Source organism: Callithrix jacchus, chromosome 11 (genome assembly GCF_049354715.1).
Source record: "Callithrix jacchus isolate 240 chromosome 11, calJac240_pri, whole genome shotgun sequence".
Lineage (NCBI taxonomy): Eukaryota > Metazoa > Chordata > Mammalia > Primates > Cebidae > Callithrix > Callithrix jacchus.
Genome location: NC_133512.1, coordinates 116910201 through 117050884, shown reverse-complemented (window position 1 = coordinate 117050884; position 140684 = coordinate 116910201). Strand labels below are relative to the sequence as shown.

The 140684-nt window shown below is 42.1% G+C and overlaps 4 protein-coding genes, 1 non-coding gene and 1 pseudogene across 17 annotated transcripts; 4 read left to right on the top strand and 2 right to left on the bottom strand.

Annotated features, from left to right (window-relative positions):
- Positions 1 to 1025: 1025 nt before the first annotated feature.
- Positions 1026 to 40708, bottom strand: TMEM209 (transmembrane protein 209). Of its 13 annotated transcripts, none has more exons than XR_013524269.1 (16): positions 39664 to 40708; positions 39360 to 39496; positions 39181 to 39239; positions 38287 to 38418; positions 37594 to 37835; positions 28894 to 29098; positions 22912 to 23087; positions 22215 to 22286; positions 20051 to 20147; positions 14046 to 14171; positions 11651 to 11748; positions 11456 to 11572; positions 9615 to 9729; positions 9422 to 9519; positions 6246 to 6319; positions 1026 to 2427 (listed from the first exon to the last, which is right to left on the bottom strand). XR_013524269.1 is itself a non-coding variant. In XM_035254732.3 (15 exons), exons 1-15 carry the CDS (start codon positions 39673 to 39675, stop codon positions 2373 to 2375), a joined length of 1698 nt encoding a protein of 565 aa, XP_035110623.3. In that variant the 5' UTR covers positions 39676 to 40708; the 3' UTR covers positions 1026 to 2372. The 13 variants fall into 13 exon arrangements, 10 of the variants coding, with proteins under 10 accessions (XP_035110623.3, XP_009001336.3, XP_009001334.4 ...); XR_013524271.1 differs by having other exon boundaries at positions 40389 to 40708; XR_013524270.1 differs by having other exon boundaries at positions 40675 to 40708.
- LOC118144042 (U2 spliceosomal RNA) lies at positions 17906 to 18012 on the bottom strand (annotated as a pseudogene).
- Positions 40709 to 43402: 2694 nt separating the features above from the next.
- Positions 43403 to 54100, top strand: SSMEM1 (serine rich single-pass membrane protein 1). Its single transcript, XM_002752015.6, has 3 exons — positions 43403 to 43614; positions 48281 to 48335; positions 50499 to 54100. The coding sequence occupies exons 1-3, from the start codon at positions 43432 to 43434 to the stop codon at positions 50984 to 50986; spliced, it is 726 nt and encodes a 241-aa protein (XP_002752061.3). The 5' UTR covers positions 43403 to 43431; the 3' UTR covers positions 50987 to 54100.
- A 25737-nt stretch (positions 54101 to 79837) lies between these two features.
- On the top strand, positions 79838 to 102026 carry CPA2 (carboxypeptidase A2). Its single transcript, XM_017975658.4, has 11 exons — positions 79838 to 79932; positions 82186 to 82267; positions 82932 to 83066; positions 83947 to 84042; positions 86719 to 86820; positions 88747 to 88845; positions 90528 to 90638; positions 91685 to 91775; positions 93316 to 93515; positions 95956 to 96040; positions 101793 to 102026. Exons 1-11 carry the CDS (start codon positions 79868 to 79870, stop codon positions 101978 to 101980), a joined length of 1254 nt encoding a protein of 417 aa, XP_017831147.1. The 5' UTR covers positions 79838 to 79867; the 3' UTR covers positions 101981 to 102026.
- Positions 102027 to 106241: 4215 nt separating this feature from the next.
- CPA4 (carboxypeptidase A4) lies at positions 106242 to 140421 on the top strand. The gene is made up of 11 exons (XM_017975657.4): positions 106242 to 106329; positions 111730 to 111811; positions 112253 to 112387; positions 113766 to 113864; positions 117485 to 117586; positions 118826 to 118930; positions 119654 to 119764; positions 123656 to 123746; positions 126823 to 127022; positions 128048 to 128132; positions 139114 to 140421. The coding sequence occupies exons 1-11, from the start codon at positions 106262 to 106264 to the stop codon at positions 139299 to 139301; spliced, it is 1266 nt and encodes a 421-aa protein (XP_017831146.4). The 5' UTR covers positions 106242 to 106261; the 3' UTR covers positions 139302 to 140421.
- Positions 135614 to 135719, top strand: LOC118144018 (small nucleolar RNA U13). The gene has a single exon (XR_004728486.1). It is a non-coding gene; the product is annotated as a small nucleolar RNA U13 (small nucleolar RNA).
- Positions 140422 to 140684: the final 263 nt, after the last annotated feature.

Genomic DNA, 140684 nt, shown 5'->3' with positions numbered 1-140684 from the left:
AGTGCACTGTCTTCCTGAGGGGTGAATTCAAATGAATCCACCAAAGTATTTTTAATAAAAGCTATATTTAAGTACAAACTGGCTCAAGTATTTGGGAAGAAAAGTTAACATAGGAAGGCTACCCAGAGTACAGTAATCCACACTAGACTTATTAATAGTATGCAAACAAAACATCTTTTTAAGTGTGTATCCCTATGTATATATTTACTGTAGACTGCATTTTTTAATAGTCACTTTGAAAATAAAATATTGTAGCTCTGAATTTTGAGACTAAAAGCTATTTAAGTGCTATAAAGAAAAAAAGACCTTTTGTCTTATGCATTAAAATTTTTCTCCATAGTGCTTTTAAGAAAGTATATGCAGGGCCGGGTGCAGTGGCTCACACCTATAATTCTAGCACTTTGGGAGGCCGCGGCGAGTGGATCACGAGGTCAAGAGATCGAGACCATCCTGGTCAATGAGGTGAAACCCCGTCTCTACTAAAAATACAAAAATTAGCTGGGCATGGTGGTGCGCGCCTGTAGTCCCAGCTACTCGGGAGGCTGAGGCAGGAGAATTGCTTGAACCCAGCAGGCGGAGGTTGCGGTGAGCCGAGATCGTGCCATTGCACTACAGTCTGGGTAACAACAAGACTGTCTCAAAAAAAAAAAAAAAGAAAGTATATGCAACTGTATAGTTCAACAGTATAACAACTGTTATTCCAAAGCATCTTCAGTAACTTCTGAAATAGCAAATTTAAACATGTTCATGTATTTAAACATGTTTGATATTTTATTCTAGAATATCACAGCAAATAAATGTTTAACATACACCAAAAGCACTTAAATGAGTTTCCTTTGGATATCTACTTTTAAAAACACGAAAAACTCTTTAAAAGACAGAATTTACAAAGAGAGAACTGTACTGAATTGAATTAGGAATTTACTAATTGCTGGGGACCCTTCAGTGAGTTTGCATATGCGTATTCTTAATGCATCTTACACTAAACCATACTGCAGATAACAAAAAAAATACGTACACTTCCCTTCCAGAGTAATATGACTGTATTCAAAATCTGAAGGTAAGACAAATGGGATGTACAGATAATACTGATACACAGTTCTTCAGAAAAGGCTAGCTTCAGCTGTTTCCGGGTTGACATAGATGATGGAAGCAGTCTCCAAGAGGTTAATCAAAAAAAAAATATGCAGTTGCCAGCTACGACATACACATACAGAAAATAAAGATGGCGAGTCAAACAAAACATACAAAGTTGGTAACTTCTCACCCTCTAGATATTTTGAACATATGAAAAAAATTTAAACAGATAGGATATCACTGTGATCTTAAAAAAAGAACTCTCTAGTAACATGGTATTATGGAATAGTGAAACTGATTTGCTAAAAACCAAAGTGATAAACAGTTTTCTTGATATCCCCAGACTCTTAACTAAAATCCAAATTAATTCTACCAGCTACATTTAATCCAAGTGCTGACTTTTTAAATGTCAATACTGTCAAACCTCTTTTAATAGTATTTTAAAATATACATACACTTTTTTACATTACTTAAGAGTTAATCTCATTTCTTGGAATTTGGGCTTTGGGCTAACTTGCAGAACACTGAGGAAACATAAAAAACAACAAGTCAGCAATTTTCTTATTTTCTAAGTACTTATACTATTAAATAAAATGACTTGAGACCAGGCACAGTGGCTCACGCCTATATTCCCAGCACTTTGGGAGGCTGAGGTGGGTGGATCACCTGAGTGAGGTCAGGAGTTCAAGACCAGCCGGGTCAACATGGTAAAACTCTGTCTCTACTAAAAATACAAAAATTAGCCAGGCGCGGTGGTGTGTGCCTGTAATCCCCACTACTTGGGAGGCTGAGGCGGGAGAATCGCTTGAGCCTGGAAGGAAGAAGTTGAAGTGAGCTGAGATCGTGCCACTGCATTCCAGTCTGGCCAACAGAGACCCTGTCTCAAAAAAAGAAAAAGAGAAAAAAAAGACTGAAAAATGTTTTTTGTGGTGGAAGAATCAAGTAGATGATTCTCATTTGGGGGTTATAATGAAAAAAGGACTAAAAATCTATTTCATTAAGGGGAATCGCACTGTTTTGAGTCAATAAATATCTGACGGGTTGCAGTTTTGTAGTCAACTGAAATTCCTGAAAAAGATAAAATATTAAAGGTAACGTCTCTTGATATAGAAACTACATGACATATTTTTAAAATGACATTTGATAATAGCTCCATTTTTCATTAAATTTCAAGACTGTAACATACAGACATGCGTATTTTATTTCAGGAGAGGCAGTGACTCAGAGATGTTTAGTTTCAACTTCTGGTTCAGTGAAATAAAAGTCCAAATGCCTGGAATTAAATGTATGACTTGCTACTCGCCAAAGATCCACAATACATTCACGCCAGATAGACCAAGATTAACTCTCCTAAAAAAGAAAACAAAGTTTCAACAGAATTGCTTGCCAAGCATTTAAGCATTTTATTAATAACAAAATCTTTATGAGTAATACATGTTTAATTGATATTTAAATATGATTCTGCAATGAATTGTTATACATAGTTTAACAGGTGAATTCTAGTAACAGTAATTACTTTCTTAACTATGCTTAAAACCCAAATTTAGAATAAATATATTTATGGAGTGTTGAAAATTAGTTTTTCAGTTAACAAGAACTATTACACCAGGTAATAGCTAACAGAACAATTTTAATAAGCGAGACTGAAATAAAAGTATCAATTACATTTAAAGATGGAAGATATGGAGATGCCAGCCTCTCAGAAAACAGTATTGACTTGACTTCAATTAGGAATTACCTAACTACTGGGGATACTTATGTGGATTATTAATACATCTTAAACTAAACCATACCGCAGATGACAACAAAAATACACATACTTCTCTTCCAGAAGGTAATATGACTCTATTCAAAGTCTGAGGGAATGAGAAGAGGGCTATAAGAGAAAGAAATTACTCACCTAACAAAATTAAAAAATCAACAGATAATGTCTGAAACTGAAGAATCAAGAGAGCTGTATACCTCTATTAGGAACTATGAGAGTAATAACAGAAGAAAAAGCCACAGGGGAACACATCTACTTTGGGAAGCAGACTTGAGGAATACAGGGAATTGCTCATTCCTGTCATGAACTTTTAGCCCTAGGTGACTTTTAAAATCATGAGAATGTATTAACTTTGGTAAAAAGTTGCCAAAAAAGCTCTTTGAAACATGTAATTTCTATCAGTTTTACCCTCACCAACACTACAAATGATAGATACCAATTGGACAGAAAAAAATTTTTGACTTGTTTGTGCATGAGTTGAAGCATCTTCTTGTGTTCAGGAGCTGTCTGCACACTTTATGAAGAAACCTTTCGTGTCTTTGTCCATTTTTCTAATAAAATCATACATGTTCTTTATGTATAACAAATATTAGCTTGGGTTTGCTGTATTTGAAAACCCAATTACTACTGCTCATATTATTACAGACTAACGCTTTGTTTCAGTTTATTTTGCTTTAAACTTTACAGTGTCTTTTCCTGAACACAACATTTAGTGCAGTCAATTGTCTTGATTTTTTTTCCTTTTCCAAGTAGAACCTTCATCTGATTCCAGTTACTGCACAAATATCTGGCATTAAATTGATAATGTATTTGGATCATGAATCCAAATGAAGCCACTCACTTACCTCCTTTAAGTTACAGGAAAGTTTTTAACCACTTGTTTTAGAATGTATTCAAAAAATTATTTATGTTTGAAAGGTTAATAATTTCCAAGTTTTCCCCGAGTTTAAAAACACTTACTAGTTTTAGTCTAAAATGCTTATTTTCCACGTATAGGCTGCTCATTAAGAGACGATAAGCATTTTAAAAATTGTATCAATTTCTTTTGGCCTTTCAGTACATTTCATTACATTTCAGTAAATGAAAAAGTGCTGCTCCACTAAGCACTTTTTCATTTTAATGCATATGACAGACCGTACATGGCACTCAAACCTCATGCTATCATGACAAACCATTTATGCATCAAAATATCAATTTGGATCAACAGAGGAAAGGATATATTTTCAATTAAAACCAAAACTTAATTATTTATATTATACAGGTTGAGCACCTGTAATCTGAAAATCCGAAATGCTTCAAAACCCCAAACTTTCTGAGTGACAACATGATGCTCAAAGGAAATGCTCCCTGGAGCATTCTGGATTTTTAGATTAGGGATGCTCAAGCAGCGATTACTGCAAATATTCCAAAACCGAAGAAAATGAAATCCGAAACACTCCAGAGAAAGAATACTTGATCTGTATTAACAACGCAGTTATATCAAATTCCATCTAATAGATATGTGTAAGTATATTTATAACCAAACATTCCTAGAACCTTTAGGGAAAATTTGACATGGGAGAACATCCAAGATATACCATAAGACTAAAAATTAAATCATAAAGTACTATGTTTGGATACAATATATTTTTAAGCAAAAGAAATAAAAATAAAGCCAGGTGGAGTGGAATATGCTTGTAACCCCAGCACTTTAGGAGGCCAAGGCAGGTGGATCACAGCCTGGGCAATACAGTGAGACGCTGTCTCGCTACACAAAATTAGAAATTAGTTCTAATTTATACACTGCTGTGTTATTTAAATACTTGTCTACTGAGTATGCATTATTTTCATAATGTAAAAATAAAAAACCCTGTTAGTTTAGATGTCTCACAAAAGTGAGTTTCCTAATCTTTCCTACATTAAAAAATATATGATAAAAGATGCAAATAGCCAGGCATGGTAGCTCACGCCTATAATTCCAGCACTTTGGGAGGCCAGGCAGGCGGATCACCTGAGGTGATCCCATCTCTACCAAAAAGACAAAAATTACCCAAGCATCGTGGTGGGCATCTGTAGTCTCTACTTGGGAGGGCCCTACTTAGTCAGCTACTTGGGAGGCAGAGGCTGCAGTGAGCTGAGATAGCGCCACTGTACTCTGGCCTGGGCAACACAACGAGATCCCATCTCAAAAAAAAAAAAAAAAAAAAAAAAAAAAGAAGCTAATAAATGTTCATATTTGTTTACAAATTTCTCTTCATGTCTGTTTTAATCTTTGCATCTATTTAAAGACAGGAGCTTTGCTTTCTCTAGAGCAGCGCTGTCCAATAAAAATTCAATGATATGAACCACAAATGCGAGCCACATAAATAATTTAAAATTTTCTAGTAGATATCTAATAAAGTAAAAAGAAACAGATGAAATTAAGAATATATTCCACTTAACTAAATATATCCAAACTAGTATTTCAATATGTAACAAATATATACAGTTATTAAAGAGTTATCTTACTTTTCGGGGGCCATGTCTTTGAGATCTATTACATATTTTACCCTTTAGTGCACCTCAATTTGGATTAGTCATATTTCAAGTGTTCAGTGACACATGGGGCTGGTGGCTACTGGACTGGACAGCACAGTTCTAGGACATGTGTAAACTCTAAATTACAAGCAGGATGCTATCTAAAACTTAAAACAGGCATGCATATTAGAAGGTGAAATGACTACAATCCCTTCTGCTCCAAGCCCATCCCCCCCACTTTTTTTTGCTAGCCTAAGGTTACTTATTATGGCAGAGCTGGACCCAGAAGCCAGGTTTTCCAACTCCCAGATCAGGCACTATACATATCCCTAGCTTTAGCTGGGGTCTTGATACATGTCACTTGATACACTAAAATCTGTAATCATCAAAATGTCACTTGATACACTAAAATTTGTAATCATCAAAATGACAACACAAAAATTTTGAATTTCTTGCAATACGTGAGCTTTGCTATAAAGTATGTAAATGATTTCGACTGACTGCTTTTCCATTCCAGTTAATGATATTATGGAATGGGTACTGGCTTAGTCTCTCTGGAAGTGTATATACTTTGCAGAATGCTTTGTGTATGAAATGAAATGGCTTGAAAGAAACAGACTCCAGATTTTAAAAAACTTTTTTAAACAGTAAGAGTCTAATTTTTATCTATCTCTGAGTTATTCCTCCAGGGAACACAACTGTAATGCTAATGACGTCATTCATTTGCCTTTTACCAATGGGTTCTGAAGAGTTAGTTAATGGACTTGCCCAAAATTGCAGAGCTAGTTTGTGACAGGGCTAAAGTCATCATCTATTGCTCAATCCATGCTGCTGCCTTCCGTAGAATCTTAAAATAGGAAGAAAATCAGTAAATAACTCCTTATGTTTTTAAAACATAAAGACCTACCCAAGCATTCCTGACTCTTTGGTTTTTATGATGTAGAGAAACATCAACAACGTATGAAACATATTATTTCTGCCCTGGAACAAAGACAAAAAAAAAAAAAAAAAAGAAACACAAGATTTAAATCAAATTGAAAAGATTCAATCTGGTAGGTAAATGCGTATCTTATCATGTCATAGCCTACTAACTCAGAATTCCATATAATTCAGACTTTCATTTATTCATTAAACAAAGTGCCTACGCTTTGTGCCAGGAAGTGGAATACTGCAGTAAGACAGAAAGGATACACGTAATCAAGGACATAAGGCCTGAGAGGAAAGGCAGACAGTAAACTAGGAATTACAACAAGTATAAGGAATGCTATGAGAGGAGGTGTAGGTACCATAGGAACACATGAAGATGCAGTATCTGATTTAGGGTGGTTAGGGACAGAATGCCTCCCTGAGGGAAAGATTTTTAAGTTGCAACCTGAAAGATAAGCAGAAAGAAAACAAACTGGGACTGGGAGGGCCTGTTTCACACATGGGGAAAAATATTTACTAAGGCATGAAAGAGCTTGGAGAGCTATTCTGAGGTTGGTGCCTCTGTACACCACACCAAAAAATGCTCTGTCCTTAAAATTAATGGCATAAACAAGTGTTGGGATGAAAAAACCTTTCAGTCGTACTTTAAAAGACATCAGAGTATACGTTAGCATATATATAACATATTAAATATAAATTTATTTTTTATTTATTGAGATGGAGTCTCACTCTGTCACCCAGGCTGGAGTGCAATGGCGTCGTCTTGGCTCACTGCAACCCCCGCCTCCCAGGTTCAAGCGATTCTTCTGCCTCAGCCTCCTGAGTAGCTGGGATTACAGACGTCCACCAGCACATCTGGCTAATTTTTGTATTTTTGTAGAGATGGGGTTTCACCATCTTATGTTGGCCGGAGTGGTCTTGAACTCCTGACCTCATGATCTGCCCACCTTGGCCTCCCAAAGTCCTGGGATTACAGGCATGAGCCACTGCACTGGGCCGAAATATAAATTTATTTTACCTGCAAGGGAATACAAGGCAGCATTTTGCTAGCTCTAAAATCAAACTATGTAATTTTTAGTCTGTGAAAACAGCTCTTACTTTAGATTTTCAATTTACTGATTAACTTTTCCCCACTTACTCTGATTTAATGTGTTTTTAACTCAAGAATCTGAGAGAATGTATGATTTTTAAAAGATAGTGTTTATACGTAAGAAAAAGGAAAAAAGACAGTGGCCAAAAAAACAGAAGAAGATTGGCATGGATATTCACAAGAACTTCAACGGCCCAAAATATTTACACACAAAGTTAAAATATTAAACTTAAAAGGAATGAAATTAATATATTTTTCTGAGAACCTGAGAACACAATTTATCATTATAGCCAAAGTAAAACTTTTCAGTAAAGATGCTGGTAACAAAATAACTGCAATGTTTTCAACAGAACTGATACTTGCAATTAAGACTAAAAAGCCTGCAGGTGCCTATTATCTTAGCTACTCCAGAGGCTGAGGCAGGAGGAGACTGCTTGAACCCAGGAATTTGACACCAGCCTGGGCAACACAGCAAGACTACCTCAAAAAAAGAAGTAAAACACTTCAGTGAAAGTATAAATTGACACAATAACCTTTATTATAAAGTAATTTGGTAATATAGTATTTTTAAAGTTCTAAAAAGAACTTGACCTAGAATTCCACTGTTAGAGCTCTGGGCTAAAGAAATGCAGACAGCTATATGCATGAAGATACATTTTTAAGCAGTATTTATAAACTAAAAAATTAGAAATACCCAAAAGATACAATAGGAGAGAAATGGTTGAATACATTATGCTAGTGAAGTTTTTTTTTATAGCCATTAAGAAGTATTTTTAGGCTGGGCGTGCTGGGTCATGCCTGTAATCCCAGCACTTTGGAGGCCAAGGTGGGTAGATCACTTGAGGTCAAGAGTTCGAGGCCACCCTGGCCAACATGGTAAAACCCCATCTATAATAAAAGTACAAAAATGGCCAGGTGCAGTGGCTCACGCCTGTAATCCTAGCACTTTGGAGGCCAAGACAGATGGGTCGCCTGAGCTCAGGAGTTCCAGACCAGCGCAAAACAGTGCAACCCTGTCTCTACTAAAATACAAAAAATTAGTCAGGCATGGTGGCAGGCGCCTGTAACCCCAGCTACCTGGGAGGCTGAGGCAGGAGAATCACTTGAACCAGGGAGGTGGAGGTTGTAGTGAACCAAGATTGTGATCCTCCACTCCAGCCTGGGTGACAGAGTAAGACTCTGTCTCAAAAAAACAAAATAAAACACCAAAAACTAGCTGGGTATGGTGGTGGGTGCCTATAATTCTAGCTACTGGGGCGGCTGAGGCAAGAGAACTGCTTGAACCCAGGAGTCAGAGGTTGCAGTGAGCTGAGAATGCGCCACTGCACTCCAGCCTGGGCGACATGAGTGAAACTGTCTCAAAAAACAAAACAACAAAACATTTTTTACAATGATTTTTAATAAAATGAAAAATTATGCTATAAAGCTAATACTTAAAAGGAGGATATAAAACTATAATTTTCGCCCATAGGAAATACAAGGAAAGGGCCAGGTGCAGTGGCTCACGCCTGTAATCCCAGCACTTTCGGAGGCTGAGGTGGGAGGACTGCTTAAGGCCAAGGGTACATGACCAGTCTGATCAACACTTTTTGTAGAGACTCTGTCTCTACCAAAAATAAATAAATCGGCTAGGTTCACTAGAGTGTGCTTGTAGTCCTAACTACTTGTGAGGCTGAGGTGGAAGGGCTTCTTGAGCCCGTAAGTTCAAGGCTACGATGAGCTATGATCATGCCCCTGCACTCCAGCCCAGCTGACAGAGCTAGACTCTGCCTCTAAAAAAAAGAGGTAAGGCCAAAATGAAATTGACCAAAAGGCAATACACCAATCAAAAAAATCAACAATGGCTGCCTCAGGGAATGGAAGGAGTGATTTTCCTTCTTTTTCTTTGTATTTCCCAAATTAAGAACATATTACTTTTATAGTAAGAAATATATATGTATGAAACACATTTCCTCTAATTAAAAACATTTACTACTTCTATTAACACAAGATTATAATTTTAAAAACATTGTCAAAGCAGATCAGCCCAGACATTCTATAACAGCACCTTCCCTACATAGAAATACCTTTGGCAGATTGTATACGTGACGCTGGTAGATCAGCTCATAATGGGGAGGGTTGATGGCACTCTGATAAATGCAAAAAACATTCTCATTCGTGACATCTATAAAGGAAGGAAATATGCTGCATTAAAAAACCAAACCCCCAAAGATATTTTGTGTGAAAATCTCAACACATTCTTTTAGGAGAGGTTTATACCTGGCTTATTCGGTGTCTGAACAAAGTGCTGAGAAGTAAACGTTTTCCCGTCGGGATACTTAGGGTGTGGAGGTAATCTGGAATCAAGGTAGGTGCAAAATACATGCATAATGATCTGAGGACGAAGAGACAATTTTTTTTTTCCTTAAGTCAGCATGAAAATCTAGCATGGATGTAGCTCTTTAGAAACATCTGTATTTATAACAATTCCAATTAAAAAATTTTTCTCTAAAGGGTGAATTATAAAAATACTGTCATCCAAACCACCATGCTTTAAATTAAAAAAAAAAATGCTGTGAAATGGGTTAGATTTATAAGTTAAAATCTGTAGAATAAAAAGATAAAAACATCTAATTCAGGTAGTACACCTAGTCTTTTAATTGAAAGTGTTATTTCCTATAAAGATAAGAAATTCATAAATTCCTCTCTTAAATCATAAAGAAATTCAGTGTATTTAAGACATAAAGCTAGCCTTAATTCAAATAATCTACTCAAAATTTAAAATACAAAAATATATTTGTCATCAAATAAGTCTGTATTTTGATGGGAAGGTTTCCTTTTCAAATTGAAAAAGCTTAAATACTCCAGCCTACACAGTTGCCATTATCTGGTGGGGGTGGAGGTGGAGGGTGGGGCTTAAATACCAGACTCCCATTCCCTACATATTTGATCCTCATTTTCACTTTTCCATAGCAACCCCAGAAAAGGAGGGCATTATCAGTTTTCTGCTAAGTGAATCATTCATAACAATACAGTTAATAGCAAAACCAAGATAAAGTACATTCAATTCTCAATCTGAATCTCAACATTTCAAACTTAATTTTCACCCCTAACAGGCACTATATGAAAACAAGGGAATATAATCTTGAAAAACTCGTAAGCACATAAGAACATTTATGTTCTTTATCTCCTAAATATAATTCTAGGAGTCTCTGTTAAAGTGACAATCCCCAGAAAGAAAGCAACATGCACCACACTATTGCATCCCACGTTACTTAAGATCAAAAAATAGGTGAAAATCCCTTCTCTACCACAAGTTTCTCAACCTTTCAGGTCCACTATAGGAGAATAGTTAAATGACAGTGTATAATAATGAAAAAAAAAAAAAAAAAAATCTAGGTAGGAGGAGGCTGTAGAAAAACAACCCTAAGTTGCAGAAGTGGAAAAAAAGAATATATAATTTTACATATAAAAGAATTACAACTATGATAAAAACACTAAAAACAGTAGCCACCAGTAAAGTAAAAAATACACAAAATATTAACAGTGGTTGGGTGAACATGCTGATACTATTATAAATACCTTATTTTCTAAATTTTTTGAGACAGAGTCTCGCTGTGTCGTCAGGCTGGAGTGCAACTGGCGGCTCACTGCAACCTCTGCCTCCTGGGTTCAAGCAATTCTCCTGCCTCGGCCTCCCGAGTAGCTGGGATTACAGGCGCGCACAACCACACCCAGCTATTATTTTGTATTTTTTAGTAGAAATGGGGTTTCATTATGTTGGCCAGGATGGTCTCGATCTCTTGATCTCGTAATCTGCCTGCCTCAGCCTCCCAAAGTGCTGGGATTACAGGTGTGAGCCACCGCGTCTGGCCCTAAATTATTTTTAATACTTATAATAGGCAAACAAAAACACAAAAATCCACTAACAAAAACATTAAACTGAAAAAATAAAAATAAAAAAATACATAAATAAATCTAAGGGTCAGGTATAGGAGCTCATGTCTGTAACCCAAGCCCTTTGCGAAGATGAGGCAGGGGATCACTTGAACCTAAGACTTTGAGACCAGCCTGGGCAAAAAAGTGCGACCCCTATCTCTATAAAAAATACAAAAAATTACCTGGGTGAGGTGGCGCAGGCCTAGTCCCAGCTACTTGGGAGGCTGAGCTGGTAGGAACACTCGAGATGTGGGAGATCAAAGCTGCAGTGAGTCAAGAATGCACCACTGCACTCCAGCCTGGATGACAGAGTGAGACCCTGTGTCAGTCAAATCAATCAACAGTAAATAAATAAATGAATGAATCTAGGGGCTTACAGCAGAATCCGTGGGCAGGTCTGTATCCCATTTTCGTCCTTTGAAGTCGCCACCTCTGTTCCATCGAAATGAACTCATACAACCGCCCTGAGAAAGTTCTGTGGCAACAAGGTGAAATTTTTAAAAGCTAAGAGTATGCAAAAAAGAAAAAATAATAAAAGGCTAAGGGAATATAATAAGGGAAGCAAATCATCTTAAAAACTTGATCAAAACCTAAAGAAATACAAGATATAAAAAAGATAAACATCACCATGAAGAAATGAGAATCCAAAATGTGGGATTTTGGATTTATCTGACTACTATTCAGGGTTCTCAAAAGAAGTCGAGGGGTAGGGAAAATTTGAATATGGACAATACATTCGGTATCAGAAAATTATTATTTTTTAAGGTATGGTAATTGTATTATGGCTACGTAGGAGAATGTTGTTACTTGTAGGAGAATGCATGCTAAAAAGTAATGATGTCTGCAGTGTACTTTCAAATGGTACAGCAAAAAAAAAGTGTGTGTGTCTATATATATATATATATATATATAGAGAGAGAGAGAGAGAGAGAGAGAGAGAATCAAATATGGCAAAATGTTGCTAACTATCCAAGAAGAGCACAGTGTTCACTGTATTCTTTTAAGCTTTTTTGTTTATTTGATATATCTTTATATACTTTGTATATGTGTCCACACAGACACTTTTTTTTTCTTGATGTACAAATACCCTGCTATCTACAAGGCAATCTTGCCAAAAAACTCAAACACGAATCTGTAGAAAAGAGAAGGGGTTATGTAAAACTACACCATAGGGATGCATTCAGCAAAACCCACCCTATGGGAAACTCTGCACACAATCCAGTTCTTCTGACAAATAAATTGCAAAGGGGAAAAAAAGGTGGATAGGAAGCATATAGCTCAAAATGAACTTAAATAACAAATTGCAATGTATTACAATACTTGAATTACAACTCAAACAAACATTGCCAAAAATTACGTAATTTATGAGATAGCTGGAAATTTGAATATAGACTTAATATCTCATAACATAAAGAATACTAGGGCCAGGCAACATAGTGGTTCACTCCTGTAATCTCAGCACTTTGGAAGCCTGAGAGAGGACTGCCATAGCCAGGAGTTCAAGGCTGCAGGGAGCTACACAATCCTGCACTAGTGCCACTATTGCACTCCAGCCTGGGTGACAGAGAGAGCCCCCGTCTCAAAAAAAAAAAAATTCAGAATGATAATTGTATCATGGTTATGTATGGTTCTATTAGTTTTCAAAGGCTCAGCTGGGCATGGTGGCTCATGTCTATAATCCCAGCACTTTAGGAGGCTGAGGTGGGAGGATTGCTTGAGCCTCGGCATTGGAGATCAGCCTAGGCAACATAGCAAGACCCTGTCTCAAAAACAGGGGGTTGCAGGAGGCTTATCCTTGTGATATACAAGGAAATATTTACAGATGAACTGATAATGTAGGGTTTGCTTCAAATAATACAGGAAGAAAGTGGATGGGGTATGGATAGGGCAGGGGCTACCCAGGGACTAGTGATTGTGGGGGCTGGCTGATGTGTACAAGATGGGTATGTACACTATTTTGTCTAGTTTTGTGTATGTTTGAAATTTTCCTTATATAAAATGTTTTTAAAAGTCACGCAAAATGTTTATTTCTGAACGCTGATCTAACCTTAGGGGAAAGAGAGAACATTATAACTTTCAAATTAAGATTTATGATAAATTTGAATACTATTTCTAAAACTTGTCTTAGTGATGAGAACCTTTAAAAAGTTTATCTCAATTAAAAGAAATTCTAACTTTTTAACTGCTCTGTGAGTAGAGAGGCAATAAAGGGTGTGTGGGGGTGACGGAGAGGCTACATTTCCTGATTCTCAAGTCAGTATCTCAGAAACTCACATCTCCCACCAAATATAAGAATATAACAGATATAGGCTGGTCCAAGTGCAGTGGTGTTTACAACTAATTGATCACAACCAGTTACAGATTTCTTTGTTCCTTCTCCACTCCCACTGCTTCACTTGACTAGCCTTTAAAAAAATAAAAAATAAATAAAAAAAAAAAGAATATAACAGATATATAAGGAAGCAACTTATTAGATAGGAATTATAAGAATTAAGAGAAACAAGGCTCAGCATACAGGAATTAGAAAGAATGTCATAGTGGCACCCATTCTTATAAGTCTAAAAGTAGGAATGAGTGAAATATTCACTGGAGACCACTTAGCTCATATTTAAGCTTCCTACACAAAATAAAACCATTAAGCCATAATTAGATATGTATTTATAAGACATAAATTATCCTTTTAATTAAAAGTTTTTTCTTGTTAATCTTTATTGATAAAATTCCAGTGGAGTAAAAAAGCTCTTACTTTTTCCTCTTCAAATCAATAATTACCTTTGATCCTTTCAAACAAGTATTCCTGATTCGGTGTAAGGTCTAGATACTGAACGATTGTGTTCAAAGTTGGAATGAGAGGGGCTTTAACCAGGGCGGCTTGTTTCAAGCTAGTAATACTAGCCTCTGTTAAAATAAAACAGAGAACACAGATTATTCTAAATGTGTTTCCAAAAGAACTTAAAATGCTCTTGTCATGTGTTCATATAGTTGGTTCGTCACTGCCTTCAGGTCTTTATATAAGCCCATGATGCCTCCCCTGACCACCCCACCTCAAATTTCACCCCTCCTCTCTACACATGAATAACAACACCCCTGGGCTTTTGTTCTCCTTAGCACAAACCACTGTCCAATGTACTTTTTTGTTGTTGTTGTTGTTGTTGAGACAGTGTCTTGCTCTGTCACCCAGGCTGGAGTATAGCGGGGCAAACACCACTCACTGCAGCCTCAATCTCTGGGGCTCAAGCAATCCTCCCATCTCAGCTTCCCGTGGCATGTGCCACCATGCCTGGTTGACTTTTTCCTTTTTTTTAATTTAGCAGAGACAAGGTCTCACTATATTGCCTAGGCTGGTCTTAAACTCCTGGGCTCAAGCAATCTACCAACCCTAGACTCCCAAAGTGTTTGAAATTACAGGTGTGAGCCATCGTGCTTGGCCCAATGTACTTTATCTTTTATTATCTGTCTCATCTGCTAGAATGAAAGCTTAATGAGTGCAGGGACTTTGGCCATTTTGCTCACTGCTGTATCTCCCAATGCCTAGAATAGTAAATTCCCAGCACAGATTAGGCACTCAATGTTGAAGGAATAAATGAAAGAAAGCAATAATAGTTCATTTTAATTTGCACGATCTACTTTACCTACAACTAATCTGGCAAGGTAGCCAGATTTACACATACAACATCCCTCCCCTTCCCCAGGGAAGCAGCCAAATCCATCTGGCAAATCTATGAACAACTAATATACAGAAAATTTTTACAGGACATGTATAAAAGGAGACATATCATTTTCAAAGTAAGTTGAATTAGAAGTTGCCCATTATGCCAGGAAAGCGGAAGCTTTTTTTGGTAGTGATTTCTTTTTCTCTTATCATATCCTGCAAGGTAACTATCCATAGAAATTTAAAAACCAATTAAGCATTTCAAAATATCCAACCTTACTAGCAATATCCAATGTAAGGAAAAGCATTCTTATATGTGTCAAGGTTGCTAGAGTATAAACTGGCATAAGCTTTTTGAAGAGAAATGTGTATAAAAAAAAAACCTTAAAATATGTCCAGGTGCACTGGCTCATGCCTGTAATCCTAGCACTTTGGGAAGCCAACATGGAGGGACTGATTGAGCTCGGGAGTTCAAGAACAGCCTGGGCACCCTGTCTCTACAAAAATACAAAAAAATCAGGCAGGCGTGGAGGGGTGTGCCTGTAGTCTTAGCTACTTGGAGGGGGCTGAGGTGGGAGAATCTCTTGTGCCCAGGAGGATGAGGCTGTACTGAGCTGTGACAGCACCACTGTATTCCCTCATGGGCAAAAGAGCGACTCTGTCTCGAAAACAACAACAAAAATAATTGTAAAATATCCATACCTATTGACACACAACTCTAAGAAATTATTCTCAATAAATAATTACAAATGTACACAAAGATTTGGCAAAAGGATATTCACTGTAGCATTAATAGTAAAAAAAAAAAAAACCCTTGAATTTAGAAATTGGTTAAACATTGTATATATATATTAAAAAAATACAACGTAGCCATAAAAATAATGCTGGAGAATATTGTGAGACAGGTTAGTTAAAAAAAGAACAAAAAATGCTGGAAACTATTTAACAAAATGGAATAATGTTGTGGGGAGCAGGTAACAAAACCCTATGACCAATAACCTACAAATGAAGCTGGCAGGACTGGCAGTTGCTCTGGTTGAATGGGCGAGTGAGTCAATGAGCGGCCTATGAATGTGAAGCCCTGGGACATTACTGTGTACTACTAAAGACTATAAACTTTGTACATTTAGGCTAAATTTAGTTTTAAAAATTTTCTTTCTTCAATAAAAATTAACCTTAGTTTACTGTAACTTTTTTACTTTACTTTTACGTTTTTAAAAAACTTTTAGACTCTTTTGTAAAAACAACTTAAAGCACAAACACACTGGCCAGCTATACAAAAACACTTTCTGTGTATGTTTATCCCATAAGCTTTTCTTTGTTTTTACTTTTAAATTACTTTTATTTTTTTAAATCTTTTTTGTTAAAAACTAAGACACAGCCGGGTGCGGTGGCTCATGCCTGTAATCCCAGCACTTCAGGAGGCTGAGGCGGGCCGATCACCTGAGGTTAGGAGTTTGAGAACAGCCTGGCCAACATGGCGAAACCCTGTCTCTACTAAAAATACAAAAAAAACACATTAGTTAGGTATGGTGGCACATCCCTGTAGTCCCAGCTACTCAGGAGGCTGAGGCAGGAGAATCGCTTGATCCCAGGAGGTAGAGGTCGGAGTGAGTGCAACACAGTGTGACTCCGTCAAAAACAAAACCAAAAATAAAACCCAAACAAACAACTAAAAAACAAACACATATTAGCCTAGGCCTATAAAGGGTCAGGATCGTCAATATCACTGTCTCCCACCTTTACATCTTGTCCCACCGGAAGGTCTTCAGGAGCAATAACAGGCATGGAGCTGTCGTCTCCTCTAAATTGCCTTCTGGAATATGTGCTGAAGAGGCTGTTTTACGGTTGAAATTTTTTTTTTTTACATAGGGTCTTGCTCTGTTGCCCAGGCTGGAGTGCAGTAGCGTGATCATAGTTCATTACAGACTCAATCTCCTGGGCTCAAGTGATTCTCCTACCTCAGTCTCCTGAATAGTTGAGGCTACAAGCTCACTTGTATCATGCCTGGCTAATTTTTTTTAATTTTTGGTAGAGTAGGTCTTGCAGTGTTGCCCAAGTTGATCTTGACCTCCTGAGCTCAGGTGATCCTCCCGCCTGGACTTCCCAAAGTGCTGGGATTACAGGCATAAGCTACTGCACCTGGCCTTTATTTTATTTTTTTTTAAGTAGGGGTGCACTCTAAACAATAAAAAGTATGGTGTAGGCTGGGTGCAGTGGCTTAAGCCCGTAATCCCAGCACTTTGGGAGGCCAAGGTGGGCAGATCACGAGGTCAAGAGATCGAGACCATCCTGGCCAACATGGTGAAACCGCATCTCTACTAAAAAATACAAAAATTAGCTGGGCATGGTGGCGTGCACCTGTAGTCCCAGCTACTCGGGAGGCTGAGGCAGGAGAATTGCTTGAACCTGGGAGGCGGAAGTTGCAGTGAGCTGAGATGGCGCCACTGCACTCCAGCCTGGCGTCTAGTGACAGTGTGAGACTCTGTCTCAAAAAAAAAAGTATGGTGCAGTAAATACATAAATAGATGAAACAGTCACACAGTTGTTCGTTATCAAGTATGTACTGTACATAATTGTATGTGCTATACTTTTATATGACTGGCAGTGCAACAGGTTTGTTTGCAACACATTACCAAAAACATGTGAGTAATATCTTTTGCTACAACCTTGGGATGGCTACGAGTCACTGGGCAATAGGAATTTTTTCAGCTCCTTTATAATCTTACGGCCTACTGTTGCATATGTGGTCCGTCATGGACTGAAACGTCATTATGTGGCCGATGTGGCCTATACACTATGTATAAAGTCAAGTCACAGTTTTTTCTCCAAAAATACAGAAATCAAGTATTTGAGATAACCACTATCAATTTTAATTAAAATTGATAGTGGTTTAAATTTGAGAGTGGTTATCTCTGGAAGCAGAATTATAGGTGATATTCTTTTCTGTGGATTTCTGTACTTTACAAATTTTCTACAATAAATGTATGCTGCGTCTGTAGTGATAAAACAATGTCATTATTTTTTAATTTTTTTAAATAAGAACAGATACTACACTTGATCTTAGCCAAAAGGCTGAGAAGTGAACAATGTTTTTTATTTTGTTTGTTTATTTATTTATTTATTTATTTATTTTTTTGAGACGGAGTTTCGCTCGTTACCCAGGCTGGAGTGCAATGGCGTGATCTCGGCTCACCGCAACTTCCACCTCCTGGGATCAGGCAATTCTCCTGCCTCAGCCTCGTGAGTAGCTGTGATTACAGGTGTGTGCCACCGTGCCCAGCTAATTTTTTTGTACCTTTAGTAGAGATGGGGTTGCACCATGTTGGCCACGATGGTCTCGATCTCTTGACCTTGTGATCCACCTGCCCCGGCCTCCCAAAGTGCTGGGATTACAGGCGTGAGCCACCGCGCCCGGCACAATGTTGTTATTTTTTTTAAAAAGTGTATCACAGTGGTGAAATGTTGTGAAAAATAAGTGCTTTTATAACTTACAAAGGATATGCACAGGTTTCAAATAATATTTCCAAGACCTAGAAAGTGCCCAATCTGGCTTTGGAGTCAGAGAATTCTGTCCTCAAATCACTGCTGTATGCACTGGGCAAGTATTAGCCTGGGCCTATATAGGTTCAGGATCATCAACATCACTGAGTCTCAGTAGCCTCATCCATAAGATGGGGCAATAACAGCCAGTTTTCAAGGTTAATGTGAGTGCTGTGTTAATTACATATGAAACATTTGGACATTCAATAAACAGACATATTAGGGATGCACATTTCTATTCTTAGTTCAGATAATAAAGACTAATTAACAAAAATACCCAAAGTAGATGGAAAGTGCTGAGATGCAACCCAAGGTACTTGACATTTTTCAAGGAGAAATGTGTCCTCTAGAAGGAGCTGGGACTAAAATATTCTTTATATATTCTGAAAGGTGATTACTTAGTAACTAAGTTGTAGTATGTATCTTTTAAGCAATTTATATAGTACCCTAAAATTTTACCTTTAGTAGATAAGAGAGTTGAAAATAGGTGATGGAGAATTAGTATTATTACATAGTCTTTATGCTTTATACAACTTTGTCATTAACATCTGCTAAGAGTCTTGGTTTTATATCTAGAATATATAATGAAAACATCTACCACTCAACAGACAAGTAACCAAATTTAAAAACAGGTAAAGGATCCAAAAAGACATTTCTAAGAAGATATACAAAACATCAGTAGTCATCACGGAAATGCAAATCAAAACCAAAATGTGATTCCATTTCATGCCTACTACAGGATGGCTACAAAACATTTAACAAGTGTTGCAAGAAGACCCAGCGGAACCCCAATCACGCTGGTGGGAATATAAAATGGTGCAGCTAGCTGCTTTAAAATAGTCTGGCAGGGCCTCAAAAGATTACACAAAGTTACCATACAGCTCAGCATATACCAATTCCACCCCGAGGCAAATACCAAGAGAAATGAAAACACAGGTCCATATAAACACCTGCACATGACTGTTCACAGCAGTATTATTCATAGTAGCCAAAAAGTGCAAACAACCCAAATGTCAATCAAGTCATGAATGAACAAGCAAAATGTAGATCTATTCTGAATACTATTCAGCAATAAAGGAAATGAGATAATGAGAAATTCTACAACATGGACAAACCTTGAAAGCATTTATGCTCAGTGAAAGAAGCCAGTCACAAAGTCACATTCATATTCTGTGATTCCATTCATATGAAATATCCACAATAAGCCTATCTACAGCGACAGAAAATAGACTGGCGCTTGCACAGGGCTGAGAGGAATGTATAGAATGTGGGTTGACCGGTCAAAGGTGGAGGGTTTCTTTTCCAAGAAATGAAATGTTTCAAAACTGACAACTGGCGATGGTTGCACAACCCAAGACTTTGGACTGTACATTTTAAATGATAAATTATATGGTAGGTAAATTACATCTTGATAAAGCGGTCACATTAAAAAAAACCAAACAAACTAGATTATAGACATTTGGATTTTTTTTTTTTTCACCTCAAGGTAACAAAAGAAGTTAAGCAGTCCATTAGAGGAAGAAATTTTCCACCCGGCAGATTTACTGACAGAAACCCAGCACTGGACTCTGTTGCCACGTACCTCCTATCTGTAGCTCCGGACAACCCATTCGTCTCATCTGTGTGCTGACAGAATCAATCTCTTGAACAAGTGGCACTAATATTGTCTCATTGATCCACTAGGAAGAAATAAGGTACAGATTTTTGGATACATAATTCCAAAGCAGCTCTCAAATAATTACTTTCTTTTTTACAAGCAACTCTAAGAATTTTTTTACTATCTTATACTTGTATATTAAAAGAATTGTACAGTATAGTGAAAAAAAGAATGAAAGTAATCCCAACTCGAAATCAAGAGAGGATTAAATAAACAGGCCACTGGAGTGTAAATGAACTAAATTAGATTCTTAATATTTTTTTTCTGAAAAAAATATAAAACTTTTAACTATATGTTAACTTTTTCTTAAAAATTTCTAATTATTATGTTTAGCTAAAAGGATAATCTTCAGTTTACATTTGTAGGGTAACTTTTCACACATTTATTAATGTACTGTTTACATTGGTTTGTGAGTAAGATAGTTTCTCAAACTAACGGAACAGCTTAACTCTCGGCAGGCTCACCTAATTCCCTAACCATGTGGAAAAACAAACTTATTACATTTGAAACTGGCTTGCGAATATTACAGTATTACTTTAGAACTGGGATTTTCAAATGCCTTTTCTATGGCTAACATACAACTAATTCTGGGATGTGGAAAGACTGTCTAAGGATACATTCCATCTGGTTTGTATGTTATCGTTTTGTGTATGTGCCTGTAGCAACTTCGATTACCACTGCTGTTTCCATCTTTTGTTTATCCATAAAATGAAAGGATGAAAAAACGTTTCAGATGAAATATGATATTATAAACAACTGAAATAAAAACGTTCTGGGAATGTAAAACATTTTTTGTAATCCATTTAAGCAAGCAAATTTTGATATAATGGCAAGACTTGATCTGAATTCACATAAAGCTATGTATAAACTTTATCCCACTGAGTGTGACTATTCATGTTTTTCTGCAGAAGTATTAATGTGGTTGATTACTGGGTGCTAACTAGACTCTGGTGTTATAAAATATATGGTACAGGTATACACATGCATTGATTTTTTTAAAAATTCCAAAAACTCTAGCTAACTCCTAAGACTTCATATTTTAAACATATCAGCATTTTTAGACTAGCCTATAACAGAAACTACAACAAACTCCAGTTCCAGGACATGATCTCATTCATTCATTCTTCCAACATTTACTACATGCATCTTAATTTGCCAGCCACTCTTAGGCTGTAACAAAATCACCTAACATGTCCCAGAGAGAGGTCTAGGCCTCACCCTCATAAATTCTAATCGAGTAGGTCTAGGATTGGGTTCAGGAATTATCTGTAAACTGCCATCCAGGTTTCTGGGTCAAGAAAGTAGGCTACCATTTTTTTGCCCCTCTATTTTGATACCCTATTTAAATAACAGTAAAAGGATTAAAAATGAGCACAAGTGATTTCAATATAGTTCTAGAAGATGCAGAATGGATGCATGAGTGTTGAAGGATGAAACAACAGAAGTAACAGCCCCTTCTGAAGCTAAGTGGCGCTCCATGTAGTGGAAGGAGGAGTCCATATGCCTAACAGAACCCGGGACACAGGTGCTACAGAGGATGGGAGGAAGACATGGAGTTGAAAAAAGGAAACTAACTCATTCTGTATAGGGAAAAGTTGGCCCAAGATTAGAGGGTACTTCTCTAGAAATATAGAAATCATAATCTATTTTGAAATAGCTTCAAGCATATGTGGTCTCATCTCTCTAAACTCTTAAGTTTTCTGAGGGCAAGGACCTCATTTTTGTTTCCCTCACAATTCTGGGTACATAAAAGGCTCCAACAGAAAAAGCTCTTTGGATCTAAGTGTATTAAAATAAAAAAAAAAAAAAAAAAAGCTCTTTGGAAAATAAAATTGAAAAGTGGAAAAGGGAGGATCTTAATAACTAAACATATTACTCCTTTATCTTCTCAAAAGGTATCGATTCAATAAATATGGAGAAGGAAAAATCTCATGAAAATAAGTTTATCCTTATATATGTGCCATTCATACTGTACCTTTATAATAACTCTAATATTCTAATTTATAATAAACTCTAAATGATATTCTAATAACATGCATTACATATTAAGAGGCACTAATATTGTCCAAAGAGTAATGTCAGAACTTACATTTCTAAACTTAGCTGTCCACGAATCCATATGATCAAGAAGTTGTCTATTCATAGCCACTCTTGCCCAAACCTATAAAAATTCATGTTTAAAATGAACAGTGAGGAAAAATCTTGCCAGAAATCATCATGCTTTCTCCTACCCTAAAAAATATTTAATTAACTTAGGAAAAAAATTTCCCAAATACCAATATTCATCTAAATAATATTTGGTAATTTTCTTATTACCCACTTATAAGTACTATTCACACATAGTTATATCTTTAAAAGTTCCTTACATTGGTATGTGTAAAGAACATCTTTCCTGCTTTTAAGAACAAAATAAAAATTCCGTATTTGGTATTAAAGTGATGAAATTACTGACAAATATTCCAATCTAAATATATTTTAAAAGCAAGATTTCTGTATATGTTAAGTACAATTATATACCTGAGAGCCTTTTTATAATCAATGTAAAAATATGTTTCAGGCAGGGCACTAAGGTGAACCATGTGTCACAGAGTAAAAGGTATGATATAATTTAGTTTTTAGTTTTAGGTACACAAAGTAAGGTAGGAGCCTTCCCACTGCTTAATATGTGCCAGATTTATGCTTCCGTCCAGCAGAATGGAAGATTACAGAAAAAATGTTCCAGAAGTAGAAGATTTTCTAGTAATGCACAAATCATAAATATTAAGTCACTTTTATTTTCCACTTACCTCTTCTGCAGCTTGTTTAGAGGTGAGATCAGCTTCATCTTTGTTAGCACATGGGGCCTGAGACCTACAGGCAAGCTGATACTGATACTTCTTTAAAGTTTGTGCATAATCCCCCATAGAACGACTGTAGTTCCAGAAAGTAGGACTGCTGGAAGGAGAGGTGGAATCTGGGCTCCCTGCAATTAATTGTTAAGGTAAACAGTATCAGTCTGTTGTAGCAATTCTGACATCTAGAGTTAACACTTGTATCTGGGCAATGGCAATCCAGGAATCAGAAGACAAACACTCTCAATGAGCTTCTCTTCTCCCCCACATAATTTTCTCTTGGGAGAACACAGTCTACTTGTGATAAAAATGAAAAACAATATTTTCTGAGCTGTATTAATTGAAGAGCCATAAGAACAATAAGTCGTCAAAGGCATCTGTCTAGTTTTGTTGAAAAATTAAGTGCATTTCATTCTCTAAGACCTTCAAATCATTCAGTAAGAAATGGCCAGGCATGGTGGCTTAGGCAGGGTACAGTGGCTCACGCTTGTAATCCCAGCACTTTGGGAGGCTGAGGTGGGGAGATCAGCTTAAGTCAGGAGTTTGAGACCAGCCTGGCCAACATGGTGAAACCCTGTCTCTACCAAAAAAAGTACACACACATACACACTAGCCAGGCGTGATGTCGGGTGCCAGTAATCCCAGCTACTAGGGAGGATGAGGCAGGAGAATCACTTGAACTTGGGAAGCGGAGGTTACAGTGAGCTGAGATTGTACCACTGCACTCAAGCCTGAGTGACAAAGTGAGACTCAGTGCCAAAACAAACAAACAAACAAAAGACAAATTTCTTTTGGAAATAAATAGGCTAAGCAAGTTCTTTGCCTGAAGTATTTAGAAGCTCCTTCTGAATGGGATAACTATAGCCTTCTCCTAAAGACTAGTCTCTAGGCTAAACTTATTTGCTCCTGTACTTTATTGTGTTTCATTTAATAGCCTGTGGTAATTCCTGAGTTGTATTAAAAGACTATCTGATGATTATACTCCTAAATTTATAAATTTACTTTTAAGAAATGTAAAAAAAAAAAATTCTATTTAGGAATGTACTCCTACCGAGGCCTCTGAACCAGGATAGTCATCATACTTCAGGGTTAGAGTTTTTGTCTGTTTTCCCAAACAGAATCTGAGCTCCTTGAAGGCAGCATCTGGCATAGTGCCTAAATAAATAAGCACGTTCTTGAGAACAATTCTATGGTATTTATGAAAGGCTTATATTTTCAGAGTTTGACTGACACAAAAAGTATCAGTTGATATTTTACACCCTCAAATAAAACTCATAAATAGAAACAAGTTTTTGTTTTTTTTAATCTTAGCAGAATTCTAAAAGGAATGACTAGAAAACAGTAAAACTGATTTTCCTGTTATGTTTACAGGTACAAAGAATAAGAAATCATCAAAGGGATATGTAGTAATATTTCAATTCATCAAGCTTTTAAAAGTTAGCCAAGGAGCTTTGGTGAATGTAGTATGTTTCATGCCAGCATAAAAACTTATATACGGTAAAAAAACATCATCTCACTTTGTGTGAAATTCTGACAAAATTGACTTTAGGAATGAATTAATGTTAAGAAAAGCAGTTGTAAACCAACACAAATGATTTAATAAATAGAGACCAGAAATGGAAAGTAAGAAATATGGTTATAACAGAGCATAAAGTTATCCCATTTTGATTAATCATTATGACCATTAATTTTAAGAAAAGTAAGTTTTCTCTGAAAAAACTTGAATTTGAGAAAAATTTCACTGAGGATTAAATTTTAGACGACGAATAGAAATAGAAAGTTCTAATACCTCTGGGCATTAGTCAAAGCAAGAAAAATATACATAGCAAGTCATGACAAAACAGGGCCTTTCCATGATGACCACCACCACCACCACCACGATAGCACAAAGTCTATAGCTGGAGAATCTCAAAGACCTCAGAGTCAAAGCATATGGAGATTTGGAAACCTGGCAACACAGCATACCAGATAACCTAAAACATCTCCCACCATAAATACCTAAAAACATTTATTAAATAAAATACATTATTTAGACCAGCGCAGTGGCTCACACCTGTAATCCCAGCACTTTGGGAGGCCGAGGCAGGCAGATCACTTGAAGTCAGGAGTTCGAGACCAGCCTGGCCAACATGGTGAAACCCCAACTCTACTAAAAACACAAAAATTAGCCAGGTGTGGTGGCAGGTGCCTGTAATCCTAGCTACTCAGAAGGCTAGGGCAGGAGAACTGCTTGAACCAAAGAGGCAAAGGTTTCAGTGAGCCAAGATTGCCCACTGCACTCCAGCCTTAGCAACAGAGCTAGACTCCATCTCAAAAACAAAAAAACATTATTTAAACAAATAATGGAGCTTGCAAAAAAATAAGGCTATGAATAGTCAGTGGTTAAAAATGAAAAAAGGAATTAAAAATCAAAATAGCCTGTAAGAGAATGCTGTGGCTGCTCTAGAGCATTTTGTAGGCCTTGAGAAATATATCAGCTTGGAATTTATTGCCCACGTGGGAAACGAACATAAGGATTTGCGCCCATAAGAAGTAGAGAGTTGGGCTGACACCTTTCTCCTACCCTTAGTCCCTGCTCCTGATAGAGGACCAGGAATCTCAAAGGGCCACATTCTGAGTAGATAAGAAAAAAATCTGTTCACTGGGACCAGGAGATAATGGAACCTTGCCTGTGATACGTTGTTGGGAGATCTGAAAAAAACAAAAAACTCTGAGATTTAAAAATTATAGATACATCTTTGAATAGGTTTAGAGTGCCCATTTATATTACCTTTGAGGTCCAGGAATCTCCAAGCTTAGAAATCACTTAAGTTAGCTAAAGGGCAATAATACTCCTAAGGCACCTAACAGAGGCAAAATACAAAACAGCTAGGAAGAAACAAGGCCTCCATTCAGCCAAGATAAGCTTACCAGAAACACACAGAAATTCCATAAATCGAAAGGAAACAAGCCTCCAGGCATAACAACCAACAAGACAAAAATGGACAGTATTTAACCTCTAAGCACTTTAGATAACTCAACTATTTAAATAAGTGCATTTAAGCAACTGCAATAGAAAAAAAGGAACTGAAAACGTAAGAATAAAAAATATTCTACAAAAAAGTGGCATATTTGAAAAGAACCAAATAAAACTATAAAATGAAAACAAGCGACTGAAATTTAAAAACTCAATGAATTAGTTAAAAACAGTTTAGACATTGCTAAAGAAAGAGCTGATCATGAGTCCACAGTGACTAAACCAAACAAGCTGGGGTAAGGGTAAAACAGAATAGGGGCGGGGGGATCAGCTCAAAGAATGATACTGTCATGTCAAAAGAACAGAAAAGCCAGCTTACAGAGGATCTCCCTAGACAAATCTGGGACAACCTAATAAGTGACACAATTAGGGAGAGGAAATCTTTATCTTACAGAGTATCAACAAATAAATGTAAAAGGTGGCTGCACAATAATGTAAATGTACTTAACAGCACTTAATTAAATAGTTAAAATGGCTAACATTGAGCTAGGTGCAGTAGCTCATGTCTGTAATCCCAACACTTTGGGAGGCCCAGGCGGGTGGATCACCTGAGGTCAGGAGTTTGAGACCAACCTGGCCAACATGGTGAAATCCCGTCTCTACTAAGCATACAAAAATTAGTCAGGAGTGCTGGCAGGTGCCTATAATCCCAGCTACTTGGGAGGTTGAGGGAGAACTGCTTGAACCTGGGAGGCAGAGGTTGCAGTGAGCCAAGACTGCGCCATTGCACTCCAGCCTGGGTGACAGAGCAAGACTCCACCTCAAAAAAAAAGGCTAATATTATAAATTTTATGTATACTAAATTTTATTACAGTTTTTTAAAAAAAGGAAAAGTATTAAAGAAATACAGAAGAAATGATGAAATGGGAAAGCTCCCATGACAACCAACATAGTAATAATTTAGAAAAGAACCTTAAAAGGATGTTAGAACTACGAAGTCAAAGTTTGATGGGGTTGGGCACAATGGCTCATGCCTGTAATTGCAGCACTTCTGGAGGCCAAAGTGGGTGGACTGTGTGAGCTCAGGAATTCGAGAAAACGCTGTCTCTACCAAAAACACAAAAATTAGCATGGCATGGTGGCGCACATCTGTAGTCCCAGCTACTTAGGAGGCTGAGGTGGGAGAGGCACCTGAGACCTGAATTCAAAGCTACAGTGAGCCAAGATTGTACCACTGCACTCTAGCCTGGGCAACAGAGTGAGACCAATTCTACAAAAAAAAAACAAACGAAAGTTTGATGGGGAACAGGAGATATATATATATATAGTTTTAGAGTAGCTTTCCATAAAATACTTAATCATTTATTAATTAATTTGCACAAAATACTTAACTTTCAAAAATCTATGCGCCCAGAAGGGCTAAAAGTATAGGGATAGAGATAGATAAATCAGCCAGACCCTAACCAAAAGGAAATTAATATAGATGTATCAATGTCAGACGAAACAGACTTTAAGGCAAAAAGCCTAAGAGATAAAGATAAAAGGCAAATTTACCAGAATGATATTCACAATTCTTAATTTACATGCATTTAACATAATCTCATATGTATATTTAGCAAATCTGACAGAATTGTGAGAAAACATTTAATGGAAGACAATCATTGAGAGCTTTTGACATACTTTCCTAATAATCAACAGATCAAGCAGATAAAAATTAGTAAGATAAAGAATTTAATTGATTTGCAGTAGCTTTGATTAAAAAAAAAGAATTTAAGAATACCATCAAGAAGCATGACAGTGAACAAAGAAAGTCCCAAATTTAGACACTGCATTCTGTTCAATATACCAAAATCATTTACAGCAAGTGATCACACAGACTTAAAAGCAAGTCTCAAACAAACAAAAAGTTAATGGGTACAGATCAGATTCTCTAACCACAGTAAAATTAACTTAGGAGAAAAAAAAGGTAACCAAGCCGCTTCAGGCTTGAAAATTAAAAGCAACACCACTAACACTTCCAAACAATAATGGTATTACTTCTAAATAGCTCCTACTGGGTCAAAGAATAAAAGTGAAGTCAGAAAATACGTGGGTAATACAAAGATGTGTAGAGGATTCATAGGTTCTTTGTATAATACTCTATATTAAAGTTTCAGTAGACTCAATGTATTTCAATTTTTTTTTTTAAAAGCATGATCAAAAATAGGAAGATAATATTGATTGGTTTCTGTAACATCTGTGGCACTTTCAGGCAAAATTAAATTAAAAATCACTGGTGAGACTTCAAGCGACACAAAGAGCCATGGTCCAATAACTGGCTTCCTCACCATGGCCCAGTTAGCACCTAATATCCTTTCTGTGAATGTTCCTGAGGGGAAACATCATTACTCAGTTCAATAACCTAATTCGGTTTCAAATAATTGACTCTGTAATAATCAAATCCAGCCCAAACAGATTAAGATTTGCTAACACTCTTTCCCAAGGTAAACTATACCTTCAGGAAATACTAAAAGACAGTTTAAAAATGTTCTGAAAAACAGCAGTGCTTCTAGAGTAAATACACGCTTTCTCATCCTGCTCTGTCGCACCAACTTTCCAAAGGACTACCTGAAAAGAGACAGCTATTATTTGAGTAAGTTCACTATGCACTGCTTCAAAACATTATTTTATAGCCTCAACTTTAAATAGAAATTTGAACTTACATTATGCAAAAAAAGCTTTCAATCTTATTGTAGACAAAAGTTTCAAGATTTCTTAGTTTATCTATATTTCACTTCTTGAATTTAGTGACCTTAATTCTAACTGCATAAAATTATGTTACATTTAAAATAAAACAAAATGTTTTACTCCAAGCTAACAAAGTATATTAGTAAAAGAGACTTTAAATTTTATGTATGAATATTAAAATAATGAAAATAATAGGTTAAGGACTAAGCGACACCAAAAATACATATAATAGGTATAAATAAAATATATATTACCCAGCTTAACCCTATGCTGTTTCTCTTCTTCACTTCTAAGGAAAGTATCCAAAGTTCGTAGGTCGGTCATGTAGTCTTGTTTGTCAGTGGGTGAGTTGTAGACGGTGGGTGAAGAACGGTATCGAGATCTCAATCCACTGCTCTCTACTGGTCCAACAGTGGTAGGGTACGGAGGAGGAGGAGGAGAAGGGCTAAAGCTCGCCAACTATACAAAATAAAAGAACTTTATTTTATTTTTCTTCATTTTAAATTCACTTTTGTTTTGGTTTTTGACTTAAGTAAAACACCTAGTAGAATGGCAAAAATTCACAACAATGACATCATCAAATGCTGATGAAGTTGTGGGATGTGCTCATTCTTTGCTGGTGGGAATGCAAAATGATACAGCCACTTTGAAACACAGTTTGGCAGTTTCTTACAAAAGTAAATATTCTCTGGGCCGGGCACGATTGCTCACGCCTGTAATCCCAGCACTTTGGGAGGCCGAGGCGGGTAGATCACGAGGTCAAGAGATTGAGACCATCCTGGTCAACATGGTGAAACCCCGTCTCTACCAAAAATACAAAAAAAAAAAAAAATTAGCTGGGCATGGTGGCGCGTGCCTATAATCCCAGCTACTCAGGAGGCTCAGGTAGGAAAATTGCCTGAACCCAGGAGGTGGAGGTTGTGGTGAGCCGAGATCGTGCCATTGCACTCCAGCCTGGGTAACAAGAGCGAAACTCCGTCTCAAAAAAAAAAAAGTAAATATTCTCTTACCATATAATCTGGTAATTGTGCTCCTTAGTATTACCCAAAGAGTTGAAAACTTACATCCACACACAAACCTGTATGTTTATAGCAGCTTTATTCCTAATAGTCAAAACTTGGAAGCAACCAAAATGCCCTTGAGTAGGTGAATGTGTAAATAAACTGGCAAAATTAGGTAACGGAGTATTTATTACTTAGCACTAAAAACAAGTGAGCTATCAAGCTACAAAAAGACATAAAGGAATTACAAATGCATATTGTTAAGTGAAAGAAGCCAATGTGAAAAGCCACACAGTTATGATTCTAAGTACACGACATTCTAGAAAAGGCAAAACTATGGAGGCAATTAAAAAAAAAAACCAGTGGTTGTCAGGAATGGAGGAAAAGAAGAACGACTAAATGGTGCAGGTTTTTTATTCTGTATAATATAAAATTGTAAACACATCATTATACATTTGTCCAAACCCACAGAACGTACAACACCCAGAGTGAACCCTTATGTAAACTATGCATTCTGGGTGACAATGATGTGTCAATGTAAGTTCATCGACTGTAAGAAATATACCACTTGAGGGGTATACTGATCATGGAGGATGCTATGAGTGTTAGAACAGGAAATGTACATAAGATCTCTTGATCTTGCTGTGAACTCAAAACTGCTCTAAAAAATAAAGTCCATCAAAAAAAAAAAAAAGTAACTAATGGAGCCCAGGAGCTGCAGTGAGCCATGCATTCCAGCCACTGCATTCCAGCCTGGGTGGAGACAGCAGGACCCTGTCTCTTAAAAAACCAAGTAACACATGCATATTTAAAAAAACTGAAAGTATAAATAAAATAACATTTGTAACTTTGCCACACAGAGATAATATAATCCTTTTTCAGATTTTATGTATTTCAAAATCTCTAAAATGTACATAGCTTTGTCAATGTTATGATAAAGATAGCTGTACATAAATCTTGGCTTGAATTTCTGATAGCTTCCTTTAACGGATTCCTAAAACCAAAATTATTTGGTGAAAGCATATTAACATTTACTCAATATACAAGATTTTTTTTTAATGGCCATTTAATTCACATTTCCCTATATTTATGATGTTAAACACTTAAAAATAGAATTATTGGTCACTTGTATTACCTATTTAAATGTTTACTCAAGTACATTTACAATTTTTTTCTGTTGGGGTCTTATGATCACTTCATACTAGTTTACAGTAAGTTAAAGATTAACCAGTCTTATAATTGTTTAATGCTGTTTGAAAATAAAAATGTTAATCCTCTTCCACACAGATTTTTTAATTTTTAAAATTAACATATTACATCCTTATATATGCTATATTTGGGGGCCATTATTATATTAATTGGCCTATTTTTGCTTAGGGGCCATAATATTTTACTTATTAAGTTTTAATGTCTATGGGGAAGTACCCTAACTCTTACTCAATTTTCTTGGCTCATTTATTTTTCTATATTAACTTTAAAAATCAATGAGTAACTTGCATAAATCATTTTAAAAATGGTAGACTGGGACTGATTAGAATTGCATATACCTTATATATTAGTATGTAGGGAGAAAATCTTTATAACACTATCTTTTTAAGCTATTGACTTTGGATGTTTATCCTGTATCTAGCCACTTAACCAAAGTTGTTTTTTACAGTTCCCAGGGAGAACTACTTTGTGCTTTAAGTTTTATTACATTCTATAAAGTGAGCTAGGTAGTGGTGTTCCCATTTTTTCTGTATTTGGTAATAACTCATATTGGAATACCAAGTATTTAAGCAGTTATTATACGTGTCAGGCAATGTGCTAATTATGCTTAATATATATACGGTCTCATATTTTCTTTTTTTTTATTATTTAAAAATTTTTTTAAATAAAGATGGGGTTTCACCCTGATGGCCAGCCTGGTCTTGAACTCCTGACCTTAGGTGATCCACCCACTTCACCCTCCCAAAGTGCTAGGATTAGAGTCGTGAGCCACAGCGCCCGGCCTCATATTTTCAGTAACAGGCAAATATGATTACTATACTCACACCTTATGAGTTTAGGTAACCTGCTAAAGATCATACCGGGATTTCAAACTTGTTTTCTAACTTGAGTTTATGTTAACATGTTGTTTTACTGGATCAGAATTAGCTGTTCATACCCCAGCAAAATATTAGTAACTTTTAGAAGATGGGTAAAAGATACACAGGAATTCACTATATTAAAACTGGTCTCTTCACTTTTGTTAGTCTGAGATTTTCTATAATAAAAAGTCTATAAAGTAACTGTTCAAAGTTTAAAAGAACTTAACAATAAAACTTAAAGGCCATACAGCCTTCTGGGGATGTATTTTATTTATTTTTTTTTGAGATGGAATTTTGCTCTGGTTGCCCAGGCTTGGAGTGCAATGGCATGATCTTGGCTCACCACAACCTCTGCCTCCTGGGTTCAAGCAATTCTCCTGCCTTAGCCTCCTGAATAGCTGGAATTACAGGCATGCACCACCAAGCCCAGCTAATTTTGTATTTTTAGTAGAGATGGTTTCTCCATGTTGGTCAGGCTGGTCTTGAATTCCTGGCCTCAGGTGATCCGCCCATCTCAGCCTCCCAAAGTGTTGGGATTACAGGGGTGAGTCACTGCGCCTGACCAATGTATCGTTTTTAAATTTTCTCTCTCATTTTGGTTTTCTAATTCTTAGCCAATTTTGGCTTTTTTTCCTCCCGCCCAAGAAAAGTAATGTATTTCATTAGCTTTTCCAAATTAGCAGTTCAGTTCAATAGACACTGATGTAGCATCTATATTCCAAATGCTGTACTAAGGAAACAAAGATGAATAAAAACACATAATCCTGTGCTCAAGAGGGTTACAGTCTAAAGGAAAAAAAGTGAACGTTATTATAGACTGAATGTTTGTGTATTCCCCAAATTCACATGTTGAAGCCCTAACCCCCAACCCCCAATGTGGCTGTTTCTGAAGTAAGGGGGTAATTAACTTAAGTGAGGTCATTAGAGTGGGGCCTTGTTCTGACAGGCTCAGTGTCCTTCTATGAAGAGATACCAGAAAGGACACATGAGGGCAAAGCGGCTATAAACCAGAAAGAGCACTCATCAGAAACCAAACAGCAGGGACCTTGATCTTAGACTTCTAGCATTCAGAGCTATGAGAAAATAATTTCTGTTTCATCACACAGCCTGTGGCATTTTTATGGCAGCCCAAGCAATTATTTAAAAATATTATGCTTTATTTGATATAGCATTATGCATATATTTTAAGGTGGGAATATAAGGCAGCATGGTGACTATGAAACATGGTATGGGGTCAGGCGTGGTGGCTCATGCCTGTAACCCCAGCACTTTGGGAGGCTGAGGCAGGAAGACTGCTTGAGTCTAGAAGTTTGAGACCAACCCAGGCAACATAGCAAGATCCCATCTTTACCAAAACAAATATACAAAAACCGTACAGTGTTTCCTCAAAAAGTTAAAAATAGACACGTAAACTCTACTTCTTGATATATACCCAAAAGAACTGAAAGCAGGGACTCAAACAGATATCTGTACAGTCATGTTTTCACCGCAGCATTTACTATTCACAAAAGCCAAAAGGTGGAAGCAACCCGAGTGCCCATCAACATATGACTGGATGAACAAAATGTGGTGTATGAATACAATGGAATGTTATTCAGCCTTAAAAAGGAAGGAAATTGTAACACATGCTACAATATGGATGAACCCTGACATTATGCTAGTGAAATAAGCCAGGTGAAGGACAAATACTTTATGATTCCACTTACATGATGTACCTAGAGTATCAAATTCAGAGACAGAATAGTGGTTGCCAGAGACTCAGGGAGGGGAGAAAAATAGAGTTAATTGTTCAATTGGCACAGTGTTTCAGTGAGGAGATGAAAAGTTTTAGAGACAGATGGTGACAGCTGAACAATTCGAACACATTTAATGCTACTGAACTGTGCATTTTAAAAAGGTTAAAATGGCAAATTTAATGTTATATATGTTTTTTTACCATTAAAAAACAAAAAAAGGATGATATTAAGAGTATTTTCAGCAGAGAGATTTAAAGATGAGTAACGACACAGAGACATGAAACGTTTATGGCAGTAACTATTCTCTGCTCTTACCATAAAACGTAAAAATATCCATCATGGTTTAAACTTCTCTTTATCCTTTCCTAAATCCTCCATTTCAACTTCTCCTGAAGTCTACATCTTATTTGCCCTGTTGATTTGAGAGGTTTGTCTATTTTATGGTATTTCCCATGCACACAGAGAAAAGCTCTTAGATAACGGTTTCCTAACATTTGCTTTTATCATTATTTTAAAAATAGCTTGAGATATGATTCACATACCATACAATTCACTCATTTAAAGTGCACAACTCAAATGTTTTAGTATGTTCACTGGGTTACACAGCCATCACAATCTAATTTCAGAACGTTCTTGTCCTTCCTTCCACTAAAAAAGAACTGATTAGGTATCAATCCCCTTTTCTCCTTCCTTCCCACCCCTATTCTAGATAACCACTAATCTTCCTGTCTTTATAAATTTGCCCATTCTGGACATTATAAATAGAATTGTATAATATGTGGTCCTTTGTGACTGGCTTCTTTGATTAGCATAGTGTTTTCAGGACTCGTCTATGTTGTACCATGTATCTATCATTTTTTTCTGTATCCTTATTGTACTCTTCTAATTCTGACCTGAATTCTTAGTACATCTATTTTTTTTTAAAACAAAAATGGGCAGGGTGAGGTGGCTTACTTATGCCTGTTATCCCAGCACTCTGGGAAGCTGAGGTGGGTGGATAACTTGAGGTCAGGAGTTGGGAGACCAGCCTGGGCAACATGGTAAAATCCCATCTCTACCAAAAATTAAAAAAGTAGTTGGGCATGCTGGCAGGTATGTGTAATCCTAGCTACTCAGGAGGCTAAGGCAGCAGAATCGCTTGAACATAGGAGGCAGAGCCTGCAGTGAGCTGAGGTCGCACCACTGCTTTCCAGCCTAGGCTACAGAATGAGACTCTCTCAAAATAACCCCCCAAAAACAAAAATAAAAACATTTAAGGTTAAGAATTAACCACTGCATACAGCTTTTACTATATTGATAAATTCTGATATTGAAGCATTCTTGTTTTCCTAATAGTACTTTTAATTTGACCTGATTTCTAATTTTAACCTAATTTCTAAATTTTAATGGTGTCTTTCAAACCCTTATTTTTAATTTCTAGTTTTATTTTTGTTTTGGTCAGAAAATACAAAGTGTACAATTCCATGAACATCTCAAATAGAAAGGTACAATATTCCATAGTATTCTTATGGAGGCTATCTTATTAAATGTTATTGCTCAAATATTTTGTGTCCTTATTTGTTGCCTACTTTATCAGACATTGATAATAGTAAAGTCTTCCAGTACAGTTGTATTTACTGATTTCATGTTACTAAAGGTTTCTGCTTTACATTTTATGATGCTGTATTATTCAATATACAGGGATTGTGATTGTAACTATCATTTTTTCGTATGATTTTTTCCATCAACCTAAAATGACCTTTTGTCTCATGTAATTCTTCCTCCTCTAAAGTTACACTTTGATAACACTACCACCTTATTTTTGTGTTTTCCTGATGTGTCTCTGTACCTTTACTTTCTTTTGATATTTTCTTGACACATCTTTTAGGATTTTTTTTAAAAAAAGAAAGATTAAGGTAAAAAATCTTAATTCATTATTTTTTTCCCTCTAATTTGTAAACAGAAGGATGCACGAGGCAGAAGAAATGACTGAAAAAGAGCGGGTAGAAAGGGACAGTTAAAGTAGGAAAAAAATTATTTCTTTAAAAATAAAAATTATACTTGATATTTTGGTGGTGTCACTTTTGTAGACAAAATATAAGCTATGATTTCTGTTTTTTGAAGCAAAAATGCAATAGTGTTTGACCGTTTTTGTCAACTCTAACACTGTCAGTCTACAATGAAACTGCTCTACACAGCACTAAAAACATATCAAGAGAACAGAATTGACCAGAAAAAGACTCTAATATCTAAAATCACATGTAATGCAAAGAAGGATCCAAGTCAATCAAGGCAAAAATAATTTATGATATTGGGACAACCAGTTACCAATTTTAGCATAACACAAAAATGAGAAAATTATCTATACTATGCTGGGGGGAATCAATTCTGAAAGTGAAAAAATTTCTAAATTTAAAAATAGAGCAAACCATAAGGAGATAAACAGATAAGATTATTAAACATTCAAAATTTTAAAAAAATTCAAAATTTCTGTATATATATATATATATATTTTTTTTCAATCCTATAATTAAATAGCAACCCAAGAAAAAAATTCCAAGGATACAAACCCAAAAGACAAGTAAGTAAAGAAGAATTCTTGATTTAGCTATGTGGTTTTGAAAGAAATGTATGTTAAAAGTTACAACAGACTATACTCATGTTTCTTATTAGCAGAGATTTATTTTTAAAAGAAATTAACTTGATGGTCAAGAGTGTGGTAAAACAAACACTCTTATACATTTGGATAGACAGTCCCATCCCAAATTTATCAAGAATTTTATGTCAGAGCTATTTAGTACACATTAAAAAGTTTATAAAAAATGAAAATGACTTAAATATTCAAGAGTAAATTATGGTATATCCATTAGCTGAGTATTAAAGAGTCATTACACAGATTACTTTTGTGTGGCAGGACTGTAAGTAATTTTCCTTCTATTTTACTTTTCCAATTTTCTATAAGGATCAGATAGCATCAACCTGTGAAAAATTATTATTTTTTTATTCTTTTGAGACAGAGTCTCGCTGTTGTTACCAAGACTGGAGTGCAATGGTGTGATCTCGGCTCACCGCAACCTCTGCCTCCTGGGTTCAAGCAATTCTCCTGCCTCAGCCTCCTGAGTAGCTGGGACTACAGGCACGCATCACCATGCCCAGCTAATTTTTGTATTTTTAGTAGAGATGGGGTTTCACCTTGTTGACCAGGATGGTCTCGATCTCTCAACCTCGTGATCCACCCATCTCAGCCTCCCAGAGTGCTGGAATTATAAGCATGAGCCACTGCGCTTGGCAAAAAAATTATTTTTAAAAGTTGCATTTACCTATGAGTTGTGAATTTTTACTACATACTTTCTCACAAAAATCTAACTTGTACAAAATTTTCAAAATTCTATTACCTGCCAAAATTAATTTTAATATTGGATAACCAGTAGTATGGAATTTCATTACAAAAGAAACATGTAAATGGATGAGGGCAGACAGTGTGTTGGTTTCACCTCCAGAGTCTCTTGTTTTAACTAGCAGCTATAGAGATATTAGCCCAACACAATAGTGACAGCATCTGAAATGATCACTCTCCTGTTATGCCCCTCTTATATTAATAGTTTTATGCTTCTGGAAGGAGTCAAAATTTCAATTTGTCAATCCTGTTTCTATTAATCCTACAAATTAGAACAAAGTTTCACATTATGTGGGAGTGGGAATGAAGGTTCCTAGTATACCATGGGAAGTGTCCATACTCAAGAATCATGTGTGCTCATTGCAGGGCAGAGGTGGGTGGAAGAAACTATGTGACAATCCCAATTTATAGCTTAGAAGATACTCCAACATGATAAAACACATTAAAAAAACTCTAAGGGTATACAAAGCCTTCACATAACAAAGGGAAAACAGGAGTAAAAGTAACTAAAGTAAAACATCATCAGTTTCAACTTGTTTTAAAGACTGATGAAAGATCCTAGATGGTGAAGCTAAGTTCATTATCTCTGCAAACACTAATTTTTCCTCTTTCATTTTAAGATGTTGTGTTCTGTTCTTGGTTCTTAAATGGGTAATCGGGGCAAGTCAAGTCTCAGTTTGCTCAGATAAAATAAGTTTGGCTCATTAGATGAATTTTAGTGTACCTCCCAATTTTAAAATAATGTGACTGGACAAGACAAGAGAGTCATTACCTTATTGTAACCACTGATGGGCGAGTAGGTCACTCCAGGGCTATAAGAACCACTGCCACCTGAGGACAGACTTTGCAGCTGAGGGCTGTAACCAGTCATACAGCTGGTGGTGAACTTGGGACTGGTACTGGGCGAACGAGATGGGCTATAACTCAACACACTCTGACCCTGAATTGAAGGGGAAGGTGGAGAGGGAGGGATCTGGGTTGCTGCCAGATCATGTGGAGGAGTAGTCTGTACAACTAGAAGGAAAAAAAAAAAACAACATATGTGTATGTATGCACAAATAAAATTTCTATGAAAATACATTTAAACAACTAAGTCATTCTTTTTTCAGGGAAAAAAGTTAACCGAGTGACTTGGCTGTTAAATCACAGAAAGTATTATTATCAAAGGACCAAAGGACACAAATTAGGTGTTTACTATTTCCAGAGTTCAAAATTAGAAACTAGTTTCAACTCAGCAAGAGTCATTTAACTTTAACTGTACCCGAACAATGGAACAAACATCCATGAAACAATTGAATGTATACAAGTAGAAAATGATAGTCATTGGACATAAGACTATTTATTGTATCATTTAGGATAACTAATGTCCCTTCCAGCTCTGAGTCTATGAAACGGGGAAAATTAAATTGAGAAAGATTTATTGGCAACCTTTCCCCGACCTTTGCAAGAGATATAAAACACTCACCAGCTGTTTTCAACCCTAAAAGTGTTTGCTGTCCAGGACTAACAACCAGACTTGTTGGTGCCACAGTATATTTAAAATATCTCCAAAAATCAAATAAGGCATTAAGGCTGAAGAGAGATGCAAGGGCAAGCTCTGGAAGAGAACAATTTATTTTTTTATAAAAGGGGGGTGAGGAGGGCATCTATTGGAGAACACAAAAACCTGCTATACTTAGCAAACTAAAATTACCTTCTTATCTTTACATCATTGCTCATAAAAGCTATAATTTAATCAATGTCTACTATGTGTGGGGTGGTTGGGCCCAGTGGCTCACGCCTGTAATCCCAGCACTTTGGGAGGCCAAGGCAGTGGGTCACCTGAGGTCAGGAGTTGGAGACCAGCCTGGCCAACACAGTGAAACCCTGTCTCTACTAAGAACACGAAAATTAGCTGGGCGTGGCGGTGTGCACCCATAGTCCCAGCTACTTGGGAGGCTGAGGCAGGAGAATGATTGAACCCGGGAGGCAGAGAGATGGTGCCACTGCACTCCAGCCTGGGTGACAGAGCAAGACTCTGTCTTAAAAAAAAAAAAAAAAAAAAAAAAGGTACAGATGTAGAGAGGGCATTTCAGGAGAGTAACAAAACCAAATCTCACTGACCTCTAAACTTATTTTTCCTCACATAACTCACAATTACCTGATAACGTGTTGTTTACTGATTGCCTCTCTAATAAATTGTTCCTTTCATAGTAACAGGGTTTTACTTTGCTCCCTTTCTGCTGGATTCCCAGTTTTTACAACCCAGCAGGCAGTCACATACTTATTGAATAAGGAAATACATACTAAGCTGAATGAAACCTGAAAGCACTTTTTCACTGGTAGTAAATTTACGTTACAGTGAAAATTAATTACTTACCAATATACCAGAGGGGCCAGTATGTCACATTGTAATATGAACTAATCAATTTTCCAGTCCTAAAAAAAATTAGAAAGGGTTTCCAGTGAACTTAAAGACAGCAAAAATGGAAACAAACACGGAAACCTGTGGAACCAGCACTGGTTTCTGACATTTTCATTTTGAGCTGATTCACTTACATTTCAGTATATATCATACCAGCCATAGATACATTTAGGAGTCCCCAGGCCAAAACCACTTTCCTAGCCTCTGTTTCTTTCCTCATCTTGATGGTTCTGTCAATAAGGGAAGCACTAGGGTGTGTCTCCCCCTGCATCTGTGAAAAAACAAAAAGCACAGGAATTAACCAAAATTTAAAACCAAATTTTGCATCTCGTATAAAGGTAAATGAAATTGCATATACTTTCTCTCATCTTTAAAATGTTTTACCAAAACTTTTTCCATTTTAGTATCAGTATATGGAAAGGGAACCAGAAATCATACCTTCACTGGCATTACAGTGTAATCAACAGAGAAGTGGCTGGTTATTTAAGAACAATTTCAGGCCGGGCAGGGTGGCTCACGTCTGTAATCCTGGCACTTTGGGAGGCCGAGGTGGATAGATTACGAGGTCAGATCAAGACCATCCTGGCTACCATGGTGAAACCCCATCTCTACTAAAAAAATATTTTTAAAAAGTTAGCTGGGCGTGGTGGCACTTGCCTGTAGACCCGACTACAAGGGAGGCTGAGGCAAGAGAATCGCCTGAACCCTTGAGGCGGAGGTTGCAGTGACACTGCACTCCAGACTGGGCGACAGAGTGAGACTCGTCTCAAAAAAAAAAAAAATTAATATTTCCAATACGTAAAAAATGTCTTGTTTTGTAATTTAAGGGTTGGTGATTATGTCTGCATATACTTTGTATTTTGTCTTTGGAGAATGTTACAAGGAGTAGAGAAGTCTAATTTCAGAAATTCAAAATCAAGTTTTGGGAGAATATATTCCCTATCTGTTGGTCATAAAGACTCTCCTACATCCTCATGCAGATGCCATTACCGTCTAAACAACTTTGCACGTGGACAGCTGTACTCCAGGGATCTCCCTTGCGTGTGTGGATAAAGGAAAAGGATTTAAATTTTAGTGATGCGGTGGTGAGGGGAGAACGTGCATTCAGTTTTGGTCCATGTTGGAATTTATAATTCCTTTGTTCAGCTAGGCTCAACTCTTACAGACAGTGCAAAACTTGTTCCAGCGACGAGTCGTATCCCACAGAGCAATGGCCTTCGCGCCACTCAGCCTCCGCGTCCCAACTCCCCATTCCAGAGCTTCCCTCCCCGGCTCCCTACGCACGAACTTCAGCAACCCTATTACTTCTTTCTTCCCTTCCCCTAGAGTGGCGGGACGCCTAACTACATCCTCCCTTGGCTGAACCCCGGACAGATCATCAGGCGCGGAACTCCCACACCCCGCAAGGACTCGAAGACAGGAAGCACAAACATGACCCCGAAAACGCACCATGTCCTCTGGCCGGAAAACGCTGGCTCGCGCCACTCTCCACTGCGCATGCGCTAGGCCAAGCGCAAGACGGAGGCGACTGGCTGGCGGCTCTAAAGTTACCGGAAGAACTGGGTAGTCTCTTCTCGCGAGAAAGGGGGGCGGGGTTCGCAGGCCGGGCCGTTCGAACGTTACCAGGGAAACAGGTCTGGGTTTCGTGGCTCCAGCTGAACTGCGGAGAGAGCTAAGCAGCAAAATTCAGACCAGGTTCTGAACCTGCAGTAAAAAGTAATAATTACAACAAACTGAATTTTGTATGTATTAATATAATTTTAGCTTCCCTAGCCCATTTATGGACTGACATGTGTAAACTGATTAGGTAGGGTGGCTCAACGTAGGCCAGAGTGCGTGATAGGGTGGCCAGACACCATCAATGACAAAGCAGTGATAAAGCATTCCTGTGTTAAAATGTCTGTATTAAGAGTTCTGACCCCATGTAAATTCTTTTTTCTTTTTTTAGTAGAGACGGGGTTTTGCCACGTTGACCACGCTGGTCTCGTCTGATCTCAGGGGATCTGCCCGCCTCTGCCTCCCAAAGTGCTGGGATTACAAGCGTGAGCCACTGTGCATGGCCTAAATTCTTAATAACTGTAATAGGGTGCAGTGGTAACAAGCACACCCAAAATTTGTTTTATTGAAGTTGCTAGTGGTTTTGAGGTTAAAAAAAAAAAAACATTTTCCTGTGTATTTTTTGGAAGAACTTCTCATCCTGAGGAAAAGGTTGAGCTTGGTTTTATTTAGCACAAATACTTAGAAATGTGCCGCTGAGATATAGAAAATAAGAGCTTCCTGGTTACTGCCCACAGGAGCTCAACTCTGGCGGAGGCCCACAAGTGCACTTCGAAGGCAGGTGAGGTGGGTGCGGTGCGCCCCAAGGAGGCACGTCCAGCCCAGCCCCAGCTCCCACGAACTTCCTGGACGACATGACACGTTATTGAGTCAATAGCCAGAAGCCCAGAGCCTGAGGATTGTTCCGAAGTGTGCCTCCTAATAAAAACATTAAGCCATGTCACAATAAGCTAGTGGATTATTACATCATGTATGTCCAATGGCCGAAGTGGTTTCCTAAAATGATCCTAAGGTTAATACCACGTGGTATTGTATAGTAATGAAAATCGGCAGGTATGCTATGCTCTTAAAGAGCTAACTTTTTTTAAGTAAGTTTCATCATTTTTGGATTGAGTTAGCAGCAATGTTGTTTTGCTCTAGTTTTAGATTTAGAGAAGAACGAACTTGAAAATTGTTGAAAGTGAAAGGGTTCAAGGTGCAGTCAAAATTAGAGTACCGGTTGGGAGGCCGAGGCGGGTGGATTATTTGAGGTCAGGAGTTCAAGACCAGCCTGGCGAGATGGTGAAACCCCATCTCTTTTCTAAAAATAAAAAAGCCCGCGGTTGTGGTGTATGCCTGTAATCCCAACTACTCGGGAGACTGAGGCAGAATTGCTTGAGCCTAGGAGGCGGGGGTTCTGGTGAGCCAAGATGGGGCCACTGCATTCCAGTCTGGGAGATAGAGTGAAACCCTGTCAAAAAAAAAAAAAAAAAAGAATACCAGGTTCCCACCTCCTTTATTTATTTATTTATTTATTTATTTTGAGACGGAGTTTCGCTCTTGTTACCCAGGCTGGAGTGCAATGGCATGATCTCGGCTCACCGCAACCTCCGCCTCCTGGGTTCAGGCAATTCTCCTGCCTCAGCCTCCTGAGTAGCTGGGATTACAGGCACGCGCCACCATGCCCAGTGAATGTTTTGTATTTTTAGTAGAGACAGGGTTTCACCATGTTGACCAGATGGGCTCAATCTCTTGACCTCATGATCCACCCGCCTCAGCCTCCCAAAGTGCTGGGATTATAGGCTTGAGCCACCACGCCCGGCCCCCCACCTCCTTTATATGTGACTCTTTCCTAAGAAGAAATTGTATGCATTTGATGTAGTTCATAAGGCACATCTGTGTTTTTCCCTCTTAATGTAATCCATAAGCTATTGTGCATTTATTCAAGGCTTAAAAAAGAATACTACTGACCAAATGACAGTGGGTGTTATGTATCAGGGCTGCCATAATGAAATATCACAGACAGGGTGGCTTAACAGAAATTAATTTTTTTCATAATTTTGGAGGCTGGAAGTCTAATATCAGATTTTCAGCATGTTTGGTTTCTCCTGAGGCGGATCTCCTTGCAAATGACCACCTTGTATTGTGGCCTTGATTTCTGTGCTCATGAATCCTTGCTGTCTTATAAGGATACCTGTTGTATTGGATTAGGGCCCTATCCATATGATCTCATTTAACTTATTACCTCCTTAAGGGTCCTGTCTCCAAATACAGTCACACTGGAGGTTAGGGCTTCAACATATGAATTTTAGGGAACACAGTTCAATCAGTAACACATTAGACTGTCTATAATAATTCGCAATGGTATGCTACATATAAAAGAGACTGAATTAAAATGAGTGGATACCTTAAGCACTTAGATGTAAAGATAGGAAAATATGTACAAGTTTTAGGGAAAAAAAATTAAGGTAGAATGCACCATGTCGAGGTATGGGGTAAGCCTTCCACAACTTAGAAATCCAAGAAGCATTTGTCAGTTCCTAGAACAGTTGCTCAAGTATGTCATAATAGGTTGCCAAGGAAATTATCATCCATCATAGAGGGAGTAAAGTAGTTCCCAGTCATCTTCATCCCACTGAGCATGGTTTATTTTTTGAGCAAGAAGCCATCATGGGAGACCTTTTTTCCTTATTTTGGGAGGTAGATCCTCCCCCTATACCTTTAAGTTTTGCCATTCCAAGTCAGGACAATGAATGCCAGAAGGATGACTCTTGTGGGACCGTAGGGAGCTTCCTGCTTTGGTATTTTGTCATCATATTTGTCCTGATGTTCTTCTCTAGGGCTTCTGTCTGGGTAGGATATCTTTTTGCATTTTAAATAATATGTTTACTGTACACTAGGAAATGTTCCATAAAATACATTTACTGTACTTCGATGAAACTACTTTTTAAGAGTTGTTTAGTTTTAAAAAACAATACAATCTTATTCTAGAGAATCCAGGAATATAGAAAAGGATGAAGAGGAAAACATAAAACTACAGTTATCTTCTTTCCCAGAGATAAACACTGTTAACATTTTGGAGTATGTTCTCCCAGTTTGTTTGTTTTTTTCTCTCTCTCTATCCCAACATATCTCTCTCCATTTCTCTTTGATCTTACATCGTTGGCATTATATTGTATATATTTTCATATCCTGCTTTTTAAGCTTAATAAAATAGTGGAAATGCTTCTCTATATTCACTCAGCTTTTTAAGCTTAATAAAATAGCGGAAATGCTTCTCTATATTCACTCAGCAGCACTTTTTATGACTGTATAATTTTCTGTCTTTTGATTGTACCAAAAAATTCTACAAGTTTGAAACATTCAGATTGTTTACAGTTTGTCCATATGCTATGTAATGCTGGCATAAACCTCCCTGCTGGTTAATGACTTCCAAATCCCTTTTCTAGCCATATGATTCTAATCAAAGACACAAAAGTTGTCATATTGATAGGATACATGCTGTAGGATTTGGGGATTTTTAGAATGAAGCAATACACTTTCTGCATAGAATAAGATGCAGAAGTAATAAACAGAACTAAAGTCACTACTAAAATGCCATTGTCTTAAGAATGAGCTATCCCACTTCATCAGGACTGTGATGCCTCCAACATATTATGAGTAACCAAGCTCTTTTTTTTTTTTCTTGAGACGGAGTCTTGCTGTATCACCCAGGCTGGAGTGCAGTGGTGCAGTCTTAGCTCACTACAACCTCCACCTCCTGGATTCAAGCGAGTCTCCTGCCTCAGCCTCCCAAGTAGCTGGGATCACAGGTGCAAGTCATCACACTCTGCTAATTTTTGTATTTTTAGTACAGATAGGGTTTCACCATGTTGGCCAGGCTGGTCTGGAACTCCTGACCTCAAGTAATCCACCTGCCTTGGCCTCCCAAAGTGCTGGGATTATAGGCATGAGCTGGGATTACGGTGGGTTACACACTCATCTGTAACCAAGCTCTTATAATTCGCTGACATGATATCCTTGCTGACTATTAATACCAGGCTGATGATTAAGAAAACCTCCATCATTTAGCATTATAGCCAGAGCCCTGGGCTGGCAGTGGTCAGTAAGGCTTAGTGCTCTATGAGCTCTGGATGGGGAGGGGAAGGTTTGTTATATCCATGCCAGCTGGATTCCATTCTAATAATCAAAGTCTCTTTGGTAACCACCACCTCCTGGTGCAGAAGAGGTTTCATCTAAAGTCTAAATGCTTCTTAAGGTAAATACTTTGCCAAAAGGAGATTTAGAATAGTGATAGCTTGTATGTGTCTTAGACTCCCTAGCTAAGTATATTGAATTTGTCTGGCCTGGCAAGAAAAGCTACTTTAAAAAATTAACAAAAAAATTGAAATTGATCAGTAGCAATTTCATCATGAATTAAGAGGCCTAAGCTATTTTTCTGCTTCTGTGCTTGCATCAGCTCTTTGGAGTCATAGAGCCTTGAGCTTCCAGGACCTCAAGAGAGCATGTGGTCCAGCCTCCTGTTTGTAGGCAAGTGAGTTATCATTATCCTTCCCCTACTCATTTTTTACTGATAAGGCCCAAGGAAATTGAGTGACTTGTCCAATGTCACAAAAGCGGTAGTGACAGAAGTAGAATAAACCCAGATTTCCTGTCATATTATTTGTTTGCTTCAAAGCATAGTTTGAAATGTCCAGTTAAATCTACTCACTCCTGATGAAAAACCTTAATGATTTTAGAGGTTTCGTCTTTCACTTTATGCCCGTGTGGCAGCTACAATCGGCTGGACTGCTTCTTCTGCAGGGCCCCAGATTTGAAATCTGAGAACCATATGAGAGCTAGTAAAGGAGGATGGAATTTTTCCTTCACTTTGAACTTCTTCATTTTCTCTGCTAAACTCTGAGGCTTGATTTACAAACCTTGAAGTAATGGTAAAAGCGTGATGGAAATGTGGTGGTAATTACCTCCAACATGCAGCACGCTGATTTCCTCTGAATTAGCCACTTTTTAAAGCGGCATTTACCCTTTTGCTTTCAGACTATAAATACTATATTTAGTTTATATGTTTATTTTGTGTTTATTCAGATTGCTAGTAAAGGTATTTTTCTGGACAATAGTAGTCCAAAATCCTTATTTCACTTATATGGAAACTGAGCTTAAGAGGTGTTAAGTGGCTTGGAAAAATCAGAGTCGCTTAGTGGCACAAAGAGAGCCAGGGCCCAAATTTTCTACTCTGCCCCTTAGGGCAGGCAGTTCTGCTGTTTTCACTCACTGAGTCACACACAAAGACAGTTAATAAAATGCTTTTCGGAACCACAGTTCATATGATTCCACTTAGCTTAATGCAAAATCTTTCTTTTGATTTTGTGGTTATTTTGATTTGACATCAAATGTGAGAGCTTTCTGTGGAAATGACATAAGCCTAATAAGCGTTTTAAGCACCTTCTCTCGTCTGTTACAAAATTACACATTATATAGAAAATGTGTAAATGACAGGACAGAGACAAAACAAAGTAAAAATCACTCTAGATTATGCAGAAATAACCAACTACTGTTAACTTTTAGGTTTATAAACTTCCAATCTTTTGGTTTTCTTTATACATATTAAATTAATCTTTTTTCTTTTGTATAACCTAATCTAAATGATACATATTAAATTTAAAATATTTAGCCCCCTCCAAAAGTATTTTTTAGAAAGCGGTATCTTAAAAGAGAACTCCACTTTCAAGATTTTCGGAATGATTGCTGTAACCCAGAAAGCAAAAAGGTGCCTCATTAAAGATGCTTGCCTACCATTGCAGAGATCAGATATTAAGAAACAACTGCGCTGAGGATCTTAGATTGCAGTTACAAATACCCAAGTATGGCACTTTTCAACCCGAAGAAATTTGACTTCCATATAAATTCGTTTTGTTCCTTTTACTTTCTTTCTTTTTTTTTTTTCTTAATAGAGACGGGGTTTCTCCATGTTAGTTAGGCTGGTCTCGAACTCCCAACTTCAGGTGATCCACCCGCCTTGGCCTCCCAGAGTGCTGGGATTACAGGCCTGAGCCACTGCTCCCGGCCTCATTTTGTTCCTAATTGTAGACAGTTCGAAAAAATTAGAAGAGAAAAAGTCCATTTCACCACTTAAAGCCAACCATTGCTATCACTTTTATATGCTTCTTAAAATCTTTTTTTCCCATATTTTTAGCTAACTTGTGCTCATACTGTATCTACAAATTTGCATCTGGATGTTTAACCCAGTATGGTAGCACACTTATTTCCACATGTTATGACATACTTTTGTTATAATGATTTTATAACTATTTATTATATAATTGGACCATAATTTAGTTAAACCATTGTCTACTTTTGAATGTTATATTATCCTAATTATGCTGTGATGAACGTTTCTGCGCACAGAGCTTTCTTTCTTTTGAAGGTTATTTCTTGCTGATAGATTCCCAGAGAGAGAATTATATGTCAGAGGTGTTAATGAAAATTGCTAGTTTTTGTTATTTTTCTGAAAGAGTTGGTTTATATCTCTGTCTTTTGGCAAAAGTACTTTCAGCATCAGAAAGTGGGACGCTAATCTGAAAAGCGGGACAAATATATTTATGGAGTATTGAGGCAGAATATTTGAAATTAGAACTATTCAAAGAAATCCATTTCTTCTAGTTTCCATATTCACAAATAATATATTATGGTTGCATTTTGGAGGAAAGTTTCAGAGGGATTAAGGATATATGAAGTTCATGAATTCAGGTAAAGATCTTCGTGTATGTAGATGTCTTCTATCTTAAATAACTATCAATGATGTACCCTGATCAAATGTCCTTTAAAAACTAACCTGAGTACTATCAAAAATTTTTTAAACAGTATTTCTCTGTAATGTAAATGGGTACAGGAAAACTTTATAAGCTATAACTCCTTATCAGTTTATTCTCTCTCAAGTCTGTTCCATTTTGCTTGGTTCAAAATATTTGGTAGATTCTGCTATCAAAGCATAGTCTTAAAGGGAAGTGGAAGTAAGATCACTGTAACAGGAACTCAATACATACTTCATGAGCTTATTATTTAACTCAGTAAGTACTTGTGTAAACTGAATGTTTAAAATTAGACATTGTCAGTCCAGGCACGGTGGCTCATGCCTGTAATCCCAGCACTTTGGGAGGCTGAGGTCGGTGGATCACTTGAGGTCAGGAGTTTGAGACCAGCCTGGCCAACATGGTGAAACCCCATCTCTATTAAAAATACAAAAATTAGCTGGGCGTGGTGGTGGCATGCCTGTAATCCCAGCTACCTGGGAGGCTGAGGCAGGAGAATCACTTGAACCCGGGAGATGGAGGTTACAGTGAGCTGAGATAGTGCCACTGCACTCCAGCCTGGGCAACAGAGACTCTCAAAAAAAGATAATAATAATAATAAAATGAAATTAGACATTGTCAATAGGCCTTGGCAATAGTGTATTTTTAACAAATAGATATTAGCGAAAAACAACTGAGATCACTCTTACTAACCTATATTTCTGAAACAGATGTCTAAGGATAAAAAGGATGAAGACAGTGGGACGAGTGCTTCCATAAGGAAAGGTGAGAACCAGTGCATATTTGGTATTGGACTGTGAGGGGAAAAGTATGTGTGGTGTTGTACACCTGTAGGCCCTAGCTACTCAGGAGGCTGAGGCAGGAGGATTGCTTGAGCTAAGCAGTTCAGGACCCTAGCCTGAGCAACATAGTGAGTCCTAGTATCTAAAAATAAAAAAGAAAGAAGAAAGAAAGAAATCTGTGCTGAGTGTGAAGAGCAAACCGCAGAGACGGACAGCCAAGAGCACTGTAAGACTTTGCACACTAGAGAAGGCCCATTAGGATTAAGCAAGTCCTTGCTTTTGGACACCTTAGTGCAGAGGGACAGCTTAGCTGCTTGGCTAGAAGCTATGAATTACTGGGAGGTGGGAGCTCAAGTTCTCTTTTCACTCCTTAGCACTCTCCTTTCACATTACTTGCCCTTCCCACTTGCCCCGTTATTACAGGATTATGAGCTGTCTATGACATCTTTTCAACAATCTATAAGTTATTGTGCGCCGGTAAATGTTAAATAACTGGCTGTGCCAAACTCATGTGTGTACATATGTTTATTAAAAATTTTGACCAGGCATGGTGGCTCATGCCTATAATCCCAGCACTTTGGAAGGCTGAGGCAGGTGGATCACCTGAGGTCAGGAGTTCGAGACCAGCCTGGCCAACATGGTGAAACCCTGCCTCTATATTAAAAACATTTTTTTGTACTGATATAAAGGTTGCATATCATCTCAGTACCTCTGGAGGCTGAAGCAGGAGAACTGCTTGAGGCCAGGAGTTCAAGAACAGCCTGGAGAACAGAGCAAAACCCTATCTCTTGAAAAAAGAAAATTAGCTGGCATGGTTGTTTGCACCTGCCGTCTCAGCTACTCAGGAGGCTGAGGCAACAGACTCGCTTCAGCCTAGGAGTTTGAGGCTGCCAGTGAGCATGATCGTGCCACTGCACTCCAGCCTGGGCAACAGAGTGAGTCTCTGACTAAAAAAATTAAATATATAAATAAAAGATATATATTGCACTATTTATAAATAATAAAATACACAAGACTCCTTATGGTCAATTTCATATAGAAAACCAATTCTCTCAAAACACTCTCCTTGATTTTTGAGAGACCCTTGAATGCTTAGCCAACCCCTGGCTGCAATTGATTATCAAGTATAGTTCCCTCATGAAGTTAAGGAGTGAGATGAAAGTGAAGCAGAAGATGTATGTTGGAATTTAACTTGGTTGTCAGTGATGTAAGTGACTTCTTTACTGGAATGGATAATAGTTGTAAAATACTGGAAGAATATTTCTTCATTTTGGAGTGTTAGTCACAATGTAGTGGCTATAGGGATGACACTGAAATGTAATCTGCATTAGTAACATGTTCTCCATCATTTTCTTAAGCCTAGACGATCAACAAAGCCATACATCAAGCCCTGATGTTTAGTATTTGCTGGTTTTCAGGGTATAAATACTTTCATCAAAGCTGGTTTTAAGCCACCCACATCATGTCACTCAACATGAAGTTGGGAGGAGATGTGCAGTAGGGCACCCTTAACACAGTATTTCCAACATCCAAATACAAGACATAAAAAACCAGAAGAGCACACAGCATAATCAAATGTAGTAAGATAATTAGGAAGTGATGGGTTTTGAGTACTTATCACCATCATTTTTAGCAACTGAATTTATTGTAAGTTGGTATAATTTAATTTTTAATAATGGCTATGTTTAACCATCTCACAAAATTCCTGAAAGTTTATCAGCTCTTCCGAGTGGGTACGAGCCAACTTCAGCACACCACTACATAAAGGAAAGATCCTTCTTAGCTCCTGCTCCGCAAATCACATTCCTAAGTACGTGCTTAAATCTTTAAGACTTCAATTTTCAAAGGAAAAAAAGGTTCTTTCCTGGAAAAGTTTAGAGATCTTTTCCTTTGATCTTATGTCTAGGATCCACAAAACTTCAAAAGTGGTATGTCAAGCATCTAGCTAAGCTTTCTTGCCTGCAGGAGTTGGGGTATGGTACTGGAAAATGCAATCAGCTGCCAACACTTGCAGGCAACTGGAGAAAAGCAGCGACTTGACAACTGGCCACTAAGAGTGAGCTCACACATGCACAGACTTCTTAAGTAATATGAATTTATAGTCACCAACAATGTGACTAACTTGATTTGTTTCATTGGCTGTTAGCAGGCAAAGAGACTTCCTATCAGTGGGAAAGCAAAGATGGTGCCTGGGATTCCTCACAAACAATGAAGAAACCAAAGCAGAACCAACTTACTCCTGTAACCAACTCAGAAGTGGCTTTGGGCAATGCCTATCTTGAACAAAGACGAGCCAGGTGCCTGTCTCAGTTCAATGAGGTGAACCAGGACCAACACAACAGTGATACTACGGAGTGTGGCAGTGAAGAATCTAACTCAGAAGCCTCCTCGTGGAAGGAGAGTGAAAGTGAACACCACCCATCACCAGACAGTATTAAGAGGAGAAAAATGGCTCAGAGGCAAAAGAATCTGCGAAGTTACCAAATGAGAGAAAGGCCCTGCCTCCATTGCAAAGCCATGAGAACCAATGAATGGTTGGTGCACCATTTCCTGCAAAAGGCTTCAATAGCACCCTCAATGAAAGAAGACAGTCAAGAGGAAAGTTCCACACCTGACATTTATAAAATTCAGTAAAATTTGAATTTGATTACATTCTTCCCTTACTTGAAGCCAAATGAAAGAGATGAATAAAATGTGAAAAATCACCAGAGCTCTAGGTGAGGAGACTTTTACAACAAAGTCTCTCTAACAAACAAAAACATACTTGGAACCCAAGAGGTAAAATCTTGCACAATTCTTTGTTCCAAAAAAACCCATCAGATGTGTTTATGGCACCATTGGAACACCAAAGATCTGTATCCACTACGATTTTTTTCATTTGAAACAGCACAAGACAGATATTTTATGCCTTGAGTGTATATATTTTATATATGTAACACAAATAAGAAAGCTCTTTGAAAATATCTATGTTGAGAAACTACTTAAATGTATTCAGATGTTTTGCCTATCTGACTGACTGAATGAACTAGGTGAAGTTGGCTGGAGAAGAATTGCCCCATCCTCTCTAGGTTTGACCCTATAAGAACTGTATTGCCATACATGTCAGCTAGGGGCTGGTGAGGAAGAGGAGCTCAAGAGGCTGGAATAAGATTTGATTCCTAGAGTAGGGAGGAGAGGCAGCATGACCCAGAAGACAGCTGGGTGGTGGCCTCCCCACGGTTGTCATCCAAAGTGCATGGTAAATGTTAAAGCAAAAAGTATTCTCCACTCTGAATACAACAAGGACAAGTGGGGATTTATAGCCAAGGAGCCGTCGGAGGATGTCACAGGATGGGAATTACTAAAGGGAGGCATCAAACATAGGGTAGTTCTTGCTAAAGTGACCTAACAGGATTCATGCTAAAGGCAGGCCAAGGATTTACACATCAAAAGTGGGGAATGAGGCTGGATGTGGTGGCTCACACCTGTAATCCTAGCACTTTGGGAGGCCAGGGCAGTCGGATCGCCTGAGATCAGGAGTTCGAGACCAGCCTGGCCAATGTGGTGAAACCCTGCCTCTACTAAAGATACAAAAATTAGCCGGATTTGGTGGCACATGCCTGGAGTCCCAACTCCTCAGGAGGCTGAGGCACAAAGAAAAACTTGAACCCAGGAGGTGGAAGTTGCCGTGAGCCGAAATTGTGCCATCGCACTCCAGTCTGGGCGATAAAGTGAGAATCAGTCTTTAAAAAAAAAAAAAAGTGGAGAATGAAGAATTTATCAGTTATTAAGGATGCGGGTACTCTCCGTAAACTTATCCAGCAGGATTCTTGCCAAAATTGGGTTGGGCAGGTCAAAGACGGGATGAGGCCAAGGTCGAGGCCTAGTTGAGAAGAGGGCTCAGAGGAGCCTGACCAAAGTTTGGCCAAAGAGAGAGTCTTTGTCACAAGTTAGGCACAATCCAGGTATAGTTGGGGCTAGGTTTTCCAGTTAAGTGGGAAACCCAGCTGTGGAGAATATAAGCAGGCCTAGGTAGATGGGTGGCCAATCTGGAAATCATCTTCCCAGAATAGGAATGAAAAATAGGGTGGATGGGCCAGGCATGGTTTCTCACACCTGTAACCCCAGCACTTTGGGAGGCCAAGGTGGGCAGATCACAAGGTAAGGAGTTCGAGACCAGCCTGGCTAACATGGTGAAAACCCATCTGCACTAAAAATACAAAAATTAGCCTGGCGTAGTGGTGCATGCCTGTAGTCCCAGATACTCGGGAGGCTGAGGCAGCAGAATCCTAAAACTCAGGAGGCGGAGGTTGCAGTGAGTCGAGATTGCACCACTGCACTCCAGCCTGGAGCGAGACTCTGTCTCAAAAAAAGAAAAATAAGGTGGATAGCAGGACCCCAGCTGGGACAGAAAACAAGGTCCAGATCCCAGAGGAAAGGCTGGCGAGGAAAAGATGAAGCAGCAGGGACCCTTATCATGGGGCTACAGTTCAAAGCAGGGTTTCAGTCTTGGGGAAAGGCTGGGTGCAGTGGCTCACGCCTGTAATCCCAGCACTTTGCGAGGCTGACAGGAGGATCACTTGAGTCCAAGAGTTCGAGACCAGCCTGGGCAAAATGGTGAGACCCCGTCTCCATTAAATAAATAAATAAATAAATAAATAGTCTTGGGTAAGGACTTGGGTACTATATATGGTTAAGACTACAGCCTAATACTAAGGACTGAGCCTTTCATCGGAGACAGGGAGGGGATGGGGACGGAGACCAGAGAGCTGTGACTTTGGGCCCAGGAGTCATTCCTGATAAGAGCAGATTCTTCAACTGAATGCAACAAAGATCCCTGAGAGACAACGAGGGAGTCCCAACGACTGGGACTAGGCTACTAGAATCCAGGAAATGGGGTAATATTTCTGAGCCTATTTGTGGAGGCTTTGCCTTATTCAGATTGCCTCAGGATTAGAACAGGTCTGAAGGAACAGATGAGAAGCAGTGAAGCTGTCCTCACAGGGTTAACAAGAATTCTAGACAGAACTATAGTTATAAATAAGCACTAATCAGGCTATACTTTGACCTACTTCCTTGTAACACAAAGTCACTACAAATGGGGACCATTTGTATCCCCATTGTTCCTACAGATGGGATTTTTGACATTAAAATTTTAAGTCTTTTGTTTAAGAACTGCTTCAGACGTTTTTCAGATCCCAGATTCTAAGGAAACGGCTAATGCCAACCAGTTTGAAGAACCCCACAGAGGAATACAATCAGCATGAGAATCATCATCTCCCTGTCCCATGACTTCCTCTGCACTCTTTGACCCCTCAGTGATCTCCACACTTTGGCCCACTCCATAATCCTTAAAAACCTAGCCCCAAGGCCGGACGCAGTGGCTCATGCTTGTATTCCCAGCACTTTGGGAGGCCGAGGCAGGTGGATCACCTGAGATCAGGAGTTCAAGACCATCCTGGCCAACATGGAAAAACCCCATCTCTATTAAAAATACACAAAAAAATTAGCCAGGCTTGGTGGTGGGCACCTGTAATCCCAGCTATTTGGGAGGCTGAGGCAGGAGAATCACCTGAACCCAGGAGGTGGAGGTTGTAGTGATTGGAGATTGTGCCATTGCACTCCAGCCTGGGTAACAAAAGCGAAACTCCATCTCAAAAAACAAACAAACAAAAAACAACCTAGCCCCTAAATCCTCAGGGAGATGCATTGGAGGTTGCCTGCCATCTCCTCATTTGGCAGACCTATGATTAAACCTTTCCCTGCTGCAGCCTGGTGTCTCAGTGTACTGACTTGTTGCATGTGAAACTGCCTTTGCCAAACTGTGACAGTAAGAGAAATCTGATACAGTTGACTCCATCTTGCTTCTGACCTTTACGCTGTCCTTAGCCATTCCTGGGCATAGGCCAAGCTAACTTTGGGAGGAATTTACAGTTTAACCTTAAAGCAAGGTTGATAATACCCCTTCCCCAAATTAAACCACCTCTGTAAAACTGACGAAAGACCACAAAATTAGGATTATGAGAGGATCCCGAATTCTGATAAGATGTAAGTATAGTTTCTGTAAACCCTTACTGCTTAGGAGTCATGTGGCCTGAGATGACAAGGTTTGTGTTATCCTCATTGCTCCTGTATATAAAACATCATCATTGTAGAACGTAAAATTGGTTTTTTGAGATGTCTTTCAGACTGACCCCACCCAGATCTGTGACTCATGACTCAATTGATCCTGTGACCCCACACAGAGGCAGATGGGGTGCATGAGGACTATTTTCCACACTCCTGTGATTTCATCCCCAGTCAATTGGCAGCACCCATTTCCTAGACCCCTGCCCACCAGTTTACCTATAAAACCCTAGCCCCGAAGCCTTTTCGAAGACTGATTTGAGTGATAACCCCAGTTCTGCATGGCCAGCCTCAGTGTCAAACTCTTTACTGCAATGCTGTGGTCTTAGTGAATTGATTTTTATCTAGGCAGCAAGCAGGAGGAACCTGTTGGGTGAATATACACTTATCAGGCAGCATACCTATTGTGGTTATAGCAAAACAACTTTGAGATTCAATTCAAGCATCGACCTTTCCCACAAAAACTTTTCTTGCCCCTTGACACCCTCCTCCACTTCATTCTCTCAGACAGAACTCACTTTGCCCTCCCTTATCCTCCAGTGTGCCCTGAAAAGTTCTTTCTCAGTGTCTTTAATTAACATTAAAAAAAATTTATTATTATTATTATTATTATTTTTTAAGACAGGGTTTCACCATGTTGGTCAGGTTGGTCTTGAACTCCTGACTTCAGGTGATCCTCCCTCCTTGGCCTCTCAAGTACTTGGATTACAGGCATGAGCCACCACGCCTGGCCTAATTAACATTTTGACGAATGCATTTGTTTGCAAGTCTCTGTCCCCTACATATATTTATCCACCCTTTAAGATAGTCCATAATTTGTTGCCTTTGTATCTCTATAGCCTAGCACGGTGCCAGACAACCTGACAAATAATGCAGCTGAATCAATATATTATACAAAGAGATTCATGAATATAAAATGGTGTTAGGGGAGCTGGGGAATCAACAGCAGAGGAATCAGGGCAGGGGCCAGTATCCACAACTTAGTGAGCAATTCTATTTCCAGCTTGATATGATCAACGTGCTTAAACTATCCTAAGTAGTACCCTCCCTCCAAACGGCAACAACCCAAGAACCAAGTTTAAAATACAGCAGTAAGTTGCAGAGGAAAGATTTAGACTCAGGTCATCTTGCTTCAGAGTTTGGACTCTGAATCACTATGACCTTCATCATTATCTGAAGATAAACAGTATGATTTCAAGGTAAGTTAATCACCACTTCTCTCACAGTCATGAATGATGTTCAAGCAGATACGGCCTCACCAGGGTCTCTTGGATGTGGACAATGGCGATTTTCCAGATAACGAAGTAAGGCCCTGTGCCCCCAAATGTTTTGCTTGTAGATCTAGAATAGAAAACAATGACACTATTACCCAAAAGGTCATTTATATCAAAGAGTGCTACTTTTCCTGGTCTCATTCATAGGACTGGAAGAGTTGGGGGGCTGAAGATGACTGCCTATAGGAAAAAGGAATCAGGATTAAGTGTGGGAGAATTACAAATCCTATAGAATGGGGAGAGGGGTTCTCCATACTATAGGATTAAGTACATGAAACTGTGAGTACATGAAACCAAAAACAGGTTAAACATAGCTGGAAGGATTATCCAAAGCCAAGGAGAGAATTGTACCAAATAAAAGGGACAAGGCAGAAGCATGGTAGGATGAGAAGCAAAAGCATAGGTAGGTGCTTTGGAACTGGATCAGTGAACCAGGTGCACAGCTGGTCGGGTGGGAGTTGGCTCATGAAACTAGCGCCGCCAGTCAGGTTCGGTGGCTCACGCATGTAATCCCAGCACTTTGAGAGGCCAAGGTGGGTGGATCTCGAGGTCAGGAGATCAAGACCACCCTGGACAACACTGTGAAACCCTGTCTCTACCAAAAATACAAAACATTAGCCAGGCGTGGTGGCAGGTGCCTGTAATTCCAGCTACTCTGGAGGCTGAGGCAGGAGAATTGCTTGAACCTGGGAGGTGGAGGCTTCAGTGAACTGAGATCATACCGCTGCACTTCAGCCTGGGCAACAGAAGGAGACTCTGTCTCAAAAAAAAAAAAAAAAAAACAGATAGCAGCTACGACTCTTCCCCAGTGCCACTCCTTTATCTTCTGGCTTACTCTAGTAGTGTTTTGAAAATGACAACCCATTAGCAGATTGTGAAATCAATTTTAGTGGGTCGTGACTTGCATTTGATAAATAATAAACAGAATGTTGGTTGGGTGTGGTGACTTACAACTGTGTGGATTACTTGAGGCCAGGAGTTCGAGACCAACTTGACCAAACAGCAAAAACCCTGTCTCTATTAAAAATACAAAAATTAGCTGGGCATGTTGGCACACACCTGTAATCCCAGTTGCTTGGGAGGCTGTGGCAGGAGAATCATTTGAATCTGGGAGGCAGAGGTTGCGGTGAGCCCAGATAGTGCCGCTGCACTCCCGCCTGGGCAACAGAACGAGACTGTCTAAAAAAAATAATAAATAAAAATAATATACAGAAAGTAACAGCATATCACACATAACAAGGGTAAGTATTATTAAGCATGTGTGTGCTGAATTGCAATGTAAAATGTATTTCTTATTATGTGTGGTAAGAGAAAATGGCTGAGCGTAGTTGCTCACACCTACAATCTCAGCATTTTAGGAAGTTGAGGCAGGAGGATTACTTGAGCCCAGGAATTAGAGACCAGCCTGGGCCACACAGTAAGACCCCTGTCTCTATAAACATTTTTAAAAATAGAAAAAAAAAAAAAGATAAAGAGCAGAAGTCATGGCTCCAGAGTAGTTTCCTTTGTAGACTTTCTCCTATCATGCAGCTATACCACTGAGCAGTATCACTCCATGCGTCCCAGTTGTATGCTAGGAATTAGTAAATCCTCACCCACGCTAGAGGAGGGACCGACTATCTAGATCAGTGAAAAGCTTGAATTAAATTACAGTACTTTAAAAGAACTTCAGGTTTATTATTTTCAAATACAGAAAGTGGAAGCAAGCTAACCAACTGTTGCCTGGTACACAGGGGTGGGTTTTGGCTTAGTGAATAGATATCAGTAATTTTTAATTGACATTTCAAAGAAGCCTAAGAAACAGGCCAGCTTTTGTTTAAATCATAATTACCCTGTTTGTATGTAAAAGAATACGGCTAAAGCTTTTCAAAACAACTGGTTCTTCTAAATAGATAATTATTCCCCTTCCAATTTTGTTTACACTACTATTCAGAACTTCCGTGAACTCTTTTTTCATAGATAGCACAAAGGTTAACTTCAGCCAGCCCTTCCTCAAATTATCACAAATTCCCAATTAGTGGATTCTAAACAGGGCTTCCCTGTAACAATATGCCGAAGACTTGCATGATGTGTTCTTTATTGCTTTGAATAACATCTGACAAGTTTCCAAGTACCAGGCCACCTGGATATTCTCTGTCAGGAACACGTGTTCAAAAAGGTGGGTGGGAGGAATATAAATCAGACCCATACATTCCTTTAGCATTAGAGGAAGACAAAAGGAAGAAAAAACTTTCTTTTCAAGTATCTATTACATACCAACTGCATCTTAAATAATAGGCACTTTTTGGTGTAAAGAAGAGCTGCACTTAACGATGTAAATTTAACAAAACTACAGATGAAAATAGAAAATGGACCTTTTTCCTTTTTTTTGTATGTAGACTGGCAGTTATGGAGAGGCCCAGGGAAGTTGGCAAGAGAAAGATACATTATAAATAAATTATACTTGTCCTTTCTCGCTATTTCTTATTGCAAATTTCCACTCAGCACACAAAAGGACAATGCATGAAATCCTTTTTTAAGGCCAGGCGCAGTGGCTCAAGCCTGTAATCCCAGCACTTTGGGAGGCCGAGGTGGGTGGATCACCAGGTCAAGAGATGGAGACCATCCTGGTCAACATGGTGAAACCCCGTCTCTACTAAAAATACAAAAAATTAGCTGGGCAAGGTGGCATGTGCCTGTAATCCCAGCAACTCAGGAGGTTGAGGCAGGAGAATTGCCTGAACCCAGGAGGCGGAGGTTGCAGTGAGCCGAGATTGCTCCATTGCACTCCAGCCTGGGTAATGAGAGCAAAACTCTGTCTCAAAAAAAAAAAAAAGAAATCCTTTTTTAAAACAAAAACGGGTTATGATCCTGAGCAATACTGCATGAGTTCTTATCTTTTATCTTCTGAGCTTACCTCTCCCACAAGCTGTTCCTCAAGCTGCCTTATTGCAGGGGCCTGTTGCCTACAATTGTCTCTGTTTATTAGGGTCCTCTGTCACCAGGAAGTTTCATGTGTTTAAAATCTTGATTTAGCAGTGAGAACACCAGGCTGGGAGCCAACTCTGCTACTAATTAGTGTAAATCACAAAAAGGGAAGTGGAGAGATAAAAACCAGGTCCTTATGGAAGGGTCTACAGCTGGGGTTAGTAAGACTGACTGTCAGGTCGGAGAATGGAGGAAAAGACGAGCGGGCTTGGAGAATGCCACTTAGGGCCAGCGTCTTTTTGTCTGTTTCTTCAGATTGCACCCCTTCAGATACAGAAAGGGTCTGAAGTAGCCTCTGTTGATTGTTTTCCTTCCTTCCATTATCTTCTATTGTTCCCGCTCTCTAACGTGACTTACGGTTGAGTTCTGATTGGTCTAAGCCAAGCATGGTGGTGCCATTCTCCTGGTCCATGAGTGGCTCAAGGGTGGGCATGTAATCTGATTCTGGGAAGGGAAGTTTGCTTGAGGGAGCATTCTGAGAAAAACATTTGTTCAGTCTTTCTTTAAAAAGACGTTGGAGAAAAGAAATAGCCCCTTTTCTTTTGGTAGATGCCAGCAAGTCTGCACATGATGACTAGAACTGTGTGACAGCCAGCTTGTGTCCATGGGGGCATTCGTCTGAGTATGACAGTGTGGAAATATGGAAAAGACTTGGTCCTGAGCTGCTGAATTAACAAATTCTGGAAACATCCTACTTTTAGATTTGTTGCTGGGCAGAATAATCCCCATTGTTTAAGCCTTATAAGTTGGTTTTTCTGTCACTTGCAGTTGATACAGGGTCTTAGTCATCTTTTTTTTTTTTTTTTGAGACGGAGTTTCGCTGTTGTTACCCAGACTGGAGTGCAATGGCACGATCTCGGCTCACTGCAACCTCCGCCTCCTGGGTTCAAGCAATTCTCCTGCCTCAGCCTCCCGAGTAGCTGGGATTACAGGCACGCGCCACCATGCCCAGCTAATTTTTGTGTTTTTAGTAGAGACGGGGTTTCACCTCGTTGACCAGGATGGTCTTGATCTCTTGACCTCGTGATCCACCCGCCTCAGCCTCCCAAAGTGCTGGGATTACAGGTGTGAGCCACCGCGCCCGGCCGAGATTGTGTAACTTATAAAGAAAAGAGGTTTAATTGGCTCAGAGTTCTGCAGGCTGTACAGGAAGCACGGCCGAGGAGGCCTCCGGAAACTTTCAATCTTGGTGGAAGGCCAAGAGGAAGCAGGAATGTCTTACGTGGCCGGAGCAGGAGGAAGAGAGTAAAGCAGAAGGTGCTACATACTTGTAAACAACCTTATTTGTGAGAACTCACTCAGTATCATGAGAACAGCAAGGAGGAAATCCATCCCCACGACCTAATTGAAGTAGGGTATTTCCTTGACCCTTTTGCAGGACTCATGAAGGGGGTGCCCCGTGTACTCAGCCTGCAGCTCTCAGCTCCTTGTGGGAGGGAGTGCACGGGTGAATGAGGCAGGAACTGGGAGACAGGAGCACTGGAGTCAGCTGGCCACTCCGGCGCCAGCGGGAGTGAACTCCACTCACTCAGACCCACTGCGTTCTACCCCTTGCTGGAGGAGGTACACAGGGGAATGGGTACAGGAGCTGGGGCAAGTGCTTTGGGGGGTCAGCAGGAACCAACTCCTTGCTGGCCCCATGGCAGCCTCTGTGGGGGGTGCTTGTGACCCCTGAAGCCCCAGAGGGTGTGTTACAGTGCTCTTTTAGCTCTGCCATCCACAGATGGTGTGTTATCAGCTAAGTGGGTCCTCTGACTTTTTGCATGAAGTCGCTGCCATCCGCCAGTGACAGCAAAGCGTCAGTGTGACAACCTTTTACGTTCCCATTCATGGCTCCCGAATTCTTGTCCAGCATCCAGGAGAAATGAGGTCTCACGAACTAATTGAAGAATCGCAACTGTGGGGAATTTTACTACTCTTGAAAGTGACTCTCAGTGGGAAGGGGAGCTGAATCAGGGATGGGGTGGGTAGGTAATCTCCTGGAGTCTGGCCATCTCTGGCCGGATTCTTCTCTGAAGTTATGGTGTCAAACTGTCCTTCTGGGGCTGGGTGCAGTGGCTCATACCTGTAATCCCAGCACTTTGGGAGGCCAAGGTGGGCAGATCACCTGAGGTCAGGAGTTCAAGACCAGTTTGAACAACATGGAGAAACCCCATCTCTACTAAAAATACAAAATTAGCCAGGTTTGGTGGCGCATGCCTGTAATCCCAGCTACTCAGGAGGCTGAGGCAGAAGAATCGCCTGAAGCTGGGAGTTGGAGGTTGCAGTGAGCCGAGATCCCACCATTTCACTCCAGCCTGGGCAACAAGAGTGAAACTCTGTTTAAAAAAAACAAAACACTTCCCTTTAACCCTTGCCTCTTTGCAGACAGCCCCTTCTCTGCTGTGCTGCCTGTTGCAACCTTGCAGTGTGTTTTCATACCTTCTTTAATAAATCTGCCTTTCTTTTCTTTTTTTTTTTTTGAGACGGAGTTTCGCTAGTTACCCAGGCTGGAGTGCAATGGCGCAATCTCAGCTCACTGCAACCTCCGCCTCCTGGGTTCAGGCAATTCTGCCTCAGCCTCCTGAGCAGCAGGGATTACAGGCACACGCCACCGTGCCCAGCTAATTTTTTGTATTTTTAGTCGAGACGGGGCTTCACCATGTTGACCAGGATGGTCTCGATCTCTTGACCTCGTGATCCACCCGCCTCGGCCTCCCAAAGTGCTGGGATTACAGGCGTGAGCCACCGCGCCGGCAAATCTACCTTTCTTTACCTACAACTGTCTTGATAAATTCCTCTACTGCCTGTGCCACTGGTCCCACATAGTCACTACCTGCTACAACGAGCACACTGGTTTTGGTGAGCCGGTGGGAGATGGCGCTCGCACACTACTGCCTAAAGAATACAGCACGTAACATATGTTAAATACAAATGATGGAAGCCATTGTTTTGGACTGTTTCTGCAGTAGGCCCCAACAGACCAGACGTAAGACCAAAATGGAATCATTCATGCTAAAGTTCCGGGTCACCCAGCCTACACTAAGTTGTTATTTGACCTTCAGAGAAATCAAGAGAAAGAGATTAACAGCCAATTTTCCAAACAGGTCAGTTAAAAATCTTCAATAGGCTGGATAACGAAGCTCTCTCTCTAATCCTTACACAAAGAAAGTAACCTGACATTGACCAGTTATTTTTCTCTTCTGTGTAACAGTAACGAATATACTTTTTTCTTTGTCTTTGCTTTCTTCAGCTCTGTGATGGTTAATACTGTCAACCTGATTGGATTGAAGGATACAAAGTGTTGGTCCTGGGTGTGTCCTGTGAGGGTGTTGCCAAAGGAGATTAACATTTGGGTCAATGGGCTGGGAAAGGCAGACCCACCCTTCATCTGTGTGGGCACCATCTAATCAGCTGCCAGTGTGGCTAGAATATAAAGCAGGCAGAAAAATGTGAGAAGACTAGCCTGGCCTAGCCTCCCAGCCCACATCTTTCTTTTGTGCTGGATGCTTACTGTCCTTGAACATCGGACTGCAAGTTCTTCGGTTTTGGGACCCCGACTGGCTCTCCTTGCTCCTCAGTTTGCAGACAGCCTATTGTGGGACCTTGTGATTGTGTGAGTTAATATTTAGTAAACTCCCCTTTATAGATGTATCTATCCTCTTAGTTCTGTCCCTTTAGGGAACCCCGATTAATACAAGCTCAGTTCATTGCAACACTTATTCTATTTTATGGAATGAATCATTACCTGATCCTAGACTTGCAAATAAAGCCAGCTGAGATCGTTAACCTCAATTTGTTGTAATTATAAGTATGTATCTTTTGACACACACTTCTCAGTTATATAGGAGGTTCAGGGACATATAATGATGGTTGCTAAGTTAGAAATTCTGGTATGCAAATCTCTTAATTAGTTTCAAATGTGCAGACACTTGGGGCTCAGGGAGTAGAGGAAGTAAGACTAAGCTCTGAAATCAGATTGAAAAAATAATTTTGTTGTATAATAATGCTTTTATATGTATCGAGAATAGGAGGGAGGCAGGGGTTTTGGGCTGAGGAAGGAAAACTGGCTGTGAATGCAACTGGGAAGATGTGGAAGAAGGCAGACTCCAGACCTTGACAAAAAGGAGATTACCTTCTTCAGGTGAGAAGCAGCCTTCCAGGCTACCTGAAACCCCTAGCTACCAAACAAAAACCGAACTCAGTTCGTTGGCCACCTCATGTTAGATCTCCTGACCTGCTTTGCTTTTGTCTGAAGTTCCTTTAAGGACAGAAAACCCTTTTTTCTTTTTCTATCCCTCCCTCCCTCCCTCCCCCCTTCCTTCCTTCCTCCCTCCCTCCCTCCCTCCCTTCTTCCCTCCCTCCCTCCCTCCTTGCTTCCTTCCTTCCTTCCTTCCTCCCTCCCTCCCTCCCTCCCTTCCTTCCTTCCCTCCTTCCTTTCCTTTTTTGAGAATAGCTTGCTCTGTCGCTCAGGCTGGAGTGCAAGGACATGATCTTGGCTCACTGCAGCCTCCACCTCCTGGGTTCAAGCAATTCTCGTGCCGCGGCCTCCCAAGTAGCTGGGATTACGTGTGTGCCACGACACCCAGCTAATTTTTGTACTTTTAGTAGAGATATGGTTTCACCATGTTGGCCAGGCTGGTCTTGAACTCCAGATCTCAAGTGATCCACCCACCTTGGCCTCCCAAAGTGCAGGAACTACAGGCCTGAGCCATTGCGCCCAGCCAGAAAACCTTTTGTTATGTAATTAAAGACAAGGTGTAGAATGCATATTCGGAATTGGAGTAATATTTTTATTGTGAATGAGGACAAATAATCAATTATTAGCAAGACTCACGTGGCTGGCAGCAGATCCTTCCCTTCTTTGATGAGGGGAGATTGGACGGGGTAGAGAAAGAGGGTATCAGGATCTGAAGGGAGCCTCTTCCAGGCTGGCCACACACACACACACACACACACACACACACACACACACAGTTCCTCTGCCTAAAAAAGATGCCAAATCTTCAAGTGAATTCTTAAAGCCCTCTTCAATTTTAAGAGCAACCTACAAGGCCGGTCTTTCTAATCAACCTTTAGAACGTTTTCTGTGGCTTTCTCAGGAAAGCGGGGTTCACAGTTCAGACCCCTGTCGTAGCACTGACCTCATTTTATGCAATTGACAGCGGTCTCTTCTCTCATCTGTTTGGTGTTCAGATAGAGTTTTTGGACATTATACATTAACACCACTGAACCGCCAGAACTTTGACTTCTGTACTTGGGCTCATCAATGAACATTTCAAATGACTGTGTTGTTTAGTTTTAACAGCACCAATATCTGTGTGCGTTGGTATTTGAATGTTATTTGTGCATACGTGGAAAAAGGATGTGTTGACGTTAGTGATAAGAAGAGTAAATCGTTGACTTAGTTCAGTTGACACAAAGCTGGAAATCATTAGACAGGCTGGAAGGGGCGCATTTTAACAACAGTCACATATTTGGGCTTAGGTCTGTTGATTCTGTTTGCTTGTGAAAAAAAGAGAAAGAAAGAAAATTAAAGAACGCATATAAAATGCCGAAAAATATATTCCTGAGGAGTATATCTGAAAGGTGACATGAACTAATTCCTCGTATAAAAATTAATTCCAGATGGAACAAAACTGAGAGATAAAACAAGGAAATCATAACAGTACTAGAAAAAAAGCACTTGTAAAAAGTTTCTTAATCTCACTCAAAAATAGGAAAGACTTTTCCAAGCATAATATAAATAAAATCCAGAGGCCTTAAAGGAAAAGACTGATATTTGGACTGCATCAAAATATTTAAACTTTTATAGCATGAGAAAAAATAAACTCGGTAATAAAGTAAAAAAAATGAAAAAAATATTGGAACACAAAATTAGAGCAAACCCTAATTTTTGTCATATATAAAGAGCTTTAAAAAGAAGATAAAGTGCCCGTAGTCCTGGCTACCTGGGAGAGTTAGGAAGAAGGATCATTTGAACCTACGAGATAGAGGCTGCAGTGAGCGATGACTGTGCCACTGCACTCCAGCCTGGGTGACAGTGTCACCTCATCACAATCAATCAATCAGATAAGATAAAGCCAAATAACTTAGTAGAAAAGTGGTCAGAAAATATGAATGGAAAGTTCATGGGAGAGAAATTCCAAATAACTAATAAATACATGAAAAATGGACAACTTTACAAATAAAGATATATAAAATAATGAAATATTTTTTCTTATTTTAGAGTGGCATAGATCCAATTTTTGATGATATCAGAATCAGGAAGATGTGTGAAGCAGGTCCTCTCAAAAGCATTGCCGGTAGGAAAGAAAATCGTTATATTTCTTTGGAGGGCAGTCTAGGAATACTAAAACTGTTCATACTCTCTGTGACTCAGCAATTTCACTATTAAGAATTTGTCCAACAGGCCAACGTGGTGGCTCATGCCTGTAATCCCTGTACTTTGGAGGCTGAGGCGGGCGGATCACTTGAGGTCAGAAGTTTGAGACCAATCTGGCCAACGTGGTGAACCCTCATCTCTAACCACAAAAACAAAAACAAAAAAATACAAAAATTAGCCAAGTGTGGTGGTGGGCTACTGTAATCCCAGCTACTCAGGAAGCTGAGGTAGGAGAATTACTTGAATCCAGGAGGCAGAGGTTGCAGTGAGCCAAGATCATATTACTGTACTCCAGCCTGCACCGGAGGCTCCATCTCAAAAAAAAAAAAAAGAAAATTGTCCAACAGAAATACAGATCCTTTCAGTAGCACACACAAAAAATTAAATACACAGCTAAGGACATTCACTATAGTATTGTCTGTGCTTAGGTGTCCAGGTTTTCAGAGTGTGTTTTTTAAAAATGACATTTGTGTTACGTTGTTTTCTGATTAGAAGCACCCATGTGCATTGTAAGAAATTCAAATAACACAGTTATGTTAAAGTAGAAAGAAAATTCCATCCCCAAAGATAATTACTGCTAACAGTTAAATGCATATTATTTTCAGACCATTTTTGTGCAAAAACACACGCAGTAATCCGAATTTATGCTTTCCGAATTTTATAACCAGATTCAGATAAACATTTTGAGATACATTTATCTTCATCCTCAAATGCCTGCCGTATGCTATCCAAAACTTACGAAATGAATATATTGGAAAAATGAATATCCTTCACTATCTGAATTTACTTCTCAAACTTTATCTCTTGGCATCTCAGTTTAGAAGTAAATAGATTTGAGACCCAAGAATAACCGGATAAACCCTTTTTTTCTACAAAAGTTAAACCATTCAACAACTTGCCTTTTTTTCCTTACAAGTATATTTTATACATCATTCAATGTTAGTTCATAAAGATCTCTCTCAGCTGGGCATGGTGGTTCACGCCTGTAATTCCAGCACTTTTTGGGGGGCCAAGGCAGGAGGATTGCTTAAGTCCAGGAATTTGAGACTAGACTGAGTGACATGGCAATACCCCATCTGTACAAAAAATACAAAAATGCACACCTGTAGTCCTAGGTATCTGGGAGGCTAAGGCAGGAGGATTGCTTGAGTCCAGGAGTTGAAGGCTGCCCTGATGTTTTGATCACCATCACTGCATTCCAGACTGGATAACATATCTAAAAATAAATAAAAACAAAAATAAATAAAATAAATAAAAACAAAAAATCTGTCTCATTTCTTTTTAATGGCTGCATAGTACCATTGTATAGCTAAAACACAATTTAATTGGTTTGTTATTGATGAGCATTTATTGGTAGCCTAAGTATATGTATTGACATGGAAAGGTGTCGAAATAATATTTTTAAGTTAAAAAGTAAATTGGACAGTTTGTATAGCCTATCTTAAAAAAGGACAAACTGGTTAATATATACACAGAAAAAAAACTTCTGGTCAAATATATACCGAACTGCTATCTATCTATCTATTTATCTATTTAGAGACAGAGTCTCGCTCTGTCACCCAGGCTGGAGTGCAGTGGCACGATCTGTGCTCACTGCAACCTCGGCCTCCTGTGTTCAAGGACTTCTGTCTCAGCCTCCTGAGTAGCTGAGAGTACAGGCACATGCCACCATGCCCAGCTAACTTTTGCATTTTTAGTAGAAATGGGGTTTCACCATATTGGTCAGGCTGGTCTCGAACTCCTAACCTAGGCAATCCACCCACCTCAGCCTCCCTTCCAAAATACTGGGATTACAGGTGTGAGCCACCATGCCTGGCCCTAACTGCTATCATCAGAGGTACAGGCTGAGACAGGAGAGGGGGACGATAATCATTTTTTGCGGTTATATTTTTCAGTGATGTTTGAATGATTTTACTATGAAAGTATTATTCTAGAAGCAGAAAAAAAGAAACAAAAGCACACAAAGATATTGTCAAGGAACAATATTTCACCATATATAGTTTAAAAATCGAATCAGCTTTTATTAGTGATTCATGAATTGGGCAGCTTCGCATCTATGAAACAGAAAGGTGCTTTGGTGGGCCGAGCAGACAGGGTTGGTTTTACAGGCAGAAAAAGGCTGAAAAGAGCAAAACCAAGAAGCAAAAAGTGCATTGATCATTTCAAAGTTACTTTCCTTCTAGGGTTAAAGAAGAGGACATATCAAGCTGGCTTAGGTTGACTGGCTCCTTGGATTAAATGCCGTGAATCTCTCGTTCTTTGGAAAACCAGCTGGTTTCTAAATTTAGTTTGATTATATAGCACCTAGCATGAGTGACTCCATTCTGGTTTGTTCTGGTCTGTTGGGGCCTAGGGCAGGAGCTCAGTGCGAAACAATGACCTCTCACAAATTTTATTTAACAGTATGTACATGAATAATCTTTGTAATATATTTTCAAATAGTGAACAATTGGATGCAATAAATAAGAGATTGGTTAAATACAATATACCCACACAGTGGAATACAACTGAGCTCGCCCCAAAATACAATATAATCCCACACATTGAAAAATAACCAATAACAGCTGGGCATGGGGGCTCACACCTGTAATCCCAGCACTTTGAGAGGCCGAGGCTGGTGGATCACGAGGTCAAGAGATTGAGACAACATGGTGAAACCCTGTCTCTGCTAAAAATACAAAAATTAGCCAGGTGTGGTGGCACGAACCTGTAATCCCAGCTTCTCAGGAGGCTGAGGCAGGAGAATTGCTTGAACCCAGGAGGCAGAGGTCGCAGCTCACTGCGATTGTGCCACTGCACTCCGGCCTGGTGACAGAGTAAGACTCCATCTTAAAAAAAAAAAAAAAAAAGAAAGAAAAAGAAAATAACAACAATATGCTGCCTTATATAGATCAAACTGTTAATTATCTCTAGGAATATTTTAACTTTCTTAGAAATGTCTATACTATTTTAATTGTTAAGATGCCACATGAATTACTTTTACACTTGAGATAAAAGGTTATTATTTAATGGTGGTTGAAATTGGGAATTTTATGATTTTTGTCTAGCTCTTGGGAAGTAACTACCTCACCCTGTTATATCAGGTAAGTCTGTTGTTTAATTTTTTTTTTTTTTTTTTGAGACAGGGTCTTACTCTGTCACCCAGGCTGGAGTGTGATGGCTCAATCTCAGCTCACTGCAACCTCGGCCTTCTGGGTTCAAGTGATTCTCTTGCCTCGGCCTCCCCAGTGGCTGGGATTATAGGCATGTGCCACTGTACCCAGCTAATTTTTGTATTTTTAGTAGAGATGGGGTTTCGCCATATTGGCTAGACTGGTCTTTAACTCCTGACCTCAAGTGATCTACCTGCCTTGGCCTTCCAAAGTGCTGGGATTATAGGCATGAGCCACTGCACCCAGCCCTATTGTTTAATTTTTATGTATTAGGCTTTCCTATGCATTTCCAGAGACCTATTATAAGTAGACTGTTTAGATATAATTTTATCCCCTCTAGACCAATGCTATCCAATAGAAATTTATTGCAAGCTACATATGTAATTTAAAATTTTCTAGTAACTACATTTTAAAGAGAAGCAGGTGCGATTAATTTTAATAATGTATTTTATTAACCCAGTATATCCAAAATATTATCATGTGAACATGTAATGGATATAAAAATTATTAATGAGATACTTTACATTCTAATTTCCATATTAAGTCTTTTAAATCTGGTATGTATTATACTTACAGCATATTTCAATTTGGATGCTAAATTTTCAACAGTTAAAATGTTGTCCTACCAAAACAATAAGGTGTATTTATTTATTTATTTGTTTGTTTTGAGATGGAGTATCACTCTGTTGCCCAGGCTGGAATGCAGTGGCAGGATCTCCGCTCACTACAACCTCTGCCTCCTGAGTTCAAGTGATTCTCCTGCTTCAGCCTCCCAAGTAGCTAGGACAACAGGCAGGTGCCCACCACCACACATGGCTAATTTTTATATTTTTAGTACAGACAGAGTTTCACGATAATGGCCAGACTGCTTTTGAACTCTTGACCTTGTGATCCCCCAGGTGTCCACTTGGGGGACAATCCCAGTGCTGGGATTACAGGTGTGAGCCACTGTGCCTGGCCAATAAGGTGTATTTAAAGGAAAAAGATTTTACTCTGCTTCAGTTTTTAAATTTAAGTTAAAGTTGATTTAAAATGTCACTAGTGTGACCAGTCACACTAGCACATTTCAAGTGCTCAATGGCCATATGTGGCTGGTGGCTGCAGCGTTGGGCACTGTTGATGTAAAACATTCTGTTGGACAGCTGTGGTGTAGACATTGAGCTCCAGGCAGATAGAATTTCTTACTCATCTTTGGCGCTCTATGACTTAACAGTGCCTGTCACACAGTAGGAAGTCCATAAACGAAGAATCCATTCATGGATCCCGGACTGAGGTCATCATGAGTGGCACACTGATGAAGGGTGAAAAGCCACATCTTCACAGCATGGTCATGGATGGCCCTGTTTACCTCCTCCTGAGCAGGACAAATAGTTATTATATATGGAGGGATTTTGTGGTTGTTGTTGCCGACAGCAAATCATTTGTGGAATCTATTTGTTCTTCCCAATTGACTTAATATAAAAAAGAATTTATGTGATGAACTTTTAGAGCCAAGATTGTCTTTGGTACAAAGCAGGAGCCCGGTGTACCCTGGGACCAGCTGGACTGACTCAGTGGTTGTCAGCTGGGGGCAGGAGGGGGCAGCAGAGAGCCACCAGGGTGGTTGGTTCTGGGGAACCCAAAAGATGATGGATGAGTGGGAAAATGGAGTGTTAGGGTGTACCCAGATCACAAACTCATAGACCAAAAGGAAATCCAGGCTAGAAAACACAGTATTGAGGGAGAAGCCAAGCCAGGATGGGACCAATGTGGAAGAAAAGATGCTGGGAATCTGTGGTTTCCCTTATTGCTTCGGTAGGAGATTTGGCCTTTACTTTCTTTCTACTTAAATTATAAACAAAATGAAGACAATTGGCCATGTGAGGTGGCTCATGCCTGTAATCCCAAACCCTTGGTAGGCCAAGGCAGAAGAATTGTTTGGGGCCAGGAGTTTGAAACTAGCTTGAGCAACATAGCGAGACCCCATCTCTGTTTTTTAAATAATAAAAGAAGAAAATTAAAATTACTGTTCATCACATAGAATTTTTGGCAATTTGTATAGTCAAATCACATGATTAGCTCTTGGTTCTCTAGTTCTTTTAGTTGTAACATTAGGTTATTAAATTGAGATCTTTCTAACTTTTTGATGTGGACATTTAGTGCTATAAATTTTCCTCTTAGCATTGCCTTAGCTGTGTCTCAGAGATTCTGGCGTGTTGTATCTTTGGTCTCATAAGTTTCAAAGAACTTCTTGATTTCTACTTAATTTCATTATTTACCCAAAAGTCATTCAGGAGCAGGTTAATCAATTTCCATGTAATTGTGTAATTTTGAGCTATTTGCTTAAGTCTTGAATTCTATTTTGATTGCACTGTGGTCTGAAAGAGTGGTTGTTATTATTTCAGTTCCTTTGCATTTGCTGAGGAGTGTTTTACATCAATTGTGTGGTTGAATTTAGTATGTGCCACATGGTGATGAGAAGAATGTATATTCTGTTGTTTTTGGGGTAGAGTTCTGCAGATGTCTATCAGGTCTATTTGATCTATGCTGAATTTAAGTCCTGAATATCTCTGTTAATTTTTTGCCTTGATGATCAAATACTGTTAATGGGGTGTTAAAGTCTCCCACTATATTGTGTGGGAATCTAAGTCTCTTTGAAGGTCTTTAAGAACTTGCTTTATGAATCCAGGTGCTCCTGTGTTGGGTGCATATATATTTAAGGTAATTAGGTCTTCTTGTTGAATTTAACCCTTTACCAATATGTAACACCTGTCTTTGTCTTTTTGATCTTTGCTGGTTTTAAAGTCTGTTTTGTCTGAAGTTAGGATTGCAACCTCTGCTTTTTTCTGGTTTCCGTTTGCTTGGTAGATTTTTCTCCATGCCCTCTCTCATCACTCCTATTCAACATAGTATTGGAAGTCCTGGCCAGAGCAATCAGGCAACAGAAATAATGGGCATCCACATAGAAAGAGAGGAAGTCAGATTATCCCTGTTTACAGATGACATGATCCTATATCTAGAAAACCCCATGGTCCCAGCTCAAAAGCTTCTTAAGCTGATAAACAACCTGAACAAAGTCTCGGGATACAAAATCGATGTACAAAAATCAGTAGCATTCCTATCCACCAACAACAGTCAAGCTGAGAGCCAAATCAGGAATGCAATCCCATTCACAATTGCCACAGAAAGAATAAAATACCTAGAAATACAGCTAACCAGGGAGGTGAAAGAGCTCTACAATGAGAACTACAAAACACAGCTCAAAGAAATCAGAGATGACACAAACAAATGGAAAAACATTCCATGCTCATGGATAGCAAGAATTAACATTGTCAAAATGGCTATACTGCCCAAAGCAATTTATAGATTCAATGCTATTCTTATCGGACTATCAACAACATTCTTTACAGAATTAGAGGAAACTGTTTTAAAATTTATATGGAAACAAAAAAGAGTCTGAATAGCCTAGGCAACCCTAAGGAAGGAGAAAACAGCTGGAGGCATCGTGCTACCTGGCTTTATACTACAGGGGTACAGAAACCAAAACAGCATGGTACTGGTACAAAGACAGATACATAGACCCATGGAACAGAATCGAGAGTACAGAAATAAGGCCACACACCTACAAGCATCTGAACTTCTACAAAGCTGACAAAAGCAAGCAATGGAGAAAGGACTCTCTATTTAATAAGTGGTGCTGGGAAAACTGTCTAGCCAGCCATATGCAGAAGATTGAAACTGGACCGTTTCCTTACACCATATAGAAAACAACTCAAGACGAGTTAAAGACTTAAATGTAAAGCCCCAAACTATAAAAATTCTGGAAGACAACCTAGGCAATACCATTCTGGATGTAGAAATGGGCAAAGGTTTCATGATGAAGATGGCAAAAGTAATTGCAACAAAAACAAAAAATGACATTGACTGGAAGTCTGATTGATAATGACAACAACAACAAAAGAAATAAATGGACAGGGGATCTAATTAAACTAAAGAACTCTTGCACAGAGAAAGAAACTATCAATAGACACAGACAATCTACAGAATGGGAGAAAAATTTTGCAAACTATGTGTCTGACAAAGGTCTAATATCCAGCATCTATAAGGAACTTAAACAAATTTACAAGGAAAAAAAAAACCCATTAAAAAATGAGCAAAGAACATGAACAGACACTTCTCAAAAGAAGACATACATGTAGGCAACAAGCATATGAAAAAAAGCTCAACATAATTGATCATTAGAGAAATGTAAATCAAAGCTCCAGTGAGATACCATCTCACACTGGTCAGAATGATTATTACTAAAACGTCAAAAAATAACAGATGCTGGCAAAGTTGTGAAGAAAAAGAAACACTTATACATTGTTGGTGGGAGTGTAAATTAGTTTGACCATTGCGGAAAGCAGTGTGGCAACTCCTCAAAGAGCTAGAAACAGAACTATCATTTGACCCAGCAATCCCATTACTGGGTATATACCCAAAGGAATATAAATCATTCTATCATAAAGACATATGCATGTGCATGTTCACTGCAGCACTATTCACAATAGCAAAGACATAAAATCAACCTAACTGCCCATCAATGGTAGAACTGGATAAAAAAAAGGTGGTACATATACACCATGGAATACCATGCAGCCATGAAGGGTGAGTAAGATGCATCCATCTTACATTATTTGGCTTTTTTAAAAAAAAAATCATCATTTTGGCAAAATAAATAACAGAGGGATTTTTAAAATTCTAGCGTCTGAATATATACTACGGATCACAGGTAAGATTATTAAGTTATTGTAAATCACGGAGATAACCAAATTTCTTTGTCAATCATGTTTCTGACTGTAACTACCGTGAACATTTTGTTATTCACAGATGATTGTTATCTTGTTTTAATCCTCTTCAAAAGATGATTTATAATCAGCTATAGAACTTTGACAGGTGCTCTCAAATGGAGGTTTCTGATAACTTTGGAGATCATGACACTGGAATAAAGGAAAAGTGTACAGGACTCACAAAGAGCTGAAATGTTCATGAATATCAAGCAAAACAAGAGTTAACTGAATGGACTGAACTAATAGAAAATTGAAATAATCATTTTAACTTTTGCTTGGAAGATTGCTGATTCTCGCTTTTCCAGAGTCAAGCAAACTTATTTTAAACTAATGGTCTTTAATAATTGAGTAAGGTATACACCTATAAGCAAAATTTGGAGCATATTTGTCTTTCTCCGCCTGGCTTCTCCAGAATTTTTTTTTTTTTTTGAGACAGAATTTCACTATTGTTGCCCAGGCTGGAGTGCAATGGTGCCATCTTGGCTCATGCAACCCCTACCTTCTGGATTCAAGCGATTCTCTTGCCTCAGCCTCCTAAGTAGCTGGGATTACAGGTACCCACCACCATGACCAGCTAATTTTTGTATTGTTAGTACAGATGGACTTTCACCATATTGGTCAGGCCCAGGACTTGAACACTAGTTGTGAATATTCTTTTTTTTTTTTTTTTGAGATGGAGTTTCGCTCTTGTTACCTAGGCTGGAGTGCAATGGCACGATCTCGGCTCACCGCAACCTCTGCCTCCTGGGTTCAGGCAATTCTCCTGCCTCAGCCTCCTGAGTAGCTGGGATTACAGGTGTGCACCACCATGCCCAGCTAATTTTTTGTATTTTTAGTAGAGACAGGGTTTCACCATGTTGACCAGGATGGTCTCGATCTCTCGACCTCGTGATCCACCCGTCTTGGCCTCCCAAAGTGCTGGGATTACAGGCGTGAGCCACTGCGCCCGGCCCATGATTTGTTTTTAACAAAATGAGGCCTGGAGAGAGAGAAATTATGTTTAAAAACTCATACATTTGTCATTAAATTCTAGACTCATTAGTTGATTTTAAGTTCTTGCCTACATTTTAGACTCACCGTGCTTATATTCCTGTGAACTAACCAGCAATCCCTGGCTGCAGCTCAGAAGAAACAAAAGGGACGGGTGATGTAAAAATCTGGATCAATATTCTAGTTCTGAGCAATTATCCTGCAAATCCTGCCAGGTAATGGGAATAAATAGAATGGCCGTCACCCGGAGGTTTCTTTCCCAGGAAAGTAAAACCAAGGGAGTTAACTAAAGCCACTCCCCACATACCCAAATCTCAGCAAGCATAACTATAGCCACCAATTATCTGGGCATGTCACAGGACATCCTTTCCTCTCCCTTGTTGGAGGAGGACTCAATTCCACAGCTTCACTTTATCATTCAACTTACGATAAGGAGTACAAGCAACACCACCTCCCACTTCCAGAGACACATTTTTGTTCCAAACTCAACTCCAAGCTTCAGGTTGAAGCCACAGGAAAGAAAACAGGATCAGAGGGATCCAGAGGTAGACGATAATGGAAGTTAAAAGGCACAGCGTAGTAGAGTATGACTGATTCCTGCTGATTAAGCCAGGCTTCCTGTTTCATGGGTAAAGGTCATGCTAATATCCGTGGCATAAATGAGGTCAAGAAAACTTGAAGATTACTGACAGCAGGAGAGATAGGGCATATGTGGATAAGAGCGGATATTCCCACCCTCTAGGCTCCTCTGTTAACATGGGTGAAAGCATCTTTGACACCCATTGGTGGCACCCTGTTGTGGTTGCCAGGACTTGGTGCTATGAGAATGGAAGAAAGGGGAACACTTCACTTTCTCTCCCTTAAGTACCCCAGATATTTTCTAGGAAGAGAAGGGAACCTGGGATGCCTCACTCCCTCCCCTCTTTCTGGATGAGTAGCCATTCATCTTCAGTCTGTATGCCTTTCAATTGCATCCTGAACCCCTGGGACTCCTTTGGGAAAAAAAAAGCCTTTTTTTTCCTTTTTCCTCCTCTGTCCTCTCTTCACTGATAGGTAATTGTGTCTCTGTTCTACAAGACGCTCACTCCCCTTGGATACATCTTCCAAATGGAAAGAGTTAATTTCCCAAACCTTAAGCTGGTTTGGGCTTGGGGGAAGAGAAGCCTTGGCAACGCGGACATGAGCACACTTCCCAAGCTTGTGTTGCAGAATTTTTGCTCCTCAGTTCAGCTAAAACTGGGTTCTTGTCATACGACCAAGAGAGATTAGGCACACAGACACATTGAAGGATGAGTAGAGTGCCAGCCAAAGGCCAAGGCCAAGGATCAAACCAAGGCTCATGCTGCAGCTCCAGCTTAGGCTCCAAAAGGTGCCCAGGCTCCCACAAAGGCTTCAGAGTAGAGACCTCTGTCTGCCAATTGAGGACAGAAGGACTGGTATGACCCCTGGGCTGCCATCTGCATGGGGCTGGTGTACTCCAGTGCTATTTGTACAAATAAACCCGAGGCAGGGGGACAAAAAGCACTACAAACAACCATGTTTCTACAGACAAAGGCATTCCGAGTTTTGAATCTGAAGTGCTTTAGAGTCTGGTAACTCTACTGAAGACTTTTAATCTGTGGTTCTTTCTCCTATGGCCCCATATAGTGGTCTACTCACCCTACTATTAAGCTGTCTCACCTTCTGGGGTTAAAGGGAGAGAAAGGCAAAGTGTGCCTAACATCATCTTCTTAGGGAGTGATATGCTATTAAAGCACTTTTCTAAAGAGAGCTATCATTTTACTCTTTCTGAATTACAGCTTCCCTGGGGACAGGCTGATGAAGAAGCATTTGGTCTAAAATGGTCTTTTCCTCGAGCGGAGTAGAATTACCTTGGTTAATTGGATGGAGCAGTGAACCAGGGTCTGGGGATGGAGCTCCTGGTGCCTGCGCTAGCCCAGATCAGCCCTGGGGCTTTGTGTAAGCTACTTCCCCTCTTTGGGCCTCATTTCCTCCTTTGCAAAGCAAGGAGGCTTCAATGTTCTCTTTCCAGCTGGAGCTTTTCTCAGCGATTCCCAAAAACAGATTTTATTAGGGATGATGGATCTATGATATGTGCTATTGATTGTGCTGATGATTTCATGGCTGTATACCTATATCAAAACATGTCAAATTGCATGTCTTAAATTTATGTCATTTATAGACTGAGTTTCTTAAGAGAATAATAAAAATTAAAAAATAAATATGTGCAGTTTATTATATGTCATATATACTTCAATATGACTGTTAAAAAAATAGATTTCACCCGGCTTCTGTAAGAGTGAGGCGGTAGAAAGGACGATGCCCTATTCTGATATGGGTCAGTTTATGTCATCGAAGACAGAAAACAGTGCTTTCTTAAGATTTTCTTACAACCTCCTACAAGGCTTGTGCTTTCTCCTTCTCTAACTTCCTGTTATTTATTTTTTTTAAACGACAGTTTTCACCTTTCAAAAGACAGAATTACAGCAAATTCAGGTAAAAGATCTCAATTGGCTTTATTTGCGAATCTGAAATAGGGCAACACTTCATCCCATAAAACACAGTGAGTGTTCTCATGAGCTAGGCAGAAGGGCTTGGTCTTACTGATGGAGAGGGTAACCTTAAGTACCCTAGATATTTTCTAGGAAGAGAAGGGAACCTGGGATGCCTCGCTCCCCTCTTTCTCGGTGAGTAGCAAAAGCAAAGAACAAAGACTATGTTAGTCTTTCCAAAGCTACTTTTCTTTTAAGGTGGGGACAGTGAGACAGCATGATAGAAAAATAACTGGTTGGTTAACATCAGGTGACTTCAGGCCACAATTTTTTTGTAAGGATTAAAAGCAAAGAAACTTCATTATCATGCTTATTGAAGATTTAAACTGGTCTGTTTGGGAAACTGCCTGTTAGCCCTTTCTCCTGATTTCTCGGGGCAGATAACAACTTATCTTGGGTCCTTAGCATGGGTGACTCCACTTTGATTTTTAGTCTGGTCTGCTGGGGTCTGGTATGGAAGCTTAGTCCAAAACAGTGGCCTTCTGTAATTTTTATTTGACATATCCATTCAGGAATGTTTATTTTCCCCACTCAGGCATCATCTTAAGTCCTCTCTTGCCTTTGGACTCAGAAGTGAGGTGGGGGCAAGGCGTCTTTTGGACCCCCACTATAGCTCTAGACTCAACACCCCCCTCCATTGTTCTTCCCAGGAAGGAAAGAACTATCTAAGTGCTATCATGTTCCTAGCACTTAGAGTAGATGGAAGCATTGAATAGTACTTCTCAGCAAAAATTCCTTTTTGAGAGCTTAACAGTAGGGGAGATAATCGAAACAAATTCTTACAGGGGAACATCACACAGTGCCACAATGGATGGGGAAATGTGGGGGCAGGCCTGGAAGTGGCTACCTGTCCCTTCTTTACCACCTGTTGGAACTTCTTTTCCCCACATTCTCCTTCTATATCCAGTCATGCAAAAATTACTCACCACAGCTCATGTTTCTTCCACTGAAATCTTTCTTCAAGCCCATCTCAGACATTTCCTCTGCCATCACCAAGTCCAGATGTGTCATCCTAAGTCTGGGTTTCCCCAGGAGGCTCTTACTTGGCTCTCTGCTTAGAGGATCTATGCCAGGCACCATCCTGCAAGGTTCTTCATTTTCAGTGTTGCCCTCATCAATCAGTTATCTCCTCAGAAACCTTCCAAGATTCTCCATTTCATCAGGTGTAAACTCCTCTGTTTGGATTGTGAGATCCTTTGCCCTCTAGCCCACCTTCTGGTAGTTACCTTCCCCACCACTCCCAAGGTCAAGTCTCTGCTTCGCTGGGCCAAGTTTCCTCCTTAACCCAGCTGTGTATCCTGTGCTCTGCCCTGGTTCCCTGCCTAGCTCATATTTTCTTACCACCAGAAATCCAGGCTCTTTTCTTGTTTGCCTTGGCAGATCCTGCCTGCCCAAAGGCTCAGCTCAAACTCCATTTTTTCCCAGAAGCTTTTATTGATTCTCCAAGTACATGCTTTCAATTTATTGAACTACTGCTTATTTGATAGCTGCTGGGGACATGAGTATGAATTATGGCCTCTGCCTCTTGGTTTCTGTCTTCTGACTCCCAAGAGAGTGAAAAACCAAGTTAATCCAGTCATTCTTGAAATCACAAACACTGTGTACATACCTTTCCCCTTCAAGCAGGTATTTGAGAATGCAAACCCAGAGATTTAAAGTGTGTGCAGATAAATTTGACACACAGAGGACAGATGAAAATTTCCTCGCTGCTTGTTGTGGTTGAGTCTTTCTAGGTGTCAGGCCTCCAAGTCCAGGCCTGGCCATTTTAGCCTTGGTGACCCGCACATACACCTCTGAATGGTCCCCAGAAGCCAGAAAGTCTGAAGTAAACACAAGTACCCAGATGGCCAGGGAAAGAAGTGAAACAACTTGTTCCTGCCTCAACTAATTGCTCTCCCCCTGCAACCTGCAACCTGCAACTATTGTTCCTGCTCAGCCTTGTGGACTTTCCCCCCTGGACATTGGGTTTCTCAAGACCCCCACCCCTGTAACTATGTAATTTATTGTATCCTCCCATCTGCTTGCAACTGATACCCCCACCCTTACGATCTTGCCTGTTTGTAACAGATGACCCCTACCCTCGTGACCATGCATCCGTAATGTCCTTCCCCTCCCTAAAATAGCTTACCACCTTTAACTGACCACTTGCTTCAACCTATAAAACCAACTCCTAACCCATCGCCCTCCGCTGATGCCCTTTTTGGCCTCAGCCCACCTGCACCCAGGTGAATAAACAGCCATGTTACACACAGTCGGTCTGGGGGCTCTCTTCATTCAGCACGTGCATTTTAACGGTAGGGTTAATATAACGCATATGAACAACTAAAATTAAATAAACTATGGTTTCTAAAAAAAACCAGGTGTATTTTCTTCTTATGGAATGAAGAACAAAGTCAGATTAATGTAGATCTGTGTTTATGAACAAGAAAAGATCACCTTTGTTTAAAGAACAATATATGGGATGTGGTCTAATCTTGGTTTAAGAGAAAATCTCTAAAGCAGAGAAAGAAATTTGGAAAGATATATGCCAAATGGTTTTCTTTGGATAGAAGAATTACTGATGATTAAAGAAAACACTTCCTTTTAATTCATACTTTTTATAACAAGCAATTTCATTGTCGCTTGTTACAGGAAATGTCATCAGAAAGACATTGTCATTTTGGGAAAAAGCACAGAAAGAGGGACATCAATTTGGTGTAAATGCAGATGGATCATTTTCGAGACAGTGCAAAATTGAATATTAAAAGGCCTTCTGTTTTGTTTTAATATAGGGTGAGGATTGGAATGGGCCACATCTACAGGGACACTCAGCAGATGTGGACTGAGTGATTGCAGTGTTTCAAGGTAAACATTATAAAAATAAACAAATGAGCAAACTAATGGAATGTGATAGACAGGATGCCTGAGTAATTACTATAAATGCTCTGGCCTTTTTTTTTTTGTCAGAGACCCAGAAGAGACTTTAACCTCTAGGTCTATTAATCTGGCTTCTATCACAGGGCAGAGTTAGTGGCATTTTATGTTCTCAGTCATAACTATATTGTCCTTGGTATGCTGTAGCAATTTTGTTCTCTTTCCATCAAAGTTTGTTATTTTATCCTAGGAATGGAAAATGTACAAATCGGTGATATCACACAGGTGGGTGTTTACAACTTTGACAATTTCACACGCAGGTGGGAATTTTCTCACGTGGGAAATCACTTGAGTTCGCAGAGGGCCAGCAGATCACCCGCAGCTGCCATCCCTATAAATAAAGTTCAGGGAGGACTCTGTGAATTCTGGACTCCAGGAAAACCCGTGGCCATGAGGTTGATCCTGTTTTTTGGTGCCCTTTTTGGGCATATCTACTGTCGAGAAACATTTGTGGGGTAAGTTATGCTTTCTGGTACTTCTTTACATTTTACTCACCTGATGGATGGGGGCTCTCATTTGATTGTTACAAAATAAATGGGTATACACGTTCAGTGTTTTCAGAGAAGTTCTCAGATTTGGGGATAGGTCGATAGTGGGAAAAATAGGAGTGGATGATCAAAAAAGAGATGAATGACACTTAAAGGAATGGACAATAGTGAAACCTGAACACACATAACCCTATTTCTCTCTGTTCTTATTCATTTTTCCCTCCAGCGATCAGACCGTACGGACGTTAGACATCAGGGAAAAATACAGCTGTGTTGCCATTTGTTTTAGGCAACTCAGTGGGTGTCAAGGCCACTCTCCCACCTCCTCCTGCCCTTTTGGGCTTTACCATCCACGTTAGCCCATGTCTCCTACCACCCCCCACCCCCATCTTTAGATGCAGCATCTAGGTGGTGGAACCTCATGAAGTGGAAAGGCCAGGGCTGTAGATTTCAGCTCAACTCCTCCTCTCCTGGCTTGGAGGACTCATCTTTGCTCTGAAGTACTTCGCTCCATGACTCTATGAAGGGCTTCAGGCAGCATTTTTTGAAGAGTGTTCCAGAGAACTAACAAAGCAGTCAAATAAATTTGGTCCTAAAAAACCACTGGCCAAATAAATGTTGGAATCTTCGTGTGTCAATGCATAAGATTTACTACTCCAAAAGAAGTTTTCTGGGATAGTAAATCTTTAGGTTCTCCGTATGAAAATAAGAATTCTCCTTAGTATGCATTATATGATTGTATCTCATGCCATATGTATTTGAAACGTATCTATGAAATATTTATAATTGTAACATGGAGAAGTTTCTATGTTTGCTAAACATGATAGCTAAAAAATTTTTTTATAATTAACATTCAAGAAATACCTGTTCGTAGATTCAGAGGAAAAAAAAAATCAATGTTGGAATCAGAGGGTTAAACACACTATAGGATTTCTGGGAGCTTTGGCTAAATCAGTGTACATTATACATCCAGAAGAGGGGATCTAGGCTGCAGCATGGACTTTTTTTTTTTTAATCACCAACTACCCCTCGCCCCAGGCTCACTCTTTCTTTCTCTCCTTCCTTCATTCCTTTCTTCTTTTTCTCTGTTCTTTCTTTTCTTTCTCTTTCTTCTTTCCTTCCTTCCTTCTTTCTTCTTTCCTTTCTTTCTCTGAGTAACTCAAAGAACTACTATTTAGAACACACACCAAGAAATATGAGCCTATTGTATTACTTTTCTCAGTGCCTTCCCATTTTAAAGGAGGACTCCTGGGAGTCCATGCATTAACCAAAAGTAATGAGACTTGAATGGAAGAATTTTCAGCCCATTTGTGGCAGATGAGCCTCAAAGAGCTCACATTCCACCACTTCTGTATTCCACCAGAGTTCAAAGGAAATTGCAGGGGGCTTGGTTTCTGAAGACCCAGATTCTGGTCCCTGTACCTGGCTCATTGGACTGATTCCTTCCCCAGTGCACAAACAGATGGGGCAGTGACTTAGGAAGTCTGCTTACTTGGAGAAAGGCTAGAAGGGGAACCTCTGTCACCAAGGAAACTCTTCCTAAAGATATACGCTTGATTGTTTTGAGATTTCTCTTTTCTGTACATCTTTATCCCTATTAAGGGTGTGTGTGTGCGTGTGTGTGTAAAGAGAGGCACGGCATAATTTGTCAAGGTCCCAACTATCCCTGGCCATGCCCCACATTGGACCACATGAATGGGGTCTGGGGATAGAACCTTGATACGTTTTCAGTTGACAAAAACAAAAAAAAACAAAACTCCCAAAACCATTTAAAAAAAAAAACCACCTTAGGTCTACCCACATATGAATTGTTTTCTCTTACAAGCACCAAGTTAATTATTCCACTTTTGAAAAAACTTACTTTTGAACAACAGGAACAAGCAAGTTTTAAAAGCCAACACTTCATGAGCAGCAGGTGTTATTTTACAAATACTCATTAGCTAAAGGAAAGGTAACTTTAATGGCGAGCTTCCTGCTAGGAGCAGGTACACCTCTTAATTATTATTTAGATAACATTTCCTGGGAGGAAATAACGACATTCTATCACCTTCTCATTCTGGCGATGTGGGTTAGTATACTATTGATTAGTTTCTGGATTGTCACAGAGATTATTGACTTTTGCATTAATCTGTTACACACAGAGACTAACAGGAGCAGAAAGCAACAGGAAACTGTCCAGGTTTTGCTTTTGAGGTCACATTTGTGGTTAATTTTCTTTAGAGACCAAGTTCTTGAGATTGTACCAAGCAATGAAGAACAAATTAAAAATCTGCTACAATTGGAGGCTCAAGAACATCTCCAGGTATTTGATCTAGCGGGAGTTTCTGTTCCCAGAATGAATACAGTTAAACATAATTGACATCTAATTTGGACTGTGTTTTGACTCCTCTGACATAGTGTGAAATGCTAACTCGCACAGCTGGGATTCTGAAAACCTGGTCTCTAGTCCCAACCATATGACATTGGACAAGTCACCTACCTTCCCTGTGTCTAATTTTCTCACTCAGAGTAGTGGCAATAAATAGACCGTTCTTGTATCTCTCAGGTTTATTGTAGGAATGAAAAGAGATATCAAATGTGAAAGTTACTTTCAAAAATTAAACACCTTTAGTGCATATTTCCCTTGTAAAATAATTTATAGTATTTATATCCTATTAATTAGATGAATTGGATCACTGGAATCCCAGCTTAAAAAAAAAAACCTGCCATTGTTTTAATAATCTTTTCCTTCTGCCAGTTTTAAAATCTAGCCACGGGGGCAGAGGAAACAATATAATGCATTTGCTGACACGTGGATATTTAAAAACCCTTGTTGCAATATCATAGTGATTCCACAATGGTTCTGAACTTGTGGGCTCAAGATAAAATGGATGCAAATTGATTTCTTGAAATGTATCAATGCTGAACTGTCTATTCCCCGGAAGAGTCCCATTCATTGCCTTGGCTTTGACTTTTATCCCTTTCAGCTTGACTTTTGGAAGTCACCCACCACCCCAGGGGAGACAGCCCACGTCCGAGTTCCCTTCGTCAGCGTCCAGACAGTCAAAGTGTTCTTGGAGTCCCTGGGAATTGCCTATTCTATCATGATTGAAGATGTGCAGGTAATTATGCCACAGACTTGCCTTCCTGAGGCTTGCTGGGCCACATGAACGTCAGTTCAGTTCCATCCTCTTTTATGCCTGAGTACTCTCTGCAGGGAAGGGACCTGAGGGTGCCACCAGGACCTTCCAGCAGTCTGGGCTCCGCTTAAAGGTGTGTAGGAGAGCACTGTCTTTCTCCCTTTTGCATTTGGCACATGCGGAATATGGTAACAAAGAATTTAAGGGAAAGGGCAAAAGAGAGGCTACAGCATGAAATATAAAGTGCAAACCAAAGGGTGTTAGGCAAAAGAAGGAAAAGAAGGAGTCCCGCTCTGTCTCCCAGGCTGGAGTGCAGTGGCACCATCTAGGCTCACTGCAACCTCCGCTTCCTGGGCTCAAGCGATTCTCCAGCCTCAGCCTTTCCAGTAGCTGGGACTACAGGCATGCACTACCACACCCAGCTAATTTTTGTAGTTTTAGGAGAGGCGGGGTTTCGCCATGTTGCCAGGCTGATAGCAAACTCCTGGCCTCAAGTGCTTCGTCCGCCTTGGCCTCCCAAATTGCTGGGATTACAGGAGTGAGCCACCGTGCCTGGACTGATTTAGTTTTTATTTAGACATTAACTCAGGCCCTGAGCTCCCAGAAAGGTAGGATGAGCCATAAGATCATGCCTGCAAACCCACCCTGGTATACTGGGAGCATCTGGCTGGTAGGAAGTCCCATTAATGCTCCATCCTCTTTCATAGTGGGGTCGGAATAAGGGAAAGCCATGATCTCAAAGCCTACAGGACAAGAAGAGGAAAGCTTGGTACTGGGGACCCGAGTATTACCCTTTCCTTCACAATTACAGACTGAAATGCATAGATATAAACCAATCATAGATAGAATTGTTTTATCTTAGGTCCTGCTGGACAAAGAAAATGAAGAAATGCTCTTTAACCAGGGAAGAGAACGGAGTGGCACCTTCAATTTTGGGGCCTATCATACCCTGGAAGAGGTAGGTGTTTCAAAATGAACATCACAGAAACGGGCCATTCTCTAGTGACAATCTTATACTTCCAAGTGGAAGTATCTTTTAATTTAATGGCCTAGAAATTATTCTCCTACTGTTTTCTAACTTCTCCAAGTTTCCCTAGGATTTCACAGCCAGTGCCAATGTCACTGGCTTCACACTTACTCCTGCTTAATGTAGGACCTGAAGTCCACTTGCCCATCTCAACAGCTACCCACTGTGGAGTGTCTAAAGGGAACTCACAAGTAGCCTCCTCAGGCTGTGGCTCTTGCCCTGAGTCCCCTTGCTGACTTCTGACCTGTGCTGCCCACAAAGCCAGGTAAGCCATCATGGCTGTCAAGGATGATGCAATCAGGGCACAAACGCAGGCGAGAGCTGATGATGGAATCAGGGACCACCGTGACGCCTCTGACTTCTGTCCAGGTGTTACTGGTGGAGGGTGTCCAGGTTCTTGGCGTCTTGAATGAAGAATTAGACAAAACGCACAAATAAAACAAGGAAGGATGAAGCCACAAAAGCGATTTTTATAGAAAACAAAATACACTCCACAGGGTAGGAGCAGCTGGAGAATAGTGGCCCTAGAGGCCATTATAGAATTTCCTGGGATTTAAATACCCAGTAGAGCTTGCCCATTGAGTATTTGGTGTACACTCTACATAAATGAAATAGTAGCCTTCAATCAGTCTGATTGGTTGCAGTAAGTGGCTAATCGGAGGCTGCAGTGAAGTTACAAAGTTATACTCCTATATAAATAAAGACTTGCCTTGGCCTGGCGTGGTAGCTCAGGCCTGTAATCCAAGCACTTTGGAGGCCAAGGCGGGCAGATCACCTGAGGTCGGGAGTTCAAGGCCAGCCTGACCAACATGGTGAAACCCCGTCTTTATTATAAAATAAAAGACTTGGCTTGCAAACAGCCTGAATGATTGCTGGAGAGGACCAATCAGAGGTACCTGGTACTTCGAATTTTTCATTTGCCAAGTCGAAAGAGGGGGTGGCATAAAGGGAGCAGCCCCTGGTCCTTTTGTTACATGGGCATGGAAAGTTGGGGTTTTCTTTTTGATTTAGTTCTAGGGAGTCAGCCTGAATTGACCTTAGGTTCCCTGCCTCCAGTCCCTATTCTTTTTTTTTTTTAATTTGTGAGACGGAGTTTTTCTCTTGTTGCCCAGGCTGGAGTGCAATGGTACTATCTCCACTCACTGCAACCTCTGCTTCCTGGATTCAAGCAATTCTCCTGCCTCAGCCTCCCGAGTAGCTGGGATTATAGGTGCCTGCCACCACGCCCAGCCTATTTTACGTTATTTTTAGTAGAGACGAGGTTTCACTATATTGGCCAGGCTGGTCTCAAACTCCTGATCTCAGGCAATCCACCTGCCTCTGCCTCCCAAAGTGCTGGGATTACAGGTGTGAGCCACCACGTCCCGCTTCAGACCCTACTCTTCTGCCTCACAGGGATGTTCTAAGACCTCACGGCAGCAAAGCCTGATGGAGTCTCTGCTGTCTTTCCTGGGCTTTGTTGTTTCTGTGGAGACCACCCTCTCCTGCATCTGCTGCTCCATGCTGCTTGGAGACCTTGGGCTGTGTTGCATTTACCTCTGCGACACAGCTCTTCTCCAGGCCCACGGGAATCTATCTGCTCTAACTGATTTAGGAGTCGAGGAATGGAAAGGGGCCGGAGGGGATGGTGATTGTAGGGTAAGGGGTGGCATGGCGAGTAGGAGAGAGCCAGGGAAGAGGTATCTAGTAGGTACCAAGTCTCGGAGTCGGCAATATTTAAATGCAAAAAGCTTGAAACATATTTTTTCTCCTAATTTATTTGATGGGAAAACCTGATTTGACCTAAACTCATTTGGGAGCAAAATCTGACCTGAACTGTCTCTCTGCTCATTTGTTTCACTGCCAGAAATATTAACGTGCTTGAAGATGGAGCAATGTCCCATGTGTAATACATAATATATACTTCCTATTACCTTTCTAAAATTCTCCCCTGGAAAAAAGATTTTACTTGAAATATATATGGCCTCAAGGTTTCAGATGGGGGCTGTGGACCAGCACAAGAGAATAAGGAAGAAAAGGAAGTAAACAAGATGCTCTTCCTCTCCCCCAGACCAACTGATGTCTGTCTCCCACGGAGTGCAAATACTGGCAGCAGCTGGAAGGACTGTCTTCCTCCTGCTAGCTCTCCAAACGAGCCTGGACACGTCTCAGTCCCAGCAGTGGACACAGCTCGGACTCCTCATGCACAAAATTTCGATCAGCCTTGAAAATAGGAGCTGGAGTAGCCGGTGGCTTTAGTGTGTCTGTGGCAAAAACCCCATTGTCCCCAGGCCTGACAGCCTGGAAACATTTTGTAGTGTTCCCCACTACATCCGTTTTGGGTTTCGGGGTCACTACTATTTTTGTTCCTCTGCTAGCAAGGGTGAGAAACCCCACCTCGGGGCTGGGGTCGCCAAAAGCTACAAGTACACTTTGCACAAAACTGCAAAGAGCTGGCTGGGCCCCCGCAGACGCAGACTCAACAACACTCAGTTGGGATCCAAACCCTCAGGAGGCGCTGTCCTCTCCACTGTGTCCCAAGGGAATGGGAAAATCACCAGGGGATCAGATCTCATGCATCAGATGGTTCACCCGCAAATGTCTATTTGTTAACTTGAAACATTTCAGCTTTCCCAAGAAATGGATAACCTCGTGGCTGAGCACCCTGGGTTAGTGAGCAAAGTGAATATTGGCTCTTCTTTTGAGAACCGGCCGATGAACGTGCTCAAGGTACACGGGGCAGGGGCGGTTCTTCCTCTCGATGTTTCTAGAATCCCCCTCCTCCCAGGCTGGCCGGCAGTCCCAGCTGGAGCTACAGAGCTGCTTTTTATTATTTATTATTTTTTTTCTTTTCCTCCTAACCGGTCCTTGCTGGTTTTGAGCATCCACTCCCCCACCCCCGCCCCTTCTTTTTCTTTCTCTCTGTTTCTGCGCAAGCTGACGCAGGTCTGCAGGAGTGAATTAATGCTTGCGTACTGAGAGATGCGCTCCCGGGGAACCGGGACGAACGCGCCAATAGGAGCCGAGGAAGGGGGAGGTGCGGGCCCGGGGAGGTCGGGGGTTGGGGTCTGTAATTCATCAAGGTGGGAGTTCTCTGCCTCCCCTTCTCTTTTTTTTCTTTCCTCTTTAAACACACACGTACCCACGCACACACACACACACACACACACCCCAGTTAAAAAAGAAAAGCACTAATTGCCTAAACTGCATTTTTTCTTTTCTTTTTCTTTTTTTTTTTTTTTTTTGTTTTTTAAAGAAGAGTTTTCGTAGTTTGCAGAAGGATGATGGACAACTAAACCCTAAACCGCAAAGATAATGCCCTGAACGAAGGTCCTTTGAAAAAGGATATAGCTGAAAAAAAGAGTAGGGTTTTACGCCATCTCGTAATCTCTGACAGTCTTTGTGCACATAATTTCAAGCTTTGCACTTTGCCTTAAAAACAGTGAAAATATTCCCCCAGATTTCCTAGAAAGAGTTTGTTAAGAGAAAAAAAATCAAAAAGAGGTAATGTCACAACTCCTTGCTAAATTTGGAAACGTTATGGCTGGGAACCAACTGACTAACGGGACAGATGGATTTCTCCAGAGCGTTTTTCCCAAAGCAGGCCGAGAGGAGTGACTTGCCTGCTTTATAACACGGGGATACATTTGCTAATGTTCACCTCACCTCTTTCTTTTTATTTCCTCTACCTCTCCCCCCAGTTGGGTCAGAACACCGCAGATTCTCTTCCACTTTGGGCCTTTTCCTGGGTAAACCACCCAGGCAGTGGAGGATGTTGTGTTTTTGAAAGTTCCCTGCTTTTTACATTTGAGCTCTTTAGCTCAAAACCCTTTTAACTAAAACTGCTAGAACCCATGAACTGTAATTTTTAGCAAGGATTTGCATTTCTCATTTACCTTATCTGCTGTGTTTAGAACGCTGCACAGAGATAGAAGTTGATGGTGCAAAAATAATCTTTTCCTCCCCATTTACTGATCCAATTGGCAAAGCCACTGTTTCAAATAAAACGAAGTCACTTAGATCATAAAATTAAAACTCTGGAAAGTACCTCCAGAGAGGCTTGCTATCCTGTTTTTCTCAAAAGGTTATCACAAGCATTTTTATAACAAAACTATTATTGCATACATTTGGGATACAGAGAAACAAAAGAAACAGAAAAGAAAAAAATCCTCATAATTCTAATTCCACAACAGTGGGATCATACTAACAATCTGTTGTATGTTTTTCTGCTTCTTTCTCTGTTTTCTTTTCGCTCTTCCTCCTCTCCTTTCCCTTTTTTCTCGTATGCGTGTACATAAATGAACTAGTTTCTTTAAAAATAAAATAAAATCCTGTAATCCATTTCCCCCAATTTTCAGCTATGAAAATAATTTCATGTCATTACATTATCTACAAGGATTTTTTTACAAACATCGGAGGAGAAGTAGTCGATACCCCTCAGCCTGCATTCACGCTTGCATTCAAAGAAGGGGACAAAAGAAAATTCTCCTTAAACGAGAAGAGTTAGTTGACATCATCACCGGGTGTATTTTCTTCTCTGTCAATCACATCGAGAACAGAAAGAGGGCCCGAGAAGGATGGTCTGGGGTACAGAGGAGGCGACTGGGTGCCATGTCACTGGTGAAGCCGTTCACATTGCCACACTTGTTTTTGCAGTTCAGCACGGGAGGAGACAAGCCAGCGATCTGGCTGGATGCCGGGATCCATGCTCGAGAGTGGGTTACACAAGCTACTGCAGTGTGGACAGCAAATAAGGTCATTTTACCTAACATTCCTCGCTTATTTTGCCTTTCTGGGGTCAGGCCCACCAAGACCCCGGCAGTCCCAGTGGTCTCGATGGCTGGTGCTCTCAGCCAAAGCCCTTCCCTTGTCACACTGGCTGGCAACAAACCTGTGTAGCCTTTTTCGGTATTGCCCCATCCAGCACCCCAGTGCCCTCCCCTTGGGCAGGCCACTGTGTGCTCTGTTAAAAGGCACCACGATGTGATGATGGCTGTTGAGTGAGAGACGGGGGTTGGGAGGAAGACTCAGTGAGCTAAAGAGATCGAACGGGTGGCCAGGGAGGACCCTTGGGAGCCAGATTTCAGCATAAGAACCGGCTAGAGAAAAATCTCTTTGCTGCCTGGAACCCTGAGGGCTGAGGCGTGATGTGCTGGAAATTTATAAAATCATGAAAGGGGCTCAGCTGGAAAATACAAACAGCTGCAAGAAGAGTTTACTCTAACCCACAGATCCAAAGTGAAGTTGGCTAAGGGTGTTTGGGTTGTTGTGAAGTTTTCCCAAATTTGATTTTGAAGATAAGGTATCGTAAGACTTCTCTTCCACAAGTTTATTGGCATTAGAGTCAGGACATAGGGCTGGGTGTGACCTAGTCTGGTATTTCATAAGTAATTCAAAAATGACATGCTATAAATCAGAATGTTAATTCATGAGCAGAGGAAATCAATCCACATCAAGTCATTCAAGCATGTGCAACCACGTGCATACCGACTGATACATTTTTTCCCTTCAATTAAAATGCGGTTACCTTTAGGGTATTATGAAATGGATATTTAACAGTTGAATAATAATGCCTTAGGATGACTGAGCACAGGAAATGAATAAATTTTAATCCAGCAGAAACTTCAACTCAACTGGAGTTGATGGCAAGTAAAAGTGTAATTCCCTGAATGGAGTTTAACTGGTTCTCTGTGTCTTTAACAATGTCTCTAAATATTTAAGTAATCTGATGTTGGTTATGAGTTCTTTTGGAAAGTTACCCCATGTAGAGATTAAGGAATGCCAAACAAAATTTCTTTGTTGTATAGGTCCACATAAGTAACATATATCATTGCCAGCTATTGCGAAATTAATAGGAAGAATGCTGTTGCTTTTGAGAAAGAAGTAGACACATGATATCTAATTTTTACTCAATAGAAATAAATTATTCTGATCAGAAATAAAAGTATAGACGGTAGCATAGTCAACAAATCAGCATTGCCAGAGGCTGGACTACAGGGTGCCTGAAAGACTTTCCTTGGCCAGTAGTGATCCCTGGTTCACATCCGGAAAAGACACACTACTTTACTATTCTGTCCCGTGTTCCCCACAAAAGGGGAGTGTCTGGCCAGGAGCAGTGGCTCATACCTGTAATCCCAGCACTTTGGGAGGCTGAGGTGAACAGATCACAAGGTCAGGAGTTCGAGAACAGCCTGACCAACATGGCGAAACCCCATCTCTACTAAAAATACAAAAATTAGCCTGGCATAGTGGCACATGCCTGTAATCCCAGCTACTTAGGAGGCTGAGGCAGGATAATCACTTGAACCCAGAAGGCAGAGGCTGCAGTGAGCTGAGATCACGCCATTGCACTCCAGCCTGGGCGACAGAGTGAGACTCTGTCTCAACAAAAAAAGGGGGTTGGGTGTGAGGTTGACATGTATGTTGTTTTTGCTCAGATTGCCTCTGATTATGGAAAGGACCCATCCATCACTTCCATTCTGGACACCCTGGATATCTTCCTGCTGCCAGTCACAAACCCTGATGGATACGTGTTCTCTCACACCAAAGTAAGCCTGGATTTTTTCCCCTTCTTCAGCAAGGACCTAAGGAGGTGCGTAGGAACTTTAAAAGGAAAAGAAAAGTCATGCTTCATTTCTTGATTTACTCTGAATGGAATGCCTAATTTCTCAGTAGTGGCCCAGAAATGAGGGATAGAGAAGTGGCTATAATCACATTTTATTCCAACACATGACGTCTTTACTTGTTGCCTCAGCCAGAGCTCATTTCAGCTGTTAGGGCTATTAGAGCTCAGTGTTCAGCGTGAGTCACCTAGGAGATTTGTTCCAATTATCTCTGCATTTTTTGTGATAGGATTGATAGAAGAGAGGAGGCGGATGTTACCTGCTGACAGTCAGATTGCAGTAGGATTTAGGTGGGCAGTACAGTGCATCTAGCATTTTACTTACAATCTGTGGAAGAAATCCTCCCTAATATCACTAAAAAAGAGTTACGTAGTTTTTTTCTTTCCTTTAAAATCTCTTTACAATACACTATTGTAGCAACCATGACCCCACATATATTCAAAATGAATGAGAGCTTCATTTTTAGAGATAGCTAGTCACTACCATAGCATTTTCAAAGAAACTCATACTAATACTAGTACTCATCCCATGAGATAATGAATCAAGGGTTCCACAGTCAAGCCTAGGAAACACCGCCCACCACATCCGTTTCTTAGAGGTTTGTAAAAAACAAGACATTAACAATACTTGGAAGTTCTGAAGTAAGTTTACCAAGTTCGCCCCATATTTTCCGCAGAGTGTCATTGCAGAACCCTCTCTTCTGCTTTCTGTTGTTGCTCTTGGCCTTGGACAGAACTAGGGTTCCATGGCACGTGTTTGGGAGATGGGGGTGTGTTCATGTCTCCCTTTGGTGAGATGGCAGAGAAACTCCCAGCAGAACCTGTATGAGGACTGTCCACCACCTCCCCAAGCCAAGGGAAATGAGTGTCCCAGAGAACCAGGGAAATGGACAGAATTCTAAAGGAACCTTCTGATCAGGCTGAGTGACCTTCTTTCTTTTTTCCCTGTGCTTTTTGGGTGGGATCTAAAAGAACCGTATGTGGCGGAAGACCCGGTCTAAGGTATCTGGCAGCCTCTGCGTTGGTGTGGATGCTAACCGGAACTGGGATGCAGGTTTTGGAGGTGAGCGGGGAACTTGCCCCCAGGGACTGTCAGCCGGTGGTCTGGCCCACAAGCTGGGTTCAAATGGCTCTGCCGTGCGTCAGCCGGCTAAGCTCATTCAGGATTTAAGCCATTTAAAAATCTCTTTGAAAAACACTTAACTGAATTCCCTTCGTAGGAGCACAGTGCTGTCACAGAGCTCTGAGCAGCATTTAATATATTTTGTCTCACATCTTGGTTTTCCCACAGGCTGTCGCCCGGTCAGCCTCCTGAGCAGCCGGAGCAATACTTGGCGCAATGGCGGGAGGACTCTGGAAGGCCGGAGCCCACCACTAGAGGGGGTTAGGATCTATTCCGGGGAGAAGCATTACATCATCTATGGATGCTTCGAGAAGGAAAACTAAAAAGCAGTACACACAGGATGAAGAAACTGACTTCCAAAATAGATTTAAAAATAAGATGTGAGCTTGCCGCCCTGACTCTGTGACAGCTCTTATGTTTTGGAGTTGCGTGGCAGGCCAGTTAGGGGCTTCCTTATGCCTTCAGCATAAAAAGGAAATAAGGCAACTCCTTATTTTTCAGTAACCATAAAATTAAATCCCCCCCCACCCACCAGGCTATTGTAAGAGTGAGGTCAGGAGCTGTATCTTTTTCACTGTAGTATTCCTAACACCTAGCACAGTGTCTGCAATTCGGAAGGCAATCACTGCATATTTGTAAGGCGAATTAATTAATTAGAGTTCTGGAACTCAGACAGGACACTCTAGAGAACCACTACAGGATATGGATGAGTGGCAACTTCATTCATTGCTTTTACAATTCTTCTTAGTGTAAGGGAAAAAAATAAAGCACAATACTGAGCAATTCCCCACAGTTCAATGTCAGTCTCCCCCCAAATATTATTTTCATTAAATAATTTTAAATCAGGTGATGTTTTATCTGTATCACATGGGGATCCTAGGGAATCTAACCCCTACTCATCCCCTGGAGGTTTCTCTAGCAGTGAGAGCCCTGGCCAGGTTTACAGTGGACCCATTTCAGTGGTCTTGAGCCACTCTAGTTGCTGAGACAATCAGGGCCAGAGGTAGCTTTGCTGTTAAGTGTAGTCATTATTTCCTCACTGCAGAAAGGGTGTCAGAGGTTCCTTGCATTTGTGGCTTTGTGCCTTGGAAGTACAGATGCATAGAATCTTCTACTTTTGGACTATAAGAATTGGATGAGATCCCAGAAAATGAATTTGCTAAACTCCCACCCAATGCAGGAATTCCATCTATAATATTAAATCTAGTTTTTCTTCCAACAACTCCTATAGAGAGGAGATGATCTAATTAGATGGCTCTTTCTACTGTATAGAGGAACCATATTTTTTGAACAAGAGATGTGTCCAGAATCACTTCAGTTAGGCTTTCTGCCTATAACCTTTGGAAGAAATTTGATCTAACACAATGACAATCTTGCTCTGACTTCCAGAGAAAAAAATTAGTGATGCATGGTGACCTCTTCCTTACAGCGCCTTCTTAGCGCACCCTGTCCTCACCGGGCTACTTCTGCATCTCCGCAGGACCTGGAGCCAGCAGCAACCCTTGCTCTGATTCATACCATGGACCCAGTGCCAACTCTGAAGTTGAAGTGAAATCCATAGTGGACTTCATCCAGAATCATGGAAAAGTCAAGGCCTTCATTACCCTCCACAGCTATTCCCAGCTGCTGATGTTCCCCTATGGGTACAAATGTACCAAGTCACATGACTTTAATGAACTGGTGAGTTTCTGAAACTGAATTTCAGCCCAACAACAAACATCCATGGTGGGGACAAGTCAGTTTCAGGCATGAAGTCATGCCCTGAGGTGGAGGTGTACCATTCCAACAATAAATGAGACATAAATTCAACCACTGAGAAGATTATGATGCAGCCAAAGGTTTGAATGACTTGTTATGAACTTTCCTAAATTAAGTTTCTTTGGGAAATAGAATTCTTGAAATTATTGTTACCTTAATCTAGATGAGCAGGAGCCTGGTTTGATCATAAATTCCCAGAACATGCTTTCTGTTACGTGGCGGGGGGTGAGTGGGGGGAACCTTGGGTTTGGATATGAGGCTCTTGGATTGGCAGTTACATGCTCTAAGCTAAGCAATTCTGCTTCTCAGCAACTTGCCTTATACTTTCCTGGGGCCTTTGGCTCTATGATTTACCATGACGATGCACTGACATATGACACTGGAGGTAAAACACTCACTTCCCCAACTTGATATATTCTGTCATTCTTCCTGTTTCAGGAATAAGCCAGTTGGCCCCAGCCTTAGGTCAGATGGTGATATCTCAGGAGGCTGTTCACAATTGAGCAAGAGCTATCCCCAGCTGAAAAGAATGTGCAGATACTTCCAATTTGACTTTTAGGCTTGGCTTGTGAAACCCATGCGCTAGAGATATAAGCCCAGAATTGGGACTTTTTTTGTCAATTTACCTTCAATTAGATTATTGTCAGCAGCCCCATGCAGAAGTAAGACTAAATCATTCCAATTCAAGTGTGCCTTTCATCTCGTCAGTTAGATTTGAGCTCTGTGAGGTTTTGATGGTGAGTATTACCATTCAAGGTCCTATCAGGGAAAAAGAATGTTCTAAAATGTTCTTTTTGTAGACCTAGATGATCTTAAATGATCTAAACCTGGTGGTCAAACCTCTAGCAGATAGTCGTCTAGCCTGTGATTAGATGGCTTCTTGCCTTCAAGGGAGCGTCTTCCATGCTGGGAAAAGTTGTTAGGTTGTTAGTGTTCTTTATAGAGAGCCAAAACCTCTGTACAGTTTTCACCCATCAGCCCTAGTTTATCATCTGGCTCTATTGAGCAGGTTTATTTCCCTTTGAGAGGTGAATCCACTAATTGCTTGAAGACCACCAGCCTGCTTTTCCTAGCTCCTATTCCTTCTAAATAACCTCAGTTCCTTCAAGCATTCATATGATGGGCTCAAGTTCCCTTTCTATTCTGGTTGCTGTTTTCTGAATATGCTCTGGTCTGTCTGTGTTCTTCAAGGGTAGTGTCTTCATCTGTTTGCATTGCTGTAAAGGAATACCTAAGACCCGGTAATTTATTAAGGAAAACATTTTACTGGGATTGTGATTCCATTGGCTGGAAGATTGGGCAACTGGGGAGATCTTCAGGCTGCTTCCCGCTCACGGATCTGAGCTGGCGTGTGCAGAGATCACACAGTGAGAGAGGAAGCAAGAGAGAGAGTGGGAAGGTGCCGGACTCTTTAACAACCAGCTTTTGAGAGAACTAATAGAGCAAGAACCCACTCCTAATTGGGAGGATGGCACCAAGCCATTCGTGAGGGATCCACCCCCATGATCCAAACACCTCCCATTAGGCCTAACCACCAATATTGGGGATCAGATTTCAGCATGAGGCTTGAGGGGAATAAACATCCAAACTATAGCAGGTAGCTCCCAGAAGTGAATGTGAAACGTGTGTTGTGGGTTACCCAGCATGGAGCAGAGTGTGAGCATAACTACCCTCAGCCAGACCGTGCACTTCTGCAAATTCAGTTGAGGATCACATTAGTTTTTTGGCAGTAGGCCTGTGATGTTGACTCATGTCGGGCTCATTGACAAGAGTAACCCCCAGGCTCTCCGAGGATTCTACCAAGCCAGGTTTCCCCCATCTGGTAATTGTACAGTTGTTTTCCTGGACCCAAGTTCAAGACCTTACATTTCTCCCTGACAAGGACAGTAAAGCCTCAATCAGTCAAAATTGGAACTCTCAAATAATGGAAAATATTTTTCTGGGCTCTACTTCTTGGAAAAAGAGACAACCACAGGGAAATAAGCCAATGTAGGGATCTAGTAAAAGAAAAGTCAACTTCCCACGTATGTCCCGGGGTCAGTCCACATTCTCTTTAGCACCCTTAAATCTACCCTATTTCTATCCACCTCCCCGAACAAGGAGAACTGGCGGCAAAATAATGAATCCTTGAATGTTGCAAACACCAGATGTTCAAGTGTTTGAACGAGGACCTTCATGTTGTATCTTCAAAGCCAACAGAAGTGAGGTTGTGCTTACTTCTTAGTGAAAAGGGTATTGTGTCATCATCTCAAGTAACTAGACAGTCTGGTTAACCAGAGCATTCTATGTTCTACTTTTGGGCAACTGATCTCCCAAGAGACAAGTGTTATCTTCCTAACTTTCTTTGGTTCTCTTACTCTAGAATGAAGTGGCCCAAAAGGCTGCCCAGTCTCTAACAAGCCTGTACAGCACCAAGTACAAAGTGGGACCAATCTGCTCTGTCATCTGTAAGTATCTAATGTGCTGGAAGTTTTTATGAATGACCCACTAAGATGGCAGGCACCATGTGGGTTTGGGCCCAAACTTTCAAATGCCTTCATGTGAAAGGGATAGGTCTTCATTCATGGAACCCAACCTTCCCCAGTTTCCCTTAGTGAATCTAGTCTCCTCCATGAGATACTTACTGTGTGATGGCCAGAACAAAGAACTCTTTTTTTTTTTTTTTTTTTGAGACGGAGTTTCGCTCTTGTTACCCAGGCTGGAGTGCAATGGCGCAATCTCGGCTCACTGCAACTTCCGCCCCCTGGGTTCAGGCAATTCTCCTGCCTCAGCCTCCTGAGTAGCTGGGATTACAGGCACGCGCCACCATGCCCAGCTAATTTTTTGTAATTTTTAGTAGAGACGGGGTTTCACCATGTTGACCAGGATGGTCTCAATCTGTTGATCTCGTGATCCACCCGCCTCAGCCTCCCAAAGTGCTGGGATTACAGGCTTGAGCCACTGCGCCCGGCCCAAAGAACTCTTTAAGTGTTTGTTTTCTGCCCTCTCCTTTGCTTGTTCAGATCCTTATAGCTCATTCTCATTCCGTAGATTTTCTTTGTCTAAAAATGAGCCTTTATCAAGACCTTGGTCTTTTTTTTTTCTTTTGAGATGGAGTCTCGCTCTGTTCCCCAGGCTGGAGTGCAGTGGCGTGATCTCGGCTCACTGCAACCTCCACCTCCTGGATTCAAGCAGTGCTGTCTCAGCCTCCCAAATAACTGGGACTACAGGCATGCACCACCAGGCTCGGCTAATTTTTGTATTTTTAATAGAGATGGGGTATCACCATTTTGGTCAGGCTGGTCTCAAACTCCTGACCTCAGGTGATCCACCCACCTTAGCCTTCCAAAGTGCTGGGATTAGAGATGCGAGCCACTGCACCTGGCCTGAGAACTGGCTCTTTTATTCTCATCCCTTTCCGGGCTAAGAGGGGCTCATGCCCTGAGAATTCCATGGACTGTGGGGACAGAATGGGCGTGACTCTTGAAGAGGACCCAGGTGGTTCTATGGATGGACTCTGTTGCAGCCATGTGTCCATGCAGAGTATGAGAGAGGGAGGAGGAGAAGTCAGGAATAGAGGCAGTGTAAGGAATACGTCTGGGGAGCCTGCCATCAGACTTTCTAGGCCCCCTTCTTCCCCAGTGGATTGAGGTTAAAAACAAGAAACTACTGCAGTGCTTTGGGAAATCTCAGTGCACCCTCGTGCAGGTTCTGGATCCCTCAAAGGAATGGTCCCCTCCTTATGGACAAAGCTGGAAATTCAGGACCACACAATTCCATGTCCCGGAATTCCCTAGTGCTCCGATGCCCAAGGATCCTTTGGAAACCAATGCCTTTAATAGGCACCCATTCTAGGTTTTTTTTGAGATGGAGTTTTGCGCTGTCACCTGGGCTGGAGTGTAGTAGCGCCATCTTGGCTTACTGCAGTCTCTGTCTCCCAGGTTCAAGCGATTCTTGGGCCTCAGCCTCTGGAGTAGCTGGAATTACAGGTGCCTACTGCCACACTCGGCTAATTTTTTTTTGTGTGTGTGTGTGTCTGTGTGTTTTTAGTAGAGACGGGATTCACTGCATTGGCCAGGCTGGTCTCGAACTCCTGACCTCAAGTGATCTGCCTGCCTCTGCCTCCCAAATTGCTGGGATTCCAAACGTGAGCTACCACGACCGGCTGCCCATTCTGTTTAACAGACTTTAAAATTAAGCATCTGCTGTATGTTAAGAAGTATGCCAGGCACTGGAGACATGCGTGCCCACAAAGACCTCTTTAATAGAAGAGATGAACAGGAAGGCAAATGCACTTTCATATGACATGTGCAGTAGGAGGCTATCCATGGGACAAAAGTTGTAGAAAGTTGAGGGATTCGATGGAAGCGGAGTCAGGAAAAACTTCATGTAGGAAGAGGGGAGGGTTGTAAAGACCCATCAGACTGATCACCAGGTGGCTAGAGAAGGGGAAAAAGGATGGGGCATTCTCATTGTCAGCAGCATATGGAAAGGCATACAAGTATAAAATTGCATGATGGGTTCTGGGAGCTACAGGTAGGTGAGATTGCGGAAATGAAAGAGGGAGAGAAAGGAGTTGGGGAAGTTTGGGGTTTTGTGTGCCACGGTAAGGAGTTTAGCTTTGACCCAGAGGATTCCGAAAGCCACTTGGAGGTGGGGGGTGGGATTCAGCAGGACAGTGAGGGAATCTAGGCATTGTGTTTAGCTAAAACATAGCGGTCATGTGGAGGATGGAGTGATGAGGGACTGCAGTGGGGACATCCCAAGGGAAGAGGAGGCAGAGTTCAGGTGAGAGACGATGGCCCAGACTACAGCAGGGCCAGTGACGACGGATGCAATTTGGGAGGTAAGGTCAAGAAGCTTTGTCATTTACTGGATGGGGAGAGATCCTCACTGAAAGTCCTTCAGTGCTGCCACTCACTGAAGGAGAAGTCCAGGGAGGTGAAAGAGGGGTAAGGTTGCAGATAGTGAGTTCAGTTGTGCACATACTGAGGCTGAGCTCCCTGTAGGGTATTCACATGGAGATGGTCTGTAGGCTTTGGACTACATGCTCTGGGATTCTGTGGAGACAGAGATTCGGGAAGAGTTGGCACAAAGTGGGTGGTTGAACCAGTAGAGGCGGGAGAACATTTGGAGTGAGAGGAGCTGTGGGCAGAGCAGGGAGCAAGGTGTTAGGCAGCAGAAGGGGTTAGCACGAGGGCAAGGCAGAAAGGCAGAGAAGCCTGGATGTCAGAAACCAAGGGAGAAGCAATTATGAAACAGGAAGCAGCGGCCAACAACGGTGAAGGCCATGAAAAGTCAACAGAGATAAGGACGGAACATTTTCTGTTGAATTTTCATCACTAGATTGTTGGTGACCTCAACCCGGAGCAGTTTCAGAAGAGTGGATAAGGGAAGGAGAGCAGAGTGGAAGGCTTTTTTCTTTTTGAGATAAGAGATAGATTTATTGACTATGGGAAAGAACAAACAAAGAGGGGGAGCTGGAAGATAGAGGAGAGAGAAGAGATGACCAGTGAAGTGGAGTTTCAGAGCTGGGACAGGAGGACAAACACAGGTGGGCAGGAGTTGTGGCTCAGGATGGAATGAGAGGAGCCTGACTTTGGAAGCATTGTGGACATGGGTATAGCTACGGCCATAGGAAGGGTGATGGTGGGAATCGTGGGAATCCACCCGTGTTAGTCAAGGTTTTCTTTTCTTTCTTTGTTTTTGAGACTGTAGTCTCTGTCACCTAGGCTGGAGTGCAGTGGGTGCAATATCAGCCCACTGCAACCTCTGCCTCCTGGGTTCAAGTGATTCTCCTTCCTCAGCCTCCTGAGTAGCTGGGACTACAGGCATGCACCACCACACCCAGCTAATTTTTTGTATTTTTAGTAGAGATGGGGTTTCACCTTGTTGGCCAGGATGGTCTCAGTCTCCTGACCTCGTGATCCAGCCGCCTCGGCCTCCCAAAGTCCTGGGATTACAGGCCTCAGCCATCAGGCCCGGCCTTGTTTGTGTTTTGAGATGTTGCCCAGAAGCTGCTCTTTGAATTCTTTCTCAGGGAAGCACAGGGGAAAAAACCCACGGAGCTTGGTACAGAGTCCTGGGTCTGAGTTACTGCACTGCTACTTTGGAACCAAGTAGCCAATGGTCCAGTCACTTATTCTCCCTGGTTTCTTCATCTGTGAAATAGGTTGTTGAGAGGCTCACAAGGTACTACGTGGAATACAAGTGTTCCCTAATTCTAAAGCACTATATACACGTTGATTGCTAGTTTCCCGGTGAATGCCCTCCCATAGATAACTCTGATCTTTTTTTTTTTTTTTTTTTGAGACGGAGTTTCGCTCTCGTTACCCAGGCTGGAGTGCAGTGGCGCGATCTCGGCTCACCGCAACCTCCGCCTCCTGGGTTCAGGCAATTCTCCTGCCTCAGCCTCCTGAGTAGCTGGGATTACAGGCACGCGCCACCATGCCCAGCTAATTTTTTGTATTTTAGTAGAGACGGGGTTTCATCATGTTGACCAGGTTGGTCTCGATCTCTCGACCTCGTGATCCACCCGCCTCGGCCTCCCAAAGTGCTGGGATTACAGGCTTGAGCCACCGCGCCCGGCCGATAACTCTGATCTTTAACGTGGCCTAAGTTTTTTGATCGGATCCTGGTCATTTATTGATGATAGTTAAAATCATAACTGACATTTATTGAATGCCTGTTCTACATACATTATCCTAGCTCCTTCCCTTAATATCTCTGTTTTTATTTTATTTTATTTACTTTTTAGAGACAGGGTCTCACTCTGCTGCCCAGGCTGGATACAGTGGCAGGATCACGGCTCACTGCAGCCTAGACCTTCTGGACTCCAGCAGCCCTCCCGCCTCAGCCTCCTGAGTAGCTGGGACTGCAGGCATGTGCCACCACACTCAGCTCTTTAAAAAAAAAATCTTTTTTTTGTAGAGACAGGGTCTTACTATGTTTCCCAGGCTGGTCTCAAACTCCTAGGCTCAAGTGGTCCTCCTGCCTTGGTCCCCAAAGTGTTGGCAGAGAACCACAATGCCCTGCTACGTAATCTCTTAATCTCAGTTTCCTCATCTGGAAAATGGGAATAATGCTAGTACCTACCTAGAGATTCATGAACCAGTTTAACATAGTGCCTCACACATTAAGTACACGGCCAGCTGGCGTCATCACAACCATCATGCCATTGAATTCTCACTGCCCCGTGGAACAAGTGGTAACATCATCCCCGTGTGGCAGGTGAAGCATCTGGAAATCAATGACTTGCTTTAGGTCACCCAGATAACAATCTATAGGGTTGGGATTCTATCTGAAGCCAGTATTCTGTCTAGTGGACCTCTTAATGTGATTGGCTGTGTCATGTAGCCACACCAAAAGGTATGAGTTGGTAATTTTGGTCCAGGGAAGATTTAGTTCAAATCAGCCACCATTTAGAATTTATTTTTTAACCAGGCACTCATTTCCAAGCTGCTCTGCTGCGTGAAGACAAAGACAAAAGTCAAGGGAGTTGACAATATTAATTCACAGTATTAATCTCTAGCCCTACTCTTTTGTGGTACAACCTCCCTGGTCTTTCCAGCCCCATTCTTAGGGACTAGGTGGCTTGCACCATCTGTGCCCCAGTCAAGTCCTCATGTGACCTCTAACTGCCCTTCCTAGGAGGGGCCTCAGGGGCGGTCCATTGCTCAGCTCTTGTGAGTCATGACTGACTTATAGTCTAATGCCATCTTCCTTCATCATCTGTCACATCAGCGGCCACACAGATCTCAGGTGCACATTACTGTGCTGGCCGAGCCCACCATGCACAGCAGAGCCTGCTCCATCCTTAATGCTGAAGGTGCCCTGAGGGTAGGGACCGAATCTCTTACTGAATTTGTAATCCCTCCACTCCCACTAGGGCAAACCATGTGTCTGGGTCTTCTAAAGAAGGAAGTGGTGCCGCCTACATAAGGTGGAGAAGATGCCACGTAGGATGGCGTGGGTAAAGCCAGAGGCTCCTAAGAGCACTGAAGGAAGGCTCAGTTCAGTGTCCGCCGAATGACACTTTTTGCTTTTCAAACCATTCTTGCATTTTTTCATAAACGTGACCCTCTACTAAAGTCCCCGCTCTTACAGTTCACACCTAGGGGCGTGGCTTACCTATGATAGTAGAATTTAATATAGAGGTTCCATTGCTGTGAAGGCGAGTGGGAGTCGTGTAACCAAACTTGATTCTCATTTGCCCTTCAGACCAAGCCAGTGGAGGAAGCATTGACTGGTCCTATGATTATGGCATCAAGTACTCATTTGCCTTTGAACTGAGAGACACAGGGCGCCACGGCTTCCTCTTGCCAGCCAATCAGATCCTGCCCACCGCCAAGGAGACCTGGCTTGGCTTGAAGTCAATCATGGAGCATGTGCGAGACCACCCCTATTAGGCCCCTGGCAAAGAAACAGGAGCTATTAAAATCTCTTTGGTCTGAAGCAAGTTGTGTTGTGTTGTTTATTTTTCTAAGCCTGATCTGGGAGCACCGTTTCTCTAGTTTCTGCTGCCCTCAAACACAGCAAGTCATGGCACTGTACCCCTTCGTCTTTTTAAAAATCCATCCTGAGGTCAGCCATGGTGGCTTGGACCTGAAATCCCAGCACTTTGGGAGGCTGAGGTGGGAGGATTGAGCCCAGGAATTTGAGATCAGCCTGGTCCACATGGGGGAGACCCCATCTCTAAAAATAATAATATTAAAAAAAATCCATCCTAAGCGGAGTGCTCCCAACATCATTTGACAGTTTTTTATTGTGTTAAATTACACATAAAACTGGCTGGGGATGGTGGCTCACGCCTGTAATCCCAGCACTTTGGGAGGCCAAGGTGGAAGGATCACCTAAGGTTGGTTTGAGACCAGCCTGAGCAACATGGAGAAACCCCATCTCTACTAAAAATACCAAAAATTAGCCAGGCCTGGTGGTGCATGTCTGTAATCCCAGCTACTCGGGAGGCTGAGGCAGGAGAATCGCTTGAACCCAAGAGGCAGAGGTTGTGGTGAGCCGAGATCACGCCATTGCACTCCAGCCTGGGCAAGAAGAATGAAACTCTATCTAAAAAAAAAATTATACATAAAAATTACCATTTTGATCATTTTTAAGAGTACAGTTCAGTGGCATGAAGTACACTCACAGTGTTGCGCCGTCCCGTCATCCATCTCCAGAACTTTCCAGTCATCCCAAACTGAAACGCTTCCCATTAAACCGTAACTCCCATTCGTCTTGCCCTTCAGCCCCTGGCAACTACTAGCTACTTTCTGTCTCTATGAATTTGCCTATTCTAGGTACTTCATATAAGTGGAATTACATAGTATTCGCCCTTTTGTGTCTGGCTCTGTCGTCCAGGCGGCAGTGCAGTGGCACAATCTCAGCTTGCTGCAACCTCCACCTCCTTGGTTCAAGTGATTCTCCTGCCTCAGCCTCCCAAGTAGCTGGAATTACAGGCACATGCCACCACACCGAGCTAATTTTTGTATTTTTAGTAGAGATGGGGTTTCAGCATGTTGGCCAGGATGGTCTCAATCTCCTGACCTTGTGATCTGCCCGCCTTGGCCTCCCAAAGTGCTGGGACTACAGGCATGAACGACTGCATCTGGCTGTGTCTAGCATCTTTTTTTTACTTAGCATAATGTTTTCCAGGTTCTTCCGTGACATAGCATGTGTCAGCCCCTCCATCTTCAGAGTGCAGCTTTTTAGGGCTAACAGTGGACTTTCAAGTTCATTTATTTAATAAATACTAATTAAACAGCTGCACTGTGCCAGGCCTTGTGCTCGGTGCTATACCTGGTTCCATTGTTGCCTTTGGTTTTTTATTTCCTGGTGTGCTGCTTTATGAAGACTGGCGGGGCAGGGCATGGCGGTGACTCAGGCCTGTGATTGCAGCACTTTGGGAGACTGAGGTTGGAGGATCTCTTGGGGCCAAGAGTATGAGACCAGCCTGGACAACACAGTGAGACCCCGTCTCTACCAAAAAAAAAAAAAAACCAACTTGTCATGGTGGCAAACACCTGCAGTCCCAGCTACTTGGGAGGCTAAGGTGGGGGGATCACTTGAGCCCAAGAGTTTGAGACTGCAGTGAGCTATGACCACACCGCCGTACTCCAGCCTGGTCAACAGAGTGAGACCCTGTCTCAGAAAAACAAACACAAAAAATACTGATGGGGACCCAAGCCAATGACATCCCTTCTTCCTGGTTGCCCTGTCGAGCCTGGGTCTTAGGTTGCACACAGTTTCTCTTTAGATACTGACTTTCATTAGGGATTTAGGTTTTCTTCATGTTGATGGTTTTACCTGGGAGAAAAAGGTAGGAACTAAATTTCAGCTTGCCTAGAATTCTGGGTCCTTGATTCTTCCATTTCACGTCTCTTACAGATTTGGGACTCAGTTGCTTTTGCTGCTAACTTCAAAGCTGACATCGATCTCAGTGACACTGAGTGCAGCCTTCGTAGTGGACAGGGTGGGTGTAGGAATTCAATTTAAGTGTTGAGAGGACAAAAGGAGCCTAAGAGAGCAATAGGAGATGATGGCCCCTCGCTCCAGAGCTCCCGACAAAAGCTCTCTCCAGGACCACACTTGAGATTCTGTGCCTTCTTTTTGACTGGGCTGGTTCTTGAGCCCTGGCTAAGCCAGCCTGAGCAAAAATCCTACTAAGTCATTCCTCCCGCCTTGATATCTGATCAAGTTCCTCATTCCTACATTTGATGTTCAAGTCCTTGGCTTGCCTTTAGCAAGAATTCCCCTACCTCAATGTCTTCTCTTAGTAATCCCACGGATACCCCCCATTTTCTTTGCTGTATTCGGTGCTGAGCATAGTAAGTCTCTCCTATGGTAACAGCCGTGGTCCCAATCATAATAATCTTGAATTAGGTCTTACATTTATTATTATTATTTATTATTTTTTGAGACAGAGTCTTGCTCTGTCGCCAGGTGCCAGGCTGGAGCACAGTGGTGCAATCTTGGCTCACTGCAATCTCCGCCTCCTGGGTTCAAGCAATTCTCTTGCCTCAGCCTCCGTAGTAGCTGGGACTACAGGTGCATGCCACCACACCCAGCTAATTTTTGTAATTTTTAGTAGAGGCGGGGTTTCGCCATGTTGGCCAGGATGGTCTTGATCTCTTGACCTTGTGATCCACCTGCCTCAGCCTCCCAAAGTGCTGGGATTACAGGCGTGAAACACTGAACCCGGCCTTTTATTTATTTTTATTTTTTTTATTTTTGAGAGGAAGTGTCTCACTGTCATCCAGGCTGAAGTGCAGTGGTGTGATCTCGGCTCACTGCAACTTCCGCCTCCTAGGTTCAAGCAATTCTCCTGCCTCAGTCTCCCGAGCAGCTGTAATTACGGGTGCCCACAACATGCCTGGCTAGTTTTTTGTATTTTTAGTAGAAATAGGATCTCACAATGTTGGCCAGGCTGGACTTGAACTCCTAACCTTGTGATCCACCCGCCTTGGCCTCCCAAAGTGCTGGGATTACAGGAGCAAGCCACTGTGCCCGGCCTAGGTCTTAGATTTTAACACAAGTCGGAATAGTTTTTCTTTAACTCTCTCAACTCCCCTTGGGTGGGTATGGAAAGCATGTAGACTGTAAGGAGGGTGGGATGGGAAAGGCTGTGGGAACTGAGCTCCCGGGACAGATTCAATGGCCCCAGAGTCCCTGAAGAAGTTATGGAGATAATGAGCATCTTCCATTTATTCAACTGTGACTTCGCAGAAAGGACACCAGACCCACTTTCTTATACTTCTAGGAAGTACAAGAAAGTCTTATTATTAGTAATATCGTTTAAGCCTTCCCTGTAGCTCAGACTCCAAGAACACTGATAATTTATTCAGACTAAAACATCCCTTCTGTATCATTGGCCTGATACGTTTCTATTTTCTTAGTGGAGTCATAAGAATTAGGCCTCAGATCCATAAAAGAGGCCACAAACCTCTTTCCTCATCCTGCCCTGCCCTGGTGAAGTTCTCCGGCAGGGCTTGTCAAGCATGTGGTCTTTGACCAGCTCAGGGTTGCTTCGATAGTCTTCATTTTTTTTTTTTTTTGAGACAGAGTTTTGCTCTTGTTGCCCAGGCTGGACTGCAACCTCTGCCTCCTGGGTTCAAGTGATTCTCCTGCCTCAGCCTCCCAAGTAGCTGAGATTACAGGTGCTTGCCACCACGCCTGGCTAATTTTTTGTATTTTTAGTAGAGATGGGGTTTCACCATGTTGGGCGGACTGATCTCGAACTCCGGACCTCAGGTGATCCATCTGCCTCGGCCTCCCAAAGTGCTGGGATTACAGGCGTGAGCCAACACACCTGGCCAACTTTTTTTTTTTTTTAAATTCTAGAGGTAACCCCATCCCAGGTTTACAATCTCACCTCTCCTATCAGTATAAATTCCATCCAACACCATGAGACTTTCTTATTCACTCAAAAAACACTATTTAATGCCAAGTGATGAGCAATATGGCACCCTTGGCACACTTTTCAGCCCCTGGAGCAAGTTCCTGACCTTGTAAATTGAGAGGCTAATCTTTATCACTTGAAAAGAATGGGAGAGGCATTGGTAGGGCCTGCCTGTCGCACTGTCAGAGTTGGAAGGGTGCTTGGGAATCAATTAGCATTTTTGAGGACTTGAGTCACCCACAGACTCTATAAATACAGCTTGACTTGGCCCCTGTAGGACTGACTCCCCTGGGATATGAGGTGGATACTGTTCATTGGGGCCCTTATTGGGTCCAGCATCTGTAGCCGAGAAAAATTTTTTGGGTAAGTTCCTTTTGGACTTCTTCTTATTTGGTTATCTCAGAAATATGGGAGCCGAATGGGACTGAAAATGAATGGCTGATGATAGCTGACATGGAGGAAGGAGAGCTGGGCTCTTGTTCCAGCTTTGTCCCTGTGTCATCCTGGACAAGTCCACTCTCTTCTCTTCTCTGAGACCTGATTTCATCTGTGAAATCAGGATTAGATGATCGCTGCGGTCTCTCCCCAGCTCCCTCATCTCCTGCCATTCTTTTTCTGCCTAGTTCTTTTTGTAATAAGGTCAGTTCTAGGCATCTCCTTTCTTACTCCTACATTATTAATTACCGAGAGTTACTGATTACCAGAAATGGTTTGTTTCCAATTTCTGCCATGCTTACAGGGAAAACCTGGGTCTCAAGCTTGTTGATTTCACTCCTTTGTTAATGGCGAAGGCTTTGCAGAGCTGGTGCTTTCTCTTGATCTGCAGTCCAGTGTTCTAGCCCTGAGCTACCCCTTCTGAGCTGGTACTTTCTCACTGGATTCTGGGATGTGGAGATTTCACAGGTCTTGCCTTGACACAGCTATGAAAATCACATGCAGAGACACATGCCTGTACACCGTGTGCGCGTTTGTGTGTGTGTGTGTGCATGCGCGTGCGTATATCCACATGTGCTCAGCACACTCCAAGCAGAATGCTTTGAGGTTTGCAAAGGAGTGACATTTGGGTGGTAGGAGAGGTAAAAAGGATACCATGGTGCCCTGCGAGAAAACTGAATTATAATAACTCATTACTGCATAATACTTTTCCATTTGCAAAGAGCTTTCATGTACATTATCTTTTCATCACAACAACTTTGCCAGGCAGGGGTGTTATTTTCTTCCATTTAAACATGAAAAAAAAAAGCCTTAGAAATGTTAAGGAACATGCCCAAGGCCACTTAGCTGGGAAGCGGGGGAGCTGGAACTCTGAATGTAAAACTCGTATTCTTTTGCTATAACACAAGTTTATTTCCAGATAAAATCCTGTGTTTCCTGGATCTATCTCTTAGCTCACTTTCTGTTTTACTATCTGGCTAATGGAAATTTGGGTTGTTTTTTGAGATAATTACTTATATGAGATTGGCTAATTTTTATGGTGATGACTTCTGTACACACCTGTGTCTTTATTGCCAAATAGCTCAGAGGGGTTAGGCTAGCAGGTGGCCAGGGAAGAGATTTTCCTGCAGGCGGCTCAGCAGTAGGTGTGTAGTGACTAGACTTGCTGCCATGTGGGCTGACTCATGGAACCGTCAGGCTCCTACTGCACCTATTCATGTGGCTGAAAAAAATCTCTATTTCGCAAGATACAGACCTCTCTTGCAATCCAGTGGGCACCTGGGCTGCGGCAGCTGGGCCAGGCCCTAGAATTCTCTCTGCAGGAATTCTACGCAGAAAAAGCTGTGTGCCTGAGCTGATTGCAGATGGTTTTAACTGACAGTGTCATTCTCATCCCCAAATCTGTTCTCACGCCACAGTTGGAAACCTAGCAAAGGTAGTGGAATTCTTCCTGGGCTCTCTAGAGATGTTCCAGACACCCAGAGTTTACAGCAGGGGGAACATTGAGAGCAAGGGGAAGCGGTCTCTGAGCATTCAAGTCGTTGGGAAGCCAGCCTCTGGATTGGCTGCTGAAGATGAGGATGATGGTTTCTCCCCACCACCCATTCCCCTCCCTTCTATCCGCCTCACCTATCTCCTCAAGTCTCTCTTGCTCTACTGGCGTCTTCTGTCCTGGTCTTCAGACATCTTCAGGATGGGACAATGGCCAGGATGCCTAGAGGCGCCAGGCAGGCAGAGAACAGGAAGCAGTTGCAGAGCTGGTTATAGCATCAGCATCAGCAGGAAGCTGGCAGGCATCTAAGAGTTCTGTGAAACCATCTCTTAATACTCTTTGTGGTGGCTGCTAAGCCTGGCTGGGGAGGCAGGTGAGAAAGGCACAAAGAACGGGACACTTGGCTGCCAGCATGGTGAAAGGGGAGGGATAGATGCTCAGTCACCAAAGTGGGTATGGACTGTGTAAAGCACAGATGCCTGTAGGGGTAAGGGAGAGGTGGTGCCAGCCATTGCACTGGCAGCAGCTGGGCGCCCCTGGCTATTGGAGAGGACTGAGTTAAGAGGAGCTGCGAGAACACCTGTGTGGAACAGGAGAGGCAAACATGGCCACCTGTAAATCCCAACACATCCCCCTCCCAGGCCAATCTTCCATCTTCAGAAAGAGTTCAAGGTCTTTGAGTGAATTTCCAGATAGTGGAGATGGGATATGCTTGACCATCTTGAGTCTCATGAACTGAAGAGAGTATATTCCAAACAGAGAGGAGGACAGTAAGGGCAAGAAGAAGGGCGCCCTTCACATGGCACCCTGAGACGTCCTTCCTGCTTCCGGGTGTCCCTGTGCTTCTGTTCATAAAGATAACGCTACCCCACTACCGCCCCACCAATGTTCAGTGCTATCTGAAGACTGCTAGGACTGGTCAGGAAAAGCTTCATGGGTGATGTGAATGGGTCCTAAAGATTCGATGGGACTAGATGGGCCAGACAGATAAGCTAAAGGATGGATTGCAGGCAGTGGGAACAGCATGAGTTTGGGCTGGGACCAAGGTGGGGTGGAAGGGAGAGGTGAAGAAGAGACAGATGGAATGGGCTCCACTCTGCACCTGCCCTTCTGCCCTGCTTGTTTACATGCTACAGACATTTCTTTAACCTCTGTAGCTTGGCTGATTAGAGCAGGATGAAATGGGACTGCGGATTTAATCATACTCAGGGCCAGGTAGAGACGCAGTGTCCCATTGTCCTGAACCACGCCCAGGAATGTGCACAAGTTCTGTTGTGAAGTCACCACTTTGGAAAAACTAAAATGCACGTGCTGGGTGAATGTGTAACATGATTTTTACACTCCCAGAGCTTCTTATTCTTATGCCCTCCTTTTTTTTCTCCTCCTGTTCCTTCTCCCTCCCATTTCCTCTTTGTGATTGCTATAGTCAGTGCTGTGTTTTACATATGCCTAATTGCGCGAATAAATATGTAGCCACGCAAGAGCTTTCTAGAACCCCCATTTTTTTGTTTTTGGAGACAGGGTCTTGTTCTGTCAGCCAGACTGGAGTGCAGTGATGCAGTCATAGCTCATTGCAGCCTTGAACTCCTGGGATCAAGCAATCCTCCTGCCTCAACCTCCAGAGTAGAGAATCCCCATTTTATTTATTTATTTATTTATTTATTTATTTTTGAGACGGAATTTCGCTCTTGTTACCCAGGCTGGAGTGCAATGGCGCGATCTCGGCTCACCGCAACCTCCGCCTGCTGGGTTCAAGGCAATTCTCCTGCCTCAGCCTCCCGAGTAGCTGGGATTACAGGCACACGCCACCGTGCCCAGCTAATTTTTTGTATTTTTAGTAGAGACGGGGTCTCACCATGTTGACCAGGTTGGTCTCGATCTCTCGACCTCGTGATCCACCCGCCTCGGCCTCCCAAAGTATTTATTTATTTTTTAAAGAGAATCCCCATTTTAAAGATACCCCCTTTCTGGAGTGTTGGAGGTAAGTTGTGACACAGCAGGGGTTCAGTAGACCCCCTTTACTCGTCCCCATCCAGGAGTAAAGATTTCCCTTCTGTTTTATTTATTTATTTATTTTTAATTTGAATTTTTTGAGATGAGGCCTTGCTCTGTTGCCCAGGCTAGAGTGCAGAGGTGCGATATAGCTCACTGCAGCCTTGAACTCCTGGGCTCCAGTGATCCTCCTGCCTCAGCCTCCTGAGTAGCTGGGCCTACAGGCATGAACCACTATGCCCAGCTAATTTTTTTTTTTAATGTTTTTTGTAGAGACAAAGTCTCCCTATTTTGTCCAGGCTGATCTTGACCTCCTGGCCTCAGGCAATCCTCTCCCCTTGGTTTCCTGAAGCACTGGGATTACAAGTGTGAGCCATCGCACCTGGCTCCATTCTGTCCTACGTCGGTCCCTTTTTTTCAAGGATGCTTGCTCAGGTCAGGGAAAGGGCAGGTTTGACGCCTCATCTGAAGCCTGTTGGGTTCAGACTGAGACCTGCCCAGGCAGTGGCATCTCCGCAGGGCCATTGGCAGTGCCCACAGGATGCAGTTACCCACTCACCTCCAGGACCCTGTGGGGACCAGGTGGGTTGGGAGAAAGGGAAGCTTCAGCACTGGCATCTCCTCCAAACCAGCCACCTGCAGCAGGAGCGGCTCTGCAGTGGACCTTGACTCCTTGAGACTAGCCTAGACCTACTGGAGAGCCCCTAGAACGTTCCAGAACCCAGCAAAACCCTGAAGGACTGTCTGGATGAAATCGGTTTTCTGATGAGGAGCTGCCCCATGAGGCTGCACGCTCAGCTCCCTGTGACAGCCATTCACTCTCAACAGGTCCTTGAGCCCACAGCGGCTCTCCTCGAATTCACTTGTGTCAAAGGCATGACGCAGTCACAGCGTTGAGTGCAGATTCATTGTGGCCGTCTCCTAGCAACGGCCTAATGGCTCCCCTGTCTCCCCAGCCAGCTGAGAGCACAAAGGCAGCTTTTCAAGCCCCGCTTTCTCCCACCCACACACAGGACTTCGGGGTCCACTACACCTACCGCCTCTGCGGAAGCTAAATCACGTACATGAAGCAAGCTCAGGACAAAGGGCACTGAGACTGGCCGGCCCCGACTGTGCCCTCTAAGGGTCCCCTCTTTCCCCCTGGGGAGGAGGAGACCCAAATCCAGCCTCAGCACCATGGGCCATGGTCAGTTTCCACCCAAACGAGTCTGTGTATGGGGTTCTGGAGCTGGAAGGGACTGAGAGAGGACCCAGCCTCCTCTCCTGGGTTTAAGAGGGCACAGCTCGCCCTCCCAGCACGGAGATGCTGTTTCCTTTCCAGCATGGAGGTTCCGCCAGGGTTTCAGTCCTCAGCCCTGACAGTGAAGAAGTGCTTCTTTAGGTCTTGAGTTAGCTTTGCATGTAACTCAGGCACATTCCTTCCTGTAAAATATATATGTTTTTCATTATAAAGTAATATGACCACATTACAGAAAACAGATACAAGGGGGAAAAAAGTAAGTCATCCATAATCCCACGACCCGAACATAAGGGCTGTCAGCATTTGGTATATTTCCGCTGTCTGTTTTTCTTCCAATGCATCTGCTATTTCCATACTTGTAATCATGGCATACATACAATTTTGTGTCCTGCTCTTTCACTTAATATTTCCCTTAAAGTTATGCCATAAGCACTTTTTCACAGTTGCCATGTAGCCTTGTTTTTAATGGCCATACATTATAACCAAAGACCAGACCGTTTCCTTTCCTTCAGCCTGGTTATGTCTGGGGTAGGAGGCTTGGGGTTTCTTTGCCAGCTGAACGCTCATCATTACCTTTTGCTCTTTTTTTTTTCTCCTTCTCTAGGGACCAAGTTTTTAGGATTAATGTCAGGAATGGAGACGAGATCAGCAAATTGAGTCAGCTAGTGAATTCCAACAACTTGAAGGTACCTGGTTCTTCTTAGCTCTCCCGAGTGTCTTCTAACTTTGGTGGGAGAAGACTCTTGCTCTCCTGGTGTGATTATTTTTATTTCCAAAGAGTCTCTGAATATAATCCCGTGTTAGTCCACTTGCCATTTACACAATTGAGGGGGCCAATGAGAGAGGGAGCACTGTAGATTGTGTCATGGCGGTGGAGTCCTGGGAGAAGGGATGCTTGAACAGCAGGCTCCATCCTTCTAGATGCCATCCACTTACGACGCTTGGTCTCTGCCAGATACTGCTTGTTGGGCAGGTCTGAGCAGACACAATTGTGAAATGGGCAGACTTTGCCCTTGGGCAGAGCCCAGCCTCTCAGGGATCACCCTGGCTTTTGGCAGTGTCCTAGAAGAATGAGCTTATTGTACCCGAACTGTCCTTTAATCTGGTTTAATTTTTGTTCTCTTCAGCTCAATGTCTGGAAATCTCCCTCCACCTTCAATCGGCCTGTGGATGTCCTGGTCCCATCTGTCAGTCTGCAGCCAGTTAAATCCTTCCTGGCATCCCAGGGCTTGGAGTACGAAGTGACAATTGAGAACCTGCAGGTAGGTAGACTAAGCCCCCCGCCTCCTGATCTTGCATAGGATCAAGCAGCCAGTCCAGAGTAGGCGGGAGAGATTTGCAAGTTCTGGTTTTATCCTTTTCTATTCTATAGATGAGGAAATTGAGGTAAATGGAAGTGAAGTGCAGTGACTTGTTACATTTTATAGTAGAAGGGGCATAAATGGGCCAGGGAACCACACAGATTTGGATCCAAATCCTGATTTTGCTAACTGCTAGTGCTGTGTGCTGTGTCTTTGGACAAGCCATTAACCTGCAGAGCCTCTGTTTTTTCATCAGTAAAATGGTAACAGTGAGACATACGTCATGTGATTTGTTGAGAAGATTCAATATGTAAAATGTCTAACAGTACCCGGCATATCCTAGATGAGCCTTAAGTCATAAGTCCCTCTTTCTTTTCTTCTTTGAAGTCAGGTGGCAAGAGCAGAGCAGGGGGAGGGTGTTGGTTGGGGACCACCCTTTAAGACGGGGGAATGTCATCGACAGCCGCCAGCAGAGGGAACGCCATCCGCTAGCCTCACGACCTGTATCTGAACAACAGGACAGTGTCTGGCTCATGCTGTCTCCTTCATCGAGGTGTGTTGTGGACTAATTGGTGATCCGGCCCGGGAGTTTCCTGATGGCATTAGCAGCTATAAGATTATTAATCATCCTCACATGTCACAGACATCTGCCAGGAACCTTCAAAGTATGAGTGGTTATAAGAATGTCTTTGTTTCTGAATGGCTTCCCAAGCTGTGTATTTCAGAGACACTGGATACCAGATGTGGCCTGATGTCTAGAGAATTTGTACTGTAGAGTATATGAATATAGAGTATACAAAGAGCACATATGTTGCTTCCAGGGAGTAAGTGGGTTTTGAATAAGGTGATGTAAGTTGGACACCAAGAAGTACATTTATTTATTTATTTTTTGAGACGGAGTCTCGCTCTGTCGCCAGGCTGGAGTGCAGTGGTGCAATCTTGGCTCACTGCATCCTCCGACTCCCTGCTTCAAGCAATTCTCCTGCCTCAACCTCCCGTAGCTGGGATTACAGGCATGTGCCACAACGCCCAGCTAATTTTTGTATTTTTAGTAGAGATGGGGTTTCATCATATTGGCCAGGATGGTCTCGATCTCCTGACCTCATGATCTGCCTACCTCAGCCTCCCAAAGTGCTGAGACTACAGGCACAAGCCACTGCCCAAGAAGTAAAATGAGTAAAATGTTAGAAAGATATGAAAGAAGTCTGACCCCATTTTAAACCTTGACATTTGTGCTGCTTGATGTGCTGCTTGATATGATATTTCTGCCAAGATATGGCAGAAAAACCATAAACCTACATCTGCAGTGCATCAGTTCACAACATTGCTGTGTTTTCAGGCCCTTTTAGACAATGAAGATGAAGAAATGCAACAGAATGAAGGGCAAGAATGGAGCAGTAATAACTTCAACTACGGGGCTTACCATTCTCTGGCAGCTGTAAGTATTTCAGAGTGAGTCAAGATCAAGGTTCTCTACCTCCTTACTTCGGGGAGACATTAGTCTTCAGCACAGTATCCCCTCACTGAAGGGCTAAAATATGTACATTTCAATTCCTTTCTAGTTCTTGGATTGCTTAACTCCTACCAGCACCTGAGAGTGTCATGAACTACAACTTGACATTTCCCTCCTCAGCCATCCTTCTTTCCTTAAGCAACTCCTTAAGAACACCATGAAAATAATTGCAATCATTTCTAGTCATTGTAATTCAACCTTCTTCTACCCTACCATAAAGCCCTCTATTTTACTCACCCAGCATAAAATGTTACTTATTCCAGGCAGGTAGACAAGTGGCGATTTCTAAGGTTAACCAAATATTTCCACTCGTTTATCATGACTACTTATAATGTATGTATTTGTTCCATCATGTGTTTTGGTGCTGTGTTTAGTTAGAAACCACTTGATTTCGATGGCTGACTTTCAAGGTAAGCCAAACCTTCAAGTGAAAAACCTGAAGCAGAATAATTTCCTAGGATACTGGAACTTAAGAAATCAAGAGAGACTGTCGAATCGAACTGCATCATGAATGTGGTACAGTTCTCTTACACCCCTCAGGGTCATCATCTTCGTTCATCTGCAGACCACGAGCACAGGAACACACCCCCACATCTAAATGAGTGTCCCCCTTCATGTACCTTAATACATCAAGGCATATGCTTTGAGTTGTTTCTCTTCTTGAAGGAGGATTTCAAAGGTTGACTATTTCCACTTCTTTCCCATGCTTGTCAGTAGCTTTGTTTATGGAATACACTTCCAACTGCACTGCCCCTTCATCCCCCTTGTGACCAATGACATACATGTGCGAAACAGCTGGATAAAGTTAGGAGTTCAGTCTCAGGCCATGGAGGAATGCAGAGCTCAGAGCCCACATAGGAATCAGGCCCATGACGTCAGCCTCATGAATGTGGGGCCCTTGCCAGCTGAGCTAACCAGTTGCAAATGTCACCCAAGACCCTGGAGGGGCCATCCCCTCATCTGCTGGCTGCTGGAGCCTCACTGTCTCTCGCACTCACCTCTGGTTTCTCTGGTTTGAGGTGCCCTTTGCAGCCTGGCTTACAGCAATCTTGTCCTCACACTGTGACACCCTCCACTGTGGATTGGTGTGCCACCACCCTCCCAGCTTGGTTATATGCAGTTCTTTCTAAAAACAGCTTTTAAGAACTCATATTCTAGGCTGGGCACGGTGGCTCACACCTGTAATCCCAGCACTTTGGGAGGCTGGGACAGGCAGAACACTTGAGGTCAGGAGTTCCAGATCAGCCTGGCCAACATGGTGAAACCTGGTCTCAACTAAAAAAATACAAAAATTATCCGGGCGTGGTGTGGGCACCTGTAGTCACAGTTACTTGGGAGGCTGAGGCAGGAGAATCACTTGAAACAGGAAGTGGAGGTTGCAGTGAGTCGAGATGGTGCCATTGCACTCCAGCCTGAGTGACGAAGCAAGACTGCATCTCAAAAACAAAGAAACAAACAAACAAACAACTCATAGTCTATAATCACTTAGGCTTTCTTAGGTCTCTAGTGGGAATCTCATGCTTGTCTCTGCTAGAGTTTCTGGTTCCAAAGCTCTTATTTGTGTGGTGGGCAGTGTGAATTTGCACCCCACACCTGGACACAGCTTGGTGTTTTAACTTTTCCTGGTGATTCTCTTTTCTCTCAAGGTTCAAGGCAGCCATCCTGCTTTTCCTCCACTCTCTAGGGTCAGTGGGTAGAGTGGGTAGACTCTCCAGGCCCTATTTGAGGCCCAAATTGCCCGTTCCTAGCTCTCAAATTCCAGCTCCTTATCCCATGCTGGGTCCTATGCCTCCCCTCCTAGTTTCAGTTTGCCTAAGCCCGCAGCACCCAAGGCAGAGATGGGATTTTGTGGCATGAGCTCTCACCCTCCACCTTTCTAGTTAGTTCCTTCTTTGTTTCTGGCACCTACAGTTTCCTCTTGTTCAGCTTTTAAACTTGGCTATGAATCATTTTTCTTGTATTTTACCTGGTTGGCCTATGCATTTGGAGGTGGTTTCTTGCTGCTGCTCAGTCTACCATATTGATGGCAAGTCTGATAAACCGTTTAAGCTTGACTTTGTTCTGTATCAATTACACATTTTCCTCCTCTGTAGAGTTTCTTCTTCTAGTCTTAAAGCCAAAACAAATACATGTGTTTATTTTCTTTTGGCCCTCAAGTGGTTTGAACAACTAAGATGGGTAAATTCTATTTATATCAAACTTTTTTCCTGAAAGCAAATAAGGGTATCCTTAGCCATTTATTTACCTTTCTTCACTGCGTTCACAATGCCTTTAGAGAATTATCTGTAAAGCAGGGCATGTGTATCCATGGGGTATAAGCAAGATAGTCCACTACAATGAAGGAAGAAACAATTACAACGTCTATTCATATTTCTACATATATTTATGTGTACTAGTAACACAACCATTTCAATTGTTTAATAATGTACATAATATATTTGTATCATTGTGTGTGTGTGTCTGTGTGTGTACATATATATGGTGTATGCTAATTTTTAATTTTTTTTGAGTAAAGAAAGTGATCACAGAAGTTTGGAGTACTGTTTTTAAGAGCCTTGGAGCTCTTTCTTTTTTTATTTTTCAGACAAGACTTCACTTGTTGCCCAGGCTGGAGTGCAGTGGTGCATTCACGGCTCACTGTAGCCTAAACCTCCCAGGCTTGAACGATTCTCCCACCTCAGCTTCCCGAGTAGCTGGGACCACAGGCACATGCCTCTGCAGCTGTCTAATTTTTTTTTCATTATTTGTAGAGTTGGGTGGGGGGGGGGTCTCCTTACATTGCCCAGGCTGGTCTTGAACTCCTGGGCTCAAGTGCTTCTCCCATCTTGGCCTCCCAAAGTTCTGGGATTATAGGCACGAGCCACCGCACTTGGCTTGTTTTTATTTTATTTTATTATATTCTTAAATTTCTTTCTTTTTTCCCTCTTCTGTATTTTTCATGAATAATTTTTGGTTTTGAATGTTAGATAGGGTCTCACTACGTTGCCCAGACTGGTCTCAAACTCCTGGCCTCAAGCAATCCTCTTGCCTCAGTTTCCCAAAGTGCTAGGACTACAGGCATGAGCCACTGCGTCTGGCCTCTTGTCTTTCACTGTCCAGTCTAGCACGGAGCAAAAGGACACCCTTTTAGGGTAATATCTGGAAAAGTCTCTCTACCTAGTTAAGTGGAGTACGATTTTGTGAACAAATAAAGTGTGCTACTCTCTAGAAAACTGTAGAAAAGGACTCCTCAAGCAGTTCTCATAATCAGGATTTTATTTATTTATTTATTTTAAATAAAGACGGGGTTTCACCATGTTGGTCAGGCTGGTTTTGAACTCCCGACCTCAGGTGATCCGCCCGCCTTGGCCTCCAAAGTGCTTGGATTACAGGCATGAGCCACTGCGCCCGGCCATAATCAGGATATTCATGCTGATAATATGGTCAACTCCAAGATCAGGGTACTGGAAGAGGTAATTAAGACCGGACAGGTAAAGTTTGCAGATACCCAGCCAGAGCTAAGCAGATTTTTAAAATGTCCCTGGCCTCACTGTTTCATGTTTCAGATTTACCATGAGATGGACAACATTGCCTCAGACTTTCCCGACCTGGCTAGCAGGGTGAAGATTGGACATTCGTTTGAAAACCGGCCGATGTATGTACTGAAGGTGAGGCCACGTGCACTTGGAAGGGTCTCCTGGGTCCCCATATCCAGGACCCAAGCCTCAGACCTCTGAAAAGGGCAGCTTTTTGCACTCCTTGACTTCAGGGAGGAACACGAGGTCGGGACACATTGTACCTAGGTGGAACTTGGTCTGACAGAGTCCCCTGCTTTTGTCTAATGCGGGGAGTGTTAGAAGGAATGCATCCCATTCCAAGTTTTGGCTGAAAGACAGGATCAGAGGGAGGCGATTAGTATTCCAGAAAGCTCTCAGGTGGGACAGAGTCTTTTGCTTTCATTCTCACCTCTGTAAATAGCAGGACAAGTTGGGATGGGCCAGAGACTTCTATTCTGATTTCAGGGGATACTTATTGGAAAATCAAGCTAGGAAGCAAATTTGAGGGTTGGTGTAATTTTAAGCCCAGCTTCTGATCCTTGGCTGTACAAAACCTCATTTCCAAATATATCTAACAGATTCAGGTCTAAAAGAGGTAGAGAACTAGGATCATGACATAAATTACATAAATAATCCAGCTGAATGAATAAGAAGGCATTTGGGCATATAACCCATGGAACAACTGATGGTGCTAAGAATCTGCCAAACCCTTAGCTTCATATAAGTTCCAAAGAACTCAGGCTTATAGCACCAGGCAAGTGACCAGTGGGGAGAAGACCTGCTGCGGAGCTGGTTGCTCTAGAATAATTACATTTAAATAATTTGCCAATCTGATGGAGACCCTGGCTTCATTAGCATCAAGCTCTCACCCAAGGGGGCCCAACACTATGGCAGAGGCAGGAGCCAGGATTCATGACTGTCATTTACAAAGAGCTATAGCGAGCCTCCCTTTTAATTTTAAACCAAATTCATTTATCGTATCGACCAAAACAGCCTGGTTCGTGTACCCTTTTGTCTCTGGCTGTTGGGACACCATTTGAGGTCTTTCAAGAGACATAACATTATCTCTAATGGCACCGGCATCATAATCCACGGTAACGATGGTTTCCTCTTCCATTTGCTGTGAATGCTGGAGAGATTCGGGCTGCCTGGAGCTGCACTTGGCCCCGCAGCCAACCAATTAAGCTTCCTGGTCACGGATAAACTCAATAAATAGATGGTGCCCTTAGGAACATTTGGTCCCTGAATTATCTTAAATGAATTAAATAAATGGGAGAGAGCTGGGGAGAGGAGAAGGGAGCGGAGGTGCGGGCAGGCAGGTCATTTTTGAGCTTCTTCTCCCTTCTGCAGTTCAGCACAGAGGAAGGCGTGCAGCGGCCGGCCATTTGGCTGAATGCAGGCATCCATTCCCGAGAGTGGATCTCCCAGGCCACTGCAATCTGGACGGCAAGGAAGGTCATATCACCTGGTATTAGCCAAGAATGCTGATGGGCCTGGGGTGCCCTGAAGCATACCACGTGGCTGGGTCTGGGGCATGAGGTGGGAGGGTGCTCTGCTAAGACCCACTTGGCTGGGGGCCCTTTCAGATTGGAGAAGCAAATGGTCAAAGCCCCTTGGTCACCTCACTGAGGCCAAATGATTGAGTGTGTTCGTGGTGGTGAGCAAGCTGATATGCAGTAGAAGTGGGCCTGAGCCTCTGAGCACAGTCCACCCCCCAGAAAGGGAGCAAAGCAACACCCAGACAAGGCCCCATAGGCCCTTGGGGACCTCACGCCATCTCCATCTCCTGGGAAGGCTGCTGGGAGTGGAGGAAGGGTGCATGTGGAGAACACATCTTCCCTCCCTCTTCATTGGAGGTTCAAATTCCTAGAAACTATGATGATGTGTGATTCCCTCCTCCTGGAAGGAAGGAATAAAGCATGCGCCCCAGGACTCACTGCCGTTGATGTCATCAACAGCCATGTCCCCAAGCAGCCATGCCTCTCCAGGCTTTGAAGGGCTCAGAGGGCTGTGCAGAGAGCTGAGCCTCTGAGGGTGGTAGGGAGGCTTTTGAGGGTAGATGCTGTTCGAGGAGCATCCATTCTAGCTGGTTGCCAGGCATCTTGGGAAGATACATGGCTCAGACCTAATGACCCAGCCTGCGATGGGATAGCTAACAAGCATGTTGTCTCTGCTTAGATTGCATCTGATTACCAGAGGGATCCAGCTATCACCTCCATCTTGGAGAAAATGGATATTTTCTTGTTGCCTGTAGCCAATCCTGATGGATATGTGTATACTCAGACTCAAGTGAGTAGTCCCAAGTGGGCCGGGCTTGGAGATTGTTGAATTCCTTGCTTTGCCAGGAACTAATTGTCTGACCTTGGAGAGGATTTCCACAAATGTGCACATTATGAGCTTCCTTGAGATTTCATTTTCTAGTCATGCTCAGAGCTGAGAATCACCAAGGGATATTTTTTCTTAGAGAAAATTGTCTAATGAACCCCCATCATGAATCTTAACAATTACCAACATTTCACCAATCCTCTTTTCATCTCTTACCCTCCCACACGTTTTTCCTGACGTATTTAAAGCAAATCAACACATTATGTTACTTCACTTCAAATTACTTTGGTATGCATCTCTAACTGATGATAAAAAAAAAAGCACCGTAAAAAAACCCCATGGTGCTCCTATCACCTTTAAAGGATTAACAGAGGTTCTTTAACATCATCTGACACTCACAATTATCTTTAAAATGGAGGCTGAGGCAGGCAGATCACCTGAGGTCAGGAGTTCGATCGAGACAAGACTGGCCAACATGGTGAAACCCCGTCTCTTTTAAAAATGCAAAAATTAAGATCCAAGATGGCTGACCACTAACAGCTCAGGATTGTAGCTCCCAGTGAAAGCCCAGAGAACGAGACGACGCCACACTTTTAGACGAATTTTCGTCACTCACCGATCAGCCGATTCCCAGTGGAGGAGCCCCACGGATTGCCAGCGCGACTCTTGTGGCCGCCGCAGCGGTTTTGCCGGCGTCTCGGCGCAGCAGCTCTTCATGCAGAGCCAACGGGACCGCTTCCCCTACTGACCGGAGTTTGGAGCTCTGGGAACTCAGAGCCGCTTGTTGCGGACTCAAGAGGGAAGCCAGACCAGAGATTCCCGGGCAGAAGAGCACCATCAGTCTTACCACTGCTATTTAGGCCGCCACAGTGGGTTGCTCGGATCCCAGCACTGGGAATCAATAAGTCGGACGTCGACTCAGAAACCTAATTAGAAAGGCGGTTCATCTACAATGAAGGGAAAAAAACAGCCTCAGAAGGCCGAGTATACTCAAAATCAGAACCCATCAGCAACGGAACAAGCCCTGATGGAAAAGGACTCATTAGCAACCGAACAAGCCCTGATGGAAAAGGACTCATCAGTAACAGAACAAGCCCTGATGGAAAAGGACTCATCAGCAACCGAACAAGCCCTGATGGAAAAGGACTCATCAGTAACGGAACAAGCCCTGATGGAAAAGGACTCATCGGTAACGGAACAAGCCCTGATGGAAAAGGACTGTGTTCCATTATCTGAAGTAGGCTTTAAAAGGTGGATGATAAGAAACTTCTGGGAGTTAAAGGAACTTGTTCTAACCCAATGTAAAGAAACTAAGAACTTGGAAAAAAGATTAGATGAAATGTTGAAAAGAATAGACAATATAGAGAGGAATACAAATGAACTTATGGAGTTGAAAAATACAACACGAGAACTTAGTGAAATATGTACAAGCTTAAACAGCCGAATGGATCAAGCAGAAGAAAGGGTATCAGAGGTCGAAGACCAACTTAATGAAACAAAACGACAAGACAAGAATAGAGAAAAAAGGATAAAAAGGAATGAGCAAAGTCTCCAAGCAATATGGGACTATGTGAAAAGACCTAATATACGCTTGATTGGTGTACCTGAATGTGACGGAGAGAATGAATTCAAGCTGGAAAATACTCTCCAGGACATTATCCAGGAAAATTTTCCTAATTTAGCAAAGCAGGACACTATTCAACCCCAGGCAATACAGAGAACACCACAAAGATATTCCTCAAGAAGACCAACCCCAAGGCACATAATCGTTAGATTCACCAAGATCGAAACGAAGGAGAAAATATTAAGGGCAGCCAGAGAGAAAGATCAAGTTACCCATAAAGGTAAGCCTATTAGGCTTACAGCAGATCTCTCAACATAAACCCTACAAGCTAGAAGAGAGTGGGGGCCAATATTCAATATACTTAATCAACAGAACTTTCAGCCCAGAATTTCATATCCTGCCAATTTAAGCTTTACATTTGAAGGAAAAATAAAATCTTTTAGGAACAAGCAAGTACTCAGAGATTTTATTACCACCAGGCCTGCTTTACAAGAACTTCTAAAAGAAGCATTATACACAGAAAGGAACAACCAGTATGACCCTTTCTAAAAATACACCAAAAAGTAAAGAGCATTAACATAAAGAAGAATTTTTATCAACGAAAGGACAAAATAGCCAGTTAATATCAAATGGCAGCAACCCTAAATTTAAATCGACCAAATCTCCCAATCACAAGATACAGACAAAATCCAGCGGTATATCCAAAGATATACATAGACTCAAAATAAAGGGTTGGAAAAAAAAAAAGTACCATCCAAATGGAGAGCAAAAATAAATAAATAAAAAGCAGGAGTTGCAATTTTCACATTTGACAAAATAGATTTCAAAGCTGCAAGGGTAAAAGGATTAATGTAATAATAAGAGATCTTAACGCCCAGATACATAAGACCCATAATGAGATTTAGATTCAACGAGACAGAAAATTGATAACGATATCCGGGACTGGAACTAAGATCCAGAACAAATAAACTCAATAGAGCTCTCCATTTTAAACACACAAAATATACATTATCCACAAAATCTAACGATATATCTAAAGATATACAAAGACTCAAAACAAGGGGATGGAAAAAAACTCACCAACCAAATGGAGAGCAAAAATAAAGAAATAAATAAAAAGCAGGAGTTGCAATTCTCACACTTAATAAAATAGATTTCAAAGCTACAAGGATGCAAGGGTAAAAGGATTAATGTAACAATAAGAGATCTTAACACCCAGATACATAAGACACATAATGAGATTTAGATTCAATGAGACAACAAATTGATAACGATATCCAGGACTTGAACTCAGAGCCAGAACAAATAAACACAATAGAGGTCTCCATTTTAAACACATAAAATATGCATTAACCACTTTATTGATCGTCCATTATTGAAACCCATTTTAGGAATGAAGTAATATTCCTTTTTCCCTCTTTTTCTTTTTTTCCCCTTCTTTTTCTCTTTTTCCCTCTAAAAAAAAAAAAAATGCAAAAATTAGCCAGGTGTGGCGGTGCATGTCTGTAATTCCAGCTACTTGGGAGGCTGAGGCAGGAGAATCACTTGAACCTGGGAGGCAGAGGTTGTAGTGAGCTGAGATTGCACTACTGTACTCCAGCCTCAGTGACAGAACAAGATTCTGTCTCCCCCAAAAAAGTCTTTTAAGAGTCAATTTGTTCAAGTGGGAACCCCACAAGGTCTACACATGTGTTTGGTGCTGTGTCTCTGTGGTCTCTTTTATTCTACAACAGCACCACAGAGACCTTTAAAAAGTGTCACTCATTTAGGGGAGAATTTGTCCTGTATACAGTGTCTCACATTCCGAATTTGGCTGATGGCTTCTTTGTTGTGTCATTTAGTCTGTTCCCTTATCCCCTGTATTTCCTATTGACCAATTGCTAGGTCTAGAGCCTGATTGGATTCAGGAGTGTTTTTTAGGCTAGCAAGAAACAGGGGCTGTGCACATCCAGTTACATCCGTTATCATCGAGGTTTACAGTGTCCATTTGTTCCACTTCTGCCAAAGCCAAAAAATTGTTCAGTGGATTCAGGCGGTATCTGACTGGTTCTAGCATATAAGGGTCTCATCAGTACATTTGGAAGAAGTCCTTCTCTTAGAGCCAGAAGGGGAAACACTCCTCGGTCTGCAGGAGGAGAGATGACTGCTCAGTCAGTGAGGACTGGAGCCCCAAGGCCCTCCCAGCAGAACTGCAAGCAGCCTGCCCTGGCCGTGTGTCATCTCCACCCTAGCTCTCTTCGGTGCTCTGATCTGCCTCAGGTTGTTTGTCCCCTCCCTGGTGGCTTTTCCAGAATCGATTATGGAGGAAGACGCGGTCCCTAAATCCTGGAAGTCCCTGCGTTGGTACTGACCCAAATAGAAACTGGAACGCTAGTTTTGCAGGTAGGTGTGGGGAGACAGTTCTCAAATCCTGCTTCCCTGGGCTAGTCTGGTCTACCCGTGCTCTGAGCTGGCCGGGATGGAGCCCGTTTCTACTCTGTTTTCATTGCTGAGTCACTGAGAGACTGAGGCGCATTCCTTAGGCTCCGACTTAGTGTTTTGTTTGTTGTTGGTTTTTTTTTTTTTTTGAGATGGAATCTTGCTCTGTTGCCCAGGCTGGAGTGCAGTGGTGTGATCTCGGCTCATTGCAATCTCTGCCTCCTGGGTTCAAGTGATTCTCCTGCCTTGGCCTCCTGAGTAGCTGAGATACATGGTTCAGACCTAATGACCCAGCCTGCGATGGGATAGCTAACAAGCATGTTGTCTCTGCTTAGAGATTACAGGCACATGCCACCATGCCTGGCTAATTTTTGTATTTTTTTTTGAGACGGAGTTTCGCTGTTGTTACCCAGACTGGAGTGCAATGGCACGATCTTGGCTCACCGCAACCTCTGCCTTCTGGGTTCAAGCAATTCTCCTGCCTCAGCCTCCCGAGTAGCTGGGACTACAGGCGTGCACCACCATGCCCAGCTAATTTTTGTATTTTTAGTAGAGACGGGGTTTCACCATGTTGACCAGGATGGTCTCGATCTCTTGACCTTGTGATCCACCCACCTCGACCTCCCAAAGTGCTGGGATTATAGGTGTGAGCCACCGTGCCTGGCCTGTATTTTTTTTTTTTTTTTAGTAAAGATGGGTTTTCACCATGTTGGCAGGATGGTCTCAATCTCCTGACCTCGTGATCCACCCACCTTGGCCTCCCAAAGAGGCCAGAGATTACAGATGTGAGCCACTGAGCCCAGCCTTTTTTTTTTGTTTTTGAGACAAAGTCTTGTTCCACAGGCTAGAGTGCAGTGGGGGATCTCAGCTCACTTTCACTGCACCCTCTGCCTCCCAGGTTCAATTGATTCTCCTGCCTCAGCCTCCTGAGTAGCTGGAATTACAGATGTAGGCCACCACGCCCAGCTAATTTTTGTATTTTTAGTAAAGACAGAGTTTCTCCATGTTGGCCAGGCTGGTCTCAAACTCTTGACCTCAGGTTGCCCTCCTGCCTCAGCTTCCCAAAGTGCTGGGATTACAGGCGTGAGCCACTGCACCTGGGAAGTTTTTTTTTTTTTTGAGACAGAGTCTTGCTCTGTTGCCAGGTGCCAGGCTGGAGTGCAGTGGTAGGATCTCCGCTCACTGCAACCTCCACCTCCTGAGTTCAAGCCATTCGCCCACCTCAGCCTCCTGAGTAGCTGGGACTACAAGCAGGCGCCACCACACCCAGCTAATTTTTATATTTTTTAGTAGAGATGAGGTTTCACCATGTTGGCTAGGATGGTCTTGATCTCTTGGCCTCGCAATCCACCTGCCTAGGCCTCCCAAAGTGCTGGGATTACAGATGTGAGCCACTGCGCCTGGCCATTTGTTGTTTTTTAAAATGTATTATTTTTTACTTTGAAAGGGAATGATAGTAATGTCTGTCCTCCCGAGAGAATGGTGAGACAGAGCATCATTACATTGAGATTGCAATCTACACTAATATTTTTAAAACACCTCCTCTTAGATATACGAAACGGGAAGCCTTCCTTATCCCTGACCTTACCAGCCCTGCCTGGGCAAGTTGTGAGTGGGCAGAGGGACTCCTGGCAGCACCTCACAGGGAGCAATTAGCACTGTCACCCCAACAGGCAAGACTGTGCTATGAAAATCCCACTCCAGTACGCTTAGATATCAACCTTAGCAGCTGGCTGTCACGGAAAGGAAAAGAGAATTAGCAGACCTGGGCTCTGAGTGCCAGCGATTTAAAAACCACCCTCCGCAAAAGTGCTGACTGTGTACAAGTACCTTCCGGTATTTATCGTATTTATTCTTCTCGCCTAGCGAGTGAATTTTGTGATCTGAAATGAGATGGTTGAAGCTCAGAGACAATCTCAAGATGACGTGGGTGATCAGAGTGCTGATCTCAACTCACCTTCCAATTCCAAATCTAGACCGTTCTCTTTCACTGTTCCTCGGCTGTACTGATGGGTTATTTTGGTGAGACAGGGTTGTGCTTTGCTTTGTCATCCAGGCTCATGCTTAGTCATCCAGGCTGGAGTGCAGTGGTGTGATCACGGCTCACTGCAGCCTTGAAATCCTGGGTTCAAGCGATCCTCCCACATCAGCCTCCTGAGTAGCTGAGATTATAGGCACACGACACAATGCCTGGCTAATTTTTGTGTTTTTTTGTGGAGATGGGGTTTTGCCATGTTGCTCAGGCTGGTCTTGAACTCCTGGGTTAAGAGATCCTCCCATCTCAGCCTCTCAAAGTGCTGGGATTACAGGCATGAGCCACTGCGCCTGGCCCTGATGGTTTGCTTTTAATGTACTTCTTTTACTTGTATGGAAATGCCACAAAAACCACTGGGGGAAAAAAATGACTGTGGGAAAAACGAAACTTTGAAACTCAGGGTTTCAAAGTTAAGTTAGATATTTCCACCACTGGGGTGGTTTCAGTCGCACTCATACACACACACAGACACACACAGGCATGTGTGCACCACCCCCCCCCCCAGAAACCTGAGGGAGCTACATTATGAAGTAATACAGAAGGCAGTGTTTCTAAATACCTGTCAAATAATCAAGAGATTTTAGCCACAACAATTGATTATTTCTGACACACTTGGCCTTTAAGATCTGAACCAAGAGAATAAGTTGACACCAGAATAAATTGAGTCATTTTCATTATTTATTGGTATTCATATTAATTATCTAGACTACTTATTAATTACAACTCATTCTCGAGGGTGATATTAATTATTTATGACAACTCCCTTTGGTACAATGCAGGGTCAACTCTACAGTTTTTCTCCTCAGCTGTAGCAGACCCAACTCCCAACCCTCCCTCTTCCGGACCTTCTCTGCAGTCCATGCCCACCGTGGATTAGTGCTCAGGGCTGCCTCGCCGTGGCCTGTCTGTTGCCAATACCTTTGGCCCCTCCTCTGGGTTGAGTGTCTTGCGCTTCTGTGTTCTTAGACTATGAGTTAACGTTTCTGCTTGGGCTGACCCCAACAGGAATGGGAGCCAGCGACAACCCTTGCTCCGAAGTGTACCATGGAACCCATGCCAATTCGGAAGTGGAGGTGAAATCGGTGGTAGATTTCATCCAAAAACATGGGAATTTCAAGTGCTTCATCGACCTGCACAGCTACTCGCAGCTGCTGATGTATCCGTATGGGTACACAGCCAAAAAGGCCTCTGATGCTGAGGAGCTGGTGAGTCACAGCTGCCTGCCACCCAGCCCGGGGCCCTCCTGACCCTTCTGGTGCTGCTAAGGCGGTAGCTCTGCAGCTTTATAGGGAAGATCCAGGAGCCTGAGCGTGTTTCATTGAAGGCCCAGTCTTCTCTCCCTGCCCTGTGGGATATGCCGTCATCTGCTGTGTCTGCTATGAGTTCCCAGAACCATGCCCACCCTTGCCTTCCTTCTACCTTGTTTTTCTGACTGCAATGTATTACGGACCCAGTGCTTGCCAAGGACTGTGGGTGGCACCCGGGTGGGCAAGGGGAAAGCTCCTCACTCTAGTGAAGGAAGAGTTCAAGGAGGGTGAAGGCCACAGCCTGGGGTGCCCTGTATCTCATCCAGAACGTGGGCCATCAGGAGCAGGGCTGGCGTCTGTAGGGTGACTGCAGGTAGCTACCCAGGCCCACAGCCAGCTCTTAAACCTTGGGCAGATGCAGCCCCTCCTGGGCTCATGGCAAAGTTGGGGCTAGATTCTGCTCCCCCACCCCCACGAGGCCTCTCAGGCAGGCACTTTACACAGGGATCATCCACCTGTGGAGTTCCTCCTCCTTCTCCACTCTGCCACACCTGACTCTTTGAGAGCCTTCTCTAGAACATACTTGGCTTTCCTTCATGTCCCTGTGTGTGACGTCCCCCTCCTCAGGACAGGTGAAGAGGGTGGTGCCTTTACTAGATTCCTAGTGGGTCAGTAAGCAGCCCCAGATCCCCCATCTCTTCCAGTCTGAGTACATAACACACAGGCTGCCCCTTCCTTCCTCACCTCCTTCCCCAAACTGGGAGTCAAGAACTGGGGGTGTGGTGGGAGAAGGAGTTGAAGGAACCATGCACCTCCCTCAGTTTATAGTTGGGCCTTGGGTCTCAGTGAAGGTGAAAGAGGGAACCAGAAAGGAAATCAGGGGAGGGGCTGAGAATCTTCCAAACCATCCCTGAGCAGAGCAGCTGAGGAAGGTCAAGCTTCAGGATCTAGTCTTTCTCATTCCACGGATTCCCCCTTCCCAGGACAAGCTGGCGAGGCGTGCAGCCAAAGCTCTGGCTTCCATGTCGGGCACTGAGTACCAAGTGGGTCCCACCTGCACTACTGTCTGTAAGTACTCCCTGTATTTATTAGTTATTTAGGAAGCACTTTGAGAGGAGACTCAAAACAGAGTAGGAGGAGAGCTGCGAGTTAGACTTCCTATTTGTCATCAGATTGTTTTTGTTGTTAATAATAGACTGAACTACATCACGCCTGTGTGGTGACAGCTGCTGCATGCAATCCTCTTCAACATCATTTCAAAAATTCCTCATGCCCACCCTTCCATTTTCAAAAGAAACCTACCTTTCAGTTGGTAAACTGATGGTGGTAGTGGAGTTGGGGGAGACTCCCTCACCTTCCTATAGGAGATGAACAAACATTGAGCCTGGGCAACATAGCAAGACCCATCTGATATGGTTTGGCTCTGTCCCCACCCAAATCTCATCTTGAATTCCCACATGTTGTGGGAGGTAATTGAATCATGGGGGCAGGTCTTTCCTGTGCTGTTCTCATGATAGTGAGTAAGTCTCATGAGATCTGATGGTTACTATAAGTGGGAGTTTTTCTGCACAAGCCTTCTTCTTGTAAGAATTAGAGAAAGAGGAAAGAAAGATGAAACACGGTTTAACAGTCAAAGACAGATTTATTCTGGGAGTAAACCTGAGAGGGGCTTCTGGCTGACTTCAGTCAGGAGCCTTCTCTCCTGCAGTTTAGGGGTGTTTAAAGGTTTAGGGAGGGGGAGCTTATTGCAGGTTCAGAATGTTTCTGTGTGAAGGAGAGTTTATTCCAGGTTGGAATATCTCTGATCAGAGGGGAGGTTATCTTGGGGTTGGCATATTTCTGGTCAGAGGGGAGGTTTATCTCAGGGTTTGAATATTTCTGGTCATGCTGACATTACCTATTGGGCTGATGTTTTGGGCTGGTTTTTAATCAAGGGTAACTTAAAATGGCGGTGTTTGCCCAAGATGGTGATGCTCCTGCTCTGTCGATCCAGACCCTATAGTTATAAAAGGACAAAGGGTGGCATGTTCTTTTTACCTACTTCCTGCTGAGGGGGCATGGAGAGGTTTTTGGTCCTGGATTGACTGTGGGAGTAACACTGTCTGCAGATATTTTTGGGGCAGTAGTCTGTGAGATGGCCATGATTCTGTCGGTTAAACATCTTTGAAAAAGGCTGATTAGGCAGGGTAAGAACATTAGTCCTAGGCTTATTATTAGAAGAGAGCCCAGGAATGGGATGACTTGTGTTACGGTTTTGTTTCCAAACCAATAATTGATTTGTTTGTTTTGCTATTACCTTAGTTTTTCAGCCTTTTTAAAAGTTTTTCAGCAGCGTTTCTTAATAGGCCCAGCTGGTTGAGATAGAAGCAACATTTCTTACCCAATGAGAGGCAGAGGCCCCCTTGTTGGGCTGTTGTAAGATTTATTCCCCATCTATTTTGAAGGACTACTCTGGTTAAGGAATCTAGTAGGTCTTGGGCTTTTATAAAGCTTTGGGCTGTATTTTTTAAAGAACCCTGTAGTTCTGTTGAGTTGTTTTTGTTTTTGTCTTTCTTTTTGAGATGGAGTCTCGTCCTGTCACCCAGGTTGGAATGCAATGGCTCCATCTCGGCTCATGCACCTCTGCCTCCCAGCTTCAAGCGATCCTCCTGCCTTAGCCTCCCAAGTAGCTGGAATTACAGGCGTGCACCACCAGCTAATTTTTGTGTGTGTGTATTTTTTAGAAGAGACAGGGTTTCACCATCTTGGCCATGCTGGTCTCGAACTTCTGACCTTATGATCTGGCCACCTCGGCCTCCCAAAGTGCTGGGATTGCAGGCGTGAGCCATTGAGCCTGGCCAAAAGAATTTTAAAGTATGTTAAAGAGGGGGAAAATCTGCCTGCTCCCAATCCAAATTCGGAGGGCACACCTAAGGCCGCCATCAGAGAAATGACGCGGATGGCCCTCTTTTTTTAAAACTTATTGGACAGATAGAACGGGTAAAGGTTGAGTAGAAGGAATTAGTTTAATGCGGGGAGAAAGATAAACTATGGCACAGGCACCAGTTTAGTTGGTGGGGAGACAAAGATATGTGTTGGTGCCACACCAAAAGAACAAGCCTTTGTTGTAAGTACAGACGGAGATACGGAAAGAAAACAAGTGAATTAAAGATGGGGTGTTTTTTCTTTCTTGTGGTTTATTACTCCAGATGGACAAGGCGGAGGCCAGGGAGACACCCACTATAGTGGAGATATAGGAAGTGTTGGTTTTTTTTAACACAACAATGCGGTCAGATGTTGCGCCATTGATAGTGAACCATGGGAAAGGGTGGGCGCTAGGAACAGCACAAGTTAGGCTGGAGGCATTGATTGAGGGAGAGGCTGTAAAACCAGTGGGTTGCACCGTTTGTTTCTGGCGATTCTTGGTAGTTAACTTAGTTTGATGGTCAGAGGGGTGTTTAATAATGATAGTGCATTTGCATTGGTTAGGTGTTAAGAACCCTACAGGGAAATTTTCCTTAGAGGCAAAGTGAGGCCCGTTGTAAAAGAGGGGCATGTTTAGTTATGGCCCCTTCAATGGGTGGGCACTGGGGCTTTAGGCGTTGTAGGGAGTTGTAATAGGTTTGGGAAATAATTTGTTGGCCTGATTGGTCCCGGAAGTGGGATGATCGCTGACCAGGGTGTCAGTTCTTTTAAAAAAAGGAAGCTCCTTTTGGGGGTTTATAAATCAGGGTTACGTTTCCTGTTAAAAGGTCATGCAGGGGTGTAGGAAGGGCTGTGTAAGCTGAGGAAGACAGACACAAACACGTCTAGCATTCCGGAGCAAAGGAACAGTTAGCTTGCAAGAGGAACCATGCAACGTTTATACAGCATTCCAGTTTGAGAGCGGCGAGGAGTGGTTGTACTGGTGAGGCTGATGGGATTAGGGAATTTATATTGAAAGAAACAGACAAAAGGAGAAAAAAGTTATTTGCGTAGGAGTAAAGTTCTGGAAAGTTCTTTGAAGCCATAGGTCCCATAGTTCAGTAAGGAGCTGATCAGGGTGTATAGTGGGAATTTTGTAAGGGTGTCACCAAAGGTCTCTAAGGTTGGTTAGGAAGTGATGAAAGAAATATAAGCAACTGATGTGGATTTCTCTTCCTTTTTTTTGGGATTTGGGCGAGGCAAAGGGAAGTGGGTCATGTGGAGATACAAGAGAAGGCTGAAGGGGTTTTAGATGTGGTTGTTTGAGTGTATGGTGAAGGGAAGCCTGCCTTCTTGAGAGGAGTATCACGAAAGCAGTTGGGGAGTCTCTGGAGCTTTGCTGCCGTAGGCGTAGTGAGGATGATCTGGTAAGGTCCTTTCCATAGAGGGATGAGCCGGGAGCTGGGGATAGGGCTGGGGTCTGTTAACAGAACCCAGTCTCCTGGCTGTAGGGAGGGATTAGAAGAGTCGGTTACAGGTTGTGGCAGGCATTTGTCAGCATATTCCCAAATAAAACGGTGGATGGTATGCAGAAGAGGGGAAATAAGAGGGGTTAGAAGAGGTGGGGCTTGACTCTTGAGGTGGAACGAAAGGGGCAAGTGGTCTTTCAGACATGAGTTTAAAGGGGCTGAGCATTGGAGGTTTACGTGGGAGTGCCCGAATTTTTAGAAGGGCCAAAGGTAAAAGTGTAACCCAGTTCGTATGTGTTTGGTGAGTACCTGGTGAGGGTGTTTTTTAGAATGTGCTTCATTTTTTTCGACCTTTCCTGAAGATTGAGGTCGATGGGGGATGAGCAGCTTCCAGGTGATTGTAGGGTTTGTGCAAGTGTTACAGTAATTTGAGAAGTGAATTCAGGACCCTTATCAGATTGAAAAAAAAGAGGCGCCCCGAACCTGGGTATGATTTCTGTTATTAATTTGGAGGTGACAGTAGAAGGTTGTTTGTTAGATGAGAAAAGCCTTGATCCATTCCGAAAAGGTATTAACCAGAACAAAAAGAAATGGAATCTTTTTTGCCAGGGGAATATGGGTAAAATTAATTTGCCAGTCCTGTCCTGAAAGGTGTCCCCTGGCTTGATGGGTTGAGAAGAAAGGGGGTTTGGTTTTGGAATGGGGTGATGCTTTCTGGCAAATAGAGCTTTGATGGGAAATGGCTTTTAACTGTTCGTTTATATCTGGGGTTATGCGTATATGGGAACTGAAGAACTGTAGCGGGGAATGGCTCTGTGGAAGAGATTGTGGATATCTTATAAAAGAGTTGTTTTTTTCAGGGTTTGGTAGAACTAATTTGTTTTGTATGAACCAGTATGGGGGTTTGAATTGTGCCCCCTCCATAACTAGTTGCTGTATTTGGTGTTTAGGATAAAAGGAGGGATCTGTCGTATGAGGAGAAATAGGTAGTGGGGAATTGGATGATTGGTTGAGATGTGTTTTGCCCAGTAATCATCCTCATGGTTCCCTAAAGAAATGTAGCTCTTATCTGATTGATGTCCTTTGCAATGGATAATAATTCCAACCTTTTCTGGAAGTAAAGTGGCCTTTAATAGATGATAGATTAGTTTTCCATTAATGATAGGAGTTCTCTCAGCCGTGAGATACCCTGCTTGCTCCAAATTTGGGCATTGGAATGGATGATGTTACAGGCATATTTAGAATGGGTGTGTATATTAACTTGTGTGTTTTTTGCTAGAATTAGTGCTCTTATTAGGGCAACTGATTCTGCTTCTTGGGAGGATGTGCCCAAAGGCAAGGGGGCAGACTCTACAACTTTTGTAGGTGGGAGAGAGTGGGTATCATCATGCTATTCCTCAATAATGGCGTATCCTGCTTGGAGGGAGGGTTTTTTGATGTGCTGCCATTTATAAGGTAATTTGGGGCTCCCTTTATGTGAGTAGAAGGTGGTGAAATATCGTGAGAGAACTTTTAATTAGATCAGAGCATGAGTGTTCGTTGGGTTTAAAATTGGTGCTGAGGCTGGGCGTACTGCCTCACACCTGTAATCCCAGCACTTTGGGAGGCTGAGCGGGGGTGGATCACCTGAGGTCAGGAGTTTGAGACCTGTCTGGCCAACATGGTGAAACCAGTCTCTACTAAGATACTTTAGCTGGGTGTTGTGTGCGCCTGTAATACCAGTTACTTGGGAGGCTGAGGCAGGAGAATCACTTGAACCCAGGAGGTGGAGGTTGCAGTGAGCTGAGATCATGCAATTGCACTCCAGCCTGGGTGACAAGAGTAAAACTCTATCTAAAAAAGAAAATGGTGTTTAAGGTAAAAGAGTGGAGGGATTGGGGGAATAGCATTTATGAAGAGAGATAGAGGGTTGAAGGAGAATTGAATGGAGGGCTTGCATGGGAGAGGATGAGATGGAGGTGAGCGCCTCATGGCTGAGCATATCTTTAGACTGTGAGAAGAAAATATCTGAAGGGGTCTTTATCTGCTCAAGCAATCCTCCCTTGTCAGCTTCCCAAAGTGTTGAGATGACAGGCATGGGGCAGTGCACCTGGCCTACTGTAGCTTTTGTATGTTTAGATGTGTTGAGATAGACAAATACCGTTGTGTTACAACTGCCAGCAGTATTCAGTGCAGTAACATGCGGTGCAGGTTTGTAGCCTAGGAGCAATTGGCTATGCCACATAGCCTAGGTGTAGGAGGCTATGCCGTCTAGGTTTGTGTAAGCGCATTGCACGATGATGAAAACATACCTCCACTGTGAAGTGATGCCTGGCTGTATAAACCTGGGAAGTGCAGCTCTCATTCCCTTTAAGATGGGACCCTCCTTTTTTTCTCCTCTAAATTTTTTGAGACAGGGTCTTACTCTCTTGCCCAGTCTGGAGTGCAGTGGTGCAATCTTGGCTCACAGCAGCCTCGACTTCCCCAGGCTCAGGTGATCCTCCTACCTCAGCTTTCTGAGTAGCTGGTAGTACAGGCATACACCAACACGCCTGGCTAATTTTTGTATTTTTTTTGGTAGAGAAAGCGTTGCCCAGGCTCAAGTGATCTCTTGTCTCAGCTTCCCAAAGCGCTGGGATTACAGGCGTGAGCCACCGCGCCCTTCTTTCCCCCCCTTGCCTTTTCTATCACAGTGTCCCAATAGCTGATCCACCCTCAGAACCCCTGCAAACTTGCTGCTGTTTCTTTCCTCTTCAACACTGTAGCTCAGTCTCCCTTCCGACTTGACTCACTCTCAGCTGGCTTTGCTTCAGACCCCCCTCTTCTGGGAAGATTCTCCATCCACCCCCTGGGCCCTCCTCTGGACTCCATCTCTGTTTCAGATGCCATCAGATGATGTTGGTGTTTGTGTTGCTAATTGCAGCAACAATCCATTAATAATTCATGGTTTCTTGTTATTAGTGTGGCTAAATGGGAACTCTTCAGAGAACACACCCGGAGAGTTTCTCCATCCTCTGCTTAATTAGGGCGCTTAGTGAGGGGCCAAAGACAGTTAAAAGAGACTTGGTAGGAGCCCTCTGAAGACGTTCTCTCCAAAGATCTTTGGGGGTCATCAGGGTCCTGGCCTTTAGGTCAAACACCAGCTTAAATAATGGCCTTGTCCTCCTGCATCAGACACATTCTTCTCTCTCCTCCCCAGCATAAACTGTCAAAACCCGGAGATACTCAGATGCCTCCTGCAGAAGAGGAGGAAAGCTCTCCCGGGGGCTGTCTGGGAGACATGCAATTTCCACCTTTTCCAAGAGCCCATCATTCGTATTCTTTATAGGCCTTGTCTGTCCTCCTTGTTTTCCAAAAAAAAGCAATCAATCTTTGTATAATAACATTCTAGCCAGCGCCATAGGTTGTGGTGTGTGGTACACGCAGAGTCGACGTTGTCCTTTCAAGGGCTGACCTTTCTTGGATCAGCCATGCCATTTTAGAGGAAAATAATTCTAAAATGGATTTTACACTCTTCTGCCTTCTAAAACAGAGCGTGTAGAGGAGATTTAAGCCCCTTTCTTCATGGCCAAGTGGACTCCTCAACCCTAGTTCTTAGATGCTAAAGGCCTACTCTGCCATATTGGACTGTTTGGACCTTCTGCTAAATGGTTACAACCTGTTTTGCTGCTGCTGCTGCTGCTGCTGCTGCTGCTTCTTCTTCTTCTTCTTCTTCTTCTTCTTCTTCTTCTTCTTCTTCTTCTTCCTCTTCTTCTTCTTCTTCTTTTTTGAGATGGAGTCTTGCTCTGTCACCCAGGCTGGAGTGCAGTAGCATGATCTTGGCTCACTGCAACCTCTGCCTCCCGGGTTCAAGCAATTTTCCGGTCTCAGTCTCCTAAGTAGCTGGAATTACAGGCGCCCGCCATCATGCCCAGCCAATTTTTGTATTTTTAGTAGAGACAGCATTTCACCATGTTGGCCAGGCTGGTCTTGAACTCCTGACCTCAGGTGATCTGCCTGTCTTGGCCTCCCAAAGTGCTGAGATTACAGATGTGAGCCACCGTGTGCCCAGAGTTATTATGTCTCCTTCCTCCTGCCAGACTGTCAGCAGTAGCTTGTACTGCTTCGGGCCAACAGCCTCTAGCAACCCTTTCCCTCCTCTTCACTGGTTCTGCTCCAAGAAGGGCCTGGAAACAAGTTCTTTGGGTTCATCTGACTGGTGGATAAGTAGTTCTGTGCACTTTTGTGGTTCATAAGCGTGATTGGGTTTTCACACTCATGTGTGACATGTACCTTCTTCCAACCTTGTTACAATGTTGATGCATTACCCATTACCCATCTGACATGGAGGAAGAAAGGGTCTTCATGACAGTGTTTTCTGTAGTCACAAACGGTGTGTACAGGGCCAAGGGAAAATTTCCCCTTTGCCTTTCGAAGGTTCACTGAAAAATCAACTGACCAGAGGTAGATCAATAGGAGGAAGGGCATACAAAATTTTATTTTAGTGTTCATGGCATAGGAGAATCGCAAGAGAATGACTACCCGATAACCCAATGGGGCACAGAAGCTCGTATACCCTTTTTTTCTCTTTCTTTTCCCTCCCTCCTCCCTCCTTCTTTCCTTTCTTCTTTCCTTCAAGTTTCACTCTTGTCACCCAGGCTGGAGTGCAATGGCACAGTCTGAGCTCACTGCCTCCTGGATTCAAGCAATTCTCCTGCCTCAGCCTCCCGAGTAGCTGGGATTACAGGCATGTGCCACCATCCCAGCTAATTTTTGTATTATTAGTAGAGACAGAGTTTCACCATGTGGGCCAGGCTGGTCTTGAACTCCTGACCTCAGGTGATCCACCCACCTCGGCCTCCCAAAGTGCAGGGATTACAGGTGTGAGCCACCGTGCCTGGCCTGTATACTTTTCTTCATACAGGAGGGATGAGATATATGGACTAGGGAGGTGGGAGGCAGACATCACAGGAAGGTGAGGGGCAGAGCAGCATGGGAACAAAGGTTGTCTTATTAAGCAGATAGAGTCCCTCAGGTAATCTCTAGGAGCTGCCCTCAGAAGAAGAGATGAAGTCCATCTGGGTGTGGTGATGATTCCCAGTCTCATCTCTTCTCGTGGTTTGTCTTTCTTGGTAATTTGATGAGAACTCTAGGGAGGGTGTTTAAGATAACTGCATTTCTTTTGGAAAGATGCTTTCTCCATCAGATGAGGAAATTGCAGAGACAGAGAGAGAGTCCCTCCCTGTGCTTGGTGGTGGGGGTGTGGGGAACAAGAAATTAGAGGGACCTTGTTTCAGAGGCAGCTTTTGAAGGCTCTCAGCATGTCAGAACATCAGACTTTGGGGTATCACTTTCTAAGCCCCAACCCTTGTAGGCATCTAAAATGACCATCAGAAGAATGCAGGACAAATACGCATTTGGTGCATGCACACAATGCAACGCTACGCAGCCCTTAAGTGAATGAGGTGGACCTATGTGCAGTAAAAGGGAATACTCCCCAATTGTTAATAGAAAAATACAGCGCACAGAACAGTGTTAATAGCGTGTTCCCGTTTTTTTTGTTTTTTTTTTTAAAGAGTGGGTAGACTTTGAGCAGGGACCCAAATAAAGTGAAGTTCACAAACTTGGTCATTTTGACTGCTCAGCAGAAGCCTTTTTCCCTCATTCCTGAATGTCAGATGCGTTCTGAAATGCTTGCGCTTGCCATATAAGAAACTTCTAGAAACTTCAGGTACCATTGTTTTTCATTCAGCATTTTTTCGAGGTAGAGAAAGGCTATGGGAACCATGCAGGGAGGGAGCACAGAGTCTCACTGGAAGCATCTCTAGAAAAATCACAGATGCTATTCAGGTATCACACAGGAACCATGGGAAAGCCAAAGGACCCATATTTCCATGAAACAGGCTTGTTAATATGCTAACTGGATCTGAGGTCGGTTGAGGAGAGCCTGGGCTTTATCATCAGATGGGCCTGGGTTTAGCTTGCAACTCCGCCATTTTCCATCTGTATTTCCTTAGGTGAATTATCCATTCTGAGCTTGGAGTTCCTCATCTGTAAGACAAGGACAATAAAACCTACTTCACTGGTTTTGGAAGTGTCTGGTATAAAGCCTGGCTCATGGTAGATGCTCAACAAATGGCAGCTGCTTGACATTGTTTTATTATTTAATATCATCTAGGCCAGGCGTGGGATTCACACCTTTAATCCCAGCACTTTGCGAGGCTGAGGTGGGATGAACACTTGAGTCCAGGAGTTCAAGACCAGCCTGGGCAACATAGTGAGACCGCCATCTCTATAAATAAATAAATAAATAAGCTGGGTGTGGTGGTGTGCACCTGTAGTCCCAGCTACTTGGGAGGCTGAAGTGGGAGGATCATTTGCTCCTAGGAGGTCAAGGCTGCAGTAAGCTGTGATTATGACACTGTACTCCGGCTTGGGTGACATAGTGAGACCTTGTCTCAAAAAGAAAAAAGAAAAAAACTATGCTTTGCACTTTTAGGCAATTTCTGAGCTAGTAGAATTTGACTGGGAAGAAGCAGAAAAATGAGCCTCTTGCCTTTAATAAGTCTTTGGCAAAGGGAAGTCCCAAGGGCTGTGCTCCCGCCTCTGTATCCATTATCTCTTGCAATGTTAAAAAAAAAAAAAATCCTAAAACTTAGCAGCTTAAAACAATCAACACACATTTTCTTAGTTTCTGTAGGGCAGGAATTCAATGGTTTAGCTAGATGGCTCTGACTCAGGATCCTTCATGAGGCTGCAGTCAAGATGTCTTCCAGAGCCACAGTCAACCTAAGGCTTGTGTATTAGTCCTTTTTCACACTGCTAATAAAGGCATACTGAAACTGGGTAATTTATAAAGAAAAAGAGGTTTAATGGACTCATAGTTCCACATGGCTGGTGAGACCTCACAATCATGGCAGAAGGCGAAAGACACATCTTACATGGCAGCAGGCAAAGAGCAAATGAGACCCAAGCAGAATGGGATTCCCCTTATAAAACCATTAGATCTCAATGGACTTATTCATTACCAAGAGAACAGTATGGGGGAAGCCATCCCCATGATTCAATTATATCCCACTGGGTCCCTCCCACAACACATGGGAATTATGGGAGCTACAATTCAAGGTGAGATTTGGGCGGGGACACAGCCAAACCATGTCAGCTTGCATTTTTCATTCACTACCTCAGTTCCTCACTGCCATGAACCTCTGTAGAGGCCTGCTTGAATGTCCTTACACCACAACAGCTGGCTTATCCAGAGTGAGTAATCCAACAGACAGCAAGGCAGAAGCCACAGTGTCTTTTATAACCTGGCTTTGAAAATCACACGGCTTCATTTCTGCAGCATCCTGTCAGTTACACTGGTGAAGTCAGCCCTATTAGTGTAAGTGAGAGGTGCACAAAGACTTGACTTCTAGGATGCAAGTACCACTGGGGCTGTCTTGGAGGCTGCCTACTATACTCACTCTATAGAGATTTGTTTTGAGGGGCCTACAAGACTGACACAGTAAGTTAGTAACTAGGTGGGCGTGGGGGTTTCAGATCTCTTGGCTTGAGACCAGTGCACAACTTAGGCCAATGCAAGATGGCCTGAGACATAGGGATCAGGCTGATGATTTTGTCATAGGAGCAAACTCTGGATTCCTAAAGGAATCCCAGGCAGGCAGAGCTCTTGTCCCCTTCCCATCTAACGCGGGAGGGAACTGGGCTTCAAGAGTGTTTTGTCCTCTGACTTACAGATCCAGCTAGCGGGAGCAGCATTGACTGGGCTTATGATAACGGCATCAAATTTGCATTCACATTTGAGTTGAGAGATACTGGGACCTATGGCTTCCTCCTGCCAGCGAACCAGATCATCCCCACAGCAGAGGAGACCTGGCTGGGTCTGAAGACCATTATGGAGCACGTGCGGGACAACCTCTACTAGGCGACGCCCTGCTCTGTTTACATTTATTTGTGTGGCCCACACTGAGGCCACTCAGTTAAAGGAGCTCATTCCTTCCCGTGTGAGTCAGAGCCCTCTGGGTCTGTAGAGCACACAGGCCTGCCCCTCTCCAGCCAGCTCCCTGGAGTCGCATGTCCTGGCGGTGTCCCTGCCAGGAGCAGTTCTGCCAGCCCGCTCAATTTTGGTCCCGCTGTCTTTGATGAGCCTTTTGTCTGTCTCTCCTTCCACACTGCTGGCTGGGCAGCATGTCTCTCTCTATCTCATTTTTTAGAACCAAAGAACATCTGAGATGATTCTCTAGCTTCACCCATATCTAGCCAAGCCAGTGACCTTGCTCTGGTGGCGCCGTAGAAGATGCCGCTTGTGTTTGGGTGGGTCTCAAAGATGACGCAGGATTACCTTTAATTTCTCTCAGTCTTCCTGGAAAATATTTTTCTCTGAGCAGCAAATCCTGTAGGGCTATGAGTGTAGGTCTCTCCCTCCCTCCCCTCCTCTTTTAGGTCTGAATGCAACGTAGAAGACCACTTTCCATCACTGCGCTGAGAATTTCTAGATACTACAGTTCTTACCCCTCTCTTCGCTTTGTTATTCAGTGTGACCAGGTTGGTAGGAGGGAGCTGTGTCACTGTAGGTACTACTCACCCAGGAAGACTGGGTGAAGTGACAATCTAAATTGCAGGATGGCAAAATCATCCCTGTCTGTCCTAATGGGCTCACATCCACTCTGTCTTTTGAACTCACTTCAAAGATCTAGGCCTCATCTTACAGGTCCTAAATCACTCCTGTGGCCTGGATAATCTCACTGCCTGGCACAGTCCCATTTGGGCTCTGGGGCATTCTGTGTTTCCTTGTCGTGTGTGTGTGTGTGTGTGTGTGTGTCTCTATTTTGTATCCCAGACCACAAGTACCTAAGTAAAACAAGAATTCATCAAGCAGATGCCTCGTGTTTAATTTCACCTCAGCATGTACCATCTGTCCTTTTGTTGTTGTTGTTTTGTTTTTGTTTTTTTCAAACATGTCTGTAAATCTTATCCTCCTGCCTAGGATTTGTATAGCATCTGGTGTGTGCTTATAAGCCAATAAATATTCAATGTGAGTTTCACGATCATCTCCTATTCTTTGCCTTCACCTGAATAGAAGCAAGCCATGGTTTTGAATATGCAACTCTTTATAATGTCAGAAGTCGATTTTAATCCCTGTCTGTGTCTCATGACACGTAAGAAGTCCTCCTTCATCAGGCCGAGGGGCCTCCAGGGCATCGTTACCTTGGTGATTTCACTCTGGTCCCGGATCTGGTTCTTAGCTTTTCAGCTCAAAAGCTTGATAGTCTCAGTGTCCGTGTTGATTAAACTAGGGGATGCTGAC

Coding starts and splice junctions, on each gene's coding strand:
- TMEM209 (XM_035254732.3), bottom strand. Junction 22,287..22,911: donor CTAAACAAGCTGCAGAAGAG/GTAAGTGGAAAA, acceptor GAATTTTTATAG/GTTTGGGCAAGAGTGGCTAT. Junction 9,730..11,650: donor ACCTGCCCACGGATTCTGCT/GTAAGCCCCTAG, acceptor CTTCGTCCTCAG/ATCATTATGCATGTATTTTG.
- SSMEM1 (XM_002752015.6), top strand. CDS start 43,432: ATGGGAGACCTTTTTTCCTTATTTTGGGAGGTAGATCCTCCCCCTATA. Junction 43,615..48,280: donor TCTCTAGGGCTTCTGTCTGG/GTAGGATATCTT, acceptor TTTCTGAAACAG/ATGTCTAAGGATAAAAAGGA. Junction 48,336..50,498: donor GAGTGCTTCCATAAGGAAAG/GTGAGAACCAGT, acceptor ATTGGCTGTTAG/CAGGCAAAGAGACTTCCTAT.
- CPA2 (XM_017975658.4), top strand. CDS start 79,868: ATGAGGTTGATCCTGTTTTTTGGTGCCCTTTTTGGGCATATCTACTGT. Junction 79,933..82,185: donor TGTCGAGAAACATTTGTGGG/GTAAGTTATGCT, acceptor AATTTTCTTTAG/AGACCAAGTTCTTGAGATTG. Junction 91,776..93,315: donor CTGGGATGCAGGTTTTGGAG/GTGAGCGGGGAA, acceptor GCATCTCCGCAG/GACCTGGAGCCAGCAGCAAC.
- CPA4 (XM_017975657.4), top strand. CDS start 106,262: ATGAGGTGGATACTGTTCATTGGGGCCCTTATTGGGTCCAGCATCTGT. Junction 119,765..123,655: donor ATGTGTATACTCAGACTCAA/GTGAGTAGTCCC, acceptor TGGCTTTTCCAG/AATCGATTATGGAGGAAGAC. Junction 123,747..126,822: donor CTGGAACGCTAGTTTTGCAG/GTAGGTGTGGGG, acceptor TGACCCCAACAG/GAATGGGAGCCAGCGACAAC.